This window comes from Sus scrofa, chromosome 2 (genome assembly GCF_054392235.1).
Source record: "Sus scrofa isolate SSC_HxYL_T2T_F1_AM1 chromosome 2, Sscrofa_HxYL_maternal_Yorkshire_Landrace_v2.0, whole genome shotgun sequence".
Taxonomy (NCBI): Eukaryota; Metazoa; Chordata; class Mammalia; order Artiodactyla; family Suidae; genus Sus; species Sus scrofa.
The window spans coordinates 69035509-69148995 of record NC_139384.1 but is presented as its reverse complement, the minus strand read 5'-3'; the positions used below and the strand labels follow the sequence as shown (position 1 = coordinate 69148995).

The following is a 113487-nucleotide window of genomic DNA, read 5'->3' as shown; positions in this document are numbered from 1 at the left end:
TCCCTAACCACGCCCCAGTGGCCACCACTGATTGGACCAGGGCCTGTATAACCACTAGGACAGTCCTTCATACAGCAGCCAGCGGCCAATGAGAGGACATACTTCGGAAGCTCTGCCCACAAGACTTTTCTTGCGCGGTGATTGGCTCCCGGTCTTCCCTTCTCTTCTTGCATCCTCTATCCAGACTGGGCTTCCCTAGATGTCTTTAATTCCTCCGACACACCTAACCTGAAGGCTTTAGCACACGCTTTTCCCATTGTCAGAAACACTTCTTTCTCTCTCTTCTCCTGTATAGGCTGATTTCTCTCCTGCTTTCAGCTGAAAAACATCCCCTCCTCTGGGAAACCGTTCCTGATCTCCACGGCTGGATATCTTTGGGCACTGGGTATCCTGTGTTCTCATACCAGTTTTCTTGTTTGTTTCTCAACCAGGCAGCAAGTTATTTAGAGGCCAGGAGGAGGTCTCCGAAAACATTGTCTCCCCATTGCCTAGCGTATAGCAAGTGCTCAAGAAAGAGATGTTGACTGGAATAATTAATGAATGAGTCTGGTATGAAAGATTAGGGAGATCTCAGCCCTCACGAAACAGTATGGACACCAGCGGGGGCCTTGCCAGTGACACAGGAATCTCTGTGTCCCCCGCTTCTTGCTTATAGAAAAAGCTTTCATCTCCTAGGCCTTCCCCAAGAGCAGACTCAAGTAGTTAATGATTCGAGTGGTGGAAAAGCAGTGACAAAGGAGAAGCAGTCAAGCAGGAAAAGGAATGATCACTTAAACAATAGGTCATCCATGAAAAGAGTCAGAGAACCCCTAGCTTCTCCTTGAGGGATATGGATAACCTTCTGACACATATTCTTAAGTTGTTTTGAAGAAATTAGTGTGAGAATTAACATGTCTCTTCTATCATGGGAAATCTTGGTTACTCCATTTTGGTTTCTGCGGAGACGCCCTCCTGTGACCCCCTCCTCTTTTTCCTTTCTCCCAGCAACAGTTTGTTTCAAATTAGCCAACGGAGAATGTGCGCCCTGACCTGACCAATGGGAAGGGGACAGGTATACCACCTGCATTAGGGATAAATAGGGAGGGTCATTTCTTCTTCTCAGGCACTTTTTGAGTACCCGCGCCCTTCTTCAGAAGTAAAGAGCTTTGGAGGTCCTGTCGTGGCTCAGTGGTTAACGAATCCGACTAGGAACCATGAGGTTGCGGGTTCAATCCCTGGCCTTGCTCAGCAGGTTAAGGATCTGGCTTTGCCGTGAGCTGTGTTGTAGGTCGCAGATGCGGCTCGGATCCCACGTTGCTGTGGCTCTGGCGTAGGCCGGCAGCTACAGATCTGATTTGATCCCTAGACTGCAAACCTCCATACGCCGTGGGAGCAGCCCAAGAAAATGACAAAAAGATTAAAAAAAAAAAAAAAGTAAAGAGCCTTGTCGAGATCTCCCCTTGCCCACGTGTCTCACTTTCCCACAGTGACGATCGGAGCCATTCTCCAACATTTAGGACCCCCACAAGATGGCAACTACTGACTACAAACATACAGACCTTAAATTGGTTGAAGGAAGAAGATTCATGATTGAGCTTCCTGAAACATCACCCTGTTACCTCACCTCCAACCTAACAGAAAAGCATCCAGGAACTGGTCATGCCCTGTGCTCTTCACCCCTAAACTTGCCTTTATTTTATTTTATTTATTTATTTATTTATTTATTTATTTATTTATTATTTTGTCTTTTTGCCTTTTCTAGGGCCGCTCCTGCGGCATATGGAGGTTCCCAGGTTAGGGGTCGCATCAGAGCTGTAGCCTCCCGCCTACGCCAGAGCCACAGCAACGCAGGATCTGAGCTGCATCTGCGACCTACACCACAGCTCACGGCAATGCCAGATCCTTAACCCGCTGAGCAAGGCCAGGGATCGAACCCGCAACCTCATGGTTCCTAGTCGGATTCGTTAACCACTGAGCCACGACAGGAACTCCCCTAATGTTGTCTTTAAAAACCCTTTCCTGGAGTTCCCGAGATAGTGTCCATGAGGATGCACATTCAATCCCTTGCCTCCCTCAGTGGGTTAAGGATCTGGTGTTGCTACAAGCTGCAGCATAGGTTACAGATGCTGCATTGCTATAGCTGTGGTGTAGGATGGCAGCTGCAGCTCCAGTTCCACCACTAGCCTAGGAACTTCCATATGCCACGCATGCTGCCCCCAAAAGAAAAACAAAACAAAACAAAACAACAACCCACATCCTTTCCTGTGACCCTGCATGGCGCATACCCCTCCAACCTCCCTGGCTCCATCTCCAGGCATCTCCCTGTCACACCACCCAGTGGCTCTGAAATGGAGTTTTAACTAAAGAACAACCCCCACCCCCCTTGGCTAAGAAGGCAGCTGCAAGCCTTTCCAGCTGTGCTCATCACTATGCCACCCTTCTTGTAATAATGTAACAACTGTGTGCTCTCTGTCCAAGCCAGCAGCCCTGCTAATTAGGTACCCAGCATTGCTTATCAGTTCTGCTTCTGTAACCTTGCTTGCTCAGTCTCTTAGGGAGGAACACTGTCTGCTTGGGGTTGGGGGAGGTCCGGGATGCTTACATGGGAAAATCAAGACCTTGTAGTGTATAAAAGTTACTGAGGACAAAGACCTGGTGCTCAGACTCTGGAGGTGACTCCTCTGAGCCCGCACCGGTGCTGAATAAACCTTGCTTTTCCATATCTCTGAGTGCTGTTTGTCTCCTTCCATTGCCACAGTGTTTGCGGTTTCCGCAACATTTTGCTGCATTGGCCGGGAAGCCGACAACCGAGCTGGCTTCTTGTGCCACCGTTGTGGGGGAACTGGGGGAGGCCACGGTCACCGGCCCGGTGACAGGTGGATAGCGCACACCGGCCATTTTGCCGGATCCAGACCCTCACTCAGGCCGTGCTGGCCTTGGCCCACACCGCTTCCCGAACGGACTCAGAAAGAGAGTGGAAACAGGTTCCTGGACAGGACATCGGACTGGTGAGTGCCCCTGTGACATCTGCCTGAGTCAGGACCCACCATACGGCGGAAGGAGAAACTGATCACCTCTCAGTGACCAAAGGGTCACTCAGTCAGGGTTTGCTCCCTTGGGATTGGGAGGCTTGTCAATTCTGTGTGTGTGTGTGTGTGTGTGTGTGTGTGTGTGTGTGTGTGTGTGTGTGTGTGTGTGAGTGACTGGAGAGAACGAGAGCCCATGCTCCACCGTCTTTGGACTATGGAGCCAGAGTGAGTCCTAACCTGCAGTTCCGCGGCGACCTCATACGGCTTATGGTGGCCCTCTTCGGGGGGATCCTACGTTGGGGTTTATACAGTCCCACCTATGCTAAGAGGCGCCTGAAATATCTCCTCCGGGGGAGTGGTCAGGCGGGCGAAGCGATTGTTACCTGAGGCCTTGTCCTCAATGTTTGTCTTGCGTCACAGGCACAGGGTGGGACTTCACACAATGGGTAAATTGGCTTCCAAGCCCACTGTCTTAGAGTATATGGTTAAGAATTTTAAGAAAGGATTTTCTAGAGATTATGGTGTTAAGCTGAGTCCTGGAAAACTGTGTACCCTCTGTACCCCAGAGTGGCCCTCCTTTGGTGTTGGCTGGCCTCCGGAAGGGACCTTAGATGTGTTCACAGTTACAGCAGTATATAAGGTTATAACAGGAGACCCTGGACACTCAGACCAATTTCCGTATATTGATCAATGGTTGGAAATTGCCTATTTGAGGCCCCCATGGGTTTGGTTCTGCACCACAGACCAGTGTAGGGTGCTAGTAGCCCAGTCCAAGAAGAAAACCTTGTCTCAAAAGAGGGTGCCACCTATTTATCAAGGGGAACCTGAGGACTCACCCCCTATGCCACCACCTTATGTGCTGCTGGCCCCAGCTCCAGGAGCCGAAGGTCCCCAGATGCCAGACAGCCCACCGCCTTCTGTTTCTCCTCCTCCTTCTGCTTCTGAAGTTCCGGAGGCGATATCACCCCCGCAGCAAGATTCTCCAGAACATATGAGCAGGCATCTCCGTTCAGCTCAGGGAGCAGCCACTCCAGCATTACAAATGCCCTTACGGGAGACACAGGAACCACAGCAAGACGCCCCCGATGGGACCATACAAGAGGGGGGACGTTTTTATTATTTCCAGCCCTTTTCCACTGCCAATCTCTTCAACTGGAAACACCATACTCCCTCATATTCTGAAAAGCCTCAGGTGCTGATTGATCTCTTAGAATTCGTTTTCCAGACACACTGTCCCACCTGGATAGACTGCCAGCAACTCCTTTTTACTCTATTTGACACTGAAGAGCACTGGTGAATTGTAACAGAAGCCCAAAAATGGCTTCAGGCCAATGCGGGGGGTCGAGCAGACTTGGCAAACTGGGTGAGGGAAGCCTTCCCAGAAGAAAACCCCCACTGGGACTATGACACTGAAGAAGGGAAATGTAACCTAGAGAGGTACCAGCAGGCCTTCCTACAGGGGGCGAAAGCTGGGGCTAAAAAGCCCACTAATATAGCTAAATCAGTGAGATACTACAAGAGCCGAATGAAAGCCCAGCCAAATTCTATGAGAGACTATGTGAGGCTTTCCGAACCTACACCCCTTTTGATCCCGAGGCCCCTGAGAACCAACGGATGATAAATGCTGCCTTTGTGGGACAAGCCCAATCAGATATCCATAAAAAGCTATAGCAATTAGAAGGATTTGCAGGAGAGAATGCCACTAAACTGTTGGAAATAGCCAACAAGGTTTTTATTAACCGAGACCAGGTGGCCCGCCGTGATGCAGAAAAGAGAATGAAACAAAAAGTGACTCTTCTGGCAGCCACCCTGTCAAAACCGGTGCCCCCAGTGGGACCACCCCATAGGGGACGAGGCATAAGGCCAGGGAAAAGGAGTCCCCTGGAACATGACCAATGCGCTTACTGCAAAGAAAAGGGACATTGGAAAAATGAATGCCCCAACCGTCCTGAGAAAAAGACCAAGGCCCCACCTAGCCAGTACTGATCTGAGCCATTCAGCACCAACCTGATCGGCCTAGCTGAGTCTGATCAGGGGGGACCAGGCTCTCTCCAACTGGGCCCCTGAGAGGCTATGGTCAGAATTCAAGTAGGGGGCCACCCCATAGACTTTATGGTTGACACAGGTGCCGAACTTTCTGTGGTTACACAACCTGTGGCTCCTCTCTCAGGGAAAGAAACCACCATTGTTGGGGCCACAGGTAACCAAACCCACAGGCCCTTCTGTGGTCCTTGACGATGTCGGTTAGGAGGCCATGAAGTAATACATGAATTTCTTTACCTGCCTGACTTCCCAGTCCCCCTGATGGGAAGAGACCTGCTGGCTAAAATGGGGACCATTCCCCAGAACTAGAGACTAAATACCCATTGGTTTGGGCTGAAGGAAACCCACCAGGACTGGCAAAATGCCACGCTCCTGTCTTAATTGATCTAAAACCCGGAGCTCAACTGGTAAAGCTACGGCAATACTCAATTCCCAGAGAAGCTCGACTGGGAATCCAGGTTCACCTGAATAGGCTGCTTCAGCATGGACTGTTAATAAAATGTCAGTCCCCTTGGAACACCCCTTTACTGCCCATGAAAAAACCAGGAACACAGGACTACCACCCAGTACAGGACTTGAGAGCCATAAATAAAGTAACAGTCACATTACACCCGTCTGTCCCTAACCCATATACCCTGCTAGGGCTGATCCCCTCCACTGCTGAGTGGTTTACTTGCCTGGACTTAAAAGACGCCTTTTTCTGCCTCCAGGTGGCACCTGCCAGTCAGCCCTTGTTTGTTTTTGAATGGGAAAATCCACATACAGGGACAAAGGAACAGATCACCTGGACTAGACTCCCACAAGGGTTCAAAAACTCTCCCACTCTTTTTAGCGGCGCCTTAGCTGCTGACCTGGCTGAATTTCCTGGACAAAAACTGGGCTGTGTTTTGCTACAGTATGTTGACGACCTCCTACTAGCTGGCACCACGGAGGCTCAGTGCCTAGAGGGAACAAGAGCTCTCCTTTCCCTACTGATGGAGGCAGGGTATCGGGTATCAAAGAAAAAGGCACAAATCTGCAAAAAACAAGTCAAGTATCTGGGCTTCAACATCATGCAGGGCCAACAAATGCTGGGGACTGAAAGAAAGCAGGCAGTTTGTGCCATTCCTGTCCCTACCACCCACCTGAAGGTTCGTGAGTTCCTAGGGGCAGCAGGATTCTGCCGGATATGGATCCCTGGGTTTTCAGACCTGGCCAGGCCTCTGTATGAGGCTCTAAAAGGGCAAGAAAAGGCTCCCCTTAAATGGGGACCAAGTCAGGAGACAGCGTTTCAGACAATTAAAACCAAACTCACTGAGGCTCCAGCCTTGGGACTTCCTGATGTAACTAGAGAATTTAACCTTTTTGTTCATGAGAAAAATGGGATGGCTTTGGGAGTCTTAACTCAAGAATTTGGGCCTTGGCAGAAGCCAGTGGCATATCTGTCTAAACAAATTGACTCAGTTGCTGCCGGATGTCCTCCCTGCCTCCGAGTGCTGGCAGCTATCACCTTGTTGGTAAGCGAGGCTGACAAGTTGACCCTGGGACAAAACCTCAATGTTAAAGTCCCACACTCAGTTGTAACCCTAATGGATACCAGGGGCCACCATTGGCTCACACATGCACGAATGACTCAATATCAAGGGTTACTATGTGAGAATCCATGGGTAAAACTGGAGGTTGTACGAATTCTGAACCCAGCCACTTTTCTGCCAGATGAGGCGGGGACCCAAGACCATAACTGCCTGGAGGTACTAGATGAGGTGTTTTCCAGCAGGCCTGACTTGACTGATAAACCACTCCAAAATCCTGACCTGGTTTTATATACTGATGGCAGCAGCTTTATGGAGGATGGAAAAAGGATGGCAGGATACGCTGTGGTATCTGACTTAAAAGTGATAGAAGCAGAGGTGCTTCCTCAAGGCTGGTCAGCATGGAGAGCAGAATTATGGGCCTTAATCAGAGCACTGGAACTTAGCCAAGACCAGCTAGTTAATATCTATACCGACTCACGATATGCCTTTGCAACTTTACATGTCCATGGAGCCTTATATAAAGAAAGAGGGCTCCTCACTGCTGAAGGAAAAGGAATTAAAAACCAGGCTGAAATCTTAAAGCTCCTAGAGGCAGTATGGGAACCTAAAGCAGCTGCAGTTATCCACTGTAAAGGCCACCAAAAGGGGGATGACCCAGTGACAAAAGGAAACCGTAGTGCTGATGCAGCTGCCAGACAGGCAGCTCCGGGACAACAGCCAAACCAACCTAAGGTCTTGCTGGCCCCAGAAGTGCCAGCTGTCCCCAAATATTCTCCAGAGGAAGAAAAATGGATAAGGGAGGAAGGAGGAACTAAAACTAAAATGGGATGGTGGGTCACACGGGACCACCGAGTTTACGTTCCAGAACAGCTGGCCTACAAACTAGTCCGCCAAGAACATGAGCTAACCCACATGGGAAAAACTGCCTTAGAGACCCTACTGGGCTGGTACTATCTCATTGCTTGTCTTCCTGCACTCTGCTCCTCTGTCTCCCAAAGATACATAACCTGTTTACAGAATAATGCCCGCCAGGGGCCCCAAAGACCAGCTGGGGCACAGCACTGTGGACTGTCCCCATTTGAGGATATGGAAGTGGACTTTACTGAGGTCACCCCTAGTAAGGGGTACAAATATTTACTAGTTTTTAATCTGTACTTTTTCAGGATGGGTAGAGGCCTTCCCTACCCGAACTGAAAAGGCAAGGGAAGTAACCAAGGCACTCCTGAGAGACATTATTCCCAGATACGGAATGCCTCTGACCATCGGGTCAGAAAATAGACCGGCATTTGTGGCCAAAACAGTACAACAGGTGGCAAAAGCTTTACAGATCCGATGGAAACTACACTCTGCTTATTGCCCTCAAAGTTCAGGGAAAGTAGAACGCATGAGCTGAACCCTTAAACAGACCCTGGCAAAGTTATGTCAGGAAACTGGCTTGCCCTGGATAGACATGTTGCCGGTGGCCCTCCTAAAAGTGAGATGCTCACCCCGAGAGGGAATAGGATTCTTGCCATTTGAAATCTTATATGAAAGGCCACCTCCACTAATCAGTTTAAAAGGAAACACCAGGGAGTTGGGAGACTTGGAATTACATAAACAATTACAAGGACTGGGGCTCACTATTTCTCAGATACATAAATGGGTCACAGACAAAATATCTGTGTCCTTAGGTATAACAGAATAATGCCCGTACACCCCCACAAGCCGGGGGACCAGGTGTGGATAAAGGACTGGAAAAAGGAGTCTTTGAAGCCGGTATGGAAGGGCCCCTATACTGTAATTCTAACCACCCCCACTGCTCTTAAAGTAACAGGAATAGATGCTTGGATCCATCATTCTAGAGTAAAACCGGCTGGCACAGCTGACAACCGTGGAGAGTGGGAGACTGCCCTCCATCTGGAGAGACCTCTTCGCCTGACGATACAGAGGAGGAGACGACGATCTCAAAGCCCTGCTCTGACCACACCAGAAGCTGGTCAGTCAACGCATGGCTGAAGCTTGAGGAATCAGCTGCCTGTGAGCCCAAATGGAAGGAGGGTTTCAAAATAAGCATTTGCATTGATGGAAGAGGCCTTGACCCTGGAACTGTGCTGCATTTCCAGAGAATCACGTTTGTGCTCCAAGCTGCCTCTCACAGGGTCTTTCATTCCTTTTATGAAGAGATAAAAAACACCCCACCTCCCATTCCGGCCACAACTAAGAACTTGTTCTTAGCCCTGGCAGAAACTATTGCACAAACTCTCAAGGTCTCCTCTTGTTATGTATGCGGGGGAACGAACACAGGAGACCACTGGCCTTGGCAAGCCAGAAAACTGGACCCATTAGAGCCTCATAATGAGACTGCATACCCCCAACTCACCAATGGGGTATGGCTCCTCAGAACTGCTATTATTGGGAGAAATTGTCTTGCGAGGCGGGGAGGACAGTTTAATGTTGCAGTTAAAAGCCTAACATGTTTAGGCCTAAGGTATTATAATCTGACTGCCCAAGAGACTCAATGGTGGTCATCTTCCAATCACTCAGAGCCCAAGCCTAATCCCTTGTCTAACTTTTCCCTCCTTCGACAAGCATGGGAAGATATCAGTACTAATATCCAGTGGTGGGCACCAAAGGGATTATATTGGATTTGTGGGAAAAATGGCCTATTCCATACTCCCCCCCAAATTGGGCTGGGGCATGTGTACTGGGAACAATCAGACCTTCCTTCTTCCTGCTCCCGCTGTCACTAGGGGAGCAACTGGGAGTTCCTATATACAGGGCACAGGGTGCCCAGAGAGACCGGAGGGCTCTCCAAATTGGAGACTGGAAAGATGATGAATGGCCCCCAGAACGGATAATTCAATATTATGGACCTGCCACCTGGGCAGAGGATGGCTCTTGGGGATATCGCACCCCTATCTCTATGCTGAACCGCATCATCAGACTACAGGCGGTTTTGGAACTTATAACAAATAACACTGCAAGGGCGTTGACTATACTGGCCCAACAAAAAACTAAAATGCGCAGTGCAATCTACCAAAATCGCTTGGCCTTGGATTATTTACTTGCTTCTGAAGGAGGGGTTTGTAGAAAATTTAACTTAAGTAATTGCTGTCTACAAATAGATGACACCGGAAAGGTGGTAGAAGAAATTGCTGACCTCATGACTAAACTAGCCCATGTACCTGTACAAACTTGGAAAGGATGGAATACAGACAGTCTCTTTGGTAAATGGTTCTCTTGATTGGGAGGAATTAAGACAATGGTCGGAATAGTCATGGTTACACTCGCAGGGTGCCTACTTGTTCCCTGCCTTGTACCTCTCCTGATAAATATTATAGAAGGTTTTATAAAAACCATGGTTGAAAGAAAAACAGCCTCCCACCTGCTACTTATTAGAGGCTACCAAAGGGTTATGACTGATGATGATCTGTAAAGGGTGCAGATGCACCCTGAACATCAAGAGGGGAGAATGAAATGGAGTTTTAACTAAAGAACCTCCCCTTGGCTAAGAAGGCAGCTGCAAGCCTTTCCAGCTGTGCTCATCACTATGCCACCCTTCTTGTAATAATGTAACAACTGTGTGCTCTCTGTCCAAGCCAGCAGCCCTGCTAATTAGGTACCCAGCATTGCTTATCAGTTCTGCTTCTGTAACCTTGCTTGCTCAGTCTCTTAGGGAGGAACACTGTCTGCTTGGAGATGGGGGAGGTCCGGGATGCTTACATGGGAAAATCAAGACCTTGTAGTGTATAAAAGTTACTGAGGACAAAGACCTGGTGCTCAGACTCTGGAGGTGACTCCTCTGAGCCCGCACCGGTGCTGAATAAACCTTGCTTTTCCATATCTCCGAGTGCTGTTTGTCTCCTTCCATTGCCACAGTGTTTGCGGTTTCCACAACAGCTCCACTCAGCCATTGTGTGTGGTCTTCTCTTCCTTTGTTTTTTTGCTTTTTAGGGCTGCACTTGTGGCATATGGAAATTCCCAGGCTAGAAAGGTCAAATCAGAGCTGCAACTGCCAGGCTACATCACAGCCACAGCAAAGCCAGCTCTGAGCCACATCTGTGACCTTCACCACAGCTCACAGCAATGCCAGATCTTTAACCCACTGAGCGAGGCCAGGGATGGAACCCGCAACCTCATGGTTCCTAGTCAGATTCGTTAACCACTGAGCCATGACAGGAACTCCAGAGCAATGTCATCTTGGTCTCATTTAACCAAAGCAATATATTTCAAAACAAAAATACTCAGCACTAGCACTCTTTGCAGTAGGAGAGCAAATTGGAGCCATAACCTCCTTCCAGGAAACCCCTACTGGTCCCCTGAAAAACTCATATGTTCCTTCACCTGGAGCATCTCCAGGCCCTACCTTCCCTACCCAGCCATCCATGACTCTCTGGGGAGTCTGTGTCTGGTTCTGTTGCCGCCAGGCTGGGGACTCTTTGGGATCAGGCTGTGATGGGGTTGGCACAGAGGATTTGGCTGAGGGTGTTTGTGGAATAAATGAATGTATCAACTGCCTGGTGAACTCCTATGCACTCTTCAAAAGCCCAGCCTCAATGTTCTTTTTCCAGGATATCCTCCCTGTTTCCCCACACAGAGCCCTCACTGTCCTACTCCTGATTCCTCCAGCTCCAGGAGTATGCCGTAGCCCAGCCCTGACTCCACAGCTTGGGGATATCTGTGGCCAGCTCTTCTTCCTACAGACTGGGTCTCCTGGAGGACAAGGAGGGAGACCTCTTGGGGACACAGGAAAATTGTCAAGAAGTGAGTTTTTAAAAATTATTTTTATTTATTTATTTAAGTTTTATTGAAATATGGTTTGTTTGTTTTTTGTCTTTTTTGTCTTTTCAGGGCCACACCCGCAGCGTGTGGAGGTTCCCAGTCTAGGGTCAAATCGGAACTACAGCTGCTGGCCTACACCAGAACCACAGCAACACAGATCCAAGCCACGTCTGTGATCCATACCACAGCTCAAGGCAATGCCAGATCCTTAACCCACTGAGCGAGGCCAGGGATCGAACTCACAACCTCATGGTTCCTAGTCAGATTCATTAACCACTGCACCACGACAGGAACTCCTGAAGTATGGTTGATTTACAAGATTGTGATAATTTCTGCTGTTCTTTGAGAAGTGTTTACTAGGAGTTCCCATTGTGGCACAATGATAATGAACCTAACTAGTATCCATGAGGACTCAGGTTCGATCCTGGGCCCTGCTCAATGGGTTAAGGATCCAGAATTGCCATGAGCTATGGTGTAGGTCACAGACTCCGCTTGGATTCCTTTGTTGCTGTGGCTATGATGCAAACAGGCAGCTGCAGCTCTAATTCAACCCCTAGCCTGGCGTGGCTCTTAAAAAAAAAAAAAATGCCAAGGATGCGGTCCTGAAAAGACAAAAAAAAAAAAGAAAAAGAAAAAAGAAAAAAAGAAAGAAGTGTTTACCGAATGGATGAATGGACCAATGAATGAATAAAAGCCTATGGCAGGGCCTGGAGTCACAAACCCTGGGTTCACATCCCAGCCAGGGTGTCAGACCCTGAATCTGTTCCTTGTCTCTCCAACTTCCCCCCTTTCCCATTTATTAAATGTGTTTACTCAGAGCCTGTGCCCCAAGTTGTTGCAAGAACGAAGTGAACAAACATACAAGCATATGGCCCTCAGCCTCCCTCCTGTCCCAGATTGAGAGTGATTTGCGCCCGGGACCAGCAGCCTTGTTCCTTGCCCAGCACCCAGAATAAGAGTGTTGGTTGGCAAGTACTTAATGAACGTTGATGAACAGGGTTGGTGAGAGAGGTGGGGGAAGAAGGCAAGAAAGGCAAATATTAAAACAGCTGACATTAAAAAAGACTGAGATAGGAGTTCTCTTGCAGTGCAGCAGATTAAGGATCTGGTGTTGTCACTACAACAACTTGGGTCACAGCTGTGGCTCAGGTTTGATTCCTGGCTTGTGAGTTTTCACATGCTGAGGATGCAGCCCCCCTCTCCCCAAAAGAAAGAAATAATGCCATATGGGCCTAGAGATTCTCATACTAAGCAAAGTAAGTCAGAAAGCAAAAGACAAACACATATGATATCACTTATATGTGGAATCTAAAATATGACACAAATGAACTTATTTATAAAATAGAAACATACTCCCAAACATAGAGGACAAACTTGTAGTTGCCAAGGGGGAGGGAGACGTGGGGGAGGGATGGATTGGGAGTTTGGGATTAGCAGATGCAAGCTATTATATACAGAATGGATAAACAGAAGATCCTACTGGATAATACAGGGAACTCTATTCAATATCCTGTAATAAACCATAATGGAAAAGAATACATGTGTGTATTTTTAACTGAAAAGAATATGGAAAGTAGTATATATATGTATTTTTAACTGTACACCAGAAACTAACACAATATTGGAAATCAACTATACTTCAATAAAACAGAGTTATTTTTTAAAAGGCTGAAGCCTAAGTGTTGGTTAAGACATGCGTGGCATGCCTCCCTCACAGGCCACTTGAGAAAACAGCCTGGTGAATTCTTTTTTTTTTTTTTTTTTTTTGGTCTTTTTGCTATTTCTTTGGGCCGTTTCTGCAGCATATGGAGGTTCCCAGGCTAGGGGTCCAATCGGAGCTGTAGCTACCAGCCTACGCCAGAGCCACAGCAACGCGGGATCCGAGCCGCGTCTGCAACCTACACCACAGCTCACGGCAACGCCGGATCCTTAACCCACTGAGCAAGGGCAGGGACCGAACCCACAACCTCATGGTTCCTAGTCGGATTCATTAACCACTGTGCCACGACTGGAACTCCCAGCCTGGTGATTTCTTACCTCCTGACTCAACCATCCCATTCCTGAGCATGTACGAGGGAGAAAAGAGTATATTCCCCAAGAAACTTGCACAGAAAGGCTCAAAACGCCTTTGGGATCATCCATAATGATCCCAAACTGGAAACAACCCAGATATCCACTAACAGGTAAAATAGACAAATTGTGAAAAATTGGTACCTAGGGATTCTAATAAGCAAGAAAAAAAATCCAAGTGTTTGCAAGGATATGGAGATAGTGGAATCCCTGTACCCTGCCAGTGGGAAGGTAAAATGTTACTGCTGCTATGGCAAACAGTCTGGCAGTTCTTCAAAAGCTAAATATAGATTTACCATATATGACCCTGCAATTCCACTCCTAGGTACAGACCCAAGAGAATTGAAAGTGATGCTCGAGAAACACTTGTACCTGAATGTTTACAGCAGCACGATTCACACCAGCAAAGAGGTGGCAACAACCAAAACATCTACCAACAGATGAATGGACCAATAAAACATGAAGGAATAAAGTGGTCACACATGATACAACATGGATGCACCTTGAAAACATTTTGCTGAGTGAAGGAAGTCAGAGAGAATGGGCCATTGTTTGAAATGTCCAGAACAGACAAATCCACAAGGACAGAAAACAGGTTAGTGGTTGCTGGCGGTTGGAAATGGAAGTGACTGCTAATGGGCATGGGGATGGCTTAGGTTCTCTGGAGCTAGGTACTAGTGTCACACAAACTGTATCTAGATATTAGGGTGACACAAACTGTGAATATACTAAATATCACTGAATTATACACCTTAAAATGGTTAAAAATGTAATAATATGTTAAATTTATTTGACCACAATACTATTTATTTACTTAGTTACTTATTTACTTATTTTGCTGTTTAGGGCTGCAACCGCAGCATATGGAAGTTCCCAGGATAGAGGCTGAATCAGAGCTGCAGCTGCTGGCCTATGCCACAGACACCGCCACACCAGATCTGAGCTGCAACTGCGACCTATACCATAGGTCATGGCAACGCCAGAGCCTTAACCCACTGAGCAGGGCCAGGGATAGAACCTGCGTCCTCATGGATACTAGTCGGGCTTGTTACCACTGGGCCACAATGGGAATCTTACCACAATATAAAAAGAAAAGGATGGTACCCAAGAGTACTACGTAGCCGTGAAAAGGAACAAAATGTCTGTTCCTCACAAGGAGCAAGAGAAGCCAGAGCCAAGAGTGGACACCCCGTGTGATCTCATTTCTGTGAAGTTCAAAATCAGGTAAAACTCGCCAAAGTGATGGAGATCAGGGTCATGGTCACCTTGAGGGAAGGGAACATCAACTGGAGGGTCTCAGGAATGGACAGGGGCTGGGAATGACATAGATCCCGGCCCAAGCGTCATCACTTTCATCAACCTCCACTCCCACCGTTCGTGAACTTGACTATGCCTATGTTAACCACAACAAAAATGTTAAAAAGAGAAAAGAATTGCCAGGGGAAGGAGACAAGAACATCCAGCAGTTCTGAAGATCTAGCGTTCCATTTCCCCCCCCAAAAGCCATCACCTGACTCCTCTGGGGACTGATGACCTGGAAACAGGCATGGACCTGGGTGTGGACAAAGGCAGTGACCAGAGTCTACTGCCTGGAAATTCAGAAATGGTCCTCAGATGCTTCTTCATATCTTGGGATATGATCCCCACAATCCCCACACCAGGGTCCCCAGACTGGGGGACACTCTGGAACAGGAAAACCTCAGGACTCCAGGACACTCAGAACATTAGCTCCCAAAGCCCCTGGTAGAGACATACCTTGGCATCTCAGGGCCCTTTAAGACCAATTAGAATGAACACTAGGAGTTCCCATCGTGGCGCAGTGGTTGGCGAATCCGACTAGGAACCATGAGGTTGCGGGTTCGGTCCCTGCCCTTGCTCAGTGGTTAAGGATCCGGCGTTGCCGTGAGCTGTGTGTAGGTTGCAGACGCGGCTCGGATCCCACGTTGCTGTGGCTCTGGCGTAGGCTGGCAGCTACAGCTCTGATTGGACCCCTAGCCTGTGAACCTCCATATGCCGAGGGAGCGGCCCTAGAAATAGCAAAAAAAAAAAAAAAAAAAGTCAAAAAAAAAAAAAAAAGAATGAACACTAATGATCATAACTCATAGCCTTGGGCAAGAGGAAAAGCCTAGACTTTAGGCAGAAGGTCCTAGGTTCCAGTCCTGACTCAAATCAAATAAATACACATTAAGGAATAAATGAATGAATGAGTGAACGAATGAATGGTGATGAATGAGATTTTCACTCCCATTTCTCAACCCCTTATCATGCACTTCCCAGATGCCCAGCCTTGTCCTGCAAAAGGCCAGGACCCCAGAAAGACCTCAGCCTGGTTCAGCCTCCAACAATGTCCTACCCCAGCTGGGGAGACAGAATCTGACATAGACACACCCACTCCTATTATTGCTGAGAGCAGTAATAGAAGAAATCATAGGCAGCTAGGAAACAGGGAAGAGAGCCAAGGGGCAGGGACCAGGATAGAGGAAGGATGCCAGGGCCAAAAAGAAAGGAAGTGGAGCTTTCAAATGTCAGACGTTAGCACGTGGCCAGAGACTGTTACACACTGACCAGGGAGGAAGTTCCGTTGAACAGATAAGGAAGGGCAGTGGAAGGCTGATCCCAGTTCTTTTCATTTGTCTTGATTGGTTTTGTATACCTCTCAAGATGGGGCGGTCACTCCTGAGAGAGACAACCCAGCCCTTCGTGGGTATGGGCCACGTTCAAAAAGTCTGATGCAACACGATTCTGCAAGTAATGGCCGTCATGGGTAAAAAGGGCTGAATGCGATTGTTGGGGGGAGAGAGGGGTGCCCATGTGTGCCAGTCAGTCCCTTCAGAGGTTAGATCTAGAATCGCGCTCACCTGGAATTGAATCTCTCTCTTTCTTATGGGTGTGGTAACTTCATCTCTCCATGTCTGTTTTCTTTCCATTCCTCTGAAATAGCCGTAACAACAGCACTGACCTTAGGTTTATGCATGTATTCAGTGAGCTAATGGAGTGAAATGCCTGGTATTTGGTAGGTGCAGAATAAATAAGTGCGGTGCTCTGCTCCAGGCCCAGAGTGCTTCGGAATGTGTCCCAAATTCACAAGTACTTTCCTACCTCTAAAACTTTGCCTGGTGCTCTAACTTGTGCCTTACGTGACTGTCTGTTGCCCCGTCAACCACATCTATCACCTCAGAGATAGCCTTCTTTTTCTCTGCTTAAGCCCTGACATAGGGAACTGGGACCATCTGGGACGCGGTTCTGATTGGGCCCACCGTGATGTGATAAGTTTGCAGAGGGCAGATTCTGATTGGCATGTAGTGGGCACACAGTGAGGGTTTGTTGAATGAATGAATGAATGAATGAATGAATGAATCAGCTGTCATTTGGGCAGGGGTGCCCAATGACATCCGAGTCCGTAACCCCCATCTCCCTAGACCTCAAAGGGTGGGGGGGGGGGCAGACAACTGGCTAGGAGGGGTTTCCGGGCGGGGTCTTCAGCCCTTCCGGTCCTGCCCCCTTAAGGGGCGGGAACAGTGGGGCGGGCGCCGGGAGCGTCAGGGCGGCGCGAAGATGGCGGCGGCGGTGGCGAGGCCCGGGGCGTCGGAGGCACCCAGCTCGCTGCTGCTGGTGGTGGGCGGCGAGTGCGGGTCCCCGGGGCTGCTAGCCTATGTGCTGGAGGAGCTTGAACGAGGTCGGCCCCGCCTGGGGACGCGGGGTCCGGGAAAGGGGGCGCGATCGCCTATCTCGGCCCGAGGGCCGGAGGATGGAGCGGCCGGGGCGGGGACCCGGGGGCGGCTGGATCCAGGGGTCCCTGGGCTGCGATCCCTTACGGTTAGGCACATGGCGCAGGTAGAGGCCGTGGGTGCTCGTGGAGGAAGCAGCGTATGGGGTTGGGCTGGGCTGCCCCGCCCCGAGCGGGGTACAGACCGGGAAGGGAGGAGAACGACACAGGCTTGGGCTTTGGGACCTGCGCTATTGGGCAGCAGGGGCAGCGGCTCCGCTTCCTGCCCTCCCGGCCCGCCTCGAATCCCCGGGTCATAGCAGTATGGATATCCTGGAGGGAGGAGCTGGCCCAGAGCCCCCGGGGCCCACTTTCTGTTGCTACATGAGGATCTGCTAATTGGGGTGTTGGGGTGTGGGCGGGTGCGGCCTGCCTATGGGATTTGGCACCTGAGGAGGTGAGTCATAGGTGCACCTGCAAAGTTCACCTGCAACCGCTTGTCACGGTGGGACCGGCGGGCGTGGTGCACCCCACACCGTGGTTGGAGGGCATTCATTCATCTGCGTCTCTCAGATCAGGCCAGTAAAATGAGACGGTAGCACACGTCTCAGTTCACGTGCTTGGGGAATGTTACCTCACAGGGCATCAAGGCTAGAATGGGGACCAGCAGGTTCAGCCCTGCCCTCACAGAACTAACGGCCTAGTGGAGGGGTGGACTCAAAGTGAGGAGATGGGTCATGTTTTATGCTCAAATGATGTCGGGAGTGCTCAGAAGACTGCAAAGAGAGGATCTGAAGGGTGGGGAGGCTGGGAGAAGAGCCTCTGGGTTATGCGAACAGTAACAGTTCCATGCAGAGACTCAGAAGTGGAAGCTGTGCCTGGCAGGATGAAGGAACAGTGACGCGAGTGGGGAGGACGATGGAGGAGAGGAGATGACTGTTTAGGAGGCAGGAACTTTCTTGCCAATGTCCTGAGTCTTCTCTGTAAAATGCCTGTTATGCTTTGGCTTCCAAGATGGTAGATGCAGTGAGATCCTTTGGGTGATTGGGTGGTTCTGAAGCTCCAGGCTGCGAGGTGCAGGGGCAGGTTGAGGCGAGCGGGATGTGGCAGCCCTGCTTGTCAGATGCTAGTTAGCGAAATATTCTAGGGGCTGGGGAGCCCAACCGATTTCCCACCTCACTTCCCCATCCTCCTCACCAGGCATCCGGTCTTGGGACATTGACTCTGGCATCTGCAGCCTCAATGAGCAGCTCAAGGTCTTCGTGTCCCGGCACTCGGCCACCTTCTCCAACATTGTGAAAGGTGAGGCTGGGGACCTTGCATGCCCCACCTGCTCCCCTTCTGCTCATTCACTGGGGAGATGTTCTCTGAGTGCCAGTAGTGTGGCAGGCATGGGGATGGGTTATGGCTGTAAATAACCACAGAAATAATACAGCAGAGGTCTACTGAGTGCAGAGCAGGGCCAGGCTCTGAGCCAGAACTGACTCCCTTGGTCATCACCCCCTCACCCCATCCAAGGCAAGAACTTGTGTTTTTATCCCCATTGGACAGATGCAGCAGCCAGGTGTGGGGGCAGGGAAACCTATGAGGAGGGTCTTTTTGGATGAGAGGCAGTTGGGGCGGGTGTGTAGGGTGGAGGGAAGGGTCCGGGTGAAGGGACAGGACATTTGGAAAGTGAGGGGCTGCTGAGCAGGACTGGAAGGTGGAACATGGGCCTGGGCGGCGGGGACTGTGTCTGGTTTATGGCTGATTCCTGCACAGGACCAGGTACACAGTAGATACTTAATGGACGGGAAGCTGAGAAAACAAGATTGGGGAGGGGGTCGAGATTCCTGCACCTGCCCCATACTGCCTGTGGCTTTCTGGGGATTTTGGGGTGACCAGGGTGAACAGAGCAGCTGCTAGGCAGGGCCTTGTTGTTGCCTGCAGCTCCCCCTGCCTCAGCCAGCCTGTTGAGTCACCTCTGGGCTGCTGTAGGAGGGGAAGGAAGTGTCTGTCGCCTCATTGTCCCAGCAGTTCCTGGTGGCTTCCTGACCCTCACTTTATGGGGGGAAGGGGACTGGAAATCCTGTCTGCTCTGTGCGACCTTGGCGGCACTTCCTCTCTCTGTGCCTTAATTTCCACACCTGATGGGGCAATATCCGTATGTGATAAGAAGCCTGTGATAAACTGATAAAAGGTAACCAGCAGGAGTTGCCATTGTGGCTCGGTGGGTTATGAACCCGAGTAGTGTCCATGAGGATGTGGGTTTGGTCCCTGGCCTTGCTCAGTGGGTTAAAGAACTGGCATTGCTGTGGCTGTGGTGTAGGCCCATAGCTGCAGCCCTATTCGACCCCTAGCCTGGAAACTTCCATAGGCCACAGGTGCAGCCCTGAAAAGCCAAAAAAAAAAAAAAAAAAAAAGTTACCAGCAGTGGAGTATCCTTGCCTCTCCAAACCCAGAGCCCGGTGCTGCTTCATATTTGGAATATATCTGGGCTCTAGGGGACAGACAAAGTTTTGGATCCCAGAACCCCCTGCTCCAACCCCACCTGCCACTTCCTGATCCTCAGACACACAGAGCTCAATCATGCCTCAGGGCCCTTGCCAATGTTGTACTCTTTTCCTGGTGTCCCCTCCTTGGACTTCCCTGGGTTCAGTCTCCTTGTTTATAAAATGAAGGTGACCTCGGCATCCCCCAAGGGGCTGGCAGCTGCAGTTTGGGGCCTCAAGCAGCAGAGGCCTTGTCATCACTGGTGTTTGCACGAGGCCTGCCACAGGCGGGTTTCCTGTTCTTGCCTCATCCTGACCTGCAGCTCTCACATGCCTGTTAATCCCAGGATGACCCCCTGGCTGGGGTTCCTGGGAAACAGAGTCCTGGAGGGGCTTGTGGCTGCCTGGGGTCACATAGTGAGGCAGAGCTTGACCCCAGGACAGCCTAACCCCCACGTATGGGGCTCAGTGCCACACTCACAGGGCCTGATTCCCCCGTAGGCCAGCGGAGCCTGCACCACCGTGGAGATACCCTGGAGACGCTGGTCCTTCTGAATCCATCAGACAAATCCCTATGTGACGAGGTAGGAAACGGTAGGCTCCTGGGGGAATTGGGCTGCTGGGGTGGGCACCATTCCCTGTCCTCTGACTTCATATTGCCTGAAGTCCTGCTCCTGATACCCAGCAGCAGTGCCCCTCCCCCAGGAAGCCTCACGTGATGGCACCAGCCTCAGTTTATTCCCTTCTCAGAGCTGGTGATGGGAGCAGGTAGAATCAGAAAAGGTTGGAGTTTGGGAGGAACGGATGGGATAGGGAAGGTCTGGAGGTGGGAAGGCAAGACCTGGCTGATGTTTGCATCCTATGTGTTCCCTCTGGACCCCAGTAATTGTCTCAATTGATTTCTTAATACTTCTGACTTGTGGACATCTGCACTCTTCTCTCAGTTTTCCATGAGAAAGATGAACAAGATAGAGCCCCAGATCTAGAGATCCTTGTGCAGATTGATTCCTCTGATCAAAAGTGCTCCCTGGGAGTTCCCATCGTGGCTCAGAGGGTTAAGAACCCTACTAGTATCTGTGAGGATGTGGGTTGGATCCCTGGCCTTGCTCAGTGGATCAAGGATCTGGTGTTGCTCTAAGCTGTGGTGTAGATTGCAGATGCGGCTCAGATCCAATGTTGCCGTGGCTGTGGTATAGGCTGACTGATAGTGGTGGCTCCGCTTCGACCCCTAGCCTGGGAATTTCCACATGCCGCAGCTGCAGCCCTAAAAGGCCCCCCAAAAAAACAAAAAACAAAAAAACGCTCCCTGAAGGAGCTTTGGAGGAGACAGACTCAGACACAGTACCTTCTTCCCTGTGGCATTGGGGCTGGGCCAGTGGGAGGGGTGGGCTTGGGGCATCAGGGCTTCCAGGAGGAGGGGGCATTGGAGCTGGGCTTTCTAGATTGAGCAGGAGTTGGTGGGGGCGGGTACACAAAGACCAGCAGGATGCCCATAGGCTACAATCTCAGCTTCTAGTTTAGCACTGGCTAGGATGTTGGGGCGACAGGAGTGAGTGGTTATATATAGATTTGGGGCTGGGGACGACCCTGAAGTGGGGTGTTGGCTATCTCAATGCACAGAATATGGCCTTGAACACTTCCTCCTCCCTTAGCTCCGGAATCTTCTTTTGGACCCTGCTTCTCACAAGCTGCTGGTGCTGGCTGGGCCATGCCTGGAGGAGACAGGGGAACTGCTGCTACAGACGGGGGGCTTCTCACCTCGCCACTTCCTCCAGGTCCTGGGGGACAAAGAGGTAAGCCATCCCTTCCCCATCCTGCCTCTGATTTCTGGTTTCTCCCCACTGGGCTGAGTGGTCCCAGTCACCTGCTGTCCCCACTGAGCAACATCCCTTCCTCCCCTGTGGAATGACAGTGACAACATATGTTGTCAGAGCCCAGTCCCATTACTCACTACAGTGTGTGGTCCGAGGCTGGGCCCGTAGATCAGCAGATGTTCCAGAGGCCTCAAGGGGTACCCCAGATTCTAGGTCCCATCTGGGGCAGAACTAGATGGGGTCCCTTCTGGACCCTTTAGTCTAGGTGGGGCAAATGAGCAAAAAACCTCTGGCCAACCATGTTTTCATGTTGTAGTGAGTAATATAGTGATGGTGAAATAAGAACCAGTACACAGAGGTGAGGGTGCAAGGTGGCGTATGGAAGGCCTTCCTGGAGGAAGCTTTGCTCTCGGAGGTGAGAACAGCTAGTGCAAAGGCCCTGGGGCAGGGAGAGTGAGAGAGGATGGGGGAGGGCAGGTGGGGAACAGGTGGCAAGCAGGACCATGGCCTCTCCTGGGCTGTGGCGAGCACTGGGTTCTGTCCTGAGGGCAACAAGGGTGGGCAAAAGCTGCTCCCAGCTCCACAAGGCAGATCAGGGCTGTCTTTGCTTAGTCTCCCTAAGGGGCTGGCTGTTGCCTGGCTCCAGGTGCCCCCTTCACCATCCCCCCTTTACAGATCCGGGATCTCCTGGCCTCCACACCCCCACCTGTGGACCCGCCCAAGCTCACCATCACCTGTCCGACCTTCGGTGACTGGGCCCAGCTGGCACCTGAAGTGTCTGGCCTCCAGGGCGTGCTCCAGCTGCAGTTAAACCCTCCCGTGCACCTGCCGGCTTCCGAAGGCCTGCGTGAGTTCCTGGAGTATGTGGCTGAGTCGCTGGAGCTGCCGTCCCCCTTTGAGCTGCTCGAGCCTCCGGCCTCCGTGGGCTTCCTCCGGCTCGCCCGGCCCTGCTGCTACATCTTCCCTGGTGGCCTCGGGGATGCTGCCTTCTTCGCTGTCAACGGCTTCACCGTGCTGGTCAACGGGGGCTCTAACCCCAAGTCAAGCTTCTGGAAGCTGGTGCGGCACCTCGACCGGGTGGATGCCGTGCTGGTGACCCACGCGGGCGCCGACAGCCTCCCTGGCCTCAACAGTCTGCTGCGGCGCAAGCTGGCAGAGCGCGATGAGGCAGCTGCTGGCGGGGGCTCCGGGGACGACCGGCTGCGCAGGCTGATCTCCCCCAACCTGGGGGTTGTGTTTCTCAATGCCCGGGCGGCCGCCTCGCGGCTGGTGCGTGGCGAGGACGAGGCAGAGCTGGCCCTGAGTCTCCTGGCCCAGCTGGGGATCACACCCCTGCCCCTGCACCGCGGGCCGCTGCCGGCCGAGCCCACAGTGCTCTTCCAGAAGATGGGTGTGGGCCGGCTGGACATGTACGTGTTGCACCCACCCTCGGCTGCTGCTGACCACACACTGGCCTCCGTGTGCGCCCTGCTGGTGTGGCACCCAGCAGGCCCCGCTGAGAAGGTGGTACGAGTGCTGTTCCCTGGCTGCACGCCTCCTGCTCGCCTCCTGGATGGCCTGGTCCGCCTGCAGCACTTGGGGTTCTTGCGGGAGCCTGTGGTGACCCCCCAGGACCTGGCAGGGCCTCGGCGAGCTGAGAGCAAGGAAAGCGTCGGCTCCCGGGACAGCTTGAGGCGAGAGGGCCGGGCCACGGTGCCCTCCAGGCCTGCCCAGGAGCGCCCCGGGGTGACCCGAAAGGAGCCCCCGCGGGCCGAGGCCCCTCGCAGGGCTGAAAAAGAAGCCAGGCCCCCCCGGGAGGTGAAGAAGGACCCCAAGCTGAGTGCCCCTCGGGCAAGGGAGCCAAGGGAGGTACGCCGGACGGCCTCCGCTGTGGTCAGCAGCAAGAAGGCGGGTGCCCAAGCTGCTCCCAAGCCCCGCAGAGCACCCAACACACCACGCCCTGGTGTCCCACCGGCAGAGAATGGGCCCCGCAGCCCTCCCAGCTTCCGATGTGGAGAGGCCAGCCCCCCCACAGAAGCCTGTGGCTCCCCAGCCCCTCAGCTCGTGGCCACCCCCAGCCAGGAGAGCAGCCTGGAGCTGGGGCTGAGCCCGGTTGGGGAGGATGGCGGCAGCTTGGAGGAGAAGACACTGGAGCTGCTGCTGGCCACCAACACCCCCCAGCCGTGCTCGCCCTCTCCTGCCGGAGCCCACCAGGGCCAAACTGAGAGCTGTGGGCCACTGTCACTGAGCCCACTGCGTGGTGGAGAGGCAGGGCCAGATGCCTCCCCCACAGTGACCACGCCCTCATTACCCGCTGAGGTGGGCTCCCCACACTCCACAGAGGTGGACGAGTCCCTTTCCGTCTCCTTTGAGCAGGTGCTCCCTCCACCGCCTGCCACCTCGAGCGAAGCCGGGCTGAGCCTCCCACTCTGTGGCCCTCGGGTGCGGCGCTCAGCCTCCCCGCATGATGTGGACCTGTGCCTGGTGTCACCATGTGAGTTTGAGCACCGCAAGGCCGTGCCCATGGCACCGGCACCCGTATCTCCTGGCAGCTCCAATGACAGCAGCGCCCGGTCCCAAGAACGGGCAGGCGCTCCAGGGGCCGAGGAGACGCCACCCACATCCGTCAGTGAGTCCCTGCCCACCCTCTCTGACTCGGACCCCCTGCCTGCTGGCCCCGGAACCGCGGACTCAGATGAGGACACAGAGGGCTTTGGAGTCCCTCGCCGTGACCCACTACCTGATCCCCTCAAGATCCCCCCACCACTACCCACCCCACCCAGTATCTGCATGGTGGACCCTGAGATGCTGCCCCCGGAGCAGGCTCGGCTGAGAGAGGGCCTCAGCCGTACCCGGAAGCCCCTCACTCGCCCCAGCCCCGGCACTGCCGCCCCCAAAGCCACTGCAGGGACTGCTGCCAAAACCAAGGGGCTGGCCAGTGGGGACCGGGCCAGTCGGCCACTCAGCGCCCGGAGCGAGCCCAGTGACAAAGGAAGTCGGGCACCCCTGTCAAGGAAGCCCTCGGTCCCCAAGATGACCACTCGAGGTTCATCTGGTAAGTGCCTGGGGGCTGGAGTCCTGCACTGGGCTCCCTGCCCAAGTCCTCCTGTTCCCTACTTGCTGTGTGGTCTTAGCTACTCTTCCTCCCCACCCCCCACCCCCAGTGGGCCTCAGTTTCTCCTATCAAATGGAAACTAGCCTGACTGTTTAAGCTCTTACAATTCCAAGGTGCTCAAGCAGTACTCTCAATGGAAAAGTAATGGGGGCACATCCATCATGGTGACTCTTTCCGTAGCCATGTTAAGCTACGGAAACAGGTGAAGTTTATTTTATTTTTTGCTTTTTAGGGCTGCACCTGCAGCACACGGAGGTTCCCAGGCTAGGGGTCCAGTTGGAGCTATAGCTGCTGGTCTATGCCACAGCCACAGCCGCGCCATATCTGAGCTGCACCTGCAACCTACACCACAGCTCACAGCAAGGCTGGATCTTTAACCCACTGAGCGAGGCCAGGGATCGAACCCACAACCTCATGGTTCCTAGTCGGGTTCATTTCCGCTGCGCCACACTGGGAACTCCCAGGTGAAGTTATATTGTAATAGTATATTTTATTAAACCCATGTGTGTCGAGGTTCCCAAGACCACCCCCAGATTTTATGATTGGCTGGGAGGACTCAGTGTGTGGTCATGCTCATGGCTAAATTTAGTAACAGCAGAGGATATGGAGCAGGATCAACATAGGGAAAGGCATGGAGGGAAGCCCCAGGGAAACCAGGCACAAGCTTCTGGAGCCTTCTCCCCGTGGAATCACGTACCACGTGGTGCATTCCCTGAGATCTGCACTGTGTCTGCGACAACATGTGGAAAGGGCCATCTACCAGGGAAGCTCCTTAGAGACTCAGGGCCCAGGGTTTCTATTGGGCCTGGTCGTGTAAGCACCCTCTGCCTCACACTCACACTAGAAAGTGTTCCTGGATCCAATTTTTAGACACTAGCCAGGTAGGCCACAGTTCCCCTCAATTCTGACACTGTATGCCTGGAGACAGAACCACATTCTACAGGTAAAGGGCTCAGTCCCACGAGCGCCCTCCTCTTTAGGTGCCAATCACTAGGCCAGGTTGTTACCTGTGCTTCTGTCCAACTGACTAAATCAGAGGTTCCCATGACCCCCTCACTGGGTTTGATTAATTTGTTGGAGTAGCTGAAAGAACTCAGAAAAACCCATTTGCTCCCTAGATTACCAATTTATTATTAAAGGATATTAAAGGATAGGAACAGTGAAGAGATATATAAGGCAAGGTTCTGAACAAGGGATCTTATGTCCACATGGAGCTTGGGGCCCTGCACGGTGGCACGAAGCGTTCTGTTTCTCTGATGTGGAAGCTCTCTGCAAAAGGGCCAAAGCCTGTCCTTTGGGGGCTTTTATGGAGGCTTTGTTACATAGTCATGGTAGACTAAATGTTTGGTCTGTGGTGATTGATTCAACCTCAAGCCCCTCTCTCCTCCCCAGAAATAGAGGGAAGGCCTGAAAGTTCCAACCGTCTATTCGCACAGTTGGTTCTGGCAACCAGGCCCCAGCCTGGAGTGGGATCCAAAGTCACCTTCATTAACATAAACCCGATTATGATGGAAAGGACTTGTTTTGAATAATGAGACACTTGTGTCACCTTTTTGGCCCTGAAATGTTTTTGGTAATTGAGGACGAGAAACCAAATATAACAAAAGATGTTCCCATTGCTCTTATTGATCAGGAAATTCCAAGGGTTTGGGGAGCTATGAGCCAGGAATTGTGGAAGAAGACCAAATACATCTAAGGATGACCAAATATATCTCCTTCTTGTAAATCACAAGATCACAGTCTGCTCCCCGGTGAAACAGACCCCTTACAGCCAAACAATCATACCTATTACAGCAGTTACACTTGCAGCAACATCTGTAGAACAGAGAGAACAATTGTACCAACACAAATAGGCCTGACATTTGGAGAAGCTGGTGTCGGGTAGAGGTCGATTTAAAGAAAAATGTCATCTGCTACTTGTTCCATATGGTAAACTTGTGTGCAACTATTTAGCACAGAAATCAGTAGGTGATTAGCCAGATTCAGCTCCTCCTCAGGCCAGGCATTTCCCACAGGCATTACATCCTGAGGAGGCTTTAGCTCAGTCTCCCAGTGCATTTGATTGGCAGTATCAGTAGTATTATAGGACCCATGCACATCAGGTTGAATCTTAGCAAGGCCAAGTTTGTACTGTATTATACCATGGTCATGGTACAGTTCTGTTTCATTACAGAACAAATCAGTAAGAATGACAGAGGTGTTCACTTTGCCTTCCCAATAGAATCTGCCTTTGCCCACATCCCAGATGTTATTAAGGACAGAGGTCGTGACAGTTGGCCTCCGTTCAATTAACTCCGGGTTCCAAGGTGACCAGGGACAAAGGTGGTCACCCTGCCTCAGCTCACAGGCTTCTACCAGAGTCTGGTTATAGAAGAGTCTGTGTTATAAAGCAGGGCCCACCTCCCTCCTGTGGGAAGAACACAAGTGGTACGTAGAATATTCCTCCCCCTACTAACTGTGCTGCAGGATGTGTTCTATTTCTAGCTTTCCTGGGGTGAGGGGTGGTCAGAGTGTCTGTAAATCACAGATGCCCCCAGAGAACTTGTATAAGCCTGGGGTGGGGGGGGCCCTAACACTCTTGTAGGTGTGTGTGCCTGCCCCTGAGCCTGGCAGCTAGGATTGAGGGCTGCTGCCCCGAGGCTACTTCTGCCTCTGTTTGTTTTAAAATAGCCCAGAAGCCTTGCTGAGTTAGGGCGCAGGCAGGCCCCTTCCCAACGCTGGGATCTAGCTTCTCCAGCATTATGGACTGAGTCTGCCTGACCCACTTTGCTGAAACCTCATTCTCTTCCCCGGCGGCCTCCCTTCCTTTGCCTTCCACCTGGAAGAGAAGTGCCTCTAATCTGCCTATTCTAGTGAATCTTTTTCCTCTGAATGCTGATTCTCATTAAAAATAAATTCCACTTGGGAGTTCCCGTTGTGGCTCAGCGGAAACGAGTCTGACAGGTATCCATGAGGACCCAGGGTCGTTTCCTGGCCTCGCTCAGTGGGTTAAGGGTCCTGCGTTGCCGTGAGCTGTGGCATAGGCCGGCAGATGCGGCCCTGATTTGACCCCTAGTCTGGGAAACTTCATATGGCACGGGCGCAGCCCTAAAAAGACAAAAAAGAAAAAAAGAAAGGAAGAAAAGAATAGAAAAGCAAATTCCATTTGTCCTGGGATACCTACCAGCACCTATGTACCCTAAGGTTCTTTCTGGCTTGTGGGCCAGGCTTGTTGAATCCACCAGGGACCTTGTTGCCATTGTGTACTAATGGCCCGGGTGCATTTGGGATGCATGCTTTGCACCCCAAAATGTGGGATTCCCAGACTAGCATTGAATGAATGGTAAGCACACCTAGATGTAATTTAATTTAGACTGCATGTTCCCCGAAGCTTCCTGTGAGCTGCCTTGTGTCTGTTGGAGCTGTTGCCCATGGAAACTGAGCCACTGTGTGATGCCCCCAGATTTAATCCCTTCAGGGACCTGCTGTTTTTCCCTATTTTGATTAAAAGTTTTCCACCCACAAAAACAGGGTGACATGTGTCCATGTATACCATACTGTGGCCTGTTGGGCATGCTGCCGTTATACTTTGTCCATCATAACCAGGGACCCTTCTAAGCATTTGATCATCAAGATTTATAATTACACAGTGATTATGTAGCTCTCTCTGCTCGGAGCCATACACTGCACCCAGCGTGAAGTCCCAGTAGGAAGCAGTTCTAGGAAATTCCTTCCCAAGTGACGGTCTTTTGTAGTAGGCAGTAGCCTGAAAAATAGCAGTCAGAAGATACACATCCTTAGAATTCCATTTCATCACTAACAGTTGGTCTTGTTCATCAATATATCTTAGGACCAGAATGTCTCTCAGAGTGAGGCCCTTCAGGTTTACAGGCTGCTGTTCAACCCTGTTGGGTCCCCAAAGCAGGGCTGGTTTTCTTGGCACATTAGTCTCACTCAGCCTGGCGTCTGGTGTGCTTCTGCTAAGAGGTCATATTATTCTCTTGCTCTGAGCCTCCAGGTATTAATAAAATGTTGGCTTTCCCTCATTACATAACCCGCTTATTCATCCCTTTACCCTCGGCTGTTCTTTCTGCTTCTCTCCATTTGTCATTTCTCCTTACCCACACTTTTCTACCCTTGGAAGAGACATTGGGTTCAGCCACTGTGCTGGTCCAGGTTCCTGGCAGGAAACTAGGCTCACAGGTGCCTCCTCCTCTGTGAGCCACTTATACAGAGTAGGATTACATGGGTATAGAACTAGCGGGCCCTCTAGGCAGTCCAGCAGCATTTGCTGTCGGCCCCAACTTTGCCAGAGGGGATGAAGGCACAAACCGCCCCATCAGGCCATTGGGAATTCTCCTGTAAAGGTTAAAAGGTACAGTTACAGTTCCTTGTTTAGGAATCATCCCTGCTTCAGGGACCACTGCATCAAGGCGGAAAAAGGTGATGGGATGTGGGGAAGAATTCTGTAGTCACATCAGCATCCTTCCCAACTTCCCCACATCCTCCAGAACAATGGAGGAATCCATCCAGTGGGGGCCCTTGCCGAGTCCCCCACATGTTAAGTGTGAGCACACACTCGTGAAGGCATGTAAGGCAAGCCTCTTAGGCCTTCATCCCCCCGTTTTAGACAGCAGACATTTCAGCTGCCCATTCCAGTTTCCTGTTAAGCCATTACCCTGAGGATGATAAGGAACACAGTGTTGCATGCGTCCACGTTACCTCTAGGACCACCGTTGGAAATGTGGGCTGTAAAGCGCATTCCTTGGTCTGTAGAATGCAACTCAGTGGCTGAAATTGTTACAGTATTTTCTGTTCCAATCCTTTAATAATATTTTGAGCATTTGCATCTGCCATCAGGTATGCAACCCAGTCTATTCCTGTGAGGACTCATCTGTAGCCCCCCATTCCCATCTCAGGCTACTGGCTTTGGGCCAAGGTAATCTACTTGCCAGCTCTGTGCTCGGCCTCCCCCCTCCCAGGGAATTCCCCCCATAGCCATCTGCAGTTTCTCTCTCTTGCTGACAGAACAGTTCTTATTGGCATTTTGTGCCTTGCAGGGTGCCAGAAGAATGTATCTAAGTTTGGCCCCCTCTCTACATGGCTGCAGACCACATTTGCAACACATGCAGCCCCCCCATGCCTGCTCATTTATGGATATCAGTGGCCACCTCAAGGAGCACATCAAAACATCCACTTGATGGTTCAGTGACCTTCCAAACTTGGTTCTTCTGATGGTCTGATGGACAACCACATGTCCTCCTCTGATGCTCCGCTTAAATTCCTGGAGGGGTTTCCATAGGGCCATGCCCCATGCAGGCATCCCTTTTAATAGTCCAGGCTTCCATTGCCCATCCAGCTGACGATACAGCCAGGTCATGGGCTGCAACCCAGGAATCAGTTATAACCCAAACACAGGGCCTTTTACAACATTGCCCTGTTCTTCCACCACTGCTAGGAAAACGGCGAGCAATTTAACCCACTGAGTTGGTTTGTTCTTGCTGCCTTCAGACAGGCTGGCCATCCACGGGTCTTAATGTGACCCCTTCCCAAACAGGATACCATCCTTTCCTCTTGAAACTACCATCCATAAAGCATGCAGCTCTGTGTGGTTCCGCTGAGAGCTGTCCATAGGGCATGTCCATGTGCTAGTCAGTTCCGGCAGCTCCAAGCTCGATCCTAGAGGAAAAGAGGCTACCTGCTCAAAACACAGCAGCCCCACCCCCACCCCCCGCCGCCACCTCCATTACCTTGGCACCATGCTCCCAAATGAACCATTTCCATTTTATCATGAAACTCTTCTGGGCACTGCCTTCCTTATTAGAGTGTTTCTCCAACATCACCCAAGACATGGGTATTTTCTGTCCATCAGTCAGCGAGGTGATCTCAATGCCCAATCGCATTTATAATTGTCTCTCAAATGCCACATCCTTGCGGCAGCATCTTGGAATTCTCTGGTCCAGAATCCCAATGGTCACTGCTGGGAGGTGCCCATAGGCTTTTATCAGACGCTCCAGTCTGCAGTGTATGGGTAGCAGACACTCCCCACATCATGTCTGAATGTGGGGTCTTCAGGGCCCAAAGGCCACATTGAGAGGGCTTGCTGCCTTTCGTAATTCAGACCTGCTCTTATTCAAGTCCCCACTCAGAGCTTCCTTTCGAGTAGCCTTGCAGGTGGGAGCTAGCAGTATTCCCAGCCGAAAATCCAATTCAACCAACCAAACGCTGAGCTTCTCGTTTGGATGTGGGGTGGGGGCGGCAACAGCAGTGTATTTTTAGCCTCTTGTAGAATAGACCGCCCAGGTTCTTCCCAAGAATTTTACTGTTTGGGCAGGCCCAAGGACCTCTGCTGGATTTATTAACCCACCTCAGCTGGTCATGTGAGTCACTGTTGCTTTAAAATCAGACCTAGCCTGTTCTTTGGTTTCCGCTATCACCACAATGCAGTCAGTATAGTGTATTTTTACACTGGGGACCTGCATCAAGTACTTGTCGCTCTGACCAAATTATGACAAGTAAGCCAGTGAGTTCAGATACCGTCGTAGCAGCACAGGAAAGATAAATTGCGATCCTGCCCATGTAAAGGTCAGCTGCTGCTGGCTCTTTACTGACATCAAGACAGAGAAGAAGGGGAGTTCCCGTTGTGGTGCAGCGGAAACATCTGACTAGGAACCACGACGTTGCAGGTTTGATCCCTGGCCTCATTCAGTGGGTTAAGGATCTGGTGTTGTCATGAGCTCTGGTGTAGGTCACAGACGTGGCTCAGACCTGATGTGGCTGTGGCTGTGGTGTAGGTCTGCAGCTGTAGCTCCGATTGGACCCCTAACCTGGGAACCCCCATATGCCACAGATGCAGCCCTAAAAGGCAAAAAACAAAAATCAGAAGGCATTTGCAAGGTCTCCGCTGAGTAGCAGCCTTCTTGCATTTTCTTTGTGGTTGAAACCATGTCCAGAACTGCTGAGCCAATGGGCAATACAACCTTGCTTAAACCTTGACAGCCTACAGTTAGTGTCCATGAACCATCCACCTTTTTCGCAGGCCCGCACCATGGTACAGCAAAATTGTGGGTACCAGCACTCCAATTTCTGGCATATTATTAAATTGGTTATCTCTTTTTGCTCACCAGGTGTTCCAGATGTTCTAGATTGCTCTAAGTTAGCTGCCTATGTGTGCACAGGCAGTTCTGGCGGCTCCCATATAGTGTCCCCAATTAAAACTGGCCCGAAGGTGGGCTTCCTTGCCTCTGTTACACAGTGTTGGGTAGAGGAAGCAATCCCCAGTCAGACATCATCTCCACCCTGGCAATATATTCACGTGAAGGAGATGTGACCACAGAATCTGTTCATCCAGCCCAATTTTCACCCAGACTTTCACCTTAATCATATCCACATTTGCATCTCCAGTTCTTCCCAATCTAACCTTAGGCCCCCACTAAGATTTCACCAACAGGTGTTTGAGTCGCTATGCTTTGGGCTCCTGTATCAGGGAGTCCCAAGAAAGTTTCCTCTTCTCTCCTGGCCGTTTTATCCACTCAAGTGCATGTGGCTTGGGCCGGAATGCTGGTCCTACTTTTGTCTGTACCTTAATCTTCTTAATCATCACCCCAGAGGATTCCTGGTCTGGTTTCTCATCATAATATTTGCCTTCTGGCTTAAAAAAATTTTTTTTTATTGAACTATTGTTGATCTTTTTGGGTGTACAGCAAAGCGATTCAGTTATACATATATGTGTGTATTATATATATTATATATATATATGTAGTCTTTTTTAGATTATTTTCCCTTATAGGTTATAACAAGATATCAAGCATAGTTCCCTGTACCACAGTAGGTCTTTGTTGGTTATCTATTTTACATATAATAGTATATTTTAATCCCAGACTCCCTCATTTATCCCTTGCAGCTTTTGAAACTCCTGCAAACTAAGGTAAATAGTGACTTATTTGGGGCCCTTTAATCTTGAGGGTCACACATGTCCACCCAATCTCTGGTAGCACTGCATCAACATCCATTTCAACTCCATCAGTGTCTGCATTATTCATTCCATGTTTCAGCAGCCATCTGGGGGTTCCCTGGTGGTCTAGCGATTAAGAATCCAACGTAGTCACTACTGTGGTGAGGGTTTGATCCCTGGCCTAGGAACTTCTGCATGCTGCAGGTGTGGCAAAAAACAAACAAAAAAAAACAGCCATCTGAAGACTTCCACTCTGATAGGTCAAGTCCTTTGACTCTTCCCTGTGTCTCTCTCCATTTTCTTAATTACATTAATATTCTTTTGTGTGTGTGTGTTTGTGTCTTTTTAGGGCTGCACCCACGGCATATGAAGATTCCCAGGCCAGGGGTCGAATTGGAGCTGCAACTACCGGTCTACACCATAGCTCACAGCAGTGTGGGATCCTTAATCCACTGAGCGAGGCCAGGGATCGAACCCATGTCCTCATGGATGCTAGTTGAGTTTGTTAACCACTGAGCCATGACGGGAACTCCTACATTAATATTATTGATGTCAGTAGGACTCACAGAGGAAGTTCTAATAGCAGATCTGATAAAGCTTCTTGAACTGTTGTTCACTTTTGTAGCAGTAAAGTGACACGGGGGGCCCACGCAATAGGGGTCCCCTTAATCACAGCATTTACAGTAACCTGGGTAACAGGCATTCAGTGGGTGAATGTTGCAGTTACTGTAAAGCCAGTCCCACTTGGCTTGTATAGGAAGCACTCAGCTGCTTCATCTGGGGTGTCCCACTCAGCATTTATTGGGGGGGGTTGGGTCATCCCCCTACTCAGGGTAGACACCCTTTTCAGTGGCTCCTATCTAGTCTACTAGGCTGGCTCTTCCTTTAGGAACAACCCCCTGCATGTCTAGAACAGGCTCTGGTTGCTCAGTAGTGAGCTGTGGGTCCTGCATCAACCCAAATGTGTTCTGCTCTGCAGCATTCAAAACCAAAGGCACGGTCCCCAGTCAGTTTTGGTAAAGGTTCTGTAGGAGACAGATGATCCTGATGCACAAAATCAAAGTCAGTTTTTTCACACTGTATCCCCTGGTTTTAGATGTTTCTTGGTTTTGCCTTCCCCCTTCCCCTATATTCACTACTTTCTTGGTGATCAGAGGTCTTAGAAGTACTTCCTATTGCCTCTGCATAATTTTTCCTTCTCTGGGCTGCATTGAGGCTAATGACCAAAGCCCAGATTGACCCAAATCTGAGCTTGGTTCAGCAGCAGAGTCCAAATGAGCACTCTTTTGACTTTCATTTTGACTCTGACAGATAACAATAACCCCAGGAAACTGTATAGTTAGCATGCTGCCTGTTATTTTGCATTTCCTTATAGATCCAGTGAGCCAACTTCCTAAGTGTTCTACATTTCATTGGTAACTTTTACCTTCAGTAATCAATCACAGTTCAGCTGCAGTTTCGTACCCTGGGTGACTAATCAGAAATTCCACATTCCCTGCCCTATTATCCTTCCTCTTCAAAAACCACATATTTTTGTGAGCCAGGGCCATTCTAGCAAATCCCACTTATGACACCAATCAAAAAGTTTTCTTGGTCCTAATTCCAGTGTGTGTGTGTGTGTGTGTGTGTGTGTGTGTGTGTGTGTGTGTGTGTGTGTGTGTAAGCTTCCCTACACCAACAAGCACCTTATGCACACCAGCAGGGTGTCCATGATCAACTCAACTCTGACACTCTACCCAGAGATAGAATCATATCCCACAGGTAAAGGGCTCAGTCCCACAAGACCACCCTCTGCTTCAGATGCCACTCACAAGCCCTGGTTTCTACCTGTGCTTCTGACCAACTGGCTATAAACTGGACGTTCTAACAACCCTCTGCCACTCAGAGTCCCTATTGCAAGTCTAGTTTGTTACCTGTGCTTCTGTCCAACTGGCTGTAAACCCGTGACCCCCTCATTGGGTTTGGATAATTTGAAAGCGCACCTCACAGAACTCAGGAAGACCCATTTACTCACTAGATTACCAATTTATTATAAAAGGATATTAAAGGATAGGAATCAATAACCAGATGAAGAGATACATAGGGCAAGTTTCTGAACAAGGGATTTAATGTCCTCATGGAACTTGGGGCGCCAGTGCAGTGGCATAAAGTGTTCTGTTTCCGTGATGTGGAAGCTCTCTGCAAGAGGGCCAAAGCCTGTCCTTTGGGGCATTCGTAGAGGCTTCATTACATAGTCATGGTTGACCAAATCATTGGTCGGTGACAATTGATTCAACCTCAAGCCCCTCCCCTCCCCAGAAACTAGTACTGAAAGTTCAAAACCTCTAATCACACAACTGGTTCTCCTGGCAACCAGCCCCCACCGTGAAGGGAATCCAGAGTTACTTTCATTTACATAAAACCAGTTGTGGTAGAAAGGGCTCATTATGAATAATAAGACACCCATTTCACATTTATGGCTCTAAAGTGGGTTCAGGACCTGAGGACAGGAAACCAAGTATAACAGAAGATGCTCCCATTGCTCTTATTGGTGAGAAAACTCCAAGGGTTTTGGGAGCTGAGGCAGGAACGTGGCTGACCAAATATACATATATTTCTTATAAATCACAATATGGCATATTCCAAAATTCTAGACTCCCCAGAAAGGGCCAAACAGGTATATAGCTTAAACTACATTGCTGTACAAATAGTATAGGCTCATGAGCCACTCGTAAAATTTGGGAAATGATGGGAACCCTTCTGAAATCCAAGTTCCCAGATGGCCCCAAGGCCCAATCTGACTGTTTTCTGTGGGTAACAGTCTCAGGCTTGCTACCTTTTTTTCTTTCTTCAATTTTCAAGAATTGTGATGAGGGAGTTCCCACTGTGGCGCAATGGGATTGGCTGTGTCTTGGGAGCACTGGGATACAGGTTTGATCCCCAGCCTGGCACAGTGCGTTAGAGATCCAGCATTTCAGCTGAGGTCACAACTGTGGCTCTGATCTGATCCCTGGCCCAGGAACTCCATGTACTGCAGGGTGGCCAAAAAAGAAAAAAAAAAAAATTGTGATGAAATAAATGTAACATAAAATTTACTAGCTTTGGCCATTTTTAAGTCCACAGTTCAGTAGTATTAAGTACATGTACAGCTCTCTTTACCCTTTATCTCCAGAACTACTTTCATCTTGTGAAACTGAAACCATGCCGCCATTAAACACTAACTCCCCATTCCTCCGTGCCCCCAGCCCATGGCAACTACCATTCTACTTTCTATCTCTGAATTTACCCCTCTAGGAAACTTATATAGGGGTCCTTTTTTTAAAATTTATTGTTATTATTTTATTTATTAATAATATTATTAATGTCTATATCGATATAATTGCTGTTATTATATATTATTAATTATTAACTAATACTTTTTAAAGATTGTGTTATTATCATATTATTATTATTACACAGTACTTTTTAATTTAATTTTATTTTTTTGTCTTTCCAGGGCCGCACTCACAGCATATGGAGTTTCCCAGGCTGGGGGTTGAATCAGAGCTACACCACAGCTACAGCAACGTAGGATCTGAGCTGTGTCTGTGACCTACACCACCAGCTCACAGCAACACCAGATCCTTAACCCACTGAGCAAGGCCAAGGATCAAACCTGCATCTTCATGGATGCTACTCAGATTTGTTTCCGCTGAGCCACGACGGGAACTCCAGTACTTGTTTTTTTGTAACTGGCTTCTTCCACTTTCCTCATGCTTTATCCATGCTGTATCATGTGTGAGAACTTCCTTTTTAAGATTGAATATTCCATTGTACGAATGGACTACACACTGTTTGTCCATTAATGGACGCTCGAGTTGTTTCCACCTTTTAACTGTTGTGAATGATGCCTTTATGAATTTGGATGTACAAATACCTCTTTGAGACTCCCTCCTGCTTTCAGTTTGGGGGGGTGTATAATCCAAAGTAGGATTGCTGGGTCATATGGTAATTCTGGCCTACACCACAGCCACAGCAACATGGGATCTGAGCCGAGTCTGCAACCTATACCACAGCTCATAGCAACACCGGATCCTTAACCTGCTGAGCAAGGCCAGGGATCGAACCCACAACCTCATGGTTACTAGTTGGGTTCATTAACCACTGAGCCACGATGGGAACTCCCCAGGAGGCTTTTGATTACTGATCCTATCTCCCTAACTAGTTATAAATCGATTCAGATTTTCTATTTGTGAGTCAGTTTTGGTACGTTTTGTGTTTCTAGGAACTGTACATCTAAGTTATCCAGTTTGTTTTTGTATAGTGGTTCATAGTACTCTCATAATGCTTTCTATCTTTATAGGATTGAGAGTAACATCCTTACTTTCATTTCTTTCTTTTTTTTTTTTTTTTTTTTTTGTCTTTTTGCCTTTTCTAGGGCCACACCTGAGGCATATGGAGGTTCCCAGGCTAGGGGTCAAATCGGAGTTATAGCTGCTGGCCAGAGCCAGAGCCAGAGCCACAGCAACGCGGGATTCGAGCCGCATCTGCAACCTACACCACAGCTCACCGCAACGCCGGATCCTTAACCCACTGAGCAAGCCAGGGATCGAACCCGCAACCTCATGGTTCCTGGTCAGATTCGTTAGCCACTGAGGCACAATGGGAACTCCTTTACTTTCATTTCTGATCTTACTAATTTGAGTCCTCTCTCTTTTTCTTTCTTAGTAAATCTAGCTAAAGATGTGTCAATTTTGTTAATCTTTTGAAGGAACCAACTTTTGGTTTTGTTGTTTTTCTTTCTATTCTTAAAATCTCTGCTGTGATCTTTATTATTTCCTTTCTTCTGCTAGCTTTAGATTTATTTTCTTTTTTTAGCTCCTTTAGTTGTAAAGTTAGGTTGTTGATCTGAGGTACTCATTGTAATAAAAGCATTTATAGCTATAAATGTTCTCTTTTCACTGCTTTCTCTCAAAAAGAATTTCTGATCAGTTTGACTATAATGTGTCTCGTGGTTCTCTTTGGGTTTATCCTAGTTGGAGTTCATTGAGTTTCTCAGAAATTTATATTCACGTCTTTTATCAAATATAGTAAGTTTCTCGGAGATCCTTGGTGGCTCAGCAGGTTAAAGACCTAGCAGTGTCACTTCTGTGGTACGGGTTCAATCCCTGGTCTGGAAACTTTTGTATGCCATGGGCGCAATCAAGAAAAAAATATATGGGAAGAGGAAGTTCCCATCATGGCTCAGCAGGACCCAACAGTTGTCTCTGTGAGGATGTGAGCTTAATTCCTGGCCTTGCTCAGCTTGTTGGTCAAGGATCTGGTGTTGCTGCAAGATATGGCATAGGTTGCCAGTGCGGCTCAGATCTGGTGTTGCTGTGGCTGTGGCATAGGCCTCAATTGCAGCTCCAATTCAGCCTCTAGCCCTGGAATTTCCATATGCTGCAGGTGCAGCTGTTAAAAATATGTATATTGTGTGTGTGTGTGTGTGTGTGTGTGTGTGTGCGCGCGCATGCGCGCTCGCGCGCGTGCATGTAGTGGAGATTTGGCCTTTTTTTTTTTTTTTTTTTTTTTCTGGTTATGCCCACAGCATATGGAAGTTCCCTGGGCTAGGGATCAAACCTGCATCACAGCAGCAACCTGAACCATAGCAGTGACAATGCTGGATCCAACACTGAGCCACCGGGGAACTCCTTGGCCATTATTTCTTGAAATAATCTTTCTGATTCTTTCAAACTCTTTTCTTTCTGAGACTCCAATAATGTGTATGTTGGTCTTTTTGGTAGTATCCCATATGTCCCTTAGACTCTGTTCACTTTCTTTTTTTTTTTTTTTTTTTGCTTTTTAGGGCCATACCCATGGCATATGGAGATTTCCAGGCTAGGGGTCTAATCAGTGCTACAGCTGCTGGTCTACACCACAGCCACAGCAACACGGGATCTGAGCTGCGTCTGCGACCTACACCACAGCTCACAGCAACGCCAGATCCTTAACCCACTGAGCGAGGCCGGGGATCAAACCCACAATTTCATGGTTCCTAGTTGGATTCTTTTCTGCTGTGCCATGATGGGAACTCCGATTTTTTTTCAGTTGGAAACTATATATTTGAATCTAATAATGTGGTAACTCTGGAGGTCCAAATTTTCCCCTTTCCCAGGCTTTGCTGTGGCTTTTTTTGTTTGTTTGTCTGGTCATCATAGGCTGTCTTTGTGCTGGGGATCAGTCTGAGATGTAAACGTAAGATGTTCTCACGTCTTTGCTGATCCTGTACCTTTCACTGGGCATATGTGGTTGCTTTCTAAATACCCCTATATATGCAGTTGTTTTTCATTGTCCTAGTTCTTAAATGTCTGGCTCCCAAAAGAGGAAAAAGGGGGAAAAAAATGAAGGGAGAAGGAAAGAATAAAAAAATGTGCAGTCCTTTACATCCCATGTTAAGTTGATTCAAACTTACAGAGAGGGGCTATCAGTACAACTGTCTAGATGGGGAGACAGAGTCCTGGATCTTCCTGCTGTACCATCATCCCTGAATCCTGCTATGTTAATTCTTTTCTGCACACTACCACATCAAAATGATATTTCAGCATGTGATCAACAGAGAAAACCACTAGATAGTCCCCTTTTCTCTTTTCCACACTTCATCCTGGGAGCCTGTTATGTGTTTTGCACTCCCAGCATGTCTTTGTTTTTTTTTTTTAATTTTTTTATTTTATTATTATTTTTTTTTGTCTTTTTGCTATTTCTTTGGGCCGCTCCTGCGGCATATGGAGGTTCCCAGGCTAGGGGTCAAATCAGAGCTGTTGCCGCTGGCCTACGCCAGAGCCATAGCAACGCGGGATATGAGCCGCGTCTGCAACCTACACCACAGCTCACGGCAACGCCGGATCGTTAACCCACTGAGCAAGGGCAGGGACCGAACCCGCAACCTCCTGGTTCCTAGTCGGATTCGTTAACCACTGCGCCACGACGGGAACTCCTCAGCATGTCTTTGCTCACAGACCCTGCATTCCAGAGCTCGGTGGCCACTGCATTAGCTAGAGTGGGTTTAGAACTACCAAGGGAGGGCTGGGAGAAAGCAACAATAATGATGCTAGTAATAATAACCCTGGCTTCCTGAGCGCTTGCTCTGATCTAGTTGCCTGAGGTGGCCCTGCCTTCCAGGAGCTGACAGGCATCTCCAGCTTCTCCCCCACTGCATGGCCTATCTTCAGCTCCAGCTCCTGGCCACCCTGGTCTCTTCTTCTTTTTTTTTTTTTTTTTTTTTTTTGTCTTTTTGCCTTTTCTAGGGCTGCTCCCATGGCACATGGAGGTTCCCAGGCTAGGGGTCTAATCGGAGCTGTTGCCGCCGGCCTACACCAGCGCCACAGCAACGTGGGATCCAAGCCGCGTCTGCGAGCTACACCACAGCTCATGGCAACGCTGGATCCTTAACCCACTGAGCAAGGCCAGGGATCGAACCTGCAACCTCATGGTTCCTAGTCGGATTCGTTAGCCATGACGGGAATTCCCACCCTGGTCTCTTGAATATCTTCTAGCCTCAGTGCCTCCCTGAGCCACCACCTCTTGCGTTTCCAGGGCAGATTCCAAGGGAGGCACCTGGTGGGCCCTAGTGACCTTTGGCAGGTCAGGGGTTCCCAGCACAGTGGCAGAGAAATAGAAGGGGTGGCCCCCAGGGCCATGGACTGGCCTGGTACCTAGAGGCTGAAGGGTCATCTGAGGACCTCTTTGTCAGGTCATTTGGCCTCTTTCAAAAGCCACAATCTTTGGCCCTTTGGGATCTCCTGCTCCCTGTGCGCTAATAAACCAGCCACCCACACTGGTGTCAGCAAAGCCCATCTTAAAGGGCCAGAGGGGAAATAGTTTCAGCTTTGCAGCCCAGGCAGTCTCTGTCCCAGCGACTCAGCTAGGTGTTGTGGCACAGTTGCAGCTCAGTAAGTACCCGAATGGGCATTCTAGGGGAACTTTATTCACAAAGACAAGCAGTTGCCGTACTTGGCCCGCAGGCCATACATAGCTTGCAAGTCCCTGCCCTACCTGTGCCTTCCTGCTCACAGCTTCTGCCCATGCTCCCCTTATCTTCTCATTGCTATTCTGCCTCTCCTGCTCCTGTCTCCCTCTTGCTTTCTATGGCCATGGTGGCTCTCCCTTCCTGGGGCTCCTCTCAATCCTCAATGCCACTGTCCCCAGTTATGTGTGAAGGATGCTTACTTGCCCAAAGCTGGGGGTTTCATTCATTCCTCAAATGCCGCAGCAGCCCTCTGTTCCCACGCCCTGGTCTGGGTGACGTTTATGAACTTAAGATGCCATTTATGGTCTTAAGATGTCAAACATCTGGCGAGCTTCTGTGCCGAGGACCCAGCTATGTCCTCAATCAGTTGATAAGTTCACTGGCCCAGGAGTGGTGGCCTTGTCCCCCTTGCACAGACTCCATGTTCAGGACCATGAATAAGATCCCCAAAGCAGCTGTCCTGTCTCCAGCCAGGCTGCTGCATCCTGCATCTCCCTCTTGCATCTCCGTCCTTCCCATACCCACTCTGGCTCCCCATCACCCTTGAGTGCAAGGAGATTTCTTTGTCCTGGTCACTGCCATGTCCCCAGGGTGTGGTGCCCAGGAGGGTTTGATAAATACCTTATAGGTGTCCCTTGAGTAATTAAACAAATGGATGCTGCTGAAGCAGCAGAGCATTCCAGGTGCTGCTACTTTAGGGGCTCAAGCTCCCAAACCCTCTCTTTCAGGAAGCCCTCCCTGGTTGCCCCTTCCTCCAGGCCCTTGGGATGTCTGTGTCCAGGCACTGAGGGTCTGGCTGGGGTGTTTGCAGGATTCACTGAGTAACTGCCTCTGCCAGGGAGGGCTTGTCAACCGTAAAATGGTGAGATCAGGCCTCCTGCCAAGGAGGGAGCCACTCACTCACAGAGGTGAAGTGGAACCAGGAGCCTCATCCTGGCTCCTGGGTCTCAGCCCCTTCCCTGTCCCCAGAACTCATGACTGATCCCATTGCTCACACCCACAGGGTCAGCTGGTAGTCGGCCAGGAGGGTCAGCAGCCCCACCCGGCTCCCCTGTCTACCTCGACCTGGCCTACCTGCCCAGCGGGGGCAGTGCCCGCCTGGTGGACGAGGAGTTCTTCCGGCGGGTGCGAGCGCTCTGCTACGTCATCAGCGGCCAGGACCAGCACAAGGAAGAGGGCATGCGGGCCGTCTTGGATGCGCTCCTGGCTGGCAAGCAGCAATGGGACCGGGACCTCCAGGTGTGTGACCACCAGGAATGTCACAGTCTCAGTGACAGCAAAAAGCACTGGGACATGGGCCAGGCCCTTGGCACCAGGCAGGGTCAGGGCTTCCTAGTGTCTTTCCTTTGAGCCTGCACAGCCCTGTGAGGTCTGTGTGACCTTCGCCCACATCCGAAGAAGGAGTAGGGCTCAGGAGATTAAGCCATGTCCCCAAGGTCACATGGCAATGAGGGCAAATGTAGGAGTCCCACCCAGCTGTCAGGACTCTGTTCCTGTTATATCCGCTTCCTTGTGTGTCTACAGCCAACCTGGGTGAGGTTGCAGGCGGGGGGCTGGTGTGATCTCCCCCTGACCTCCGCCTCTTGACCTCCAGTGCTGTGAGAATTGGCCAGGAGGAGGGGTGGTGTGTGTGTGTGGTGTCTACACAGCTAGAAAACTTGAGAATTGACCCTGAGGACTGGGGTTGTCTCCGTGGGAAGGGTGACAGATGAGGCAAGTTTGGGTAGGAGGAGCCTCGCTCTGAGGGAGCATCCCGGGCAGAGGGCGATGCGCGGGCAAAGGTCAGAGGCGAGAGCGGGCTTAGTGTGTTCATGGAGCTGGGTGGAGGGCCTGGGCACAGGAAGAGGGGGGGATGGCCGCGGTGGAAAGGCAGGTGGGGAGCTTGAAGTGGTCCTGTCTCATGGAAGTCCTTTGGATGCCATGAGATAGAGAAGGGACTTCAAGGACAGGCTGTCCACTGGCTGCAGGCATCCAGGCCTCAGACAAAAGGGGCCTCAGGTGCCAGGAGGCTGGGCCAGGAGGGCAGAGGGTGCTCCCCCTCACTGTTGGTCCATCTGTCCCACCCACAGGTGACACTGATCCCCACCTTTGATTCGGTGGCGATGCACGAGTGGTACGAGGAGACGCACGCCCGGCACCAGGCGCTGGGCATCACAGTGTTGGGCAGCAACAGCACCGTGTCCATGCAGGACGAGGCTTTCCCGGCCTGCAAGGTGGAGTTCTAGCCCCGCCCCCTCTGCCCAGCATCAGCCACTGTCCTGAGATTCACCCATGTCTGAAATAAACCAGGTACTCCGCTCAGCTGTGGCCTCCGTTCCTTCTGCCGGCGGGAGACTTGGCAGCACCCTGGACAGTCATTGCTGCCATGTGGGTCCCCAGGTTGGGGGCGGGGAGCACAGCTTCTGTGGAATCCCCAGGTCTAGTATGCTCTGGCCTCCATGTCACAGATGAGAAAACCCAGGCCCAGGGGAGATGGCACCTCTCAGGTCATGACCGATGGCCAGAGATGCTCGCTGCTGACCACGGCCCTCCAGCCCAACCTAGCGACCATGATGGGCCCCTCTATAGACGGGGAAGGCAGCTACCACACCCCAGCCACACAAACCAGTTAGTGGCCAAGGTGAGATTTCAACCACAGTCTGTTTGTTCCAGAGCCTTTAAACAAAAGTTGTCCTCTGCTCTCAGAAATAATTGGCACTCATGACAGGAAAATCTCACTCTACAGAAAGGTCTTAAAAAGTAATCTGGGAGTTCCTGTCGTGGCGCAGTGGTTAATGAATCCGACTAGGAACCTTGAGGTTGTGGGTTCAATCCCTGGCCTTGCTCAGTGGGTTATGGATCTGGCATTGCTGTGAGCTGTGGTGTAGGCTGTAGATGCGGCTCAGATCTGATGTGGCTGTGGCGTAGGTCAGCAGCTGTAGCTCCGATTGGACCCCTAGCCTGGGAACCTCCATTTGCCACGAGTACGGCCCTGAAAAGCAGGGGGAAAAAAAAAAAGTAATCTGGGCGTTCCCATTGTGGCTTAGCAGGTTATAAACCTGACTAATATCCATGAGGTTATGGGTTCGTTCTCTGGCTTTATTCAGTAGGTTAAGGATCTGACATTGCAGTGAACTGTGGTGTAGTCTGCAGTGCAGACTATGGTTCAAAACTCACCTTGGCTGCTAACTGATTTGACATTGCGGTGAACTGCAGTGTAGCAGATGCAGCTCGGAGCTGGCATTGCTGTGACTGTGGCTGTGGTATAGGCTGGCAGCTACAGCTCCGATTCAGCCCTTAGCCTGGGAACTTCCATATGCCCAAGGTGTGGCCCTGAAAGAAAAACAAAAAAAGTAATCTGAAACCTAAAGTCTATGAAAACCTCAATCTCCTGATGACTGCACCTCCCTCTCCATCTGTCTGTTCTGCCTGTACAGAAGCACCTCGATAGCATTTTCAATAAGATGTCATCTGTCCTGGGTTGAATGGTGACCTTGAAAAACATATGGCCAAGTCCTAACCTCTCAATACCTACCCCCGCCCCATTCTGCATAAGGAGGGTCTTCTTAGTCTGAGGTCTCAGGTGGGTTACTGCTTATACATGAGGTCATATCACCCTGATTTTTCATCTTGGCCAGACTGTTGAGTACAGGAGCTATCTCCTTATTCTTATTTCATTTCTTCCCTTACCAGGGACGTTTGCTTATATTTATTTTTATTTAGCTAGTTCAGTGTTTTAAATCAGATGCTTTTCTTATTCATACATCATAATTGTTTCTTTTTAAATAGGGATATTAACATGTTTAGTTGTGGTTCAAAAAAACAGAACATAAAATTTACCGTTTTCACCATTAATAAGCTTTTGTGTTGTTAACTTTTGTTCCACATTTACCTTTCAGTTTTGTTTATAAGCGATTTTGCTGTAAACATTTTATTTTTATGACCTTCAAACCACAGTCTTCAAATGTCTCTGCTTGTGCTTTTAGAGGCTCTCCCCACAGTTGGCACACATTCTCCCAGGGTTTTTAATTTCTGTTTATTTTTACCCACCTAGGACTTATTCTGGGAGGAAGAGAGAGGTAGGGATTGCCCACCCTGGGTTCACTGACTGTCCAGTGCTGTCTATAGACTTGAAACACTCCTTCCTCCCTGAATAGATTACACGTTTGTTGTTGTTTATTTCCGAATCTGTTCTAATCCATTGCCAGTTTTTCACCAAACCATCTCCTCGTTGTCATTGGCATGGCTTTATGAACCTTAATAGCTCATCAGGCAGGTTCTTTCTCCTTAATTTTTATTTTTTTCCTTCATGAAAAGTTACGTTTGCATTCTCATTCCTCTTGGAGTTCTAGAATCTCCATGGAAGGGGCTCAGACACATGCCTGACAGACCCTGTCATCTTCTGCTTCTGACCAGTTAGTAGGCTACAACTTAAAATGGCTGGCTAAAAGTGAATTCAGTCTTGATCAGTGAGCAACCAGAAAATAAGGAACAGTCAGAGGTCACAAAGTTAGTGCAGACAGGAGTCCCAGGAGGGAAGTGGCTTTTGTGTTAGACAAGGCAGATTTGATCTTCTGTTTTCATGGACTTTCACTATGGTGTGTTACACATAAAGGCCTTCAAGCATGAAATAGAAATCAAAATATCTCCCTGAGAATGAAAAGCAAGGAATGACCTGGTGAACCAGCTGTCAGGGGTTTGTCGTTGTCCCTGCCATGGCTCAGGTTTGATCCCTGGCCTGGGAACTTCTGCATGCCACAGGTACAGCCATAAATTAATAAATACAAATTTGTTTAATAAAAAAAGAAAGGAAAGCAAACTTGAGTGGATGACATGGTTTAAAGCAGTCCAGGATAGGAGTGATCTGGAGAGTCTGTTGGAAGAAACTTCAACTCCAGTTTTAAAGATTTCCCCCAGTCATATCCCAGGAAATATGAGCCAGCATCAGAACCTTTGAATGCCAGCAGCAAAGACCTGTCTTTGCTGTGTTTAATCCTGAAATGTGAACAAAAAGTAAGAGAGAGTAATATTTATATAATAACCAAATAGAACTAAGAGTTCCTGTCATGGCTCAGTGGTAATGAATCCCACTAGTACCTGCAAGGTTGTGGGTTCGATCCCTGGCTTCACCTAGTGTGTTAAGGATCCAGCATTGCCATGAGCTGTGGTTTAGATTGCAGACATGGCTGGGATCCTGCATTGCTGTGGCATAAGCTGGCAGCTGTAGCTCCAATTTGACCCCTAGCCTGGGAACCTCCATATGCTGTGGGTGTGGCCCTAAAAAAAATAAGACCAAACAAACAAACAAAAAAACCCAAAAAACAAAGTCAACAAGTAAAGCAAGGCAGACTGAGCCAGCTAGCTCCTCAGATCCACAACATGAAATTGATGACACAGTAGGGTACTGCCTTTAAAATGCTAAGAGAAAATAGCAACCCAGAAGTTCTCACTCCATAGAAATATCTCTGGAGGGTCAGAGAGAATTAAAGCCCCTCACTGAATGAAATTCTGAGGTAATTATTTCAGGCAGAAAGAAAATGACCCAGGTGGAAAGGCTGACTTGCAAAAAGAAAAAGCAAAAAAATTGGGAAATACATGGGTGCAGCTAAAGAAACATCACCCTCAATAACAAGAATTATAATGTCCAGTGCCTAGGATTAAAAACTAATTAAATTTGGGTAACAGTGGCAAATAAGAACTGAGTGGAGTGAGGTCTTAAAATCTTGTATTGTTTGAGAGGAGAGTAACCTATTAGTTGAGCATAGTAGGAATATTAATAGTTACCATAAATACTAGAATAGAACTAATCTAGAACTTCCAAATTAGTGGGGGGGGGATTAGAATGAAAAAGTGATACTTCAAAATAGTCCTTCCATAGGAAAGGAGATACAAATAGAAAGCACAATAATAAGGTAATGGAAATACATAAAAACTTGCCATTAATTAAAATAAATGTAAATGCACCAAAAACTCTAGTTAAAAGACAGGGGTTGTCAGACTATATATTTTTTAATTCAAATTTTATGCTGTTTATAAGAAACATCCAGATATGAAGATCCTGAAAGTTTGAAAGGATGGGAAAAAATAAGCCTGGCAAATGCTAAAGAAAAAAATTAAAACCGATATACCCATACTAATAAAGTTATAATTTTGGTATATTATTGGAAATAAGGGTTAACAAGTCAAAACTTAATTCATCAAGTGGATGTAACCATTCTGAACTTGTATGCATGTAATAACAGAGCCTCGAAATAAATAAAGAACCATTGGAGAGAATAAGTTTATCTTTTTTTAACCTAGTAATAGGTTTTCTAACATTGATCTGTCTTTATATTCCTAGAAAGATGTCCACTTTGATTATGTTTTTATTTTAATAAGCTACGTGTGTGTTGAGGGGAGAGAGGGGGGTCTGGGATTTTGCCCTTAATACTTGGTGGCTCTTTTCCTGCCCTTCAGATTTCTGATGTCGCTGTGTTTCTCATCACCCTCACTCAGCAGTCCTATGTGACAGAATTTAGGCCACCCAGAACATCAGGTGGCAAGACAAGGGAAGGGGGCATGGCAAATCAGGCACCAGCTCCTAAGAGCTTCCACCAGGAAGTTTTCTGCCATTTCCTCTCATTTCATTGGCCAAAGCGAGTCACATGACTGCCTAACTCAGGTGCTGAAAAGTACCCTGCTCTCTGGTACCTAGAAGGAGAAAAATCAGAAATAGTGGTGAGAACGAATAAACAAATAACTACCAAGTTCCCCCCAAAGGGATAGTTTTTGTTTTGGTTTTGGTCTTTTTGTCTTTTTAGGGACGTAGCATATGGAGGTTCCCAGGCTAGGGGTCTGTCTAATCGAGGCTATAGCCACCAGCCCAGGCCACAGCCACAGCAAGGCAGGATCCAAGCTGCGTCTGCGACCTACACCATAGCTCACAGCAACACTGGATCCTTAACCCACTGAGTGAGGCCACGTATCGAACCTGCGTCCTCGTGGATGCTGGTCAGGTTCGCTAACCGCTGAGCCACGATGGGAACTCCAAAGGGATGGTTTTGACCTGGCAGGAGGTTGACAAGCTTTTGAGTAAAAAGGCAGAAAGTTAACTTCTTTTGTGGCGTCGTGGGCCATATAGTCCATCCAGACCTTGGCTCTGCTGTGGTTGAACAAATGGAAATAAATAGCTACATTCCAATAAAACTTTATTTACAGAAAGAGGCCAGTGGGCTGGATTTGGCTCATGTGCTGTGGTTTGCCAACTCAGGTCTGGGGCATTACTCTGAGTCCCAACTACCTGCTAGAACAATGTGGGGCCTGCAGTTTCCCCCCAACACATACCCCACCCCTTTTCTCTTCTCTCTTTCTCTTTCCTCTGTGCCTCTCTTCTTCCTCTCTCTCCCCCAATCCCTCCTGACAGCTGTCTGGCCCAGCCTCTGCGGAGCTTGAGCATGCACTAAAAATATCCTGGCAGCAGCCAAAAGCACCTGGGAACCCTGGAGCATGAGGCAGGAGCCAGATGTGCGACCTTGGCCCGGGCACCCGCTCTGTGCCTCCTGCTTCACGACAGCCCCTCCCCGATACTCACCCTGAGTTTGATCCGCAGCCGCCCCCGATCTCTCAGTGTTGCTTCAACATCCAGATCAAGCCTCCAGGCCTTTGCACACCCGCAGTGTCCCCTCCCTGGAATGCTACCATCCACCATTCACCCATCAGTCAACAAATACTGGATGCTGCCCTCGAGAGGCAAATGGTGTCAAGCAGGGGAGCCAGACACACAGGAGGGTGTGGCAGGGGTGGCACTGGGCGCCAGAGGGAGCTCCTGTTCCTGGAGGTGGGGCAAAACTTCAGGAGGATTAAGCCCCGTTAGGGGATGACTGGAGAGCATGTCTGGCAGAGGAACCAGAAGAAGCAGAGGCCTGGCCTTTTAGAGGAACCGAGAGGAGACTCCCAGAACACGGGGAGCTGCGGGGGCGGGGCGGCCCTACAGCTGCCTGGACACCTTACTGAGCAGTTGGTACTTCCCTTTCAAAGGGCTGGGGGAGGGGAGAGACAGAGCCAAGCTGGGGAGCTGCCAGCAGGCCAAATTTGGCACATGGAGTTGCTAGAGCTTCTGGAGGGAATTTGGCTGGGGGGACTGGGTCTCTGGTGGGGTGTGGCCAGGGCAGTTATCTTGAGGGGCTGTGAGGGAGGAGGGTGGGGTAGCCTCTTCCAGAAAGAGCAACACAAAACCTCTCATCTTCCAAACCCTCCCTGCTAGGGCCCCTTCTGCAGGAAGCCCTCCCTTCTCTCCCTCTGGTCCCCAACCCCCCGGGCCCTCCTCTGGCTCTTCCTGACCCATTACCTTTATTTTATGTATTTATTTTTAGGGCCACACCCACTGCATATGGAGGTTCCCAGGCTAGGGGTCTACTCCGAGCTACAGCTGCCAGTCTAGGCCACAGCCACAGCAATGCCAGATCCGAGCCACATCTGAGACCTACATGACAGCTACGGCAGCCCCGGATCCTTAACCCACCGAGCAAGGCCAGGGATTGAACCCGCAACCTCGTGGTTCCTAGTCAGATTCTCTCTGTTGTGCCATGATGGGAACTAGCCCCTTTACCTTTAAAATGTCACCCTGGGGAGTTCCCGTCGTGGTGCAGTGGTTAACAATCCGACTAGGAACCAAGAGGTTGCGGGTTCGGTCCCTGCCCTTGCTCAGTGGGTTAACGATCCAGCATTGCCATGAGCTGTGGTGTAGGTTGCAGACGCGGCTCGGATCCCGAGTTGCTGTAGAGCAGGGCAGTGGCTACAGCTCCGATTCAACCCCTAGCCTGGGAACCTCCATATGCCGTGGGAGCAGCCCAAAGAAATAGAAAAAAATAATAATAATAAAATAAATAAATAAATAAAATGTCACCCTGGGAGTTCCCATTGTGGCTCAGGGTAATGATCCGACTAGTATCCATGAGAAGGCAGGTTCTATCCCTGGCTCCGCTCAGTGGGTTAGGGATCCAGCATTGCTGTGAGTTGCCACGTAGTTCAGACATAGTTCGGATCCCGCGTTGCTGTGGCTCTGGTATAGGCCAGCAGCTGCAGCTCCGATCCCACCTCTAGCCTGGAAACTTCCATATGCCATGGGTGGAGCCCTAAAAAAAAAGACAAATAAATAAGATGCCACCCTGTCCACTAGTAATTCACCTCTTGTGCTACCTTCTAGTCTATAACCTGGGCTGCTGCTGGGACAGGACAAGGTAGGTGCCCTTCTGCTTTCTGGCACATAGTATGTAGGCAGGAAATGGTTGTATCCTGGCTTGGCAGTGACCCTGGATGTGACCCTGAGTACATTACTTAACCTCTCTGCTCCTCCCCACACACCCTGTACCTAATCTCAGAAACAAGAAAATCGGCCTAGCGCAGGTATTTCCCCTGTGGTGCAACAGGATTGGCAGCATCTCTAGAGTTCTGAGGATGCAGGTTCCATTCCAGCCTGGACACAGTGGGTTAAGGATTCCTCATTGTGGCAGCTGCAGCTTGGATCTGATCTCTGGCCTGAGAAGTCCATATGCCTCAGAGCAGCCAAAAAAGAAAAAAAGGAAGAAGAAAATTGGCCTGAACCTCCAGTTAGCCTCAGGCTGCATTGGCTGCAACTAGACTCCCAAGTTTCCTTTCCCAACACCAGACAGGCCTGTTCTGCATCCTCTCCTCCCCATATCCTCACAGCAGCTTTTGGGATCCAAGGTCAGGACAAAGGAGAGCTTAGGCATCAGTGCACCTAGGTCAAGCCCCACCCCTGGCATGTCCACCAGCCTCAGTCCCCTTGCCTGTAAAACAAGAAGCAAAGGTCCCTTCCCCACCTTGCCCCTGGCTCAGGCTTGAGGGAGGTGTGTATGGGGGTATGAAGGCAGTTTAAGTCCCACCTCGCTGGTGTGGGTGGTGCCAGGGCCTTCAGAGCCAAACCCAACAATGCCCCAACCCTGGGGGCGAGTTCTGGGCTGGAAGGAAGCCAGATCAGAGCTTCCATGCAGGAACTGAGAGCTAAGTTACCAGTCAGATGGGGAGCTGGGAGGAGAGCATGCCAGACAGAGGGAACAGTAGGTGCAAAGGCCCTGAGGTGAGACCGATTATGTTGGGACTGCCATGAGGGGGCATGGTCTAACTGCACTGGCTTGGAGGACTTGGTGAGGGGGGTGAGGTCTTACTGAGGTTTTGGGGCTAAAGAGGCAGGTGATCAGTTTCTGTTTGAAAACCTCTCTGTGGGTATGAATTAACACCCTGAAGCCACTATACTTGTGCTCCTGGATGGAACAAATAAACGATTGAAGAGCAGATGGTAGGAGCCAGGTTTCTCACAGTTGGGGTGGGAGGTTACAGGTAGACAAGGAGAGAGGCCAGGAGGATCCCTTTGGTAATGGATTAGGTGCAGAGACATCTGTATGAACTCATGATTAACTTAAGATACAGTGACATATGGAAATATTTATACATCTGTGTATATACACAGGTTAGTATACACACATATATGCCCTTGCTGTGTCAGCTGAGAGGGCCTAGGAGCAAGACACCCCAGCAACAATGAGCACACCTACTGCCCCGATCTTGGTGTCTAAGTGTACTCTCCAGTGAAAGGCACGAGGGCTGCTCCTTGGAGAAAGGCTGGTTCTAGGACCGGGGCAGGAAATGGACCAGATGAACTTGGAGCATTTCATAGAGACAAAGTAGAGGAACTTCCAAAAAAAAAAAAAAAACAAAAACAAACCCAGGATGTGCTAGATGGGGGCGTGTCAAGGGACATGAGATAGCCTATGACAAACTATAATGGAAAAGAATATTTTTAGTTTTTTATTTTTATTTATTTATTTATATTTCCCCAATACATTATTTTTCTTCTACTGTACAGCATGGTGACCCAGTTACACATACATGTATATATACTTTTTTCTCACATTATCATGCTCCATCATAAGTGACCAGACATAGCTCCCAGTGCTACACAGCTGGATCTCATTGCTAATCCATTCCAAAGGCAATAGTCTGCATCTATGAACCCAAAGCTCCCAATCCATCCCACTCCCTCCCCCTCCCCCTTGGCAACCACAAGTCTATTCTCCAAGTCCATGATTTCTGGGAAAACAATATTTTTTAAAAAGAGTGTATATATATATATTTTTTTTATATATTTATATATATATATATAGAGAGAGAGAGAGACATGAGAGCCAATTGAATGAGCTTCCAGTGATCATGGCTGGAACAAGAAAATCAATAAAGTAGTTATAACCCAAAGTATAAAATAAATATGTATGAGTCCATTACTGATGAATGATTGGATAGGTAAATAAATGGTGAGAAGAGACATATTTTCCATCAGAGGCATTCCAAATAATATTCGTCCTCAAGGAGGGTGAGAAGGATTCCATATCCTTTAGGTGTAGGCTGTAAATAGTAACTTCTTTCAAAGGGTACAGCCCAGAAAGGGGGAAGAGAGTAATTTTACCATGGAGACACCTGACAGACACTACCTCAGCCATGACCTCAACATCAGAGTGAAAAACCACATTGGGAGTTCCTGTCATGGCACAGCAGAAACAAATCCAACTAGAACCCATGAGGTTGCAGGTTTGGCCCCTGGCCTTGCTCAGTGGGTTAAGGATCCAGCGTTGCTGTGAGCTGTGGTATAGGTCACTGACGCAGCTCAGATCTGGCGTTTTTGTGGCTCTGGCGTAGGCTGGCGGCAACAGCTCTGATTAGACCCCTAGACTGGGAACCTCCATATGCCACGGGCATGGCCCTCAAAAGACCAAAAAAAAAAAAAAGAAAAGAAAGAAAGAAAATCCACATTGATGGCATGTGCCCTGGACATGGTGTGATGAGAAGGGGGCTTCACCTTTGTGATCTTCTCCAAACCCATCAGCCCAGTTTAATCCAGAGAAAAACATCAGACAAATTCCAATTGTGGGCAATCATATTACAATACAGAAATGTATCAAATCAGGAATTCCTGCTATGACCCAGTGGGTTAAGAATCTGACTACAGCAGCTCCGGTTGCTGGGGAGGTGCAGGTTCGATCCTGGCCCAGAACAATGGGTTAAAGGATCTGGCGTCACCACAGCTGTGGCTCAGGCCCTGGCCCGGGAACTTCCATATGCTGGGATCTTCCATATGCTGTGGGTGTGGCTTTAAAAGAAAAAGAAAAAGAAAAAAAGTATCAAATCCACATGTTCTACACATTAAATTTACCCAGTTATAGGTCAAATATAGTTCAACTTGAAACAAAATTTTTTAAAAATCCTGATCGAGGGTCATTCTACAAACACCTGACTAGTTCTCAAAACTGTCACAGTCATCAAAGCCAAGAAAGTCTGAGAAACTGTCTTCGCCCAGAGGAGCCTGAGGAGACATGATGACAAGATGATCCTGGATGGGATCTTGGGACAAAAAAAGAACATGAAGAGAAACTGAGAAAAATATGAACAATGTATATATTTTAATTAATGTCTCAGTATTAGTATACTAATTGTGACAAATGGACCATACTAACATAAGATGTTAATAATAAGGGAAATTGAGTGTGGGATACACAGGAACTTGCTGTATTATCTTCTCAATAATTCTGTAAATGGAAAACTATTCTAAAATTAAAAGTTTATTTTTATTGGTACAACCACTGTGGAAAACAGTATGGAGGTTGCTCAGAAAACTAAATATAGAACTATCATATGATCCAGCAATCCTACTCCTGGGCATGTATCCAGGCAAAACTTTTATTCAAAAAGATACATGTGGAGTTCCTGTTGTGGCGCAGTGGAAATGAATCTGACTAGGAACCCTGAGGTTGCGGGTTCAATCCTTGGCCTCGCTCAGTGGTTAAGGATCCAACATTGCCATGAGGGTGGTGTAGGTCGCAAACGAGGCTCAGATCTGGCGTTGCTGTGGTGTAGGCAGGCAGCTACAGCTCCGATTAGACCCTTAGCTGGGAACCTCCAAATGCCACACGTCTGGCCCTAAAAAAAAAAAAAGAAAGGAAAAAAACATGCACCTCTATGTTCTCAGCAGCACTATCCACAACAGCCAAGACATGGAAATAACCTAAAAGTTCATTGGCAGATGAATAAAGATGTGATACACATACACAATGGAGTACTACTCAGCCATAAAAGAATGAAATAATGCCATTTGCAGTAACATAGATGCAACCAGAGATTCTCATATGAAGTGAAGTAAATCAAAAAGAGAAAGACTAATACTGTATGATATCACATACGTGGAATCTTAAATATGGCACAAATGAACCTATCTACAGAACAGAAATAGACTCACAGACATAAGAGAACAGACTTGTGGCGGCCAAAGCGGGGGGGGGGGGTAGGAGGGGAGTGGGATCGACTGGGAGTTTGGAGTTAGTAGATGCAAACTATTACCTTTGGAATAGATAGGTAATGAGGTCCTGCTGAACAACACAGGGAACTATCCAATCTCTTGGGATAGAACATATGGAAGATAATATGGGTAAAAGAATATATATGAATATATACATACACTGCGTCACTTTGATGTACAGCAGAAATTGACAGAACACTGTTAATCAACTATACTTTAATAAAAAAACTTTTTAGGATTTTCCGTTGTGGCTCAGTGGGTCAAGAACCTGATGCTACAAGCTGCAGCATAGGTTGCAGATGTGGTTGGGATCTGGCATTGCTGTGGCTGCGGTTTAGGCTGCAGCTCCTATTTGACCCCTAGCCTGGGAACGTCCATGTGCCACAGGTGCAGCCCTAAAAAAAAAAAAAATTTTTAAGTTTACTTTTAAAAAACCCTGTAGTTGCCATGGGGAACATGGATTGTCTGGGGCAGAGGTGGAGGCAACCAGAGGTCCAAGTAGGAAGCCCGGGCAGCGTCAAGACTGGAGATGACTAGGCCTGGGCTCAGGTCACTACAGGTTACAGAAAAATGAGTAAATTTGGGGTGTTTCAGAGTCACAGGGCTAGCAGGACCAACGTGGATGATGAAAGGAAGAGGAGACTCCTCGGGAATTCCAGGCCTCTGGCCAGGTTCCTGAGACGCCTTTCTAAGCTGAGGAAGTTGGTGGAGGACAGGCCTGGAGGCAGTCAGATCAGCTCGGTATCCAAGTGGAGGGTGGATGGAGACAGGCACTGTATAAATCTCATTTTATGAGAACTCAGTTGAAGGCAAGGCACCTGAGCCTTTCAGATTTGTGATGTTAACAACATTGTTAAGGATGGTTCTCCCCGGGAGTTCCCATGGTGGCTCAGTGGTTAACGAATCCGACTAGGAACCATGAGGTTGTGGGTTCGATCCCTGGCCTTGCTCAGTGAGCTGTGGTGTAGGTCACAGACAGGGCTCGGATCTGGAGTTGCTGTGGCTCTGGCGTAGGATGGTGGCTACAGCTCTGATTGGACCCCTAGCCTGGGAACCTCCATATGCTGCGGGTGCGGCCCTAGAAAAGACCAAAAAAAAAAAAAAAAAAAGGATGGTCTCCCCACCCCTGGGGCCAGATCCTGAGCATTCAGCCTCAGAAGGCTGTGTACTTGCTGTGTGGCCTACTGGAGTCTTCTCTGAGCCTCAGTTTCCCCATCTGTAAAATGAAAATCAATAATGTCCTGCTCACAGACTTTTAGGAGGGAGTCAAAGGAGTCCTTCTTAGTGTTTGGCACACTCAATAAACTGTAGTCACCCTTCCCACCCGGTGTCAGGTGGACGGAGCAGGACTTATCGCTTTAAATTATGCAAATAATTGCGGGTGGTTGTGGGGGATAGATTAAAAAAAGAGCCGCTTCTCTGACTCAGCCAATCAGTGCACTGGGCTGAAGGAGCTGGCCGCCTAAATGGCCCAATGGCTGGCCGCGAGCACTCAGAACCCGCCCCTGCCTCCCAGGCCGCCGTGGGGGTGGGGACTCTCTCGACCACGCCCCAGGGGCGGAGCCATCCTGTGGCCGCGCCGCAGCCGCGGAGGGAGGGGCGGGGCAGGCTCGGGTGTCAGCGACCGAGCCGCAGGTGGCCGCGGGCGCGGGGCTCGGCCCGAGTTCGGGAGGTGAGTGCTGCCCGGGAGACACCCCCGAAACCCTCTTGGATGCGCAGTACCCCAGGCGCATCGTGTCTGGCGGCCCTGCGGGTCCCGGAGGTCAAAGGCGCGGCTGGGCGTGAGGGATGGCGAACAGGGGGTGGGGGGCTGCGCTGTGGGCACCCGGTCCTACCCCGGGCCATAATCGGGGGTCCGCGGAGGGAGATAGAGGCCGCTCCCAAACCTTCCATCTCCTGGCCTAGAACTGGAGCGTGCATCCGGGCAGCTATAAAGCAAGACCCCTCCCCAAATCCCTTTATTCTAAGCCTGGATCTAGGTCTAGGTTCCGGGGCTGCAAAATGGGGATGCCTCTCTCTCTCCAGCTTAGGACCAGGACAACCGAAATGGAGACCACCCCCAAATTCCTTCTTCTCAGCACCGGTCTGCAGACCCCTGGGTAAAGAGATGAGGAACCCCTTCCTCCTTTTCTCTGCTATGAACCCCTATCTAGGCCTGGCCAAAAAGCAAGGGGTCCCCTGGCCCCTCCTCTTGAGTGTCCTTTTCCAGCCCCCTACCACAAGGATGGGGCGGGTCGGGGGCGGGGTGGCGTTTCACTAGCATCTTCTGCAGGAACCTCAAGGCTGGAATTTTGGGGAGGGGTCAGTGTGGGGTCCTTTACCTGGTAGCCACAGGCCAGGCCATGCCTGGAAGGTCCTGAAGCGTGGACTTGGGGGTGGTCCCTGCTTCAGTCGGTTTGGGGGGGGGGGTAGGCAGCCAGCATCTGTTCCCAGAGATTAAAATAAATCGAGGTAAATCAGGATCTTGCTGGAGGCTGAATGCAAGTGGGGTGCGGAGGAGGGTTAGGGGGTGGGCAGCCCCTCCATCTGCCTCATATCCCAGAATTCGCCCGCCCCAGCCGCAGTGGGGACCAGGACATGGCTTTGGATGGACTTGCCTCTCTAGTGACCTTGGGCAGGTGACAGACCTTCCTGAGCCTTGGTTTTTTCATTTGAAAATGGGGTTGGAGGCTTGGAGCCTGTATTCTACAGATTCTCAAACCCACCCACCCCATCTTTTGTCAAATTGTGACTCCACTCTTTTGCTTTAGATGTTGGGAGTTGGAGGTGAGAGAGCAATGGCTTGCTGGCCTCTGAGCCTCAGTTTACTGCACTGCAAATGGGTTGATAGTCACACTCTGGCATTGCTGGAGGGGTTGCTCTGCCAGACAATAAAACATCTTACCAAGCTGCCATCATCGGAATAGGGACTCTGCCTCCCTGGTCACACCGGCGGGACTGCCTGGGGCACACCTTGACCCACATACCTTCACCTACACCAGGGGCAAGCCAGTTCCTGGGCGGGATCCAGAGCAGGAAGAGGTGGGAGGCACTGGGACTGGTTCTCCCCAGTGCCTCCCACCTGGAGCTCCATCCCTGTAGTGGAGCTGGGAGCCCACCACTTCTGGGTTCAAATCCATCTCTCCTGCATGTGGCTCTGCCACCTGCAGTTTGGTGTATTCTGCTGTGAAACAGGATGAATCCCCCTTGGAAGGTCAGAGGCGACTCAGAAAGTGGGGGTGCTGTAAATGCAGACATGATCATTATAATACTGTAATCGTTAACATATTGTAATTATAATACTAATTACAATGTCACTGAGCACAAATGGGGTCACAGATGGCACAGGTAGGGGCAGGGGTAGGAGAGGGGAGGTCTGCAAATGTGTCGCCTGCGGTGTCTTCAGAGCTAGGGATTCAGGTACACAGTTGGTGCTCAATAGGTGTTTGCCAAGTAAAGTGATGGAGAGGGAGGGGAGCAGTGGAGAAGACTGAATAATTCCTGAGCGGGAGCTTAGATGCCATTCATGGCCGGTCACTGTGAGACACGGGGCTGTTGCTTCACTTGCCTTCTTGAGGGCGATGGCTGAGTTGAGACATTGCCTCCAAGTGCCACTATGAGAATCAAGACAGATTGTGTAAATGGTCACAGCCCTGGATGGCCAGCACTAGAGGGGAGGAAGTGCATGACAGAGCTGGTCCTGGAAACAGCATAGCCAAGAGGCCGGTCACTGGAAATGAAGAGAAAAACCCCAAACTGGCCCTACTGTGAGCAAACTGGAGTCCCAGGGGAGCAAATGACAGATCCTATGTTGCAGGACCCCAGAGGCCCAGAGAGGTCAGGGGCAACCCTAGGTCACCCAGTGAGAGGTCAGGGGCTCTGGATAACCGGTCAGGAGCGGGAGCCTTGCCTTCTTTGCTGACTTGGTTCCTGTCATGTTTTGTCTGTTCCTGGACCTGGACTGGCATAAAGCCCCAGGGTTTCGGGAATTGGTGCTGGGAGGCTGGATCTCCAGGCAGCACCCCAAGCCTGTATTAGACGCCACTACCGCCCCCCACCCCAGGGAAGGACTCTGTCCCTCATTTCTGGCAGCCAGAGGATGGGGGCATCCGGGTCAGCTGACAAGCTGCTGTGTGACCTTGGGCAAGTCAAGGTCCATCTCTGGGCTTTGCCCTGGTGCTACGGAGGGTGGGAGACCTAGGTTTGAGCAAGGATGACTTCGTCAGACACAGTGACCACTAGACAGGTGATCACCATGTCTCAATACTTTTAAAGGTCCCTGAAGGTGGTTTAATTTCTTTTAAAATCAAAAGAGGAAAACAAAAAAAAAGTAAAGCAAGCTTTGGGGTCAAAGAAAACATTTACTATATGGTATTAATATATTTGTTTCTATGCTAAACACAGTTGTAAAATATAGCTTAAATTTTCTTTTGTTTTTAGTGGAGGAAGGGGCCCATGAAAGCAGAAATGCCTCAGGCCTATAAAAGTCCTAAAGCGGCCCTGTGTTCGAGTCTTAGTCCTTCCATTCACAGGCTGTGCAGCCTTGGGCCTGTGGTGTCCCCTCGCTGAGTCTTGGGTTCCCCCCAGGAAGCAGGCATCACTGGCCCACCTCAGAATGCTGAGATGTGGAATGCTTAGCCCAGGGTTGGTGCTCAGTTTGTGGGTGCTGTTATTTCACAATTGTTGTCAAGATTATTTGCTTGGTAATAATAGCCTGAACCAGGGGGACTCAGCCTCAGTGTACCCACCCAGGGCCTGCAGGGCTCCAGGGAAGTCCCATGGGTGCTGGTCTGGAGAGGGGGAAGGTGAGGTGGCGGTTGGGCGGTGGGCGGGGCAGGGTGAGTTTCCTGTCCCCCAGACACACGGGCCTCTGCCTGGTGCTAACGGAAGTGGCAGGGACCACGTGGCTATCTCCTGGTGCCCGCCCCATCTGGCAGGGGCCCTGGCCCCACTGGCTGTCTGGTAAGTTCGAACCTTGGCCAGGAGGCCCCCACTGCCCCTCCTTGCCCCTGCTCAGGAACCGAAGGAGACCCTTCTACCTGGCAGGGGTTTCCGGAAAAACAGGAGGTGTCACTTCCTGGGCCGGGCGGGGGCCTGCGCAGGGCTACCCTTTGCTCCGTTCCCTGCCCCCCATTATGGCTCTGAGTGGTGGGACGCATTGCAGGGTGGTCGAGGGGACAGGGAGACCCAGATCCTCCCTGTGGTAGTTCTGAACAGGATTCTTTGACAGATGGGTGAGGGACAAAATCATAGTGACCCAGGGACAGTGAGTGACCGCTCTGTGCCTCAGTTTCCTCATCTGTAAAGTAGGGACTGAGCCCCATGGTATGTCTGTGAAGGTTGAATGAACTGGTACCTGTGAAGAGCTGGGCACAGCGCCGCACACTTACTGGTGCTCCGTGTGTTGTGGGGGGTGGGGCAGTCTAGTGGGAGTTGTAAAAACAGTAGCAAGATTGTTGGTTTCTGGGGAACTTGGGCCCACTGGCTCCTAGGATCCTTTAGAGCAGCACTGTCTAGTAGAACTTTTTCTGTGCTGTCCAATACAGTGGTCACCAGCCCCATGTGACTACTGAGCCCTGCTAACAAAGCTGGCACAACTGAGGAGCTGAGGGTTTAATTGTATCTAATTTTATTTAATTTAAAATTAAGTTGCCACATAGGGCTAGTGGTTCCCCTATCAGATAGCATAGCTCTAAGGGATTTGGGGATGCTCAGGGTCTAGGTCATGGCCAGAAGCTAAGAAATGCAATGGGAATTTAGGGTTTTCCCCCTTGGGATATCAGCTTAGCATGGCCCCAGCTGGAATGGGTTTCCTCAGGGGCTACACTGGTGGCTGAAGTTTCTCAGGGGCCCCAGCATTGCCCAGCACAGGGTGGTGGCTGGGAATGAAAATTATTGTTGAATCAAATAATTGTTTGCCTGGTGAACTCCTATTCATGCTTAAAAACCCCAACTCCCGTGTCCCCTCTTTTAGTCCAAGTACCCTAGTCTTTGTTCCTCCATTTGGTTCAGCCTTGACCCTGAAGAACCAGGTATCTGTGGTCTAGGAGAACCATCTCTGTTCTCCTAGACTGGGGGCTCCTCAGGGATCAGGCCCAGAGGTGAATCATCTCATGGACCCTGACGTGACCCTGGCCAGGTGGGCCCATGGTGGGTGCTGGGAGACTTACAGAAAACAAGGGACCAGGGGCTAGATGGTAAAGAGTCAAATTAAACTAATCACTTTCAAGATAAGAAACTGAGGCTTAGTGAGGGACAGCCTTGTCCAGGGTCCTTGTTCGGTCCTTTCCTGGTGAGGCCCAGGGAGCTTTCCCATCCTGCGGTCACCAGCCCTATCTCTGCTACTACTGTGCCTCTTGGGCTCCCAGCTGCTGCTAAGCTGCCCGCGAGATCATGAATTATGGATGAGGCTTTTGGGCTCCAGTGACAAGCCCAACCTTGAGAACGTGCCAAGGACACCAAGTGTCTGTCCCTGCCTCGCCCAGCAGCTTGGCCCAGCCCCCTCTGTCAGGAAGCTGGGGGTCCTCCAGCAAGACCCCTTCAAGGCATTCCCTCTTGTTTTGCAGATGGGGAAACTGAGGCACGGAGCTGGACAGTGACTCAAATACCAGGTGAACACACTGGCTACCAGGGGGCAGGGTTGGGACTCATGGGGACACCAGTGTCAGCTAGGTCACCATGGTGAGGGGTGAGCTTTCAGTCCTGGTGAGGACTGTTATAGAGGGATTCAGGAGACCCTGAAGGACCCTCAAGGACACTTCAGGGACCTCAGCTCCCATGTGGCCGCTCACCAGACCCTTTTCCCACAGAAGCTGCCCATCGCGGAGCTGAGTGCTCAGGTTGGAATTCAGCTGGCCTGAGTGCAAATCCACTGTCAGTTCCTGGCTGTGTGACCTTGGCAAGTGGCTTCCCCTCTGGGGGGCGGGGAAAACTCATTTTTTCCAACTGTGAAATGGCCTAGAGCTTTTCTACCCAGGCTGGGGATCATCCAGTATATGTACCCCCCCATGAACTCCTATTCATGCTTAAAAACCCCAACTCCCATCCCCCTTCCTCCAGTCTAAGCTCCCTCAGCCTCTGTCCCTCCATTTAGTACAGCTCTGACCCCAAAGGACTGGGGGCATCCGTATCCAGCTTTGTTCCTCTGGGCTGGGAGCTACGTGAGGGCCATGCCCAGAGCCAAATCATTTCAGGAGCCCTGGCATACTCCCAGCCTTGGGGCTTTTGGTTCCTCCTCCATGCTCTTTCTCCCTCCTCCACAAGGAGGACAGTTGGAATTTCCCCTCCTCAGGCTACAGCTCAAACTTGCCTCTCTGTTCAGACAGGCACTAGACAGGAGCCTTCAGGGATCACCACAGAAGCCATCAGGATGTCATATTTTGGGGAGCATTTTTGGGTAAGTAAGAACCACTCTTATTTCGCCTTGGTCTCCTGCAAGGGCTAGATGAGCTTTTACGGAGATGGAGGGACCTAGTGGCTTGTGGGTAGAGTCTAGGGCAGATGAGGAGTCTATAGTGGCTAGAAATTAAAGTGGGAAGAATCAGCCTGGGTTTGAATCTATACCCTGAAACCTCCCAGGCCTTGTGACCTTGGGCAAATCAAAGCTTGAATAGGGAGACTGAGACTACAGACTAGGGTCTACCCAGACCTGAACTTGCCCAATGAGAAAGTACAGAGTCAGGGCTCAAACCCAGGGCCAGACTGAACTTCCAGGATCCAGGAGCATTCCAGCCAGGGAATTTCCACTTCTTTGCCATCCTGGAGAATTGGGGGGTTTTCTTGACTTGACGCCTATGATCCCATTCACCTGTCTACCCTCCAGAGTGGGAACTGCATACTCTGACTTAAGGAGCTAAAATGAGACACAGACTTGTTTTCTTTCATTCATCCACTCTCTCCCTCCCAGTCACCACCACCCCATATCCCCAACACCAACTCTGGGAGATGCTAGGGCCTCCAAGAGACTCCATTCTAGCCCTGACTCTGAGAGGTCTCCAGTCTGGGGAAGACAGAGCCAGCAAGACACCCCAGGGCTGAGTCCAGTCTTGGGTGTGCCCAGAGGAGGAGCCAGGATATACAGCTATTTGCCATAGGCTTTGGAGGCTGACTTTCCAGGATGTCATAAAGGCATTCCAGGCAGGAGGAACAACATGGGCAAAAAATCCAGAGTTGTGACACCGGGTGGCCAGTGTAGGGCGCAAGGACTCCTCCTTCAGGGCCAGGCTAATGGGGAACCACAGAGGAAGTATGAACAGGAGAATCAGAGAAGGACCAGGGCAGAAAGCCCCTTCCTCAGAGGCAGGCCTTGAGCCTGTGTGGAAGCCAGTTGCTAGGCAACTGGTTGCCCCTGGCAACAGGCCTTTCTCCCTCCCCAGCTGGGGCTCCTCTTACTAGCACTTGCTTTCTTAAAGGGGCCTGCACCACCTTGCCACCTTGAGGGTGGGGGTAGGGGGGCTGGACCTCCACCTCCTTCCCAAGGGTCAGAGTCCCTGGATTTGCCTCTGAATGACTGTGTGACCCCATCAAGGGGCTGTCCCTCTCTGAGGTCCCGTTGGCCCTTCTGTGTAAGAGAGTTGAGGATCTGGTATTTTGGAACCCTGACAACAGCACCTACATTTATTCAAAATTTCATTTAATGTCATGAAGCACCTAGATTTATTTTTAAATGCTTTTTAATTGTATGAGGCGTGCATGCTCGCTGCAGAAACTTCAGCCCAGCAAAGAGAAAATAGAAGCCACCCCCAGCCACCACCCCCTCCAAAGACAGTTTGGTTTACAGTGGATGAGAGTGCTGGGTTTGGGGTTTGCATTAGGCTCTGCTGGGAGCTCTTGGGCAGCCTCAGTTTCCTTATCTGGGAAAGGGGCATGAAGTTTTTGCTTCCTCAGGACTCAGGGAGTACCCCTGGAATGTCTGTTTCTTTTCATCTATTGTTGGTATTGGTAGCTCTTTTCTGGGTGGTGCTGGGGCCCTGACTGGCATGAAGGAGGCTGTAATCAGGGAAGATAAGCCAGACAAGAATGCCCCAGTCTTGTTGGACCAAGGCAGGACTGGAGGCCAGCAGATTGCCCTTTTTAACTGACAGCTCAGAGGACACTGGGGAGCCATGGGGGAAGTGTGAGTGGGAGAAAGATGTGAGGCTGTATTAGAAAGATTTCTCTGGCGCTGGCATGGGAGCAAGATTGGAATCCAGAGGTTCGGATAGGAGACACAGGCCCAAGACAGCCCCTCCCAGGACCCTCGGCTGCCAGCCCAGCCCGAGAGAGCCAGACACTGCTGGGGGCTTTGCCAGGACTGGGAATCAGGCCAGCAGTTGGCTCTGAGTCAGCTCCAGATGCTGGCCTGGGCGGCAGTGCCTGGTGCAGCCTCACCCCAGGATCCCCTGGGCAGGGTGGATGGGGGCTGCCAGGGCTGTTTGCTGAGCCCTCACCACTGTGAGGAGGCCTTGTGCCCAGCACTGTACCAGCCTCATCTCACTAAGACCTTTGGGAGGCGGTGGGTGCTGTCACTGTTCCCATTGGTCAGATGAGGAAACTGAGGACCAGAGTGGCCCAGTGCTTAAAAGGAGGATTTGATACTTGAGCCTTGAAAGTGCAACTCTAGACTTGAGAAGAGAGAAAATATATTCCTGGGGAGCTAGAGGGATCAACAATGAATGTTTAGGGAAGAAAGGGGTCTGAAAAGTTTCCTGAAGGAGGCAGTCTGGCAGAGACCCTTGAGAGGTGGAAGAATTTGGGTGGGTAGAAAGAGCTTGTAGCCAGGTTATGGCAACAGCTCTGGCAAAGATACAGTGGTGGGAAGGCGCAACGTGTCTTTGCACCATTTACTATTTGCTGGCAAGGCCAAGAAGAAGTTGGAAGATGAAGTTGGAAAGGCAGTTCCAGGCTAAGGACTTTGGACTTCAGTAGCTGGTGGGCAGTAGGGAGCCACTGATGATCCTAGAATGAGGGGTGACTGTTAGATTTGGGCTTGAGGCTGTCCTGGCTCTGCCCTAGTCTTGGCTTCAGATTCTCCATTTGGGCAGCAAGAGGGATTATCTGGCTTTAGCCTTCAAGCTTCCAAGTGACTGGGAGGATGAACCTCAAGGGTTGGAAGAGGATGGAAGAAACCATCATTTCTGGAGGGTCTGCTAAGGGCTCCCAAAGGGATCGCTTCAATGATTTGTCTTGGGAATTAAGTAACATTGGATCCCTCCATGAGTTTCCTCTTTCAGTCCTAATTACAAGACCCTATTTGGTGCTAAAATGCCTCTACTCCCCTTCAACCCCAGCGGATCACCCTTTTTAACTGACAGCTCAGTGTTCAGCCATGTTGCGCTTCACACAGGTTCTGGCTGGCATTGAAACATAGATGTTGCCTTATTTTTTCCTGTCTCCTTCATTATGCCAGGGGGTCTTGGTTTTCCACTTAGAATAGTGGTAAAATTTGCCCTTTTAAATCAATATATTTGGAGAAGAAACATGAGCAACCTGAAAGCAAAGTGTTAATTAAGTAATACCATGAATTAGCAAAGACAAGAATTGTTTGGGGGGCTTTGGGGACCCTGGCATGGATCATCTTAGTATTTACTTCATCCCCATATGAGAAATAGGTGGCTCCCTGCCCCCATCTTAATGAGGAGCCACTACATGTTCGGAGAGCGACAGTGACTGGTCTGGATCACACAGCACAACCCTGGCCTCCCCCAACATTGACCCCAGAACTAGGAGGAAAAAGGTTTTGTGCGAGGCATCAGCAGGCACCAGTGTAGAGGCTCTGTTCCCAACAGCACCAGGTAATAGCAAAATAACTTGTTCATCTACTCAGCAAACTCAAACTCCCTTTCTGGGCCCTACACTGCACTGGATGTTGCTGGCTCCTGAGAGAGGCATCAGACCTGTACCCTATTTTGTGGGGTTCTCAGAGAAGGATTTTTCATGTTGAAGAGAACAGAAAACATAACTCTATGACTTAAGCAACAGGAGCCATATTCGTTCATAAAATTGAAAAGGTAGTGTGGATTTCAGGGTTGGTTTGATCCAGCAATTTTACTCAACACACTTTTTATTCAGACACTCTCAGGTTCAGCTTTTTTCCAAATTCATGGTTTACATTTGATTTCCAGTATTTCCTGTGACAACACAATCTTCATTTATGGAAAGATTCAGAGAAAAACAGAGGGAAAGAGACTGATAAAGGAAGAAATAGAGGCAGAGAGACACACAGAAAGACGCATACCTATACACATGCAAAGACAGAAAGAGGCGGAGAGAGACAACCTGTGAATGAGAATGTTTTTCCCTCAACTATGGGATAAAAATTCTAGGCTTCTTTCTGATTGAGCCAAATTAAGGTCTTTGAATCAATGCTTGTGACCAGGGGGAAATGCAACAGGCTGATTGGTTCAGGCCTGAACCAATCCCTACAGCCAAGAAGATGGACTTCTGCGGCTTAGCGCCTCAGCCCTTAGTCCCTGTTGCTAGGCAACCTTTAAGTCCTCTCCATCCCCTTTCTCAATTTCCACCGCCCCCCCATCCCCTACAGGGAGAGAAAAACCATGGCTTTGAGGTCCTGTACCAAAGCGTGAAGCAGGGGCCCATCTCTACCAAGGAGCTGGCGGACTTCATTCGAGAGAGGTGAGGTCCCCAAACCCCACCCATCCAGTGGCCACGCCCATAGTCCACATAGCCACGCCCACCTGGGGGCCCCACCCTTGCCCGTCCCACCCAACCATCATACCACACCCTGCTAGAAAGGATCCAGATCCGTGGGGTCTCCAGGAACCAAATGGGCTTGAAGACCCTCCAAAACGATGGTTCGCAACACTGTCATGGAGTTCCTGTTGTGGCACAGTGGTTAACGAATCCGACTAGAAACCGTGAGGTTGAGGGTTCGATCCCTGGACTTGCTCAGTGGGAGCAAGTTAAGGATCTGGCGTTGCCGTGAGCTGTGGTGTAGGTCGCAGATGACCCGGCTCGGATCCTGCATTGCTGTGGCTGTAGTGTAGGCCAGTGGCTACAGCTCCGATTCGACCCCTAGCCTGTGAACCTCCATATGCCTCGGGAGCGGCCCTAGAAAAGGCAAAAAGACAGAAAAAAAAAAAAAAAAAACACTGTCAGCTGCATTCCCCATTTTATTTTATTTTATATATTTTATTTTTTTTAGTTCCGCACCCACAGCGTGTGGGGTTCCCAGCCTAGGTGTCTAATCAGAGCTATAGTTGTTGGCCTATGCCACAGCCATAGCAACACCAGATCCTTAACCCGCTGAGTGAGGCCAGGGATCAAACCCACAACCTCATGGTTCCTAGTCGGATTCATTTCCGCTGTGCCACGACGGGAACTCCCCCATGCCCCATTTTAAATGACAACCACCAGGCTTCTAATGCTCCCTCCTGAAAAAAGGATGATATGACCTACTTAACAAGGAAATTTTTGAAAACTCAATCTTGGTCCCTGAGTGTGATAAAAAGAAATACATGTATGATGAAATAATCTACATTTCAGCATGTAAATGCTCCAGTGTCCCAGAAAACACAATAGGCTCAAATCGCAAGGCAGCCTCTGCTTCCCAGCCATTCAGCAGCTGCATCCCTTTTAAATCCTGGCAGAAAGTCCAAAGGAGTATTAACCAGGTTAAAGGTTTTTTCCTTCAAGGACGTCACTCAGCACCTGTCCCAGCCATTACAAGCCAGGGGCTACATTTTTTTGGCCCTGCCTCCCACATGGGAAGTTCCCCAGGCCTGGGATTGAACCCAGGCCACAGCAGTAACAATGCTGGATCTTTAACCTGCTAGGCCATCAGGGAAGTCCCCTACAGGGGCTACTCTTTATTTTATGGGCTTTCAGACCTTGGATCTATCCACTATTCCTGTGGTATCCCATGGGAGCCTCTATCAAAAAGTGCCCCAGTGGGGGAGTTCCTGTTGTGGCTCAGTGGGTTAAGGATCTGGAGTTGCCATGAGCTGTGGTATAGGTCGCAGATGTGGCTTGGATTCTGTGTTGCTGTGGCTGTGGTGTAGGCTGGCAGCTGTAGCTCCTATTTGACCTTTGGCCCGGGAACTTCCATATGCTGTGGGTGTGGGCCTAATATAAAAAAAATGCCTCAGTGGGTGGGTAACCGGTTTTAACTGGGCACACTCCTGCCCCAAACAGAACTGAGCATCTATTAGGATGAAAATGTGAGTGGACCTTAGGTAGGCTTTAGTGATGTCTGTCTAAAGGGGAAAAAGGAAATAAGAGTTTGACTTCTGCAACTAAATGAGATAGAGCATATAAAACATAGTATGTGTTCAGAGTTCCTGTCATGGCACAGCAGAAACAAATCCGGTTGGGAACCATGAGGTTGCAGGTTTGATCCCTGGCCTCCCTCAGTGGTTTAAGGATCCAGTGTTGCCGTGAACTGTGGTGTAGGTCACAGACACAGCTCAGATCTGGCCTTGCTGTGGCTGTGGCGTAGGCTGGTATCAGTAGCTCCGATTAGACCCCTAGCCTGGGAATCTCCATGTGTCGTGGGTATGGCACTAAAAAAAAAAAAGAAAAAATAGTATGTACTCAAAGAAATTTTTTTACCTACTGGTGCTACACCTGCTAGTACTACTACTATTGTGAGTAAAATGTATGACTTAAGGATTAAAAACCTCTCCCATGGATTTCCAAAATACCTCCCCTGCCAGGGGGCTGTATCATTCTCATTCTGCTGGAGAGTCACTGCTCAAATGTTTGAGATGGGGAAACTGAGGCCCAGGGGTTGTGTCACCTTTTCCCCAGGGGACCTGGAACCTTCCCCATCCTCTCCCTGTCTTCCTACCCAGGGCCACCATTGAGGAGACCTACTCGAAGGCGATGGCAAAACTTTCCAAGCTGGCCAGCAATGGGACCCCTATGGGGTGAGTGGGCTGGGCTTGGGTTGGAGTCACCAAGGGTGTGGGGCAGTGGGGGCATCAAGAGCCTGACCTTGGGTGGACATCTCTTCACATTCGTGACACGCTTGTCCCCCTGCTTATGGGGCTAATTGGACAGAGGAATATATATATGTGTGTTTGTGTGTATTTATATATGTGTGTATATATCTGTGTGTATATACACAGATATATATATATATATATATATATATATGATTTATTCATTCACTAGTTCATTCATTCATTCAATGAATGTTTATTGAGCACAGACTGTGCCAGGCACTGTTCTAGGCACCTGGGGTCCCAGGGATAATCAAGACAGATAAATCTGGAGTTCCTGTCCTGGCATGGTGGAAATGAATCCTACTAGGACCCATGAGGTTTCGGGTTCCATCCCTGGCCTCGCTCAGTGGGTTGAGGATCCAGCGTTGCCATGAGCTATGGCGTAGGTCGCAGATGCGGCTCGGATCTGGTGTTGCTGTGGCTGTGGCGTAGGCTGGTGGCTGCACCTCCGATTCAGCCCCCTAGCCTGGGAAGCTCCATATGCTGCGGGTGCAGCCCTAAAAAAAAAAGACAAAAAGACACGACAGATAAATCCCCCAGTCACTTTCATGCCTGGTTCATAGGTGCACATCTGAGGTGTGTGACCAGACAGATGTTAACCACAAACATAAATGAAGTCCTTTCCCAGGGAGGAAAATGCTTGGAAGAGAATGACATGGGAGCCTCAGAGGTTGGGCACTATCTTCAGAGCCATGAACTCAGTAATAAGAAGGAATCAGCTCGGGCGGCGGGGGTTGGGGGGCAGGCAGACGGCTCAGCTAGTGCAAAGGCCCTGAGGCATGCATCTTCGGAGAAGAGCAGAGAGGCTGGCAGGGCTGTGGGGCCTGGGCAAAGTGGAGAGGAGGTGGTAGAGAAATGGTGGGGGACAGGTCCCAGGGCCCCAACACACATGACTTTTCAACAAGGATATGATGTGGTCCCATTGCCATTGCAAAGTTCCCCATGGCTGCTGTGGGGCAAAGGTTCTGTCCAGGGCGTAATGAAGGCAACAGGGAGGGGAGGCAGAAGGAAGGCCGGTGGGGTGGGGGGCTTCTGTTGAAGTGGGAAAGCCCCACAAACTTGGTTTGGTCAGGCTGAGGCTGAGCTGCCTCTTCAGTATCAGACGCAGGCCTGGAGTCCAGAGTGAGGACTGCAGGGCTCTGGCCTGGGCTTAAATTCCAGCTCTGGGAGTTCCCTTGTGGCGCAGTGGGTTGAAGATCTGGCATTGTCACTGCAGTGGCTTGGGTCACTGCTGTGGCTCGGGTCACTGCTGTGGCTCAGGTTCAACCCCTGGCCCAGAAACTTCCCTAGGCCATGGGTACAGACTAAAAAAATAAATGAATAAATAAATTCCAAGAGTGGAGTTCCCGTTGTGGCGCAGTGGTTAACGAATCCAACTAGGAACCATGAGGTTGCGGGTTCGGTCCCTGCCCTTGCTCAGTGGGTTAACGATCCGGCGTTGCCGTGAGCTGTGGTGTAGGTTGCAGACGCGGCTCAGATCCTGCGTTGCTGTGGCTCTGGCGTAGACTGGCGGCTACAGCTCCGATTGGACCCCTAGCCTGTGAACCTCCATATGCCACGGGAGCGGCCCAAAGAAATAGCAAAAAGACAATAAATAAATAAATAAAAATAAATAAATAAATAAATTCCAAGAGTTCCCGATGTGGCTCAGCAGAAATGAATCTGACTTAGCATCCATGAGGATGCAGGTTCAATCCCTGGTCTCACTCAGTGGGTAAGGATCCAGCGTTGCCATAAGCTGAGGTGTAGGTTACAGAAGCAGCTCGGATCCTGCGTTACTTTGGCTGTGGTATAGGCCAGCAGCTACAGCTCGGATTCAGCCCCTAGCCTGGGAACCTCCATATGCCACGGGGGCGGCCTCCCAAAAAAAGCAATAAATAAATAAATTCCAGTTCTGATGTTCATTTGCCGAGGAACAAATAATTATGGAGCCTCCCATGCCTCGGCTTCCCCATCTGCCATAGACCCACCTCATATGACTGCAGTGGGGATTACATGAATGAATGAATATGTGTTAATGCCTGGCGGGGCCCAGGGCACATTAGGTGCCTGAGCCACTGCTGGTCATGCTCTCTGAGGGGACCTCGGGGGTTGGGCATGCCCTGGGTGTGATCCCACCTGTTTCTAGGACCTTCGCCCCACTCTGGGAGGTCTTCCGAGTCTCCTCAGACAAGCTGGCGCTCTGCCACCTGGAGCTGACACGGAAGCTACAGGACCTCATCAAGGACGTGCTTCGCTACAGTGACGAACAGCTCAAGACACACAAGAAGGTGCGTGCTGTGTATGCTGCCCTGCCGGTGGAAGGGGGGTTCCCAGTGGCTTCCAGGATCCCCAGACTTCTGGGACCTAGAACCTCCAGCCCCTCGTGTATGTGCCTCTGAAAATTCTGTTAATTTGGGGACATCAAACCCAGAATCTCAAAGACCTGAGCATTGTTGAATTTCAGACTCTGAAAATTCTAGAGCAGGGGTCTGCAAACTATGGCCCTCGGGCCATATCCCACGCATGGTCTGTTTTTGTATAGCCCTCGCTCAAGCTGGCGGTGATTTTTTACTTTTTTTTCTCTTTTGGCTGCCCCATGGCATATGGAGTTCCCAGGCCAGGGATTGGATCTGAGCTGCAGCTGCAACCTGCATTGGCAGTGCTGGATCCTTTCAACCTACTGTGTCAGGCCAGGAACGGAAACTGGGTCCTGGAGCTGCAGAGACATTGCCGATCAAGTTGTACCACAATGGGAACTCTGGTTTTTACATTTTTAAAAGATTGGTAAGGAGTTCCCGTCATGGCTCAGTGGTTAACGTATCTGACTAACCCATGAGGTTGTGGGTTCGATCCCTGGCCTTGCTCGGTAGGTTAAGGATCCAGCATTGGAGTTCCCGTTGTGGCACAGTGGTTAACGAATCCAACTAGGAACCATGAGGTTGTGGGTTCGGTCCCTGCCCTTGCTCAGTGGGTTAAGGATCCGGCGTTGCCATGAGCTGTGGTGTAGGTTGCAGACGCGGCTCGGATCCCACGTTGCTGTGGCTCTGGCGTAGACTGGTGGCTACAGCTCCGATTCGACCCCTAGCCTGGGAACCTCCATATGCCGAAGGAGCGGCCCAAGAAATAGCAAAAAAAAAAAAGGATCCAGCATTGCCGTGAGCTGTGATGTAGGTCACAGATGTGGCTCAGATCCCGAGTTGCTGTGGCTCTGGCGTAGGCCGGCGCTACAGCTCCAATTAGACCCCTAGCCTGGGAACCTCCATATGCCGTGGGAGCAGCCCTAGAAATGACAAAAAGACAAAAAAAAAAAAAGTTTGGTAAAAAATCAAAATAATATTTTATGACGTGATTATGTGACACTCAGATTTCAGTACCAGTTAGTACAGTTTTGTTGGCCACAGCCACACCTACTCAAGTTCATATTGTCTGTGGCTGTTTTGTTGAGCTGCAATAACTGAGTTGAGTGTTTGTGATAAGCAGAACACATTAACTAGCGGACCCCCCCCCCCGTTTTTTTCTTTTTAGGGCCACAGGTGCGGCATATGGAAGTTCCCAGGCTAGGGGTCAAATTGGAGCTACAGCTGCCAGCCTATGCCACAGCCACAGCAATTCAGAATCTGAGCCACATCTGTGACCTACACCACAGCTCATAGCAATGCCAGATCCTTAACCCACTGAGCAAGGCCAGGGATCAAACCCATGTCCTCATGGATACTAGTTGGGTTCGTTTCCACTGAGCCACATCGGACACTCCAACTATCTGACTCCTTAAAAGAAAAGGTTTGCTGACTGCTGATCTAGAGCAGTAGGAGGTACAGATCTTGTTATTTGATATTTCTAGACTCTTAACAAACCTAGAATCCTGGAAGATTCAGACCTTAGATTCTCAGGATCCCCAAATATTCAAAGCTTATAATTCTAGAGTCATAGAAGCTTTGTGTTTACAGAGCCCTAGAATCTGCAGTTTTTAACCCTTGTTTTAAAAAGGGAGTTGGAGGGGGTTCCCTTTGTGGCTTATTGGGTTAAAAATCTGACTAGTATCCATGAGGGCGTGGGTTCAATCTCTAGCTTTGCTCAGTGGGTTAGGGATCCAGCATTGCCACAAGCTGCTGGGTCGAAGATGCAGCTGGGATCTGGCATTGCTGTGGCTGTGGCATAGGCCGGCGGCTATGGCTCTGATTCGACACCTAGCCTGTAAACCTCCATACAGGGTGGGCCCTAAAAAGACAAAAAATAAACAAATAGAAAAGGAGTTGGGAGTTGCTGCTGTGGTGCAATGGGATCGGCATCGTCTCTGGAGTGCTGGGATGCAGGTTCGATCCCTGGGTGGACACAGTGAGTTAAGAATCCAGCATTGCCACAGCTTCAGCTTGGGGAAGCCACAAATAGGGGGGCAGATGGGCAGGGATGTCTCTGGTGGTCCAGTGGTTAGGATTTGATGCTTTCACCACTGTGGCCCAAGTTCAATCCCTGGTCTGGGAGGTGAGATCCCGTATCAAGCCACTGCACACTTGGGGGCTGGGGGGGGAGAAAGAAAGAAAAAAGAAAAGGAGTTGGTAGTACTTAATACCGTACACTTAAAAATGGCTAAGATGGCAAATTTTATGTGTATTTTATCACACTTTTTAAAAAATTAGGGAACAAAGGAGTTCCCCTTATGGCTCATCAGTTAATGAATCTGACCAGCATCCATGAGGACACGTATTTGATCCCTGGCCTTGCTCAGTGGAATTGCCATGAGCTGTGGTGTAGGTCGCAGACATGGCTCAGATCCCGTGTTGCTGTGGCTGTGGTGTAGGCTGGCAGCTATAGCTCTGATTCGATCCCTAGCCTGGGAACCTCTATATGCTGCAGATGTAGCCTGAAAAAACAAAAAAACAAAAACCAAAAATAATAAAATTAGGGAACAAAGAAATTTTTCAATGGGCTGATGTGGAACAATCTTGGGAATGGATTCAGTGGGAAAAACTTGTGAACTAAGCAATATGGACTGTCACCATTTGTCCCAAAAAATGGGCTAGCACAAGCACATTTGCTGGTCTATGAGCCAATTATTTCTGGAGACATATGATGATAATGGGAAACTCCTAGGCAGAGGCCTGGGAGGCTGGGGATCAGGGAGGGTGTGGGAGGTTTTTACCTGAGCTCACCCCTGAAAACTTTCCGAAATGTGAATTATGTGTAAATATTTAAGCTTTTGAAGTTAAAGGCATTCCCATTGTGGCCCAGCGGGTTAAGAATCTCACTAGCGTCTCTGAAGATATGGGTTCGATCCCTGGCCTTGCTCAGTGGGTTAAGGATCCAGTGTTGCTGTGAGCTTCAGCATAAGTCTCATTGCTGTGGCTGTGGTGTAGGCTGCAGCTGCAGCTCCAATTTGACCCCTAGCCCAGGAACTTCCATATGCCACAGGTACAGCCCAAAAAAGGAAAAAAAAATTTTTTTAATTAATAGAATACTCGAAAAAAGTACTCTGTAGGACCTGGAATCCCAGAGTTTTGGAAGCTGGGAAAGTCACAGGTCTGCTCAGGTCCTGCGTCCCAGCAGGGGCTTCAAGTGGACCCCCCCACCACGCTCTTTTTTTCCCCATCTCCCCAGTGCAAAGAGGAAGCGCTGGGTACCCTGGATGCCGTGCAGGTCCTTGCAGGCGTCAGCCAGCTCCTGCCCAAGTCCCGCGAGAACTACCTGAATCGTTGCATGGACCAGGAGCGGCTGCGGAGGGAGAGCACCAGCCAGAAGGAGATGGACAAGGTGGGCACGTGGCTGCAGGTTCCCAGATGCCACTAGCCCACACAGAAATGAGGAATTTGCCCAGGGGTGGTGGGGCTGCCTGTTAAGAAAGTGAAAAACATATTATACAGCAAGGATCACTGAACCTGCATGAACCACACTCCTGGGTAGACCCAAGGAGTCCACCTGCTAGGGGGAGGGGATGGGGGGAGTGTCCTGAATGTCCCTCTCCCAGCCCCTTCCTCCCCCTGGGCCTCCTAGGCAGAGGCCAAGACCAAGAAGGCGGCAGAGAGCCTGCGGCGTTCAGTGGAGAAATACAACTCAGCCCGCGCTGACTTCGAACAGAAGATGCTGGACTCGGCTCTGGTAAGCATCGGGCATTCATAACTTGGAGACCCACACATTTCTGGGCCCAGGATGCTATGGGCCTCAGAAGTCCAGAACCTCCCAAACGTCAACTTCCAGGAGCCTTAGAATCACAGACTTAAAGCCATAGAATTCTAGAGCCAGTTAACTATTGTATTGTTGGTAGCGATATTATTTCAAAAACCAAATCACTTTTGTGCCTTAGTTTCCCCATCTGTAAATGGGGACAATAATAATAGTACCTGCTTCGGAGTTCTCGTCGTGGCGCAGCAGAAACGAATCTGACTAGCATCCATGAGGACTCAGGTTTGATCCCCGGCCTTTCTCAGTGGGTTAAGGATCTGGCTTTGCTGTGGCTGTGATGTAGGCCAGTGGCTACAGCTCCTATTGGACCCCTAGCCTAGGAACCTCCATATGCCTTGGGTGCGGCCCTAAAAAGACAAAAATAATAATAATAATAATAATAGAACCTGCTTCACAGAGTTGTTGTGAAGATTAAATGAGTCACAATATGTGAAGTTTTCAGACTAGTACTGAGTGCATAGAAACCACTCTGTGAAGTATTATTATTACTATTTCTTTCTATTTTTTTTTTCTTTTTGCTTTTTAGGGCCACACTGGCAGCATATGGAAGTTCCCAGGCTGGGGGTTGAATCAGAGCTACAGCTGCTGGCCTATGTGACAGGCATAGAAATGCAGGATCCTTAACTTACTGAGTGAGGCCAGGGATTGAACCTGCATCCTCATGGATATCAGCTAAGTTTGTAACCCGCTGAGAACAACAGGAACTCCTATTTTTATTATTATTAATGAGTTTTTTAATAAGATCAGGCAGAGTTTAGATGCTGAGACATGTCATGGTGGCCTGGTCTAGCCTTCATCTCTCATCAGCTGTGCAACTTTTAACAAGACACCACACCTCTCTGGGTCTCTGTCCACCCAAATGTTTAAAAAGCAGATTGGGATCTCAGGATTAAGAATCAGGTTTTTTTTTTGGGAGTTCCCGTCGTTTGTTTTTTGTTTTTTTTTTATTTTGTGGTGATAGAAAGTTGCAAGTGATACAAATTTTCATTCTAACTGACAAAGAGGAGTTCCCTGGTGGTCTAGTGGGTTGAAGATCCAGCATCATCATTTCTGTGGCTCAGGTTGCTGCTATGGCATGGGTTTGGTCCCTGGCCCAGGAACTTCCACATGCCACAGGTGCGGCCAAAAAAGAACTGGCAAGGAGATTTATAGGCTAAGGGAACTGAACAGTTTGAGGAAGGGCTTCAGGCATGGCTGGGTCCAGGTACTCAAATGGTGTGGCAGTAAGTTGTACCTCTCTGCTTCTTAAGTCTGTTTTTCTCCCTGAGGTCTTCACTCCTAGGCAGACATGCCCTCCTGGATATGTGTGTGTGTGTGTGTGTGTGTGTGTGTAGCAAAGTAGCCACCAGCAAGTTCCCCCCCCCCCCACCCCATGCATCCACCAACTCCTTAGCTCAGGGTATGAAAGTGTTTTTCTCTATAGTTCCAGCAAAAGTCTCAGGGCTCTTCCCCAAACCAATCACTGAGGCCAGGGGGTTGGAATGTTCTGGTTGGTCAGGCTGGGTCACACAGCCACTCCTTGTGGTTCCACCTGCCACCTTCCCATTGGTCCCTCCCCTCCTGCCTCAGCGCTTCCAAGCCATGGAGGAGACCCACTTGCGGCAAATGAAGGCACTTCTGGGCTCTTATGCCCACTCAGTGGAGGACACCCATGTGCAGATTGGGCAGGTGAGTGGGGCTGGGTCCGGGGAACAAGGCTGGGGTGCTGGGCAAGAGGGCCCTGGCCCTGCCTGGTTACACACCCCATCCGCCTGGCCCAGGTGCATGAGGAGTTTAAGCAGAACATAGAAAACGTCAGTGTGGAGATGCTGCTGAGAAAGTTTGCAGAAAGCAAGGGCACAGGCCGGGAGAAGCCTGGTGAGTTGGGGCATCTGTGCGGGTTGGGCCATGGAGCCACAGCTATAGGGAAAGAACAGGACTCAAGAAGCGAGAGAATGAGTCTCCTTGGGCCTCATTTTTCCTCATCAGGAAAATGGGCTGATGACAGATCTAAGTCAGCAACCCACAGAGGAAGAGGATTTGATGCCAGATCTTATGTGTAAATCTCTTACAACCAGATATCAGAGGGGCCTTGAATGCCAAGGTCAGCCTCTCAGACTTTACCCTGAAGCCCAAGGGAGCCTTTGAGTGTTGTTGAGCAAAAGACCAATTTGAAAATGTCTAGATACAGGGTCAAGGCAGAATTGAGAGCCAAATTTGGGAGGGTCACGTCTGGGTTTGTGTCTCTGTCACTCATTGTGTGACCTCGGACGTCTGTCTTGCCTTCTCTGGGTCGCTGTTTCCTCATCTCTAAAGTGGGGTGATAATAATCCCCACCTAATGGTGTTGTGAACATTTAGTAATCCGACGCAGATAAAGGGCAAAGTGTGTGCCTGGCATGCAGTGGGCACTCAGTAAATGCTGGAAAACGGTCTACATCCCTAGGTCTGGTCCACCACTAGGGTCTGTCTTTTCTCCTCTCCTATCTCCATAGTTAAGCCTAGGCTCAGGCCACCTTTCCTGGTATGGGGCCCCACTCGTGCCCTTTACTGGCTCCAGATTTGCCATGCCCTGCTCCCACTCACATAACCTAATGTGGCTCCCCATCACCCTTGGGAGAGAGGCCCAGGTCATCATCTTGACACTTGAGACTCAGCCCACCACACAAGTTCCTGACCCACCCAAGTTCCACCCAGAAGTGCTAGCAGGAGAAGCAACTCAGCCAGTGCCTCCTCCAGCCCATTCCAAGGTGACAACCATCCAAAGCAGAACCAGAACCCTTGGCCCATCCGCCTCATTACCCTCTCTGGGGCTGGTTCAGCATCTTGGCTCATGCCCTGGACCCTGACTAGACTTGAGCTCTGATCTAGGTGCCACTGTGCGGCCAAAGGTATACTCATCCCTCTCAGGCCCAGTCTGCCTGCCCGGCTGAGTTTCTCAATCTCTTCTGTCTCAGGGCCTTTGGACTTTGAGGCATACAGTGCAGCTGCCCTGCAGGAAGGCAAGTACGTCTGGGCCTGGATGCCCAGGCTGGACCATGGGGATGAGGGCGGCAGATCTGAATGGGGAGGGGGCTTCTATGGCTGCACCATCCTGAATGCATCCGATCTCATCTGAATGGGAAGGGGGCACCCCCAGGGCTCAGCTATGCCCCCTTTCATCTGTCCTCAGCAATGAAACGTTTGCGGGGAGCCAAGGCCTTTCGCCTCCCAGGACTGAGCCGGCGGGAGCGGGAGCCACCTGCAGCTGTGTGAGGAAGCACCCCCCACCCAGTCCTGGCCCAGGCTGGCCTGGGGATCCCTCCCCCTGCCCAAGCTAGCCCAGAAGGCCCCTGCTTAGAGTAGCCCAGGAGAATTCCTATTCCAAGCTAGCCCAGGAATTCCTCTACCCAGGCTAGACCGAGTCTGTGCGCCAGGCTGGCTCAGTATTACCACTACTGGAGTTCCCGTCGTGGCTAAGTGGTAACAAACCCAACTAGTATCCATGAGGGTACAAGTTTGATCCCTGGCGTCACTCAGTGGGTCACAGGTCTGGCGTTGCCATGATCTGTGATGTAGGTTGCAGATGCACCTCGGATCCTGCATTGCTGTGGCCGTGGCCTAGGCCAGCAGCTGCAGCTCTGATTCGACTCCTAGTCTGGGAACTTTCACATGCCATGGGTGCAGCCCTAAAAAGACAAAAAAAAAAAATTACCACTGCCCATGCTAGTCCAGAATTCTTCCTTTTGCCAAGGCTAGAACCAAGGGCTGCCTGGACCCAGCCAGGGTTACCCTTGTCCTGGCTGGCCCTGGATCTCTCCCTTTGCCCAGGCTCGCCTTACTGTTTCCCCTCCTACTCTAGCCTGGCAATTCTTACTTTGTCAAGCCCAGCCCAGCAGTCTCCCTTGCCCAAACTAGTACCAGATTCTTCCCTGTGCACATTCTCCCTGGCTAGCCCTGGTTACCCTTGCCCAGGCTAGCCCAGGATTCTTCTCTTTGGCAAGGCTGGCCTCGTTAAGTCCCTGCCAAGTTGAGCCCCTACATTCGGATGAATTCCAGGCCTTTTCCCCTTTCAAGCTGTTTGAGAGCACCCCCATGCTGGGTGGACTCTGGATTACCTACTCCCTGCCCCAAGCAAGCCCCAGGGTCCTGCCGCCTGCAGGGCTTGCTCAGGGCAGTATAGCAGCCCAGGGGCTGCCCCCAGATTCCATGTCCAGTGTTGGGGACTGAGGGAAGGGCCAGAGAAGGTGGGGGAGCTCACACTGACATCCCTTTCTCCATCCTCAGAGATTCCCTGGAGCCCGAATCAGGGGTGAGTGTCATGGGAGGGGCCAGGCTGTGTGGGAGGAGTTTCAGCCCCACCTCTCTCTCTCTCTCTCTTTCTCTCTCTCTCTCACACACACACACACACACACACACACACACACACATCCCCATCATCACAAACCTGGAAGCTAAGCATGGAGCTCAAGGGGCTAGAGGTAGCACAGCTTAGGGACCATGTTCAAATCCCACCTTGGACCATGTGGAAGGGACTGATGTCCTCACTCAGCCTCACTTTGCCCCTCTGTCCCACCTCCTCGGGACAGGTAGTGGCGTGTTCTGTCCCTCCAAGAACCTGCCCACACACTGCAGGAAGCTCGTTTATTTCCACGGGGGCATCTGGGTTGTTTTTCAGTCTGAATCAGGGCCCAGAGATGGGAGGGGGGCATGGCAGGATGAGATGGGAGGTTACCTGCATGAGAGCCTAACACCACTTGTCCCTCCCAGACGTGTCCAGAGGTGGATGAAGAAGGTTTCACTGTCCGGCCTGATGTGACCCAGAACAATATCCTCCTGGCGCCCTCTGGAGGGCAGTTGTTGGCACAGCAAGGACAAAGCTCTGTTCACAGTGATGGACCCACCATAGCAATCCTCTCTGTTCATCCAGGGGGGAGCCTCCGCTTGTGAGGCTCAAATTCACATGCAGGCACTGGCCCTGTGGGGTCAGGGCTGAGCAAAGGGGAGAGAGGGGGGCTCTCAGAGGGGGAGTGAAAAGAGGGCTTCCTGGGGGGGGCGGTCACCAGTATTGGGGTTTAGCAGCTGAATAGGAGTTAACCAGTTATGGTAGGGCATGCATGTGTGAAGGCTTGTGGGGGGAGGGAAATGGCAAAAACATGGTGTCAAGGCAAGTGGTGAAGATGGAATTGTACAGTGTCTCAAAGGCTTTGAGCAGGAAGGAATGGATTTGAGGGCTGACTAGAGGGAGATTCCGTGTTGGGTTCCGCTTGGCCCCTTGACTTCAGTGAAAGCACCGAGGAGCCCTCCCGCTTCTCATCCAGCGACTCCGATTTCGATGATGAGGAGCCCCGCAAATTCTACGTGCACATCAAGCCTGCCCCAGCCCGGGCCCCAGCCTGCAGTCCGGAGGCAGCTGCAGCACAGCTCAGGGCCACAGCTGGCAGCCTCATCTTGCCTCCTGGCCCAGGGGTGAGGCCTTGGGGATTAGGCTGCTGAGCCCAGGGTGGGTGGGGCATGTTGGATGCCCCCGACCTGATGCCACCCCTTTGTCCACAGGGCACCATGAAACGCCATTCTTCACGTGAGTAGCCTGTTAAGGGGTCATCAGTTTGACGAGAAACACATGGAAGGGATGCTGGGCCTGGAGTGTGGGTGTGGGTTTGAGTCCCAGCTCTGCTGTGCGACTTGGGGCAGGCTGCTTACCCACTCTGATCTTAGCTTCCTTTTATAAAATGGGATCATTATGAGAATTAGATGAGAGCCAAAAGGGATAGCTTGGACTGGGAAAGAAGCCCAAATCTGGAGTTCCCATTGTGGTGCAGAGGAAACGAATCATCTGACTAGGAACCATGAGGTTGCGGGTTCGATCCCTGGCCTTGCTCAGTGGGTTAAGGATCCAGTGTTGCCATGAGCTGTGGTGTAGGTCGCAGATGCGGCTCGGATCTGGCATTGCTGTGGCTGTGGTGTAGGCCAGCAGCTGTAGCTCTGATTAAACCCCTAGCCTGAGAACCTCCGTATGCCGGGGGTGTGGCCTAAAAGGACAAAAGACAAAAAAAAAAAAAGAAAAAAGAAAAAAAAAGCCCAAATCTGCAGACATATTGGCTCAGAATCAAATCCCTCTCTGCTCTGCTGGTCAGCCCCAAGCCTTGGTCTGCTGGTCTGTGGCATGGGGAGCAGTGCAGACAGGGTGACAGGAAGACTGAAGGAGGTACATCTCTTACAGGAGACACTGCTGGGAAACCACAGAGGCCTCGATCTGCTCCAAGGGCTGGCAGGTAGGTTTCCATGGGGATGGGTCATTGGGTCAACATGAATGGACTGGGGAGGTGGGGGGGGAGGCGGGAGGTGGGGGCTGTCCCCACCTTTGTCCTCCTCCCCTACTGCCTCCCCCTGTCTCTGCCTCCCTTCTGTTACTCTGGCAAGGAATTAAGGCCATGCCATTTTTGAGGGACCACTTAGTCATTTGATGAACATTTATTGAGTGCCTGATATATACTTATGCTCTTCTGGGTTCTGGAGATAAATGACCAAGACAGGTCCTTCTTTGCAGAGTCACTTTCTAGTGGCTCAGATGTCACAAATAGTAAATAAGTTAGATCATATTCGATGCTTCCAATTGCTGTGAAGAAAACAAAGCAGGCAATGTGATGGAAAATAGGAGTGGTGGGGAGGGAGCAGGGGAAGTGCCGTGGACTTTGAGCTGAGCCCTGAAGAGGAGCAGGATGTGGCTGTAGGGAGAGCTGGGGGAACAGAGTTCAAGACCAAGAACAGCATGTGCAAAGGCCCTGAAGGGGGAGGAGGCACAGAAACAGTAGAACCCACCTCTCCTGTCGATTCCATCCCCAGCTGTGCCGAGAAACCGCCTTCTGATGAGCAGGTTTCCAAGAACCTCTTTGGGCCGCCGCTAGAGTCTGCCTTTGACCACGAAGATTTTACAGGTGATGAGGGTGGAGCTTCGGGGGCATGGGCGTGGCCAGCAGAAGAATGAGTGGGGCCACTGCACGGGTAGGAAGCTCGGGTAGGCGGGATGGTGAGCCAGGCTGGAGCGAGGACTTGGGTCAAAGTAAGGCTGGGCAGGGCGCAGCATGAATGGGCGGAGCCGGTGAGAAGGTGTGGCCTTTGTGGGAGTGGGGATAATTTGAATGGATGGGCGGGGCATCAGTGGCGACGAAAATAGGAGGGCGAGGGCGTGGCCTTGGGTGGGAAGGTGGGCACCCAATGAGGGCGGATCTTCCCCGACGTGGGCGTGACCTTCTGGAGAACTGACGGTACAAGTTTGAACTGGGTCTGGAGCTGGCTGCCCACTTCCCTCTCCCAGGCTCTAGCAGCCTCGGCTTCACCTCCAGCCCCTCGCCTTTCTCCTCCTCGTCGCCTGAGAATGTGGAGGACTCTGGCCTGGACTCACCGTCCCACGTGGCGCCTGGTCCCTCCCCGGATTCCTGGGTCCCCCGCCCGGGCACCCCACAAAGCCCACGTACCTGTAGGGCGCCGCCCCCGGAGTCGAGGGGGACACAGCCCCTGCCACCATCAGACTCGCCGCAGCCCCTTGCACCATCCCCGGGCCCCTGGGGGCTGGAGGCTATGGCTGGAGGAGGTGAGTGTGTCTGCCCCTAGTGTGAGAGTTCTCTGAGTCCTGATACTGGACTGAGCACCTAATGTGGCCAGGGCCTCAATTGGGGGGCGGGGGAGATGACACAGGGGAAACTCAAGCAGGCAGAAACCCTCACTCTTGCAGGGACAATAATGAGATGGCTATTTAACAAGGCATGAGTTGGCAGGGACCTGGTGAGGGCCTGGAAGGGTAGGGCCTCCCTGAAGAGGGAACATCTGAGCTGAGATTTGATGGAGGTGAGGATGGAGGTGAGGATGCAGCCATATGCACATGGGGGGAAGGGCATTCCCAGCAGAGGGCACAGCCCGTGCCAAGGCCCTGGGGTACAAGCAGGCTCTGCCCTTTGAGGAACAACAAGGAGGCTGGTATGGCTAGAACAGAGTGATGACAGGGAGAAGGAGGAAGAGAAGGGGGATGTGTCGGCAGGGAGATGGGACCAGGCAGAGCCTGGTGATCCCAGGGAGAAATGTGAGTTTTACACCTAGCAAGTTCAGAGCCACAGGGCGGAGGGCCTGAGGGCAGCTGAAAGGAGAGGGAAGGGCAGAAAGAGCAGGAAAGATGGGGCGGAAGAGCTGGGATGGGGGCATCTCCAGCCTGGGCCTTTGGATGTCAGGTGGAGGGTGGAGGCCAGGCTGGTGCACACCCTGGGGGCAGCTGTGGGATGTCATCAAGCTGAAGTGAGAGGGGAGGGTGCCCAGGGAGAGGAGAGGAGGGGAAAGGGCCCAGGAGGGAATGGGGGCAGGGCTAGAGCGAGGAGGAAAGAGGGAAGTGGTTAGGAGTTGGCTCCTGGGAGCCTGAGTCAGAAAGACCATGTGGGGTCTCCAGAAGTGGTGATGAGGTGCTTGGTACCATCCTTAGTTGAAGAAAAGGCCTCCTTGGAGCTGGTCCAAGGGAGGGCCCAGAGGAGTAAGTAAGAGTAGAGTTGTCTGAGCCTTGCTGTTGCACTAAGGTTCTCAACTGGGTCCGTTCTGCTCTCCCAGGTGACACTTGGCAGTATCACCACTGGGGGGCAGGGTGCACCTGACATCTGGGGTTGGGGGTGGAGGCCAGGGATGCTGTTTTATGGCCTAGAGTGTACAGGTGGCTCCACCACAGGAGAAGCATCCAACCCTGCTGAGAACCCTGGGGTAGAGAGCCCAGCCTGGGGTGTAGGTGGGAAGAGAGGCAGGTGAGTAAGCATTTGTAGATGGAGCAAAGCAGGGATGCTAGGGAAGCTGGAGAGCAAGGGGAACTGTGATTAGTTCATTTAGAAGAGTGTGACTCAGAAACAGGCCCAGGTGGGTGACTACCCTCATGTGCTCAGAGAGGATGAAGGTTGTGGAGTTGCTGAATGTTGGCCAAAAGGCCATTGCCAAATCCCCCTGTAGGGTGTCTGTCTCTTGAGCATCCAGCCCTTGCTTGCATACCCCCAGTGATGGGAGCTCACCCCTTATTGAGCCACTGGTTTGATGTCTGGGAGACTCAGGGTTGCAGCTGGTGTCTGCAGTCCTGTCCAGCACCTTCTCTGCAGCCCCAGGACTTCAGATCATCAGTGGGGGGAACGGGGGTGGGGTTCTTCCCCTATAAGCCCAACCCCCGCTTTGGGGCTAAGTTCCTCCCCTGGGGAGGCCCAAGAGGCCCAAGACAGCATCTCAGCCATGTCTGTTCTCATGCTCACTCCCCAGACTTGATGCCTGTACCCGCCGACTTTGCAGCCAGGGAGGGCCTGACAGCCCCACCCCGGAGACCCCGCTCCAGGAAGGTGTCCTGTCCCCTCATGCGCAGCAACGGGGACCTGGTAGGGTTGGGGGGGGGTGGCAGGTGTTGGGCGGGGGCGGGGGGGCAACATGGTCAGCATCAGGGTACAGCTGCTGGGGTGTTCACAGGCCGGCCTATCTCCTTCTCTTCCAGTCTCGTTCCCTCAGCCCCTCCCCACTGGGCTCTTCGGCCCCCAGCACCATCCCAGAACGGCCCAGCTTCTCATCCCAGACAGGACATGGTACGTGGGTCCTCTCTGGGCCTCAGTTTCACCCTCTCCTATGTGGGTGGGTTGCTAAGTGATACCACGGAGGCTGTGTCGGCAGAGGGAAGGTTCTGGAGTCTTAGACCTGTGCTCACTCTCTCTTGTCTCCCATTTCCTCCCCTCCACCTCCAGGAGTCTCCCGGGGCCCAAGCCCTGTGGTCCTGGGCTCTCAGGATGCCCTGCCTGTGGCCACTGCCTTCACTGAGTATGTCCACGCCTACTTTCGTGGCCACACCCCCAGGTACGCAGTGGGTGGGTGGGGGGGCAGTGCAGTCGCTGACAGGCAAGCAGAGCTCCTTGGGGGATGTGCTTCTGGGTTCCAGCAGAGACAGCTTTAAGGTGGGTTTCATGACCTGCTGTACTGCAGAACAGCATCAAGAACTGAGCTGAATGACCAGGGCTATCCTGAAGGCAGTAGGAATCATAGTGGGCTTTTGAGCAAAGCTAGGCATTGTTGGAGCCACAGTTTAGAGAAACTCCTCTGAGGCTGCTGGTGGGCATCCATCTGAAAGGAGCAAGACCAGAGGCCATGCCCACAGAGGGTATGGGTCAAGAGTGAATTGAGGGGAGTTACCATCGTGGCTCAGCAGAAATGTATCTGACTAGCATCCATGAGGATGCAGGTTTGATCCCTAGCCTCGCTCAGTGATTAAGGATCTGGTGTTGCCGTGAGCTGTGGTGTAGGTTGCAGACGCAACTCGGATCCTGTGTTGCCGTGACTGTGGTGTAGTCCAGAGGCTACAGCTCCAGTCTGATCCCTGGCCTGGGAATTTCCATGTGCCACAGGTGTAGCTCTAAAAATATATAAAAAAAAAAGAGAGAGAGAGTGAATTGAAGGACCAGGGATGTCTTGGGGCAATGCCCAGCAGAAAAGACCTTAAGAGCAAACCAAAGAGGAAGGCATAGACCTGAAACCCAAGCTGAGGACAGTTACAAAGCTAAATGTTTTCCTTTGAGCTTCCTGGTGGCCTAGGGGAAAAGAGACCTGGGGGAGGAGGTGTTCCTACATCCTTCAGCCCAATGTGGATTCTTCCTGGTGCCTGGATTGCTGTCCAGGCAGGGACACAAGGGGAGGAAGTTGGGGCTGGGGATGCTGGGCATGGTCAGGGCCTTGCTGATTCTGGGGAGCCACAGGCTGCAATGGAGCTAGGAGAGGGGAGGATGAGGATGAGCCAATGCCCAAATCCTTCAACCCTCCCCCCGCCCCCAGCTGCCTTGCTCGAGTAACTGGGGAGCTGACCATGACCTTCCCTGCCGGCATCGTGCGTGTGTTCAGTGGAACCCCACCCCCACCAGTCCTCAGCTTCCGCCTTGTGCACACGGCCCCCATTGAGCACTTCCAACCCAATGCCGACCTGCTCTTCAGGTATTTTTGGAGGAAGGGGAACAGGGTTAGGGGGTCCCAGAGGTTGGTGGGGGCCAGGAGCTCTCTGGCTCTGATTTGCTGTGTGGCCCTGGGCAAGTCACTCTCCCTCTCTGAACCTCACTTTCCTTCCCTCCTTTGCTTCTCATCCTCCTCCCCTTCCCTGTGAGTCATGTTTTACTGGTCCCTTAAGTTGGGGAAATCTGCATCTTTAGGAAGCTCTTAGTGTCGGTGGGATGCTGGGCACCTCCTGAGGGTTGGGGTGTCTATCCCCTGTTTCTGCAGTGACCCCTCCCAGAGTGACCCTGAGACCAAAGACTTCTGGCTCAACATGGCAGCTCTGACTGAGGCCCTGCAGCGCCAGGCAGAGCAGAATCCAGCTGCCTCCTACTACAATGTAATGCTGCTGCGATACCAGGTGGGCCAAGTTGATGGGACCGGGTGGAGGGGGGCAGGGAGGGGATGGGAGGGCATGGAGAACAGGCAGCAGAAACAGGCTGGAAGCAATGAGAGCAAGGTGAGCTTGGGACGTAGGCAGGGTGGGCAGTGTAGGGAGTGCCTGGCTGCAGGTAGTGCAGAGGGCCCCATTAGGCAAATTATCAGCACCATGCTCTAACCAACTGAGCTAACCCGCCACTGGGCCACTTATGCCAATTAGAAGAGCTGGAACCCACAAAACCGTGTTAAAATGGGGCACTCTCCTGCCCTCTGCTGGAGACATGGTGTAATACAGCCTGGAGACATGTACAAAGAGTCCTGTGGGGTGTCACTAGAAGTGCAGAGTCAGGTCGTTGAACGGCAGGTGGTGTGGCAGGGGCAGAGTCGCTGAATAGGGCGTGGTGTGGCAGGACAGAACGACCCAAGCTGTGTCCTCTCTCCTATTCTCTCTCGCACCAGTTCTCCCGCCCGGGTCCCCAGTCCGTGCCTCTGCAGCTGAGTGCCCACTGGCAGTGCGGGGCCACCCTCACTCAGGTCTCAGTGGAGTACAGCTACCGGCCCGGTGCCACGGCCGTGCCCACGCCACTCACCAATGTCCAAATCGTGCTGCCCATTGGGGAGCCTGTGACCAATGTCCGTCTGCAGCCGGCTGCCACCTGGTAAGGGCTTGCAGGAGGCCAAGGGAAGCTCAGCAGTGCCTCCCAGAACCTAGGCAACCTCCTTTTGATGCAGCAGCTGAGGGATCCACCCTCGGCCCGACCATTCACTGTGGAACCAGCTGCCCCTTATCCCGACCCATTTCACATATTGGGAAACTGAGGCGAGGGAGGAGACCTGGTTTACTTAGGCCTTGTAGCTGAGGAGTGACAGAATTGTGACCCTGAGCTCTCACTGTCCTTTTGGGGGGAGATCGGACCAAGCTTCTCTTGATGATGACAGGAACCTGGAAGAGAAGAGGCTCCTATGGAAGCTTCCAGATGTGTCCGAGGCAGGGGGTGAGTTATGGATGTGCATGAGGGCTTGGAGGTCTTCAGTGGGAGAGGCGTATTTAAACTAAAGGAGAGGGAGTTCCCATTGTGGTTCAGAAAGTTAAGAACTCTACTAGGATCCATGAGAATGTGGGTTCCATCCCTGGCCATGCTCAGTGGGTTACGTATAGGGTGTTGCTGCAAGCTGCGGTCTGGGTCACAGATGTGGCTCAGATCTAGCGTTGCCATGGTTGTGGTATAGGCCGGCAGCTGCAGCTCCAGTTCAACCCCTAGCCTGGGAACTTCCATGTGCTTCTGGTACAGTCCTAAAAAGACAAACATAAAAATAAAAAATAAATAAATAAGCTAGAGGAGAATTGGGGATGTTCTGGGGGCAGGGAAGTGTAGGCATCATCTAGCAAAGCTTGAAAGGGCTTCAACAAAGCTGGAAGAGAGGGGGTGGGGGGGGATGGGCACAGGAGGTGCAAAGGCCCTGAGGCAGAATTCCTTTGCGAACCTCTTGGAGCCCCATGGGGCCAAAGGAAAAAGGTGCAGGGCGCACGAGGAGGTTAAAGGGAACAGACAGAGCCACTGACCAAAGGGCTTGGGTGTAAGGCCAAGGAAGAGCCCAGGTCACAGCAGGACTAGAGCCAGGGACAGGGCACAGCTGATCTCAGGCCTCCCCAGGTTCTGGCCGCCTATCTGCCAGTTGGGAGCCATGTTCGGGGCCCAGCACGCCCAGCCCTGTAGCCGCTCAGTTCACCAGCGAGGGGGCCACTCTATCTGGTGTGGACCTGGAGCTGGTGGGGAGTGGCTACCGCATGTCCTTGATAAAGAAGAGGTTCGCCACAGGTATGGCCCTGCCCTGCTGCTGTGCACCCGTGGAGCCAGGACCGTGCCAGGTTCCGAGCCCCGTTCCCTGCTTCTGCCGCTGTGTGGGGGTGGGGGTGGCATTTGAGGCCTTTGCAATGAATAGGTGGGTGTTGGGACCTGGAGACCCAAGATGGAGGGTACCGGTAGAGAGGGGTGCTCAGAGCCCCAGTCGGAAGGGTCAAGTGGCCCCAAGAGGGTGTCCCTGCAAGAACCCAAGTTGGAGAGCCAGACTCCCCAATGCTGCACAGACCCACTCCCAACCCATTCTCCTGTCCCCACAATGGGACAGTGGGAACAATGAGTTACAGGGGTGTTTCGAAGAGGATTGGGGGATCCCAGGGTGGGGGAAAGGGGCCCCCTTCCCCCCTCACAGCCCCACCCCCACAGGGATGTACCTAGTGAGCTGCTGATCCTGCAGAGGCCAACCAGCACCGCTGGCCCCAGCTCTGTGCTGCATCCTGGTGCTCGCTGACTGCTCCCTGCCCTCCTGCTGGACCCAGGGGTCCCCCACTCGGCCTCCCCTGAGGCCCCCACTCCATGGAGAAAGTCCCTATGCTCAGTCCTGCTGAGCCTGAGATTCACTTTTGTTCATATCAACTCCCATGAAGGTCCTTGGACTTTTAATGTTCTTTGAATAAACACTCTATTTTCTAATAAATAAAAAATGAGCCTTTTCCTGCTCCAGGAAGTTTCCTTCACATTTGCCAAAAAGGAGAGGAAGAAAAGGCGGATGGGTGGCGGAGATCTAATATCCTTAAGGTTTCTTATCCCTGCCCCACCACCTCCACATGCACCCCCATCTAACCTGTGCAGGGCAAAACTGGGGGAGAAAAAGCCAGACATGGACACCCCCCAGCCACATGGACACCTCCAGTCTTGTAGGCTTGGTGGAAAAGAACAAGGGCTAGAGGAACCCAGAGGGGGGATGCCAGAAAGACTTCCTAAGAAGGAGAGGGCATTAGAAATGGGACTTTGGGAGTTTCTGTCATGGCTCAGCAGAAATGAATCAGACTAGGAACCATGAGGTTGCGGGTTCGATCCCTGGACTCGATCAGTGGGTTAAGGATCTGGTGTTGCCGTGAGCTGTGGTATAGGTCGCAGATGCAGCTCAGATCTGGCGTTGCTGTGGCTGTGGTGTAGACCAGCGGCAACAGCTCCGATTAGACCCCTAGCCTGGGAATTTCCATATGCCGTGGGTGCGGCCCTCAAAAGACAAAAAAAGACAAAGTAAAAAAAGAAATGGGGTTTTGAGGTTTGAGTAGGAGTTTTCAGGCTGGGTAGGGGCATGCCAGGCAGAAGGATGGTGAGCTGTGAGTTCTGTGCAAAAGCAATTAGTCCACATAGCACCTACTGCATGCCAGGCTATAGGGACATAGCTGTGAGCAGGACAAAGCCCTTGGAAGCTGTGAGGCTGTGAAGCCAAAACACCTGGGTTTAGAGCCTGCTTGGCCACCAGTGGCAGGGTGACTTTGAACCACTGACCTGACCTCCTTGGGTCTCATCTGTAACCCACCAGTGGGTGGCTGTGAGGAGGTCACACACTTTGAAGAATAACGGGTACAGAGTAAGCACCCCAGAAGTGTGGATATTCTTTTATTTGTTGGAGGCCTGGGGTAGAAAATGGGCCTCAGTGCAAGTGGGCAACGGGTGACCCGAGGGGAGCCCAGGACAAGTGTGGTAACCAGCACACCGCGGTGGGGAGCAAGTCTGAACCTGGGCAAAGTTCTGGGTCCCCCAGTGGTCATGTGCAAGGTCCTGGGTGCCTGGACCTGAGGCCGTACAGATCCCAGTGACCAAACCAGAGCCAGATGGAGCCCAGGAAGCAGAAAGCGGGATTTGGCACATGTGCCCTGATCCCTCCACCCTGTCCTTCAAAGAGAGGAGGTGGTGGGGTCTGGCTAGACCTCAGTTTTCTCATCTGTAAAATGGGGGAGAAATTCTCTAGTTGGGAGAGGTCTGGGGAGCATCTGAAGTTCAGAGCAAGCACATGAACAACATTGCCTGTATGCACAAATGAACTTATCTGCAGAACAGAAACAGACTCACAGACATAGAGAACAGACTTGTGGTTGCCAAGGGGAGATGGGAGGAGGGAGCGGGATGGACTGGGAGTCTGGGGTTAGTAGATGCAAACTATTACATTTAGAGTGGATAAGCAATGAGACCCTGCTGCACAGCACAGGGAACTATATCCAATCACTTCGGATAGAACATGATGGAAGATAATATGAGAAAAGGAATATATATATGTATGACTGGGTCACTTTGCTGAAATTGACAGAACGTTGTAAATCAACTAAAATAATAAAATTTTTCAAAAATTGCCTGGATGAAGGGTGATTATACTAGTCTCTGCACCAAATGGGGACATTTCAAGCAGTGACAGCATCAGTACTCGGACTTTGCTGCCTCAAACAGCCAGGACTTTGGAGCCAGTGGGGGTGGGTCCTTCCTGGGCAGGCCTTCAGCTCCTCAGCTACAAGTTCACAGCCCACACCTGCCCTGCGGTTCCCTGAGCTCATGGGCCACATAAAGAAGCTGGAATCAAATGTCTGAGACTCAGGAATTCCCATTGTGGCTCAGGGGGTTAACAACCCAACTAGTATCCATGAGGATGCAGGTTCGATCCCAGTCCTCGTTCTTTAGATTAAGCATCTGGTGTTGCCACAGCTGTGGTGTAGGCTGCAGATGTAGCTTGAATCTAGTATATCATGCTGTGGCTGTGGTGTAGGCCCGTGGCTGCGGCTCCAATTTGACCCCTAGCCCAGGAGCTTCTGTATGCTGCGGGTGCAGCCCTAAAAAGACAACAAAAAAAGACTGAGCCTCTGGGATTGTTCCCTCCATCCCAAGTCTTTGTACCTGTGCATGCATGAGTGCAGTGCATGCCTGCTCAGTGGCTTTGATCCCGCCAAGACAGTCCCTTTGCTGGTTCTCTGTGGCTGAGAGGCCCAAGACAGTCCCTTTGCTGGTTCTCTGTGGCTGAGTGGCTAAGGTGCCTCGTCAAGCTGTGGGCCACTGCCTGGGGAGTCAGCATCTGTGTACCCTGGCTCTAAGCATTGTCTTGTTTGGGTTCTGCCCCATCTGATAAGAGACAGGAAACCGGCACCTCCTGCTGAAAGGTTGCGCCACTTTTAAAACACAGAAGGCATTTCTGGGTGTGGTCTCTTAAGTGCCCAGCCATCCAGAGCTGTTGTGACCATCCAGACGCTGAGTCCTGGGAGGGAGGGTGGGATACCTGTTTAACTGGTCAATTTTTTACTTTGAGGTGAAATTCACATAACAGAAAATTAATGATTTAAAGTGAGCAATTCCGGGAGTTTCCGTTGGGGCTCAGTAGTAATGAACCCGACTAGTATCCATGAGGATGGAGGTTGATCTCTGGCCTCGCTCAGTGGGTTAAGGATCCAGCATTGCCACGAGCTCTGGTGTAAGTTGCAGACGTGGCTTGGTTCCCGAGTTGCTGTGGCTGTGGTGTAGGCTGGCAGCTGTAGCTCCAATTGGACCCCTAGCCTGGGAACTTCCATATACCACAGATGTGGCCCTAAAAAGCAAAAAAAAAAAAGAAAGAAAGAAAAAAAAGAATCAACAACTCAGCAGTTCCCTTGTGGCTCAGCAGGTTAGGGATCTGGCATTGTCACTGCTGTTTTTCTTTCTGGTTATAGTTGTGGTACAGGTACAGTCCCTGGCTCAGGAACTTCCATGTGCCGTGAGTGCAGTTAAAGAAATAATAAAGTGGGAGTTCCCGTCATGGCCCAGCAGAAACGAATCCGGCTGGGAACCATGAGGTTGCAGGTTTGATCCCTGACCTCACTCAGTGGATTAAGGATCCAGCGTTTCCATGAGCTGTCATTAAGTCACAGGTGTGGCTTGGATCTGGTGTTGCTGTGGCTGTGGTGTAGGCCGGTGGCTATAGCTCGGATTCGACCCCCAGCCTGGGAACCTCCATATGTGGTGCTAAAAAGCAATGATAATAATAAAGTGAACAATTTGGTGGTATATAGCATATTCACAGTATTGTGCAACCGCACTTCTTACTAGTTCCAGAGCATTCCCATCACACCAAAAGGAAACCAGTCCCCATTAGCTGTCACTCTCCATTCCCCAGATCACTCCAGCCCCTGATAACCACCATTCTGCTGACTCTATGGACTGGCCTGTCCTGGACATTTCATATAAATGGGATCATACACCATATGGCCTTTCTTAGCATAATATTTTTGAGGTTCCTCTGCGTTGTAGTGTGTTGGTGCTTCATTCCTTGTTATGGCTGAGTAATATTCCACTGTAGGGATGGACCACATTTTATTCATCCACCCAGCCATTGATGGACACTTGGGTTGTTTCCACTTTTTTTTTTTTTTTTTTTTTTTTGTCTTTTGTTGTTGTTGTTGCTATTTCTTGGGCCGCTCCCGCGGCATATGGAGGTTCCCAGGCTAGGGGTCCAATCGGAGCTGTAACCCCCGGCCTACGCCAGAGCCACAGCAACGCGGGATCCGAGCCGCGTCTGCAACCTACACCACAGCTCATGGCAACGCCGGATCCTTAACCCACTGAGCAAGGCCAGGGACCGAACCCGCAACCTCATGGTTCCTAGTCGGATTTGTTAACCACTGAGCCACGACAGGAACTCCTGTTTCCACTTTTTGATGACTGTGAATGATGCCACTATAAACATAGTGTACAAGGATTTGTTTGAACACCTGTTTGGGGTTCCATTGGTTGGATACTTAGAAGTGGAATTCCTGGGTCATATAATTCTAGTCTGTATTTGAACCCAGGCCTCCCAGCACCAGAATCTGCCTTGAATCTTTTTTTGAAGGAACCCCGGGGGCTAGGTTTGGGGCGGGGGCAGTATATAGGACTCCTATATGGAAGGAGTCAGACCTCAGTTTCCAGTTGCAAGGAGGTCTGGGTATTCCAGCTGCTTCCTCCACTGATGGTCTGCTCCCAGCGGGGCCTCCCCCACTTCCCCCGCACTGGTATTAGGCCTTTCTCTTGTTCCCCTATGGACTGGCCAGAGGACCGAGGTAGGAAGGGGCCCTTCCTGAAATGCAGGAAGAAGGGTAGGGCCACACCCACCAAATCCGGTGTTCGGTACAGGCTCTTACATGGGGCTCCTGAACCCAGGAAACCCGAGGGGCGTCGGGGAGGACCCACAGGATGGGAGGGGAACTTCAGCCCAGCAGGCAACGGGCTCCAAAGTTCAAGCATTTGTCCCCACAAGAAAGTGAGCACGCCAGCGCCTCTGCCCCGATTTGATGCAGACATGTAATGTCGCTGCCTCATGAAAGGCAGTGCAGATTATGCGGTCGCTCTGCACTGCCCTTGCTCCCCAGGTCTGTCCCAGCTAGAGGACCAGGGTCTTAATTCCTTCACTTCACAGACGAGGAAACTGAGGCACAGCCAAGAGCTGCCCCTTTTCCTCCTCCGGACGACGGAGGAGGATACAGGCGACGGTTCAATTCATCTGTGGACCTGGATCTTACCTCACCCCAGAACTCCCAACTCTAACCGTGCCAAGGCTAGAAACTTCTGGAGACAGATGCGGCACCGGCAGAGTTCCATCTTCAGCAACCCCAAACCCAAGAATCTTCCAATCTGACTTGCACCTTTCCGAATGCCAGCCCATGGCACCCCGATATCTGGGGGCTCAGGACAGGTTTTCAGGTTCTGGAATATTCTAACCCACTCAAGAGTCACTGGCTTCAGCCCCCCTTTCAATCATTTCTTCATGGAAGACACACGTTGGACCAACCCTGCGTGGGGCTCTGTGCCAGGGATAGGAAGGCGCTGCTTGCACATCTCCACCCGCGGGGGGCTCACTCCCTAGCTGTGGGCGGGACCCAAGTGGGGTCCTGAACCCGGACAGGAGCCGGGGAGGGTAGAAGCGGCCAGAGTGGCGCGGTTTGGCCGGTAGAGGGGAAGGGGCGGGGTCGGGCAGGGAAGGAGGGAGGGGCCAGAGGGACAACTTCGACTGGTGAAACTCGGCTCAGCGGGGAGTGGGGGGCTCCGCGGGAGGCAGGAAGGAAGGAGCGAAGCCGGGAAGGGCGGGTGCTCGCGCTCAGGTGGAACTTTTCCTCCTGCTTGCAAGCCGAGTGGAGCTGGGATACGGAGTCGGAGGTTGGACGGTTGTCTGGAGGTGAGTATTGGGGGCCCCGGAGGACCTGCGGAACCCTGTTGCCGGGCGGAGTCGGGGCTCTTGGGAAGTCTCGGCCAGTCCCCGGGGTCGGGTATCTGCTGCAACGTGTACCCTGAAGAGGCAGGGAGATTCTGGAGTCCGAGTCTCAGTAACCCCGTTGCCCTCAGCCATGGTAGTAGTCACCAGCGTCCCAAGGTCGACTCAGTTCTGACCGGGAAGGGAAGCCTCTTTCATGCCTGGCGAGTGGGGAGACACCGAGGCCATGTGGGGCTGTGGCATCCCTGATCCCGGGCTCTGTCCCGTCGCAGCTGTGGACACGATGAAGCAAGCCTGGACCCTGGTCTCCCGCCCTCCTCCTGGGATAGGATGGGATCCCAATCGAGGAGTGGAGGGCGCTTTGTACATGCTGCCCTTTATTATTACTGCTGTTGTCGCTATTGTTGAGATTGTTAACCTGCTGATTAGGAGGGTCTGGGCAGGACTGGCACCCAGGTTCCCAGGTTCGGTTTATTTTATTTTATTTTAGGTGTTTTTAGGAATGCACCCACAGCATATGGAGGCTCCCAGGCTAGGGGTCAAATCGGAGCTGTACATCACAGCTCACGGCAACTCGGGATCCTTAACCCATTGAGCAAGACCAGGGATTGAACCTGCATCCTCATGGTTATTAGTCAGATTCGTTTCTGCTGAGCCATGACAGGAACTTCCCCAGGTTGGGTTTATTATTGTTTCTTTTTTCTTTTTTTCTTTTTTTAGGGCCACACCTGAAGCATATGGAGGTTCCTAGACTAGGGGTCAAATCTGAACTACAGCTGACAGCCTGCATCACAGCCACAGCAACGTGGGATCCGAGCCCAGTCTGTGACCTACACCACAGCTCACGGCAACTCGGGATCCTTAACCCATTGAGCAAGGCTAGGGATCAAACCCCCATCCTCATGGGTACTAGTCAGATTCATTTCTGCTGTGCCACAAGGGGAACTCCTATTGTTTCTTGAGGGAACCACCACTGACCCCCCAGCCCTGCCAGGCGCTAGACCAAATTCCAACCTGGGTACCCCAGCTCACCAGTACCTCTGGAATTCAAGTCCTTGTTCAGCCAATGCCTGGCTGTGTGCTTGCTTTTGGTTGCTCCTGGTTTCTGAATGCACCTCTCTTTCTCCTCTGGGAGTTGGCATGACCTTCTGGCTTCCAGGAGGATGTCCGAGGTGTTAGCCAGCAGAAGCTTTTTTGATGGGGGGGCGCTTCTGGCTCATGGAGCAAGTAACTGTAGGTTTCTGAGCCTTGATTTCACAATGTGTCAAGTGGGGCTCATGGTACAGAAATGCAGTGAAAGTGAAAATAGTAAGTGCTATGGCCACTCAGTAGGACCTATGGTACATCAGCCATCACTGTAAATATATTAATAATGATGATAATATTTTATTAATGTTAATTATTATTATTAATAATAATACCTTCTTTCCCTCTGAATCAGATTTTTTTTTTATGGCAACTTTTCAGATGGGGAAACTGAAGACCTGGCTCCCTATCACTGTCCCCCACCTCTCCCCTCCCCACCCCCTGAGACCAGGGCCTCCCTGTTACCCAGATCTGGGATTCAGGGCCAGGGGGTGGGGGTGGGAGGGGCATTCACTGGATTTGAGGCTGCCCCTGGGGCCACCACTTTCTTGCCCTGCCCTGTGCATTCCCAAGGTAGCCACCACACCAGGGCTGGTGAGTCCAGAGGAAGAGGTGTGGTCTCTGTGTCAGGCTACCTCTTAGCTATCTAGGTGAGCCCTTGTGTTTGCCCAGCCCAGCCCAGACCCCTCCCTGTCTCTCTCCCTCACCCCCAGGGTGAAGAGATTGATTCCTGCCACGTACTGTGGGTGTGGGGAAGCCGAGAAGAGGCCTTGGTCAGAGCTTGGGGAATCCAGACAAGCCGGCTTGGCCCAGGGACCCTGGGGCTGGGCTGGTTTAGCCCAAGAGGAGGAGATAAGGCATCACAGGGCATCCTCTCTTCCTGCCCCGGGCCTCTGAGGCCCAGAGTGGGGCAACAAATTGCCCTTCACGCCCCATGAGCCAGGGAGAATGCCCATTGTGGTCTCTCTGTCCTCTGGGAGTCTGGCTCAGCTTCGATTGCTCCCCGCATGATAGGGGAACTCAGGACCAACTAAAGGTGGTCCCACCTGGTGGTGGTTAAAGGCAGGGATTGGGCTCCTACTTGGTCTTCCTTGAATGAGTTCCTTGACCTCTCTGTGTCTTAGTTTCCCTCTCCACAAAAATGAGGCTGACACAACCCTACCTCCCAGTTGCAAGTGTGGCGTGGAGGTGAGCTGATGGTGGAAAGGCTGCATGCACCACATGGAATGTTAGCTCTAATCATGATCAGGTGGCTCATTGGGTTCTCATTTGTGACCTTATCTTTGCATGACAGAAATAATGTCATACAAGGCCTGGAGGAGGGCCATGACCGGGGGAGGGGTCAATCCTGAAGGTTCCCTGCTGTTCCATTTCCCCATCAGTCCTGGATCGTGGGAAGAGTCTGAGGTTGAACTGCCAGGCACGGCCTGCTTCCCCCAGCCTTAGTTTCCACATGTGGGAAATGAGCCCAGAGATGCCATTTGGGGTTCAGCTGGGGGCGGGGCTGGCATACACAAGGCCGGGGCGGGGGGCGGGGGGTTATGTCCAGCTTCAGATCCCTCCACGGACCCATCCTAGGTACCCCAGGAAGTTTCTGCAGTGGGGGCAGGCCCACTCATCCAATGAATCCTCCATTAGTGGCCCTGGAACCTGGAAACAGAGGATCTAAAGGGCCTGTGACACCCTGTCCCCACTACCCAACCCTTTCTTCCATGCCCAGGGGTTCACCACAGTGAATGCTGGGCGTATGTTTGCATAAAAACCCTTCGCACACGTGGTTTTACTAAAACGGGGTCAGTGCATAATGAGCCTTTCTTCCGAATTATCTTTACTAGGCTTTTTCTTCTTTTTTCCGTGTTTACAAAAGCAACTCCTGCTCCTTGTAAAAAGGAACCAGCCCTTCGTTACTGAAAGGTCAAACCAGTATGAACCGGGAAGAGATCACCCTTGGGTCCAGTTGGTCAGAGTTCAAATGCCAGCGATGTGACTCCTGGTAGGTGGGTGCCTTTTCTCTGCCACCTTGCCACCCGACCCTGGAACTGGAACCGGGGGCTTCCTTGGGAGGCTCACGGAGAGTTGCTTGGGCGCAGCCACAGACCAGTGGGTCACATCTCTCTTGCAAGCACTCACTGATTCTCAAGTCTTCAAGCCTCAGTATTTGCCTTTTACTGGAAAATTGTCTTGTTCTCTGCCTCTGTCCCCCATTAGCCCATCAGTGACCTGAACATGGGGGTTTCTCTCTGTCAACTTGGCTGGGAGTCAAGAACCTAGACCAGGGTGTGCTACACACCAGGTGTTCAGCTCACAGTGCAGTGATCAGTACACAAATGGCAATGGTGGCTACAGCTGCTACTGCTATTGTCCTTCTTGGCACTTCATGGTTGAGAAAAGACCACCGCTTGGACCTCTAGCCTTTCCCAGGGCTCAAGTAGTTATACCCACAAATGGGGTTGTCCTGGAGTTCCCACTGTGGCTCAGCGAGTTAAGAACCTGACATCATGTCCATGAGGATGCGGGTTCGATCCCTGGCCTATCTCAATAGGTTAAGAATCCACCTCCCCTTGCTGCAAGCTATAGGGTAGCTCACAGATGCGACTCAGATCAGCATTGGTGTGGCTGTGATGTAGGCTGGCAGCGGCAGCTCCGATTCACCCCCTAGCCTGGGAACTTCCATATGCTGCAGGTACAACCATAAAAAGAAAAATACGGGGTTCTCCTGTCACCCTCATCCCTCACCTCGCCTTTTGACAGCCCCAGGATGTTCCCTGCCTCCATCCCCATCTGGATCCCAGCTGAGGATAAGTCAGCTGGGATCTGGATGGGGTGGAGGAGCAATGAAGGCCATAGTGATGCTGATACTTAGCACCTGCCAGAGGTGAACTGTGGGTGGGCAGCTGACGCCAGCCAGCTTTGCAGGTGAGGGGAGCTACTTGCCCCGAGTCTGAAGATGGCCAGTAACTGGGTCAGGCTTTCCTTCCCTGGGGGCCAGCCTGGCTACCTCAGGAGCATCATCTTTCTTGGTCCTCCTGGGTGATGGGGGAATGAGCCCTCATTTTCCTGATTCAAAAACTGAGCCCCGGAGGAGTTTCTGTTGTAGCTCAGTGGGTTAAGGACCTGATGTTTTCTCTGTAAGGATGTGTGTTTGATCCCTGGCCCCTCTCACTGGGTTAAGGATCCAGCATTGCTATAAGCTGCGCCTCGGATCTGGCATTGCTGTGGCTGTGATGTAGGCTGGAAGTTTCAGCTCCAGTTCAACCCCTAGCCCAGGATCTGCCATGTCCACAGGTGTGGCTGTAAAAAGGGAAAACACAAAAAAAGACTGAGCCCCAGAGTTCCCTGGTGGCTCAGGGGGTTAAGGATCTGGCATTGCCACTGCTGTGACTTGGGTCACTATTGTGGCATGGGTTTGATCCCTGGCCTAGGAGCTTCCACATGCTGCAGGCATAGCCAAACAACAACAAGATCAACCCCAACTGAGCCCCAGTGACTGGGATGGTTGAGGGCACCCCTTGGAGCTGGGGTAGGAAGGGGGGCAGGTCGGTGTATGTCCCAGGATTCACCCTCTCCAAGCCTCAGTTTCCTCATCTGGAAATTGGGAGCATCATGTGGGGAATCACCTTGATGTGATGGAGGCTTCCCAGCCAGTGTGAAATAGTGCAGGGCAGGGGTCGAGGGGGCTGGTCCAGGGCCCAAGCATACTAGTGAGTGGGGCCTTGCCACCTGGATTGTGTGACCTTCTCCCTGGCTCATGTATCTCAGCCTCTCCTGGCTTCTCAAGGGCCAGTGACAAGAACAAGTCGAGAGGAGAGAGGCGCCCAGTGCCTGGATCCCGTGGGGGTGTAGGCAGAGGGTAGGGAATCAGAGCACCCACAGGGGTCCCTAATTAATTCTGCTGAGTGGTCAGCCCCTCCTGTACCTCTAAGTGTCTTATTAATATTCAATGAGTCATTAATATTTAGTACTATGTGTATATGCAATGAATCGTGACTATTTAGTGACCATGTCTACTGGTGCTGTTTGGTAGCTTGTTCAAATCATATTCATTGTGATAATACGCATATTCATTCCTGAATCACAAATATGCCTTGCAACTCTTCCATTGTTGCCTTACAACTATTTTGTACGTTCTAAATACTGGGTGCCTCCTGCATATTTAGTGGGTCATTAATGTTCAGCACTTTGCTAACATTCAGTGCTTCTTGCTCATTAAATGCATTGTGAATACTTCAGTGCTGTCAATATTTGGCCCTTTTGGACATTAGGAATATTTGGAGGCAGGACTATTCAGTGTCTCCTGGTCCTGCCCCCTTGGCTCCACGGTTGTGCTTGCTGACTTATCAGGACCAAAACGTCCTTGGAGGCCCTCCAGGCCCCAGGTGGGGGACAGTGGCCACTGTTGCCTATAATGGGGTCAGGCCGAAGTGAGGCACAAGGAAATAGCCAACATGTGAGTCATCATTAGTGGGGTTTGGGGGGTTTTTTTTGGCTGTGCCTGCAGCATAGAGAAATTCCCCGGCCAGGGATCAAACCCAAGTCACAGCAGTGATACCACCAGATCCTTAACCTGCTGAGCAACCAGGGAATTCTCATCATTAGTATTTTTTGAGCGTCACCTGGGACACAGCTGTGGGGGCCAAGACAAGATGCCCCACCTCTGGAGCTCCAGGCTGGTTGGGGAAATGGACAGGAGAGAAGTGAATAGATTTGTCCAGTGGTGATGGAAGCAGAGATGGGGTGGGGTGTTAACTGGGAGATGATATTGGGCGGAAGCCTGAAGGTCAAGGAGAACCAGGGAGAAGAGTAGAAGGGAAGGGGGTCCCAGGTGGAAGGAATGGCATGTGCAAAGGCCCTGTGGCAGGGCTGAGCCTGGGTGTTTAAAGGCACCGTGAAGAAGCTACTGTGGCTGGAATGGAGGAGGGGGGCAGAGGTCATTGGGGCCAGGGTCATAGGGGATTGGGAGCACCCCAGGGGGCGGCTCTTGGGTCTCAGCCAACAAAAACAATGGCTTTGCTCTGTGTGCTGGAGGAAGCAGGCTCTGGGTGATGGTGAAGTTCCGGCAGTGTACAGAGTGCAAACAGGCCTGAGCAGGATGGTGTTGCAGAGGGGGGCTGGGTGACAGGCCCTGAGAGGCAGCCCGGATGTCACTCCTGTAACTGTACACAGTGGCACTAAGGTCCATAGGGAGGAGCATGCAGGAAGTTCTGCCATGTGCAAGCAATATACGGATGTACTCATTCATCACCTACCTGATGAGCTTCCTGGTTTACATGCCATCGTGTCCCAGAGGACACCACACCTGCTGTGGGTTGCCTGCTGCCCCATAACCTCCCCACTGAAGGGCTCAGAGACTTCTCACATTTTATCCTCCCTGGTCCATCCTTCTCCATCCCCCATATCCAGGCTCTAAGCATTGATGACTCTCTTCATCCTTGCTGCTAAACTCACCATGTCCCTGCACCCTGCTAGCCAGCCCCCATCCAGCTTCCCAAACTCCCCTGCCTGGTTGCTGCTCTGACCTCTACTCCTGCCCTATTGTCCTTCTCCTCCTCAGTGGCCACAGGGGTCTTCTTCAAAGCTTAACTCCATCTTGTCCCTCCATCTTGTCACACCCTCCATAGCTCTCCATCGCTCCTCACATGCAACATAAGAACGTCTTCATGGTCTGCCATTTCCCGCTCTTCCCACCCCCACACCTGCCGCACCATTGTCTGGCAACCCCAGCATCCTCTCCCTCCTCTTCCTCTTCTCCAGCCACATCGCCTTCTCTCCCTCCCTCCTCTCTCTCCCTTCAATACCGTAAGTTTAAGACCACCTCAGGGCCTTTGCCCTTGCTAGAATGCCCTTTTCCCAGGATTCTGCAAAGTGATTTCCCTTCATCCTTCAGGATGTCCCCAGGCTGGTCGGGTCCCTCCCCTGCCATCGATCCCTCCTTCTTCAACAGCATTTTTTTTTTTTTTTTGCTGTTTTTGCTTTTTAGGGCAACGCCTGCAGCACATGGAGGTTCCCAAGCTAGGGGTCGAATCTGCGGTACAGCTGCCAGCCTACGCCACAGTCACAGCAGCTCCAGATCCTAGCCACATCTGCGACCTACACCACAGCTCACAGCAACGCTGGATCCTTAACCCACAGAGCAAGACGAGGGATCAAACCCTCAACCTCATGTTTCCTAGTCAGATTCGTTTCCACTGAGCCACGACAGGAAGTCCTAATGTAGCTTTACTTGCTTTGGAGCTCTTGTTTGGAACTAACACATTCTCAGCAAACCGATCCTTGGCCATTTAGGTTTGCTTTTTCTATGTAATAACTGTTTCATAAATAGGGAAATAATATAGAAGTAAATAATAATAAATTTCATAAAAACTCCATCTAATGAATTTATCTTAAAATGGATCAAGATTTTTTGTTCAGTCTCTACTTCTCTTCTAATCCTTCTTCTTCTTTTGAGTTCTCTATTCTAGCTTCTGTTTTTAATCTAGGCTTTCTCAACCTTAAAAATGTGTTGACATTTGAGGCTAGATCCTCCTCTGTGGTGGGGCCATCCTGTGCCCTAGATGTTAATTTAAGCAACATCTCTGACCTCCACCCCCTCAATGCCCTTATCTCCACCCACCCAATCATGTCTCCAAACATGGCAGAGTATGTATGCCCTGAGAGCAGAATAAGCCCTGGTTGTAAACTTATTTAGACTCTAAACTGCAGATGGGGAGCTCCCATTGTGGCTCAGTGGTAAGGCTCAGCACAGAGGAACAGAGGATACAGGCCAATCCCTGGCCTCGCTCAGTGGGTCAAGGATCTTGCATTGCCGTGGCTATGCTGTAGGCCGGTACCTGCAGCTCCAATTTGACCTCTAGCCTAGGAACTTCTATGTGCTGCTGGTGCAGCTTTAAAAAGACTCCAAAAAAAGGAGTTCCCATCATGGCACAGAGGTTAATGAATCCGACTAGGAACCATGAGGTTGCAGGTTCAATCCTTGGCCTTGCTCAGTGGGTAAAGGATCCAGCGTTGCCATGAGCTATAGTGTTGGTCACAGACTCGGCTCAGATCTGGCGTTGCTGTGGCTCTGGGGTAGGCCAGTGGCTACAGCTCCAATTAGATCCCTAGCCTGGGAACCTCCATATGCTGTGGGAGTGGCCCAAGAAAAGGCAAAAAGACAAAAAAAAATAAAAAAAAATTTTTTTAATAATTAAAATAAAATAAAATAAACTTCAGATGGGGTAGGGGGTTAATCACCCTCCAAATTTTCATTGGATTTCCTGGTCTCTGGGCCAGCAGCTGGGGTCCCATGCATGCCCTTATCTTCTAGCATCAGTGGGTTTCTGGCCACAGCGTCACCAAAGAGAACGTTGTGATGTCTCTGGTCTGATTTTTGGTGATTTGGCCTTGCTACAGCAGCTCATGAGTTTTTTCCCAAGGGCTCAGGGATCTGCCAGGTTTGCCTAGGAACGCTCCTTTCTTGTGGTCCACCCTGGACTTGGGCCTCTCTTCAACTCAGGAGGATGTCCTTCTAGGATGCTGTTCATTCTTGCATCACATTTGTCAGTTCACAGCCCCCTCTCAAGACTGTGATTTGCCTTTTTGGGTCTTCCAAACCTGCCCTCCAGAAGGTGAATTCCCTCCCTAGCTTGGCAGGCAAACCAGGGATGCCATAGCAATAAGATAGGCTCTGTGCCACCTGCAGGTAGGGTCCCCAGCTGCTCAGACTCCACCAGCTCTTTCCCACCTCAGGGCCTTTGCACCTGCTGTTCCCTCCCTGGGGATCTTCCCTACCTCAACCTCAGCTATGCTGGCTTTTCTCTGCCATTCACATCTCAGTGTAAATGTCATCTAGACCTCAAAATCCACACCCAGTACCAGACCCCATTTCTTCCAGTGGCATTCATCCCCTTGTATCATTTCATTGAGGTTTTTATTTTGTGTCTGTTCCCCTTTGAGAGTGTGGGTCCCTGAATGGCAGAGACATTTAGGTATTCCATGCCTGTTCACCATTGTGTCCCTGGTACACAGAAGAAGCACAATAAGTACACGAATGAATGTATAAATTCATTCTGAGTCAGTATTTCATCAGATGCTGTGGCTTTCCAGAACTCATTCATTCATTCATTCATTCATTCATTTAATCAACACATTTACCAAACACCCTACTATGTACCAAGCACAGTTCTGGGGGCTGGGGATAAAATAGTGAACAAGACTTACCACATGCAGCTCATGTTCTGGTGGGGGCGGGGATCGGGAAATGCTGGATCCTTAACCTACTGTGCCCTAAGGAAACTCCTAAAGTTTTTTTAAATTAGGGCCGCTTTGATGGTATATGGAAGTTCCCAGGCTAGGGGTCGAATCAGAGCTACACCACAGCTATAGCAACGCCAGATCCGAGCCACATCTATGACCTACACCACAGCTCAGCGCAACCCCAGATCCTTAACCCACTAAGCAGGGCCAGAGATCAAACCCCCATCCTCAAGGATACTAGTCGGGTTCATTACTGCTGAGCCACAGTGGAAACTCCTCCTAAAGTCTTATCATGTATTTTAGGAGATGAAAAGTACTATGGAAGAAAGAAAAAGTAGGCTACGGTGGGGGATCAGGAATGCCAGTGGGATTGTTGCCAAAATTCTGTCTGTCTGCCAGTACTGAATTGAAACACAGAGACAGAATTTTGAGTAAAGAAGAAAGATAGCTTTATTGCTTTGTTAGGCAAAGGGGGCCACAGCAGACTAATGCCTTAAAGACTGTGCCCCCATCCCTTGGAAGGGGTTAGGAGGTGGTATTATAGTTTGAGGAGTGGAATAAGAATCAGGGCCCTAAATAAGGATCAGGGTAGAGGCAAGCTTGCAACTTTCTCAAAGCTGTTTAGTGGCCCCAGGACTGGTTCTGGTGGCCCTCCTTCTTCCCAGAATGAAGAATGCGTCATCAAGGACTTCTACTCCTTGGCAGTTTTAGTTCTGCAGAAAGGCTCAAATATATTGTTATGCATATTTGTTGAGGAGGAACCAGAACCCTGCCCCAAGGCTGCACTGCGCCTCCCTGGTCTCTGCATCCCCTCCCTTCCCTGATTAGCAACTGCCCTTTGGAACTCAGGGAAGGTCCTGCAGGCTGAGGTTTATTCCCTAGAAAGGAGCACTGGAGGACACAGAAAGGCTTGTGTGCCTAGGAGCCCCACGGGGCACTAGCTCAGTTACAAGATGACATGTTCTGAGGTCTTTTGAGAAGGGAACATTTGAGCAAAGACAGGAAGGGGGAGAAGGACAAAGTCATGTGGAAATGTGGAGAATCTGGCCAAGGAAACAACCTATGCAAAGGTCCTGAGGCAGGACTATGTTCAGCATGTTGCAGGTTAAAATCCCAACAGCACTCTGACATAGGGTTAATTCTCATTTCACTTTGAAGCTCAGAGAAGTCAAGCTTCTTTCCCAAAGTCACACAGCTCAGATCCCACTCCACACAACCCATTTTGGGGAGCCATCTGGCTGGAGAGGCCTTGGCTAGGCAGTGTGCAGAGACAGTGATGGGCACCTTAGGGAAATAAATGGCCTAACAGATCAGGAAAGGAGGCCCTCCCCCAGTGAAATAGACAGCACAAGGGCCTGAACCCAGCCAAAACCCAGACTGAGACTTGAACCCACATGGTGGGACTCGAACCCATGTGCTGGGACTTGAAGCCACATGCAGGGACTAGAAACCAGCCAAAACCCAGATTGGGACTTGAACCCACAGTTTTATTTTATTTTATTTTATTTTATTTTTTTTTTTAGGGCCGCACCTGCGGTATATGGAAGTTCCCAGGCTAGGGGTCTAATCAGAGCTGCAGCTGCTGGCCTACACCACAGCCGCAGTAACACCGGATCCAAGCCGTATCTGTGACCTACACCACAGCTCACGGCAATGCCGGATCCTTAACCCACCCAGCAATGTCAGGGATGGAACCTGCAACCTCATGATTCCTAGTCAGATTTGTTTCCACTGCGCCACAGTGGGAACTCCCTAAACCCACAGTTTTATTTTAAGTTAGACTCACTCACTCTATCTCTATCTCTGGACTTACTGAGGTTCAGGTTCTTCATGCCTGAATTTAGGGAGACAAAGTGATAGGCAAGAAATAGATTTATTAAGATAAGAGGCTTGTGAGAGATGCAAGCGGGGCAGGCACGGAGGCTCTGCCCCAAGGATCTGGTGGGCTACAATTTTTTTCCACCCAAGGGGAATGGGGGTAGGAAAAGATCACCTCTTCCTCTTTCTTCCAGTAAGTAGCTTCTCCTTGGATCTGGTTATGGTGCTTATTCAAATCAGCAGAAGGGTGGCCCTTAAACTCCTGTCCTTGGTCTGAACCGGAATGCAGGCCTCACCCCATCCCCCACCAGATGAGCTGAGGCCTATTTCCTGCCTCCACTAGTCTGGCAAGCCTTCCTTGTTGTAATGGCCCTCTCCTGAAGTCCCCTGGGTTTCCCTCTTTATCTATGGTCCCTTACTGGGACTTTACAACAGCCTCTGCCTACTCCATCCCTATCATCAGCACCAATGTGTGGCTCTAGATAAAACTATCTTTGCTTGCAGGCGATAGCTGGACAGGCCTATCAGAATCCACTAACTGCCCCACAGTGTTTGTGTCCCAGGAGAGAGCAAGGAGTCTCCAGACCAGCACAGATATCCTGAGGCAACCTGAGGTAAGTGCATATTCATTCAGCAAACACTTGTCAAATACCCACTTGATAGCAGGTGCTGGGAGCTCCCTTCACACCCAAACAACCCAGTGCGGTGGGAGTGGCTCAGATTCCCCCTGTAGAGCTGAGGAAGCCAAGGCCTGGGGTATGGAGGGCACAGCGTCAGGGAGAGATGGAGTTGGGATTTAAACCCAGGAATTGGGCTTCAGAGGGCACCTCTTTGAGGTGAGCCAGTCAGTGTTTTCTGTAAGTGTTTTTGGTAAGTCCTGCCTTGGGTCTAATATGGCACTGTCATGCTGTGCTGGAAAATAGAGCCTCAGATGCAGGGCTGGAACGCTGAATCTTGGTCTGAACCTAAAGGCAGGTCAAACAAAAGGATATTGAGGGAGTCCAAGGAAGTCTGGGAAAGGGATCTGGACAGGAGACCAAGGGCTCTGCCTAAATATGGGAAAGGAAATTGTCTAGGAGTAAGGGTTTTGATGGATGAATAGGAGTTTACCAGAGAGAAACTTAATGAGTTTACTTTCATTTGTGAATTCATTTATTCAGATACTCCCTGATTCTTCCATGTGTCTGCCTCATGCTGGACAATGCTAGGGACCCTCAAGAAGCCCCCAGTTTTGGAAAGAAAAAGTCAGGCACAGATATCCCCATGGGATCCTGGCTGAGCCAGAGAAGAAGACAGGGCTAAAGGTGCCAAATAGGGAACCAGGGCTCTTCCTAAAGGGACAAAGAGGGCTTGCCTGAGAATGGATTGTTTGAGATGGGTTTTAAAGGAGGAGTAGGGGTTTGCCAAGAAAGATAACTTCGTTTGAGACATGCTGGGCCTGAGGGATTCTGTGATGAGTCACAAGACAAGCTGAGGGCCCATGCTTAGCTCACAAGACCAGTAAAAATAGTCAAGAAGTGAGTTCCTGTTGTGGCGCAATTGGATTGGTGACATCTGCAGTGCCAAGACGGCTGGTTCCATCCCCAGCCTGACACAGTGGGTCAAAGGATCTGGCATTGCCACAGCTGTGGTATAAGTTGCATCTGAGGGTTGGGTCTGATTCCTAGCCCAGGAACTCTATTTGCCACAGGGCAGCCAAAACAGAAAAGAGAAGAAGAAAAAAAAAGTCAAGAAGAATGAATGATAGTTATATCGGAATCCCAGAAGCTCCGTGCTTCCTGGTGGGGCAGGTGAAAGGGAAGCAGGAAGGATCCCAACAACTCTCAACTTCTAAAAAGGGAATTCTCTGTCTCCTGGGCTCCTTGGATCATCTTTGAGGCAGGGACACGAAGAGGACAAGGTTGGATGGGGAGAATTCTGGGCACAGTGAATCTGAGGGACTCGCCTTGTTATCTCCATGCCTGTTTTCTCTGAAAACATTGATTCCCAGCAGGGCCCAGGCAACAGTCAGAGCCAACATGGGGTAGAGCAGGAGGTGGGGGTGAATTTCAGTATTTTACCAATCTGAGCAAATGTAGAGATGCACCCAGGCTTGAGGTCCACAGTTAGCTCAGGAAAAGTGCTTGGCCGATCTGGCATCTTCAGGCATCTTCATTGAGTGTTATCATCTGCAGGAGCTGCCCAGAGGTCTCCTCGGACCAATCGCAAACTCTGGGGACCAGGATGAGGTGTCTGCGGCCCCTGCGGACTGAAGTGGGACTGGTCGTGGCTCTGGGCACCTTCACTCTCTTCTTCTTCTTCAATCTGCACATGTCACCACCCACCTGCCCAGGCCTGAAGGAGCCGCCAAGTACCCCCTTGGCTCTGGTCTGGCCCTCTCCACCACCCTCCCGCCCCCTGTCCTCTTCCTGCCAGGCCAATGCCTCAATGGCCTCCCTGCCTGACTTCGCCAAGCAGCCACAGCACATACGCAACTTCCTGCTCTACAAACACTGCCGGGATTTCGTGCTGCTCCAGGATGTGCCGCCGGACAAGTGCGCACAGCCAGTCTTCCTGCTGCTGGTGATCAAGTCCTCGCCCAGCAATTATGAGCGCCGGGAACTGGTGCGGCGCACGTGGGGCCATGAGCGCCAGGTACACGGCTTCCTTGTGCGCCGCCTCTTCCTGGTGGGCACGGACCCCAACCCGTTGGAGGCACTCAAGGTCAACCGGCTGCTGGCCATGGAGGCGCAGATGCATGGTGATATCCTACAGTGGGATTTCTACGACTCATTCTTCAACCTCACGCTCAAGCAGGTGGGCTGGGGGTGGGGGTTGGTCACCTGATGGGGGCTATCCTGCCCAAATCGCTACTACCTCCTATGAAAGGCTTTGGAGACCATAAGCTCCCATCAGCCTCACCCCACCCCCTCTACTATCCTTACGGTGATCCGAAATCTTTGTCCAGGGAGTCAGAGAAAAGGAGAGGGTGGTGTGAGTTTGCCAGCCTAGCTCTGAAAGCCTTGGTGATCTGGGTTCAAATGCAGGCTCAGCTTCTTACTTAGGCTTTGCCCTGGATGATCAGTCACCTCTCTGCGCCTCAGTTTCCTCATCAGGGAAATGGGATATTAATTGGATGCACCACCTCCGAAGGCTGCTTTGTGGATTACATGAGATGATAATTCTTTTTTTTTTTTTTTTGTCTTTTTGCTATTTCTTGGGCCGCTCCCACAGCATATGGAGGTTCCCAGGCTAGGGGTCTAATTGGAGCTGCAGCCACCGGCCTATGCCAGAGCCACAGCAACGCAGGATCCGAGCCGCATCTGCAACCTACAACACAGCTCACGGCAGCGCTGGATCATTAACCCACTGAGCAAGGGCAAGGACCGAACCCGCAACCTCATGGTTCCTAGTCGGATTCATTAACCACTGCGCCACGACGGGAACTCCGAGATGATAATTCTAAGGCACCTAGACCTGTGCCAGGAGATTAAATAACATTGGCAATGAGGGGTGGGGAGCCCTGGACGAAACATCCGTGTTTCGTTGTGCTGGTTCTGTCTTCTCATGAGGCCCAGGTCTATGTGGTAGTTACTTGACAAACACCTTTTTGATGGTCAAGAAACCATGAACAGTAGAGAGAATCCGGAGTTCCTGTCATGGCACAGTGGTTAATGAATCCAACTAGGAACCATGAGGTTGCGGGTTCGATCCCTGGCCTTGCTCAGTGGGTTAAGGATCCGGCATTGCCGTGAGCTGTGGTGTGGGTCACAGATGAGGCTTGGATCCTGTGTTGCTGTGGCTCTGGTGTAGGCCGGCGGCTACAGCTCCAATTCAACCCCTAGCCTGGGAACCTCCATATGCCATGGGAATGGCTCAAGAAAAGGCAAAAAGACAAAACAAAAAACAAAAACAGTAGAGAGAATCCTGCTTATGTGAAGAGGCAGAATTAAAGGCTCCAAGGACCCACCTGGCGCTGGGGCGGGGAGCATCAGTGGTTACATGGAGCAAGCTGAATAGAGACACAAGGTGAAAGAGGCCCAGTGCAGGTTCTTGCTCCTAGTGAGTGCAGATAGGTCTGGGTTCAAGCCCTTGGACCACAAACCCTCTGAGCCTCTATTTTCTCATCCGAAAATGAGGTTGAAGACCCCACTTGCCTCCTAAAATCACATTAGAGATTCAGGGTAGGGCAAGCACTGAGCACAGTGCCTGGTATGCAGGAAAAATTACTATGGAGATAACTGAAGCCGAGGTGGGTAGAGGGCCCAGAACCTCTCAACCTGCCGTGTTCTCAACACAAAACACACAAGCACGTGATGAACATCAACTTGGCAAACATGAATCCAGACCCTATGAAGTGTTGACCCCTGACTGGGTGCTGGGGAGATGGCACATAGGAGAGACCCAGCTCCCACCCAAGGGGGAGGGGCCCAGGGCCTGGTGGGGGAGGTAGATTTTAAATTGCAATCATACAAGCAATTATTTAACAGCAGTGCTTGGCCAGGCAGAGTCAGAAGAAATAGCAATAAATGTAAATGTGACAGTTTCCAAGCACTTCTCTGTGCTTTACAGAGCATTGTCTCTAGCTCCCCAACACTCCTTGAGGCAGGTCCTATGATGAGCCCTGTATGGTAATTTGGAAACTGAGGCACAGAGAAGAGGGATGGGTTACAAGGGTCACCCCACAGAGTGGGTCCTTGAACCCAGGCTAGCCTGACTGGGGGATCTGGGCTTGCTGGGCTGGGAAGGCCAATAGGGACCCACAGCTGATGGCCCCAGGCATTAAGCCCACATGCCCCGTCCACCCCACCTGCAGGTACTCTTCCTCCAGTGGCAGGAGACTCGGTGCACCAATGCCAGCTTCGTGCTCAATGGGGACGATGACGTCTTTGCCCACACAGGCAACATGGTCACCTACCTGCAGGGCCATAACCCTGACCACCACCTCTTCGTGGGGCACCTGATCCACAACGTGGGCCCCATCCGCTTTCCTTGGAGCAAGTACTATGTGCCGAAGGTGGTGATGGAGGACGAACACTACCCGCCCTACTGTGGGGGGGGTGGCTTCCTGCTGTCCCGCTTCACAGCCACCGCCCTGCGTCGTGCCGCCCGCACCCTGGACCTCTTCCCCATTGATGATGTCTTCATGGGCATGTGCCTGAAACGAGAGGGCCTGGAGCCCGCCTCACACAGTGGTGTCCGCACAGCTGGTGTTCAGGTCCCATCCAGCCGCCTGTCCTCCTTCGACCCTTGCTACTACCGAGAGCTGCTGCTGGTGCACCGCTTCTTGCCCTATGAGATGCTGCTCATGTGGGATGCGCTGAGCCAGCCCAACCTCAGCTGTGGCAAGCGAACACAGATCTACTGAGGTGGTGTCTAGGAGCCCAGCCTCAAGGCTCCCATCTCCACCCCTGCAGGAAGGGCAGCAGCTTCCTCCCGGGAAGCGGAGACCTTTGTCCTGCTAAGTGGGCGGGGCCTAGGAGGGTACCCAAGGGAGTTGGATGACTGAATCATCTGGCCAGTGAATTCCTACACAGCCTTCAAAACCTACCTGGTTCTGTTGGATCATCCTCCTGCCCCGGATCTCAGCGAGAGGGACCATCTGTTTCCATAGTAGCTAATAGCAGAAGCACTTCTGCAGGGGTCCCAGCTGTTCCTGCTGCATCCGTCCCCTTTGGTAAATCTCCCATTTTCCCAGCCCTGACCTTGATCATCAGCTGGATCCTAAGCAGTGGCCAGCCTCTCCTTGGTCATGATCCTACCATGGTGGGTGAGTTTTGGCCATGGTTCAAAGCCAAGTGAGAACACCTGGGTCCACAGTCAGCAGAAATGAGTATTTTTCAGTGGGGGAAAGAGGAGTCTCTAGCCCTCCCTGGGTCTTGGACCACTCAGATGCTAGGAGGGGCCAGAAAGCCTGTGAATGGGGAAACCACCTGCCCACTTATGGCATCAAACTCTTTTTTTCTTCTTTGGTCGCCCTGCATCATATGGAGTTCCTGGGCCAGGGAACAGATCTGAGCCGCAGCTGTGACTTAAGTGGCAGCTTTGGCAACGCTGGGCCCTCAACCCACCGTGCCAGGCTCCCAGCCCACCCAAGACACCCGCCTGTTGCACCACAGCGGGAGCTTCAGCATCAAGATTTTTTGTTGGTGGAAGCATCGGGGCAGGGTGGGGGTGGGGGGCACTATCTGTCTCAGGCAATGGGAGTTCAGTTTCTGGAGTTCCTGGCACAATCCAGCCCCTATGCCTGTGCTCCCCAAGAATTCACGGAAGAGTATTGGAGCCAGAGGGGTCTTCTCTGTGCCCAGCCCCCCACACACACCTTGGTGCCCAGAGAAGGGGGATATTCAGGTCCTTGGGGGACCCTAAGCTCTGGGACCCCAGGACTGGCCCCTACCCTAATGTGTCTTTCAAACTGGGGAGATCCAAGCAAACTGGTGATCCCACCCCTGATGGCCTGACAGGTGCTTGAGACAGGCTTCACAAACATTGGTGTAGTGGCAAGGGGGACCTTGCACAACACAGAGAGGATTGCAGGGTAGGTCCTCAGGAATAAAATGTTTTGTGAAGACTTAGAGTGTTTTTTAATTTTTATTTATTTTTTTTAATGATTTACAAGTTTTAACCCAGATCTGTCTACATTCATCTGTAAAATCTCATATCCAGTAAAAACAGAGTATGGATGGAGTTCCCTGGTGGCCTAGTGGCTAAGGATCTGGTATGGTCACTGCCATGGCTCAGGTCACTGCTGTGGCATGAGTTCAGTCCCTAGCCCAGGAGCTTCCACATGCTGCAGGCAAGGCCAAATCCAAAAAACAAAACAAAAAAGGCATGAATGAAGTAGGGGCTATAGACTTTTCTATTAAGCAGATTTCACATCATCCCTCATGCTCACACACCCTCCATGGCTCCCTATTGCCTTCAGCTCATAGCTCCCCAAGACTGATTCTCACTGCCTGGTTGATGGCAGGCTCAGGAGAGAGGCACAATGGGGAGACTGCCCCTCTATGCATGGGACACTGGGCCACCTGCTTCTAATTCTAACCAGGGTCCTTCCAAATCCTGCCTCAGTATCTACTACCAAACCTTCCTCTCTTTGCCAAGCTCACCTCCTCTAGCTGGGACTGCAGCTCCATTGTCTGTCCCCTTTAATTTTTTTTGTTTGTTTGTTTTTTGGGTTTTTGTTTTTTTTTTTTTGTTTTTTGCTTTTTAGGGCCTCACTCATATGGAGGTTCCCAGGCTAGGGGTCCAGTCGGAGCTACAGCTGACCTAGGCCACAGCCACAGCAATGCCAGATCCGAACCATGTCTGTGACCTACACCACAACTCACTGCAACGCCAGATCCCTAACCCACTGAGCGAGGCCAGGGATCATACCAGCAACCTCATGGTTCCTAGTCGGATTTGTTTGTGCTGCGCCACTACGGGAACTCCTCCTAAAAGTTTTTTTTTTTTTTTTTTTAAATTATTTTTTATGGCTGCACCCACGGCATGCAGAAGTTCTCAGGCCAGGGACTGAATCCGAGCTGCAGCTGCTGTGGCAATGCTGGAACTCACTGCACACGGCCAGGGATTGAACTGGCACCTCTGCAGCAACCCAAGCATCTGCATTCCAATTCTTAACCTGCTGCGCTACAGCGGGAACTCCTCGTTTGAGTATTTATTGGACATCTACTTTGTGCTACACCTCTTGCCCTGTACTCCTCCTCCCTGCCCCGTGGGAAAGGTCAATAGTCATTGACCTGCCTTCTAGTGAGGAAACAAAGCTGTGAACAGAGAAGTTACCAGGAGTAGAGCTTTGAGGAGAATGAAAACAAGGTGATTGGATACACAGGGATGGGAGGGGGTTTGCTGGGCCTGCAGAGGTAACATTGGAGCAGGGCCCTGAAGGAGGAGGCTCTGGCCTTGGGGAGAATTGGGCAGTGGATGTTCCGGGAAGAGCACAGCATGTGCAAACGCCCTGAAGCGGGATAATCTGGGAGAATCTGAGTTGTGGTGGGGAGGCTGTGGCTGGAGCTGGGTAAGGAGGAGATGGAAGGAGGGGGAACAGGAGATGGCAGGGACTAGCCATGTGGGGCTTTGTGGGCGGGGGTGAGGAGAGAGGGTGCTCTTCTGAGGGCGCTGACACCTTTGGAACAAGGAAATGACATGATTGATGTTTAAGTTTTAAGAGGCCCCCCTCAGCGGCTGTGGGGACTGTGGGAAAGGGAGGTGGAGGCTGGGGCCGCATCCGAGCCAGAGGAGGCAAACCTGGATGAGGGAGAGGCTGCAGGGGTTTCTGCCGAGTAGATCTGACCTCACCCTGCCCCTGGTCAAACACCATCTGTGGCTCCCCATTGCCCTTGGGAAAGACTGCTGCTCCTCTGTTGTACTGGATTTTGTGTCTCACAAAAGCTTCTGTCCACATGGAACCTCAGAATATGGTCTTATTTGGAAACGGGGTCTTTTGCAGGTGTAGTTAAGGTAAGGATCGAGATTAAAACCATTCTGGGGGAGTTCTTGGCGTGGCGAAGCGGAAACGAATGCGACTAGGAACCATGAGGTTGTGGGTTTGATCTCTGGCCTTGCTCAGCTGGTTAAGGATCTGGCATTGCCAGGAGCTGTGGTGGAGGTCACAGATGTGGCTCGGATCCTGAGTTGCTGTGGCTCTGGCACAGGCTGATTCGACCCCTAGCCTGGGAACCTCCATATGCCGCGGGTGCTGCCCTAAAAAAGACAAACAACAACAAACCAACCATTTTGGGCATTCCTATCGTGGCTTGGTGGTAACTAACCTGACTAGTATCCATAACAATTATGGTTTGATCCCTGGTCTCGATCTACAGCTCTGATATGACCCCTAGCCTAGGAACTTCCGTATGCTGAGGGTGCAGCCCTAAATAAAAAGACATAGAAAAAAAAAATCCCATTCTGGAATAGAGTGGGCTCTGAATCCCATGAGAGTGTCCTAATTTATAAGAGACAGAAATGAACCCACTGTGGCTCAGCAGATCAAGAACCCGACTAGCATCTGTGAAGATGTGGGTCTGATCCCTGGCTTCACTCAGTGAGTTAAGGATCCGGCATTGCCACAAGCTGTGATGTAGGATGGCAGCTGCAGCTCCAATTCAGCCCCTAGCCTGGGAACTTCCATATGCTGCAGGTTCGGTTCTGGAAAAAAAAAAAAAAAAAGAGGAGTTCCCGTCGTGGCACAGTGGTT

The 113487-nt window shown here is 51.0% G+C and overlaps 3 protein-coding genes and 1 long non-coding RNA gene across 42 annotated transcripts; all 4 read left to right on the top strand.

The window, feature by feature from the left end:
• The first annotated feature begins 2621 nt into the window (after positions 1 to 2621).
• MAP1S (microtubule associated protein 1S) lies at positions 2622 to 42681 on the top strand. Of its 10 annotated transcripts, none has more exons than XM_085009341.1 (9): positions 2622 to 2987; positions 11174 to 11308; positions 13722 to 13991; positions 18303 to 18404; positions 20075 to 20157; positions 21226 to 21267; positions 22150 to 24421; positions 41384 to 41619; positions 42450 to 42681. In XM_085009341.1, the coding sequence occupies exons 3-9, from the start codon at positions 13937 to 13939 to the stop codon at positions 42603 to 42605; spliced, it is 2946 nt and encodes a 981-aa protein (XP_084865467.1). In that variant the 5' UTR covers positions 2622 to 2987; positions 11174 to 11308; positions 13722 to 13936; the 3' UTR covers positions 42606 to 42681.
• LOC146405440 (uncharacterized) lies at positions 27467 to 35484 on the top strand. Its single transcript, XR_014836624.1, has 2 exons — positions 27467 to 31146; positions 32881 to 35484. It is a non-coding gene; the product is annotated as an uncharacterized LOC146405440 (long non-coding RNA).
• Positions 42682 to 55294: 12613 nt separating the features above from the next.
• Positions 55295 to 87663, top strand: FCHO1 (FCH and mu domain containing endocytic adaptor 1). 16 transcript variants are annotated; one of them, XM_085010154.1, is made up of 30 exons: positions 55295 to 55376; positions 55730 to 55803; positions 60250 to 60294; positions 60493 to 60581; positions 61005 to 61079; positions 65205 to 65296; positions 67474 to 67548; positions 69755 to 69896; positions 73204 to 73356; positions 73597 to 73701; positions 75355 to 75453; positions 75546 to 75642; positions 76721 to 76765; positions 76936 to 77014; positions 78030 to 78054; positions 78513 to 78570; positions 79033 to 79211; positions 79299 to 79323; positions 79966 to 80017; positions 80589 to 80680; positions 81061 to 81336; positions 83019 to 83131; positions 83245 to 83332; positions 83489 to 83597; positions 84567 to 84722; positions 85005 to 85137; positions 85617 to 85816; positions 86097 to 86152; positions 86813 to 86977; positions 87386 to 87663. In XM_085010154.1, the coding sequence occupies exons 5-30, from the start codon at positions 61053 to 61055 to the stop codon at positions 87406 to 87408; spliced, it is 2664 nt and encodes an 887-aa protein (XP_084866280.1). In that variant the 5' UTR covers positions 55295 to 55376; positions 55730 to 55803; positions 60250 to 60294; positions 60493 to 60581; positions 61005 to 61052; the 3' UTR covers positions 87409 to 87663. The 16 variants fall into 16 exon arrangements, with proteins under 16 accessions (XP_084866280.1, XP_084866284.1, XP_020939200.1 ...); XM_085010158.1 differs by lacking the exon at positions 86813 to 86977; XM_021083541.2 differs by having other exon boundaries at positions 86813 to 87663.
• Positions 87664 to 92970: 5307 nt separating this feature from the next.
• On the top strand, positions 92971 to 110859 carry B3GNT3 (UDP-GlcNAc:betaGal beta-1,3-N-acetylglucosaminyltransferase 3). 15 transcript variants are annotated; one of them, XM_013987485.3, is made up of 5 exons: positions 92971 to 93137; positions 96127 to 96252; positions 104859 to 104923; positions 106484 to 107105; positions 109105 to 110859. In XM_013987485.3, exons 4-5 carry the CDS (start codon positions 106533 to 106535, stop codon positions 109654 to 109656), a joined length of 1125 nt encoding a protein of 374 aa, XP_013842939.1. In that variant the 5' UTR covers positions 92971 to 93137; positions 96127 to 96252; positions 104859 to 104923; positions 106484 to 106532; the 3' UTR covers positions 109657 to 110859. The 15 variants fall into 15 exon arrangements, with proteins under 15 accessions (XP_013842939.1, XP_084868512.1, XP_013842936.1 ...); XM_085012386.1 differs by having other exon boundaries at positions 106484 to 107509; positions 108134 to 110859; XM_013987482.3 differs by having other exon boundaries at positions 104814 to 104923.
• The last annotated feature ends 2628 nt before the right edge of the window (positions 110860 to 113487 follow it).

Excerpts from the sequence above, each read along its gene's own strand:
- MAP1S (XM_021079065.2), top strand. The coding sequence starts at position 13,937 with ATGGGCCATTGTTTGAAATGTCCAGAACAGACAAATCCACAAGGACAG. Across the intron at positions 18,405-20,074 it reads CTTCTCCAACATTGTGAAAG|GCCAGCGGAGCCTGCACCAC; the intron begins GTGAGGCTGGGG and ends ATTCCCCCGTAG. Across the intron at positions 21,367-22,062 it reads AGGTCCTGGGGGACAAAGAG|ATCCGGGATCTCCTGGCCTC; the intron begins GTAAGCCATCCC and ends CCCCCTTTACAG.
- FCHO1 (XM_005654909.4), top strand. The coding sequence starts at position 61,053 with ATGTCATATTTTGGGGAGCATTTTTGG. Across the intron at positions 77,015-78,029 it reads CGGGAGCCACCTGCAGCTGT|AGATTCCCTGGAGCCCGAAT; the intron begins GTGAGGAAGCAC and ends CTCCATCCTCAG. Across the intron at positions 80,018-80,588 it reads TCTGCTCCAAGGGCTGGCAG|CTGTGCCGAGAAACCGCCTT; the intron begins GTAGGTTTCCAT and ends TTCCATCCCCAG.
- B3GNT3 (XM_003123499.5), top strand. The coding sequence starts at position 106,533 with ATGAGGTGTCTGCGGCCCCTGCGGACTGAAGTGGGACTGGTCGTGGCT. Across the intron at positions 107,106-109,104 it reads TCAACCTCACGCTCAAGCAG|GTACTCTTCCTCCAGTGGCA; the intron begins GTGGGCTGGGGG and ends CCCCACCTGCAG.